The 144,179-nt window shown below is 47.7% G+C and overlaps 1 protein-coding gene and 1 non-coding gene across 7 annotated transcripts; one reads left to right on the top strand and one right to left on the bottom strand.

Annotated features, from left to right (window-relative positions):
• The first annotated feature begins 32,825 nt into the window (after positions 1-32,825).
• Positions 32,826-32,928, top strand: LOC118760640 (U6 spliceosomal RNA). The gene has a single exon (XR_004996903.2). It is a non-coding gene; the product is annotated as a U6 spliceosomal RNA (small nuclear RNA).
• A 7,801-nt stretch (positions 32,929-40,729) lies between these two features.
• Positions 40,730-128,556, bottom strand: ZNF608 (zinc finger protein 608). Of its 6 annotated transcripts, none has more exons than XM_058677334.1 (9): positions 128,270-128,556; positions 84,786-85,041; positions 52,414-52,501; positions 49,577-52,052; positions 47,549-47,966; positions 46,842-47,014; positions 45,282-45,435; positions 42,993-43,074; positions 40,730-41,748 (listed from the first exon to the last, which is right to left on the bottom strand). In XM_058677334.1, the coding sequence occupies exons 1-9, from the start codon at positions 128,309-128,311 to the stop codon at positions 41,742-41,744; spliced, it is 3,696 nt and encodes a 1,231-aa protein (XP_058533317.1). In that variant the 5' UTR covers positions 128,312-128,556; the 3' UTR covers positions 40,730-41,741. The 6 variants fall into 6 exon arrangements, with proteins under 6 accessions (XP_058533317.1, XP_058533314.1, XP_058533315.1 ...); XM_058677331.1 differs by lacking the exon at positions 128,270-128,556 and adding an exon at positions 123,737-124,832; XM_058677332.1 differs by lacking the exon at positions 128,270-128,556 and adding an exon at positions 99,448-99,588.
• Positions 128,557-144,179: the final 15,623 nt, after the last annotated feature.

Here is a 144,179-nt window from a genome sequence, read left to right as displayed (position 1 = left end):
ATTGACTTCTATCACTGAACATAATGGTCTCTAGTTGGGACCATGTGGTTGCAAATGGTAGGATTTCATTCTTTTTAATGTTTGAGTAATATTCCATGGAGTAGATGTACCACAGTTTCATTATCCACTCCTCTTTTGATGGGCATCTGGGTTGTTTCCATGTCTTTGCTATTGTAGATTGTGCTGCTGTAAATACAGGATTACAGATTCCTTTCTCACATGCAGATCTCATTTCCTTTGTATGTATTCCCAGCAGGGGGATTGCTGGGTCATATGGCAGGTTTATTTTCAGTTCTCTTAGCACTCTCCATACTGACTTCCACAGTGGTTGTACTGCCTACACTCCCACCAACAGTGAAGGAGGGTACCTTTCTCCCCACATTGACCCTGGCAGGTGTTGTCAGTAGAGTTCTGAATGCAGGCCAGTCTCACTGGAGTTAGATGAAACTGGCACTCTGGATTGACCTTGAGGAGCCTTAGGATGCCTGACTTCTCAGGAAGGCATCCACATTTTCTGCAGTTTACAATCTCTTTCTTAACAACACAAGATGGAATCTGGCCTTATCTAAGTTGGACCTTAAAGCCGGGGGACTACACCCTTCACTTGCAAGCACATGTCTAAGGCCCAGGACCTAGCCCTCCAATGTGGGAAATCACAGAGGCTCTAGTCATCACAGGTAGTGATGGAAGCACACACAAGTGCCAGATGCCCATTTGCAGACACGCTCAGTAAACGACAAAGCACACACCTTCAATGCAAGCCCACGGGGAGCCCCTCAAACACTCCCAATCCAGCCAGGCTAAATTAAGAGCAACAGGATACACAACCATATTCACAGGCCAGAATAAACCCTGCCGCCTTTCCAAATTATAGCAGTAATATCCTTGGAGCGCAGGATCTCCCAGGAGCTGTCCCAAGGATAGCTGTCCATCTCAATTTCACCAGAGTTAAAATGTACTAAATTAAAAGGCAAGGGAAGAATAGGGGTGGGGCTTGGAATATGCTGCAGTTGGAATGTCTGGACATGTTTGGCGTGGTTCTCCTCCCCACACCACAAACTCGCCACTGCCTCTTTTCCTGTGTTTCAGTAAGTTTCACCCCAGCCCTCTAACAGCTGCGGCAATCCTTCCTTTTAGGAGTTATTGGGAAACTACGCATCAGCTATACTGTGTAACAACAGAGGCTCTTGGATCATTAAAAAAAATCACCAGGGAGGAGACCAATTTGTGTTTGAAAGTTCAGTATTGGATGAGTTTGGAAGTACTCAAACTTGGAGATAAAGCAAGCTGGCTATGCGACAGGAGGGTGTCTTCCTCAACAATGAAATTCATACACAATAGTCACTTGGCTATCTTTCTCGTGGAACGTCCCTATAGATGTCATTGCCGATGAAGATTCCTCACTGTATAGGTGAGGAAATCGAAGTTCGAGAAGCTCAGACATAGTTCAAAAGAACACAGGCGACAGAGCCGGAATTCCAGCCTGCCTCTCTCCAAAACTCTTTTTATTTCCCCTGGGCTGTATGCAGGGGTCAGCTTTTCCACACCTCTTGACCTTGACCTGTCCTGGGAGGGTTGCCCACACATTCTACATGAATCTCTTCACAGTAATTGTGGCTTGTGTGATAGATAAGTTGTGGGTTCCAAAATGTAAATGTCTTGCCCTGCGCATCTGGGTGTTCCTGGCGTCCACTGCCAAACCAGCAACATGCCTTGGAAGGTAACAGTGGTGCCAAATAAGTACAGTAAAAGTTGTTCAGGCTCTCAGGGCAGTACACATTACCACAAATATGGAACTTTTCTTATCTTAAGCTACCAAATTAGTCAATATTAGAAGTTTCCTATTTTCAATACTGCATGTTCTCTAGAAGGAGGAAAAAAATAAAGACTTTCCTATTTTGTTAGGTTGCATCAAAATGAGCGGAGTGTTGAACAATGGTTTTGACAATAGACGTAAAGTCTGTATTTCTCTGTCAAACAATTGTTTCCCAAATATGTTTCCTAAAAGGTATGAAGGTAGGTGTACTGAAATGTGTCACAGAAGTGTTTTAATTTTAAAAATAATTCCTTAATTTACTGTGCATGGTAGGAAACTTCAAGTTTTGTGAAAAATTGCTTTGTCAGAATATCATTATCTTAATAATCAGCAACCTACCTGCTTTTTAAAATAAAAGATTTAATTTATTTGAAAGATTTATGGAAAGAAGGTAAGATAGAAAAAGTTTTCCATCCACTAGTTTGCCCTCCAAATGGCCACAACAGCTGGAGCTGAGTTGGTCCAAAGCCAAGAGTCAGAAGCCTCTTCCTGGTCTCCCTTGCAGGCTAAGGATCCCAAGAACCTGGGCCGTCCTCCACTACTTCCCCAGCCTTAAGCAGGAAACTGGATCAGAAGTGAAGCAGCTGGGACTTGATCTGGTTCCCATATGGGATGCTGGTGCCACAGGGGGAAGATTAGCCTGTTGAGTCACCATGCCAGCCCTTACCTAACTGCTTTAAAAGAAAGAGCAAAAAAGCTTTGCATGTACTATGTATTATTATATCTATATGCTTGGAAATCTTTCAAAAATTATATTTAAAAAAATTGGTACCTGAGGTTGTAACAGGACCTCAGATAGTTGAAGTTGGTGAACATTATCTTTTATTTTGCTTTCATCCATATGTTAATGATTTCATAATAATCATATAGTATCACATTGCTCTTCTTATGCAAAATGATGTAGATTTCAATGATTGCCATTTTTTGTTTTTAAGTCTGCAAAGTACCTGGCCCAGTAAATCTGTTCCTTACCCAGTTTCTTATCACTTCTTAAGAAACAATGTGGGAAAGATTAGTCACTCCTCACCATGGTGTTGAGGATTTTCCTGCACACCACCCCCCCAAAAAAAAAATGTTCTGCACATTAAATGTCGACAAATATCTTGTTAGAGTTACAAGCCAGTCTAGATTATCCCAAAATTGGCCAAGATCAACAAAATTATACTTCAACACAACAAATGGCTAAATACTAAAATGAAATAGACATGAGACAGCTGAATGGTACCCTATAGCCTTTTCAAGGTATATAGCAGCCGGTCCGGTCCTGTATATAAACTAAAATTGAGATGTCAATGAGCTAATCATAGGTTGTGGTTAGGACTTGTTTTTTGTTATTTTGTTCTTTTTTGTTGTTGTTGTTGTTGTTGTTGTTGTTTTTAACATACTGGTTACTCAAAACCATGTCAATTCCATAATATTGCAAATTGCTGTTGATGTTATATTGGGACTCTTAATTGACTGGGATGATATTATACCAGCTCTGACTTCGGACCAGAAATGGTCTCCCCAAGAAACTGTTCAACCCATCCGGACAATAAGTAGCTGGACTCCATGCTTAATATATGTTTGCAAGGAAAGAATCTTGATTGAATTTGAACTGTAATGCTGCATCAAGGTGGAGGAATCCACCAGGGGGGAGGGGAGGGGGAGGGGGAGGGGGATTCCCAAAGCCTATGAAACTGTCACATAATGCTAAATATTAATTAAAAATTAAAAAAAAAAGTAAAAAAAAAAAAAAGAAACAATGTGGGGTGCCGGTGCGGTAGCCTAGTGGCTAAAGTCCTCACCGTGCATGCACCAGGATCCCATATGGGCGCTGGATCTAATCCTGGAGATAATGCTTCCCATCCAGCTCCCTACTCATGGCCTGGGAAAGCAGCTAAGAATGGACCAAAGCCTGGGGACCCTGCACCCACGTGGGAGACCTGAAAGAGGTTCTGAGTTCCTGGTTTTAGATTAGCTTAGCTCCAGTCATTGCGGCCACTTGGGGAGTGAACCAGTAGATAGATTTTCCTCTCTGTCTCTCCTCCTCTCTGTAAATCTGCTTTTCCTACAAAAATAAACAACAAATCTTTTAAAAGGAAACAGTGTAGAGACTGATATGTGGTGTAACAGGTAAAGCTGCCGCCCATGATGCCTACATCCCATGTGGGCACTGCTTCATGTCCCATCTGCTCCACTTCCAATCACCCTCCCTGCTAACGTTCTGCGAAAACAGCAGAAGATGGTCCAGGTGTTTGGGTCCCTGCCAGCCACGTGGGAGAGCTGGATGAAGCTTCTGACTCCTGACTTTGGCCTGCTAGTGTAGCCCTTTGCTGTTGCACCATCTTGGCAGTGAACCAACAGATGGAACATCTTTCTCTAACTCTACCTTTCCAACAAATCTTGAGAGAGAGAGAGAGAGAGAGAGAGAGAGAGAGAAGGTGGAGTACAGGGGAAAAAACCACAGGACAGGAGGTCAGAAAAATCCAGTTTAGTTATAGTAGCACTATTTGCGTAAACTTGGACAAAATCTGCTGCTTGTTTTGCCACTTGCAAAACAGGCAGAATGCTACCCAACTCCCAGCACTGCTGCTGAGTTCAGTGACTCATGGAACCTAGCTCTGGGCTAGGGCAGGACTCCAGCTGTTCAGACAGGCCGCATCTTCACTGGCACAGGAGCAGCACTCCAAGAAGAGAAGGAACCTCTTACTCACTGCCTTTGTGACTGACAGCAGGGTTACAAGGAGAGCTGGACAGGAATGAGGATGCCAAGGCAGCAGCAGTTTATCAAGAGACTCGGGCGAAAGATGGGTTTCATTGCTTTCCACCTGAAGAAGTTAAGAAACAAATCAGTGTAAACTCGGATGAGCACCTCAGCCAGGTGGGAACACAGGAGACCTCCCTCCATCCTAGAATTCAGCCCTTCAGTTGCAGACCAAAGCAGCCTACTCTAAGGTGTGGCTGTCTCTTGATACTCATTCACATTCTGCCAAGCTTCTACGGGGCCCATTCCGACCGCAGACCTGGAGGGTCCTTCTCTCCTTGGAGAAGCACACTTACACGCCACCGAGCCAGGCAGGCCAAGCTGGGTGCCTGGGGCTCATCTGTATGTCAGAGCCCTTTCAGCAGGGATCAAGTTCCTCACTCTGCTGCTCTCTCAAGTTCTGGGATCCATTGGAAAGGCTGGTGACGGCTTGCCAATGCCTACCTGCCTCTGCTGTGCTTTGCTCCCTGTCACTGCTGAAGGATTAGGCAAACAGCGCCTTCGCCTATTTACAGGCACAGTGCACTCAAGGCCAAGGTCGATTTTTTCATCAAGTAGATAGTGGCCCAAGAATTGCAACTCATGGTCCAAGGAGGCATTCAAACTGCATTTGGGTTTGATCAAAAGCAGGGAGCAAATTAAATGCAGGCAAGGCTTCGGGCATGGTTAGCTTGTCTTTAAGCAACCCCCCCCCCCCCGCCCCGCATACTGCCTGTCCGGGTCAGCCTTCATAGATGGCAGATGCACTTGCCTACTGTTGGCTGCCCCAGTGCGCAGGCCCAGGCCTGAGCCTGCCCCAAACACCAGGAGGCATTCAGAGCAGACAACTGGCCCTTGAGCTCCAGTGGGGAGAGGGGAAGGGAGGAAGCAGAGAGCAGCTTGCAGGCTGTTAAAATGTCCATCACTGGAGCGGCTGCTGAAGCGGGCTCTCAGCCAGAGACACCAGCTCCTGCCTGCCTAGGACGCTGCGGCTGCATCCTGCCTTCCTGGGGCCCCTGCTTTCAGGGCCCCAGCTAGGTGCCCTGCATTGAGCGTTTGTGTGTGGTGGGCTTTCTTGGGGGCCACCAGCCCCAACAGATGCTTCACTTAAAGACACAGCCCCGGCATGACACCCACACTACCCTGGGAATGCAGTTCCGTTGTTTTTGTTTAAAGGGGTCGTCAGGACCGATAGTGCGCATGTGTCAGCACCTATTTACCACCAGCACCCAACAGATGGGAGAGTCTTGAGAAAAAGTATTCTTTTTCAGAGGAGGAGGGGGGAAGATTTCTCTAACTTTGGAGCATAAAGGTGTAAAACATATTTACTTTGAGCTGCTTCAGGTTGAAAGCATGGTTTGCCATGAGCCATACAATCTCACATCATCAATCAAAGCCAAGCTGTCTGCAGGTGGCAGCGTGTTGATCCTTAAACATTTTCATATGTTCAAGCCTGGAAGCACAATTCAAAACCAAGACCTTGCATGACGCAGAAGAAACAAGCGGAGAATCAGACATGGCCTGGCACTGGTCTTCCTCTATAATTCCTATATAGAAACATTAGAGCCAGGCGCTCAGGGGTTGCCACATACAAGTGGAAATTCAAGGGCAGGCTCTGGTTTCCTGTGGAATCAGATGGTGGATCTATTTTCTCACTAGAAAATCGCCCCCACCAGGCCTGGATCAAACTGAGAGGTAGTGAAACATTCCATGCCTCTGCTGCCTGTGCCAGCCAGCCCTGCTTAATTCTTCAGACCCTCTGCATAGGAGGTCTTTCATGAGTTCAAGAAAGGACCCTGTGACTAAAACCTGGAAGACGTTGTGACTGAATTTTCCTGATCTTCCTCCCCCCCGCCCCCGCCACTCCTCTAACATTTCTAATGTTGGAAACCTGATGTTGGAATTCAGGGGTTAAGCGACTTTTGGATAGTACTGATAGTTTTTGGGGTGTATTGGGTTCAGCCACAGATTGGGGCACAGGCAGCACACCGGAGCCACAGCTGGAGTCCTGGCCGTTCTGCTTCCCATCAGGCTGCTGCTGATGTCCCTGAGAAGGCAGAGGAGGCGGCTGGATGCTTGGGCTCACGCTGCCCACACGGGAGACCTGGCCCCGCCCCAGCCTGTGCAGCCATTTGGGAGTGAATCGGGGGATAAAAGATCTCTATCTCCCCACCTCCCACTTTCGGGGTAGAGTTCTCCTCTTCCTCATTCCACCTTTGAAGTAAATATTTTTAAAAGAGAGAAGAACCTTTAGAGGCGGGACCTTGAGGTGGAGCTAGGATCAGATGAAGTCCCTGTGCTGGCCTGAGGTTGAGGGAGAGCTTTCCCCAGGTGACGGGAACTGTAGAAACAGCACTTGGTCACATTCCCTGAGCCTCTGCTCTGTTGCTGCCAAGGTCATTTCTGTCTACCAAAGAGGCACAAGGGAAGCTGCAAAGGGAGTTGTGTGGAATCACGCACAAGGCAGGCTTGGTTCAAAGGGAGAATTTTATAACATTAACCTTGAAGTCCCAGGGAAAACTTAAGTGACTGATGAACTACACATCCTGTGCCATTTGAGTTACGCTGAACTCATTAACAATAACTGGAGCTTCTCACTTGCCCCATAAGAAGTTGGTCTGCAGGTGTGTGTGCCACCAGCACTGGCATTGCACAGCCCTGGGAGGTGAGATGCGAACATGTCTGACAATTGTTGGAAAAAGATCGATCAATTGGTTGATTGATCAATTTGAGAGCCAACTTACACAGAAAGAGATGCAGAGATCTTATATCTGTTGCTTTACTCCCCCAGATTCCCACAACATCCAGGTCTGGACCAGGCCAAACCCAGAGGCCAGGAACTCCATCCTGGTATCCCATGTGGGTGACAATTTCTAAAGTACTTGAGCTAACATCTGCTGCCCACCCAGGTGAATGAGAGGGAAGTTGGACAGGTAGCTGAGCTGGAACTCAATTCCAGGCACTGCGATATGGGATGCAGGTGCTCCAACTGGCAGTATAACCTACTACCCTACAATACCTGCCCTAGACAGAGAGACTTTGAGCCTAATGATTTTGGAGTGTATACTTGAGGTAGTTTATTAAAACATGCACATGACAAAATGACAGCTGATTCAAAGACATCATTGACCTTCATTTACAAACAATGGCTCCATTTCCTTCCCTCTGAAACATCTTAAGTCAGCCTATTTCGTTGTCATAAATTGCACCTTAATCTTCCACTGATATGTTGATGCCAGGCAAGTTGTGATTGACAAAAGGAGATTGCTGAAATCTCCTTATTTTTCTCTTCAAAAGCCTCCTGGATGATCACATGCCAAAAAAAAAAAAAAGTATGAGATTCTTCTTGCAATATTTGTCAGTGAAATGGACTCCAAAAGTGATACTGGCTCCCCTCAACTCCCTGCCTGTCCCCAGTCACCACTACCAAATACAGAGAGAGAGAGAGAGAGAGAGAGAGAGAGAGAGAGAGAGAGAGAGAGGTTGCCACTGATCACAGCATTTCTAGAAGGAAGAGAACGAAGCTTAGAACATAAGACTTCTGAGAGGAGGATCAGTAAGCAGATGGATTCTTTCCTTTATATAAAACCAATTCACCTGTGTTCACAAAGCTTTGGTACCTTCTCCTAGTGTGGACAACACGATTGTTAGCCCTCAGCATCGCTGGCAGTTCCAGGCTTCATTGCTGCCGCTTTGATTTTTAAGATTTATTTTTATTTTTATCACAAAGTCAGATATACAGAGAGGAGGAGAGACAAGAAGATCTCCCATCCAATGATTCACTCCCCAAGTGACTGCAACAGCCAGTGCTGGACCGATCCGAAGTCAGGAGCCAGGAACTTCTTCCAAGTCTCCCACATGGGTACAGGGTCCCAAGGCTTTGGGCTGTCCTCGACTGCTTTCCCAGGCCACAAGCAGGAAGCTGGATGGGAAGTGGAGCTGCCGGGATTAGAACCGGCACCCATATGGGATCCCGGAACATTCAACAAGAAGATTTTAGCTGCTAGGCCACCATACCGGGCCCACACCTTTGATATCTGTACTGAAAAAACTGTGTTATTGATTTTGAGGTGCTGTCAAGACGCTCAGCAACTGCACAAAGATACTTGACTATAAAAATGGGGGAAGCTACGCTGAAAGTGTAAATCATGGTACTAATGTTACATTCCTGGCTTGTTCTAACAAGGCAGAGATTACCTGGGACAAATCAACACATTCCAAACATGACCTAGAGATCTTGAGACCCCCAACTGGGGTGGGGTGGAAGGCATTGCTGTGTGTGCATCACAGACACCTGCTGAGCAAGCAGAGGCACCTCTGAGAGGCCCTGAGGACCATCCTGGGTCTCCCCTCCCCAAGCCATTTCCCGAGATCCATAGTTTCTTGGCATTTTGTCTGTGGATGTCCATGAGCTTCCCTGTTGGGATCCTTGACTAAACCCTTCCTGTGTGCCCAGGGTTAACCAAAAGGCTTTCTGAGCAGTTTCTGATGGTTGCCAGCAAAAGAACTTTGACCAGGAAAACTCCACACCCAGCATGATATTTTTTTTTTTTCAAATTTTTTAAAGATTTTTTTTTTTTAAAGGCAGAGTTACAGAGAAAGAAAAGAGAGAGGCAGAGAGGCCCACGCACTTGGACCGTCTTCTGCAGCCTTCCAAAGCACATTAGCAGGAAGCTGAATCAGAAGTGGAGCAGCACCGAGCGGGGCAAAGTGAGACTTCATCCGCTACGACCCAATCCTGGCCCCTCCCGTGACCCTCCTGACGGCATGCGCATGTGTGCAGCTGTGTGTTGTGCGGGTGTGCATGGATGGGATCATCAATGCCAACGTCCATCTTTCCTTCTGTTTGTGGATGGAACATTCCTCCTCTGCAGCATCCATGGGGGGGGGGGGGGCTGAACCAGTAGATAAGATACCTCTCCATCTCCTTTTTCCCAGTAACTGCCTTTCAAATGAAAATATCATTTTTTAAAAAAAAAAAAAAAGGAAAGCTCCAAAATAAAACCTATTAGATGCCACCTGTGTTCAACCCTGGGTGCTGGGATGATAGCTAATGAGTATTCCTTCTTCACACTCTATGCAATTTTCATAAAATTCAGAGGTTCACACTTATTCTTTGTAGATGATAATGTTTCCAAAGTTCATCTTACTTCTTCCAAGAAACCTGCTTTATTAACCTCCTTTGTCCTAACCTCTAGTAACGAATTTATTAATGTCCAACTGATAGTTTCCAAGCACGGGCTCTCTGGCAGCCTCTGACCTGGGTCACGAGAACCGAATGCTGCAGGAACTTAAAATACAGAGAGGGCATTCAAAATCTCCAGCAACGTTCTAGCCCAGATAAAACGTCAACAGAATGGACCCAGGCCAGCACACTGGAGCTCTGACCAAAGGACTTGACTCACGTTCTGGCATCTACACCATAGCTATGCCTGGGTTGCAGCTTCCCTGGCATGAGCTGGCACCAGAGCTGATGTGTGCCCTGAACCATGAGCCAACTGGCTATCTCTCCTCTCTCGGAGATTTCAGCCTGAACCCTATCAAGTTCCTGATGAAATGAGGCATTTTTGTTTCTCATGAAATGCTGGAGGGGGAACAAAGGACATGAATCATGTCACCAAATCCAGGATTATTTCACCACCAAAGACCATCAAGTACAAGTCACGGGATGCCAGCTCATTGTGTTACTCAAATATTTCCTTCTCAACAGAATCAGTGGTTAAAAAAAAACAAAAACAAATGAATAAGCCCTTGGATTAAAAAAAAAAAATTTAAAGTGGCAAAATCCAGGAGAAAAATGGGGCATCAAATACGCTTCTAGACTCTTCCTCCTCTGGTTGTCTCGCATTCTTTCTGGACTCTAGGACCCTCTTTTATTCTGCTTTACCGTAACTCCACGGCCCTTGGGGCAGGGGGCCTCAGCCTAGGGGCTTGTGAAGTGGACTGGGGGCTACCTTCTCCCAGTTACCACCATAATGAGACAGCACAGTGCGGAGGTGTCCCCGCGCACACAGGTGAAGCTCTAAAGACAGAAAGGACCCACTCTTTCTCCCTCATTCCTGCCTCTCCCCACATTGTGAGGGTGTCCCAGATTCCTACTCTTGTACACAACACAGACTCACAGTCCTCACACCTCTTCAAACTTGCACTTGAACAAGAAAGCAAAAAATCTCCCCACCCAAACAGACCTGTGTGCAGTGTCCTTTACCCAAGCCCTCAACATGGAGAGTTTTGTCTCACTTCTTCTCCCTCCTGGTGCCTGCCCAAGCCATGGTGATTACCTATCCACAAGCCGTGGACCAACCTTTGTACTATCCTAACGTTAACTGCAGTGTGTCTCTTTGCCTATCCATAACCAGCATGGGCACCAAGGACCCCTTGGCTCGTTAGTAGCACATCCAGTAGGCGACTAGGACCTAATACGCAAGAGTCAGAATGACACAAGCTCAAATTCCAGGATAGCTCCCTTCTGCCAGTAACACTGAGTCTCAATTCAGCACTGACATTCTGTCTCTCAGTCAACTTTCATGTCCCTAAATCCAACTGGCATTCTTGGTGTGCAGCCCTTTCAACTCCACAAGAAAACCCTGGCTACGTGCAGCCTTTTGGAGCGTGCTCGCCCCACTTGCTTGCAGTTCAGTCCATGTTTGCTCTTCAGACAAAAGGTAAGCGCCCACACACACCTTTTCAGGACAACCACCCCCGAAGAGTTTCCTCTCTCCTGAACGCTTCAGTGCTTGATCACACGTCACAGTTATTCATTCATCACTTTAGTGCTAGTCTCAGAAATACACATACACAAACAGTAGTGCTCCCTTATTCGTACGGGATATAGTCCAACACCCCAGTCCACCCTTAAAATCCCCGAGAGCACCACACCCCATGAAGAAGTACTGAGATGCCGAGATAGCCTTCATGGAAACCATGTTAGCCGCTGAGTCGCTGCAGGCAGGTAGTGCACACAGTGTGGAGACGCTGGTCAGCACACAGTGTGGAGACGCTGGACAAGCAAGTGGGAGGATGAAGATTTCACCACACCACTCAGAACATCACACAGTTTAAAACATGAGAATGATTTACTTCTGGAAATTTTCACTTATTATTTTTGAACTTCAGCCGACCACTGGTAATGGGAAACCATGGAGTGAAATGCTAGATAAGCGAGGCCTCTTGAAGACAGGCTCAGGCATGTCTTCAAGCCACAATTCAGGTTCTTCTGCATTATTGATGTTCCCTATGATGCCTTGCCCAATAAATCCATAGTGATCGTTGCTATCTAGGCTGTCAGCTAGTACCTGGTCTGGGTGACAGTCCAAACTATTTCTCAACTTGTGAGAGCCATTCCAATGACAGTCAGTGTAACAAACAGGTCATAAACACAGCTTTCAGTAACAGTGGATCATGTGATGAGAATGTTATTCTGTTTCAAGTTTCCTGTCACTCTTCTGAGTAAATCGAGAAATTCTGTAGTGCAGTGTCAGAATACCCCTTGCCACCCCTCCCCCAACACTAGCTTCTCCTTTTTCACAAAAAGAGACCAGGCCTCGGTTCAGATGCAGAAATTAAAATATTAGTCAACATCCATCTTTCTTTCTTTCTCCTTTCTTTCTTTCTTCATTTCCTTTCCTTTCCTTTCCTTTCTTTCTTTCTTTTTTCTTTCTTTCTTTCTTTCTTTTTCTCTTGAGGAGGTAAGATTTACTAGATTTCAGAAAGATGACTGCACAGATGACTCAAGTCTGCAAACACTGCCTGAAAAGAGTTCTTGCTAAAATGTTTTCTCTCTAAACCCTAGTGATGACCTGGAACTTAACATGTGAGCAGAGCGTTGGCAGTGGACATGGTTCTGGGGACAGGAAGGGAACCTGGCCTGTACAGAGCAGCTGAACCAAAGACCTCAGAGTTCCATAAACACACAGTGAGGCTCACGCAAGCCGGCGTCACCCGCCGCCCTGCTTCCCTTCTCTGGTCTGCCTGAGAACTTCACCGGATTTCCCCTGAGTAAACAGTCTCCATTAGGGAAACAGGCCATAGGACTCACCCCAGGCTCAACAGCATTTGAAGACCTGACCCTCACTTGGGCTAATGTGACTCATCATACTCAAGCTTGATGTTTTCATCATTTTCCTTTGCGTTACACAGAAAGCAGCAAGCCCCCACGCCACCCTCCTCACACATACCCCCCCTAGTGAGGTGAGCTTAAATGTTAGAAGACTAGACATTTCTAGCATTGGGAATTCCCCAAGGAAATCAAAGCAGTGACATCGCATGACATATTGCCAAGAATGGATGCAATAAATAACCACAGGCACATTGCCCTGCTGTCTGTTAATATCCACTTCCAGGCACTCTATCCGCCTGGGGATGAACGAGTGACCCTGATCTTCCAGGGCTGGCCTTCTCACAGAGATAAGCCAAAACAATGGGTTCCTATTTGGAAAGAAGCAAGCTTTTATTTTTGTGGTAAACAGAACAGCTGCCCTGGCAAGTCCTGTTATCAACAGATAAGGATCTGAGAGATGGATTGGATGCTGAGCATACAATTCCAAGAGATTTAGCCTGGACAGAATTGGGAGGAGAGCAAAGGAGTTGCCAAAGAAAGAAAGCCTGTCCCAACCGGGAGGAGTGAGGAGCAGAGGCAGACCCCGAAGAGCCCAGTAACGTGGATGATAGCTGCAAGACTGTCTTCAGGTCAACGCAGCAAATCATCTAAACAAGGGCACAAAAAGTGTCACCTACGTTTTGTTTGATTAATAAGTATGTACAGATGGAGGCTTAATTATGTAACCTTTGTATTAAAGAAGACCATAGGTAGCCCAAGAATAAGAACACAAGAATTTGTGCTCCTAAGCCTATGTGGTCTGCCAAAGGCCTGGGTAAGCCAATCACCAGTGAATAAATGTTGACTGACCTGGGCAGAAGGCAACTGTTCACTCGTTCCTTTGACATGGGGAATTTTTATATTATCAATAAAAATGGTGCATTCATGGATTTGAGAAAGCACATTTACATATCCCATATGAACATGTTAGTGATACCGAAAAATGTATATTTACCTCAAATAAGGCAATGAAACATTTCTTTATGATTAATAAAGCTACAATAGATTAATTTCTAAAATCAGATTGATTACATCCAGAAGACGTAAAAACCACTCATGTTACAAGACAAAGCACATTATAATGATACTAAATACAATAGTGAGGGCAAAACCAGCGATCGCTTAGACCACGTAGAAGGTACATCCGGGGCCTGGCGGCGTGGCCTAGCAGCTAAAGTCCTCGCCTTGAACGCCCCGGGATCCCATATGGACGCCGGTTCTAATCCCGGCAGCTCCACTTCCCATCCAGCTCCCTGCTTGTGGCCTGGGAAAGCAGTCGAGGACGGCCCAATGCATTGGGACACTGCACCCAAATGGGAGACCCGGAGGAGGTTCCAGGTTCCCGGCTTCGGATCGGCGCGCATCGACCCGTTGCGGCTCACTTGGGGAGTGAATCATCGAACGGAAGATCTTCCTCTCTTTCTCTCCTCCTCTGTGTATATCTGGCTTTGTAATAAAATAAAATAAATAAATCTTAAAAAAAAAAAAAAAAAAGAAGGTACATCTGGAGTCCCAGGTTACGCAGTGTGCAAGGAGACTTCAAGAAGTTTGTGGAGAGTTAAACTTAGAAATTAAGCTTATTCTATCACAAAAGCTTTTGAAATCCATTCATCATTTTTTCCCACTAGACACTTTTCCACAAACTTATAGAAGACCCTATGGGTGTTAAGGTCCTTCTGCTACGCAGCCATTCAAGCTCCCAACTCAGTGTAAGCAAAAACGTATTTGTTCAGTTTTTATAGTTTATGATCAGATCATTAAGTCAGTGTTTACAGCAAAGGACGCGGTACACAGAGGCATCTTGCATTGCCAGGGCTCTAGCCAGCCCGGAGTCTTCGGATCTCACAAACAGACGTTACCTGGGAGAGCCTGTGGTCTGAGAAGCAGGTGGGGATGAGTAGAGCTGGGTTCAAAGGACACTCATTAGCAGACACAAAGCTTAGCTCACTTTTGTGAGACTCCACAAGAAACACAACAGCCCCTTTGTGGGTAACCTCCCAACGCCTGGCACAACCATGAGTGCCAGAAATGCCTGTTTTGGGGGTCCCCCCCGCCGCTTCTTCTCAGTTTTGTGAGCACTTGTCAGACCAGTCACAGAAAGCAGGTATGCACCTTTGAATAGGGTCTTTCAGAGAATTTTCTCTTGTGTTCCCTTGGCTTTTTTTACCAACACAGCCCGGCACAGACTAAGAAATCTCACATGTGGGAGCCATCGGAGACACGCAGGCCCTGGGCGTGGCAGGAGAGCACATTCCTGAGTCAGGTGTGGGGCCGGGCAGAGGCGTGGGCACAGGGCAAGCCCTGGGCTGAGCCCCTCCCCCAGGCAGCCAAGTGGCAAATGTGGACATCTGTGCTAGGCTGTGGCTGTCCTGTTTGTTCAGCCTAATCTGTCAAGATAACCATTTCCCCATTCTCTTAAACAAACACAGACTTTCCTTGTTTAAACACTATAACAGTTCTAACCGAACACAGAGCTTTTAATCATTCTGCGTTAAGTACACTGGCAAGAGTCTGAGGGAAAAAAAATCAAAACATCTTAAACTGGCTGATTTTTCCTACTTTGCAAACCCCAGGAAACAGATAAGAGGAACCTGGGATGCCAGATAAAAGGGCCATGTCGGAGAATACACAGTGAATATTTCCATCGTTATTTTCATTAGGAATGTGGCTCTTCGCTTCTTGTGCGGAAGAGCTTGATGTGTAGCCCCTGCTCCAGCTGTTTTGTGGGTGCTTCAGAAGGCACCAGCAGTGTCTGAGTAGGCGCAGCCTACTCAGCACAGCCATTTCAACACCAGCAAGGCCGCTGCACCCCCGAGTTCTCTCCTTGAAGCCTTCAGCGTGAGGCACCAGCACAGCACCTGCACATTCTTCCTTCACTGATGTGGTCTCTAGGTTAGTTCCTATTTCAGAGCAGAGCATGAAGTGGGAAGAGCGGACTCTCCACACGGAAGTAAGCAGAAACATGGACAACACTGAGGCTCACCTGGTACAACTCTTCCTGCTGTCACCTGCAAAATAGCCCAAACTGTCCGTGAAAGTTAAAAGTCACAGAAAACCTGATTTTCTTACAATCAGGAGACACATGGTGGCTCAATAATATCAACTCCACACATACTGTCCATGCTCGAGCATGGTTTAAGAACAGGCTTTGAGCTATCCCCTGGTTCTGGAACTTCATTATGTAATTTTGAAATAGTTTCTTTCTTTCTTGTTATTTATTTGCAAGGCAGAGCAACAGCAAGAGAGTGAGAGACCTAGCACCTGCCAGTTCACTCCCCAAGTGTTTGCAACTGCCAGGGCTGGGACAGGTCAAAAACAGGAGCCTGGAATTCCACCCAAGTCTTCCATGTGGGTGGCAACAATAAAAGTAACTGAGCCATTACCTGCCGCCTTGCAGGCTGTGAATCAGTAGGAAGCCAGAGAGGAAGCAGAGGCTGGACTCAGACCCAGGCACCTAAGAATGGGATGTGGGTGTTCTCTGCAGCTCCACCACAGTCAGGTGACTTCAAACAAGCCAGTAAACCTCTCCAAATCTCTATGAAACAGGCAAAGAATCTCCCACTCACTTGGTAAAGTCAGAAGTTGCTAATGACAGTGTCCACAATCTACATCCAACATCTACCATAACTGGATGCTTTCAAGGTTAGACACAAAATCCAAATGAATAAAGTTTCTACATAACACAGATTGCAAACTTTATACAATTAGAAATACATCTAGCACCAAACACCAAACCTAATGACATACCCAGACAGTGTTCATTTATATTCTGAAAGCTGTTACCAAATGGTGGGTGATGCCATTCATTGGAATCTTTTGGGCCCAATGCACACACTTTCATTACACGATTATTTCATAAGAAATACCAGATCCGGTTAGCTGGATCAGGGAAAAGCCAGGCTGGGTTGACTGTTCCTCCTGATGCAATCATAAGCCAGAGTGGATATTGGTTGGTTGGGCTTTGCCGCAGCATGAGCTGGCAGATGCTGGCATGGGGGGGGGGGGGGGGGCAAATTCTTCCAAGTTAACCTATTGAACCACCTGGAGAGTGCAGGATCCTGGAGTGGGAGTGGGCCCATTAAGGAAACAGTGAGCACCTCCCTCCTGGGTTGCCACTCTGACTGGTGAGATGAAAACCAGGACTGGAGCAGGTATGACTAGACAGAGGGTGGCACCTGCCAGGAGGTGTGTGGAATGGATAGTGGGGCTGGTTGGATTGAACTAGGCTTCAGTGCCCATCAACATATATGAGAGCTGAATGGGATTTGGGGCAGACTGGATCACTGTACATACTGGCAAGCACGGGAACCAGAGCAGGAGGTGGGTCTGATGGGGGTTATTGCAAGTCACTCCAACCAGGCTGCAGCTCCCACTGCTTTGCCTGAGGGCCGAGTGTGTAGTGGGAAGGATCATGCTGGGTTCCAACACCCACTGGTTTGTGTAGAAGACAGGGCTGGATACAGAAGTGATCCAGCAATTGCAACCACCAGCATGCGCATAAGCTGACTGGGGTGCCAGACTGTGCCAGACCCTGTATTGGCAAGCACAAACAAAAATCAGGTCTGGGATCACCTCAAATGAAGTTTCTTTAGCAATCCCCCAACTGAATCGCTGGACTCAGAACCCAACAACGGAGAGAAGTGCAGGTTCCATGGCCTGATCATGGAGTGCATATGTCAGAGCTGGGCCTCCTCAGTGCCTCAAATGGAATAGTGGACAGCGTATCCAGGTGCACATGGAGGATATGGCAGTACACTGGAGCCTGCAGAGGACACCTGGTACCATAACAGAAGAGAGAACCAATCAATCAACTACCCCAGCCAAGTGTTGGCAGTGAATGTCTGAGCAAAGGGAGACTCTAAGGTGGATTATGTCAACCAGTGGATTCTGGAGCGATTTTGTCGTGCTTGGAGTGGCAAGACTGGCATTAATTCAGAATTATCAAAACCTCATGAGCAGGACCCTCAGAGCATGCCCTACCTCGGGGACCCTGAGTTGGTGTCGGTTGGCTGCCCTCCATCCCAGGGTGCAGAGGAGTTTGGGAGGTTGGATGTGGCTTCTCTCCTTGTCTACCCCTTTCCCCCCAGATACAGGAAAGCAAAAAAAGAATGGAAATGGTGATCTCACCCACCTTCCTGTAGTCTTTGACCCTTATCACCCTAATAAATTATCATCAAAAATAACCATAATTAATAAAAAAAAACCCACCAGATATTGTGGACAATGAACAAATGTAAGAAGTTTGCCTTATCATGGAAAAACATAAATAAAAAATATCCTAAAAATTTTTTAAAAAGTTTACCTGCTCTCCAGAATATTACAACTTAGTGGAATTGACCTAGTTGGCAAGTATTGATAGAACAAGAAAGATGTTTTACAAAAACTCAAAACTCTCACCATGATCCAAAGGAGGAAGAAATTACAGGTCCTTGGGAAACGCATAGCCAGAGTGAGGGGAAGCTGTGGGAGGGCGTGACTGCATGCCTCGACAATCAAACAATTTCAACGGGACAAGTGAAGCCAGGGTGGGCAGCGGGAAAAGGTGGGAGCAGAGCCACTACTTCTGGAGAAGCAGCAAGGCTCACTGATCGGCTGGTGTGGAGACAACTGGTAGAGAGGCACGAAGATGAAGGGGAGCTGTAATTCCAGAACAGAGCATTCAGAATTTACTTTGTAGGTCATAGAGTCTAGTGAGATTTCTGAGCAGGGAAGGATGAAATGAGCAGGGCTGGAGTCCGACATAGGCTGCCACACTTCAATAACTTCTCTCTAAAATAAGACTTTATCAGAATATCTTTATGAAAAAGTAACACAAGCCTATAAAATATGAATGAGCAACAGAAACACAATAAAGGCTAAAAATGTAAATTGTACAACATCCAGGCAAGATGTGTTACCCAGCTTGCCTTATCAGGGGAACACATCAATTTTCTCCCTAATCATCATGCAAAGCCAATTCCTGCAACCAATATTCGCTTCTTCACAGAATGTGAAACAAATGGCATGCTTCATCCAGACTTCTTCAGCTGCCACATAGAGGAGGTGGAGAGGATCTGAGTTACAGGCCACGAACTTGAATTCTCATCCCCCCTTTGGGGGGATCCTCTGGCAGGTGTAACCGACAGTTGTGCACCGTCAGGCCCATTCAGACAGGAGACTCACTTCTAGATCTCTAGCCTAACACACATACTTTTAAAACAAGATTTATTTAACTATTTGAAAGGCAGGCAGAATGCCACATATACATGCAGAAAGAGAGAGAGCAAGCAATTGCCCAGGCAGGACTAGGTCAAACAGGAGTTAGGAACTGTCTGGGACTCCCACATGGGCAGTAGAGACCCAAGCATTTGAGGCATTACTCTTGTCTCCCAGGATGAACCTTACTAGGAAACTAGACTCAAAAGTAGAGCCAGGACTTCAACCTATACACACACATGTACTGTATTAGTGTCTTAGCCACTGTGCCAAACACCCACCTACGAAGGTATTTTTTCTACATCAGAGCGATTCTTTTAATTTTAAACTTACTTTTTATTTGAAAGATAGAGTGATAGAAAAAGAGGCAGGAAAAAAATCTTCCGTCTACTGGTTTCTTCCCCAGATGGCTGCAACAGCCAGGGTCACAGCTCCTACGTTTGTGGCAAGGACCCAAGTACTTGAGCCATTTTCCATTACTTTCCCAGTTACACTAGTAAGGCATTGGATTTGAAGTGGAGCAACCAGGACTCAAAATATCATTCATATGGGATGCTGCCATCATAGTGAGTTAACCCACTGCACCACAATGCTGGTGCTGGGAGGAATTCTCAAAAAGTTGCTATATGATTATTTTAATAATTCTGAAAACTGGGAAATACAGAAAATATGTATCTGTATTAAGCGCAGAAATCAGCCACTGACGCTGTGGTTGTGGCACAGAGGTTTAAACCACCATCCATGATGTTGGCATCCTGTATTGGAGCACTGGTGCCAGTCCCCACTGTCCCACTTCCCAACCAGCTCTCTACTAATGCTCCTGGAGGGCAGCAGCAGATGGTCCAAGTGCTTGGGCCCTCCACCCACACGGATGGTGTTCCAGGCCCCTGGTTTCAACCTGGCCCAGCCCCAGCTGTGCTGGTCACTGGGTAGTAAATCAGCAAGTTGAGGAGCATTCTCTCTCTCTCCCTCTCCGTAACTTTGTCTTTCAAGTGAATAAAACAAAGCTTGCTAAAAAACACGCCGTGGTCACAAACCATGTAAAGGTAAATTCATATTTAGAAGGCTGGATAGTTTTATACACACACACACACACACACACACACATATATGCAGCAAAACCAACTGTACTGAGATAATTAAAGGTGACAGAATTGTCCTGTTTTGTACTTCAAAATACTATCATGTCATTTTAATCATCACAGAGCAAGGAGAAATAAGGATTAAAGCAGACCTCTATAAGAAAGCGAGTGGCCCCTGTGACTTCTGTGGTGGCAGACCCCCCCCCCCACGCCCAGGAGCTCAGAGAGCAGTGAGGTTCCAAGAAGAGCTGAGACCATCACAGCCACCTTGGGTTGGCGGAAAGGTGAGTTTCACGGCGACTGCACCCTCTTTGGTTGCTGGTATGAGGTTCCCCTTAGCAGAGGCTCATGAAAGGAAGAATGGTCTCCGGGAGTTGTGGTTGTAGAAGAGAAACCACTGAATTTGGCCCTCTGCACTCTATTCCCATTAAGGGCGCGGGTTCTTCCTCCTCTTTCTCCCCTTGGAAATGAGAAAGAGGAAATCAGGAATAAGATACTGTAAAAAAAAAAAAAAATCTGTTCACCAGCCCATGACAGCACCATACATTTGGAAACCAAGCTATTTCACTCTCTTTTTAAATCAATGAGGAAAAATAAAACGTGTTGTGGTCAGCACCTAAGGACCTTCTTAAATGCTGTGAGTAGCACGAGAATTATGTTTAACTGTTGACAGCAAACTGTCAAAGCATCATCTCTAATTTTCTCAGCATAATCTTGTCCACAGAAATATTCATATTTTTGACCTATGTCCAGTAGCTAGAAAAGTAAGAAAACAAAGCCTAGCCACATAAAACAGAGCAAGTTAAATGACTGCTGTACTATTACCACCATCATTAATTTTCTGTTCATGCTAAAAGAGTTTCAAAGGCAGGCTCTGGTTCAAAAGCATAGCAGTACTACTAAATGAACTTGTGCTGTGGACAAGAGAGTTTTATTATTAATTGAAATGATGAGACAACATTGAATCAAGCGGAAATAGTAAATAAGGTAGAAATGGAGCTTGTCTGAGCTCGTCACTCCGTGAAGCCTCTTCCCACGGGTGGCGAGCTGACGAGAGCCTGTGCATCGCAGGCAGTTATTTTTTGCTTTCTCAAGCATCTTGAACCCTGCCCCTCCTGGCTATTGTGAGGAAAATCTGCCGAAAGAATGCAGAGGCTGGACAGCATTTCACACTTCATTCCAAGGAGAAGGCAAAGGTTAAGAATGAGGAAAATGAGGCAGACAACCATGTGTGGTGGAATCAAAAAGGCTTCCCACTCTGTAGAGGCCACCTCCCCCGACACAAACCCAAGACAGGCCTGTGAATGAGATCGGGTCAACTTCCGCTGCTTCCATAGCAATGGCAGCCCGTGAGCCTTTCGGAAAAACAAGTCATCCGTGCGCCAGAGTTCAGGGCTGCGTCCTAAGATGTTTCCCAACTCCCTGGGGGCCGGGAGAGGGAGGGCAGCCACGACTCAGGGCCAGGGGACAGGCTAAGCAGCCGCCTTGGGGCGCAGCCCAGAGCCTTGGGAGAATTTGCAAGGTCACGTCCCGCATGTCAGTGAAACCTAAACCACAGATTGTCTAGCACTCGGTGAACTTTTGGGAATGTGCTAAGCAAGTGGACTCGAATTCTGCAGGACAGCCTTGCTTTCAAGAAGCTCAAAACAGTGTTGGCTGGGTTGGGTCTCAGGATGCATTTTTTACACGCTATGAGGAAACAATTTTGGGTTTCAGCAGTGCTCAAGTTCACAGCAGACAGGACTAAGTCGCACTACTTCACAGACACACTCTCAAGTCAGAAAGAGTTTTTTAAATTATATTTTAATCCATGGGTTAGTACACTCGATTTCTTTTATGATTCTTTTTCTCAATAAATAATCTTTCCTCTCCTGGAGTGACTGTATCTTGGGAATATGACATCAATTCCCAGAGTAGATATTAACTCAAGCTAGGTAGAAAGAATGAGGTACTCATAATCTAATGCTAAACATCATTACACAATTGTTTTATGGGAACCAGCCTCTAAGCTACCGCACGTTAAACAATAAGTAATATGTGTTTGCGGAAATCCTACGTTTAAATCACATGAGCGGGCCCGGTGCAATAGCACAGTGGTGAAAATCCTCACCTTGCTCGCCTTGGGATCCCATATGGTCGCCGGTTCTGATGCCGGTGGTCCTGCTTCCCATCCAGCTTCCTACTTGTGACCTGGGAAAGCAATCGAGGACAGCCCAAAGCCTTGGGACCCTGCACCTGCCTGGGAGACCTGGAAGAGCTCCTGGCTCCCAGCTTTGGATCGGCACAGTACCGGCTGCTGTGGTCACTTGGGGAGTGAATCATCGGATGGGAGATCTTCCTCTCTGTCTCTCCTCCTCTCTGTATATCTGACTTTCCAATAAAAATAAGTAAATCCTTTTAAAATCATAAATAACAAATCACAAGAGCATAAATGTCTTCATTTCTATTTTTTGTGGTGGTGGTAGTGGTTACATATTTGATTTTTTTAAAAAGTCTTTGTTGGGCCCGGCGGCGTGGCTTAGCGGCTAAAGTCCTCGCCTTGAATGCCCTGGGATCCCATATGGGCTCCAGTTCTAATCCCAGCAGCTCCACTTCCCATCCAGCTCCCTGTTTGTGGCCTGGGAAAGCAGTCGAGGACGGCCCAAAGCTTTGGGACCCTGTACCCGTGTGGGAGACCCGGAAGAGGTTCCTGGTTCCCGGCATCGGATTGGCGCGTACCGTCCCGTTGCGGCTCACTTGGGGAGTGAAACATCGGATAGAAGATCTTCCTCTCTGTCTCTCCTCCTCTCTGTATATCCGGCTTTCCAATAAGAATAAATCTTTAAAAAAAAAAAAAGTCTTTGTTAAAAGCAAAAACGGAAGGACAGATGCTGTGGCACAGTGGGTTAAGCTAGTGCATGGGCTGCCCTAGACCCCACATCAAGTACAGGATCAAGTCTCAGCTCCCGCTCCCATTTCAACTTCCTCCTGAGGTGTCGCAGAAGGTTACTGATGACGGCGTAAGTGCTTGGCCGCTGTTACCCACATGGACGGATCTAGATGTAACTGTACTTGACTCAGCACAGCGACAGGTGCTTCAGGGGCCCTGGGCACCTGAGCTGCTGGAAGTATCGCTGAGTCTGTCACTGCCAGGGCTGCATCAAGAAAGTCCTGCAGCTGAAAGCTGGGGCAGCGGTCAGATGGCACAGGGTGAGCAGGGGAGGGAGAGCAGGCAGGTAACAAACACTAGATGCCCACTAGCAGACCACAGGGGGAGAAAATTTTGGGGGTGAAATGGACATGTTTTGGGAAGGTTTGAGCGGATCCTATTCAGGTCAGAGGGAAGGCAGCACTGCAGAGAGAGCTGGCAGTACCACGTGTAAAGGGGATGGGGACCCCAGGAGGTGGGAGAACAGGAGCTAAGAAGCGACATACTTGGTCTGAAGCAAAGGCTCTCCTTTGCTCACTATGAAGTGCCCATGTCAGTAAGAGCATGGTACTGCGGAGTGTGTCTGTGTATCCTGGGAAGCCCTGCACCTGTGGGCTGGGCAGGGGTCCCGATTGCCTGCCTGCAGGTGATGCTGCACACTGTGTCATGTGGGCAGCAAACCAGCTTGGTTTTGAGAAGTGGGGCTGCCATTTGGGACTCCTGGTGACTTCCCAAGCATGCCACTGGTAGCCCCTCCAGTGTAGTTTTTCTAGAAAGAAGCAGATGGGTCTTTTGGAGGCCAGGCACATGTCTTGCCAACACTCGTGGTCTCTTGTTGAACTCAGTCATGCTGTCCCTGCCAGGGACAGGGGTGCCAGCCAAGGGCCGCTCATTGGGAGGCAGCATGCTGCAGGCAGCAGGAACCCCAGCCTCACATGAAAGTCCCCCATCCTGGAGCCGCCCTCCTCTGGGATGATACTAAGCTGAAAAACAGTGAGACTCGTTGGGAATGCAACAATGCACTTCCCATACACACAAGGCATAAATGAGCATTAACTTTCGCAGCCTCTTTAACACCTTCCTACAAAGGGAGTCCAGGGGAGTGGCTAGTACCCATGACCCCTGAGATTGAGGCTTTGTTTCAAATTGCTTGCTAGCATCAGTGTAGCTGCCACCTTTACCCAACACACCCACCAATGGGTAATGCAGTTCACCTATGGCCTAGCAGCTACAGGCCACATAACCAAAGTCTTATGTTCCCACAGACAACAATGAGGAAAGAGAGAGGCTGATGGAAGGAAAGATATTGAGGATCATGCTTACTAATCCCCTTTTTTGTACCAAAGTCCCCCCACACAGTGGTCAGATCAATGCTTGGTGATTAAGAGTGTCCAATGTCAGCTGTCAGGATGACTCATTCAGAGCAGGACTGTAGGGTCAGCATTGTAGTGTCCCTTATTAAGCCACCAATGCAATGCCAGCATCGCATACCAGACAGCTGGATTAAGTCCCAACTAGTCCTCTTCAGATCCAGCTCCCTGCTAATCGCCTAGGAAAGCAGCGGAGGATGGTGCCAGAGCTTTTGTCCCTGCTACCTATGTGGGAGACCTGGATGGGATCCCAGGATTCTGGCTTCAGCCTGGTCCAACCCCAGTCATTGCATCCTTTTGGAAGATCCCTCTTCCTCTCTGCCTCTGTCTCTCTTTTTGTATATGTGTGCCACTATGCCTTTCCAAATACAAATAAAAAAGGTTGGAGACTGAGTGGATGGATGCTGTGTAAGAGGCACCAATGCCAAATGGATAACTGATTAGAATGTCCATTGAAATAGGCAGTCAATTCCATTTAAAGAAAACACAGCAGGGCCCGGTGGCGTGGCCTAGCGGCTAAAGTCCTCGCCTTGAACGCCCCAGGATCCCATATGGGCGCCGGTTCTAATCCCAGCAGCTCCACTTCCCATCCAGCTCCCTGCTTGTGGCCTGGGAAATCAGTCGAGGACAGCCCAAAGCTTTGGGACCCTGCACCCGCGTGGGAGACCTGGAAGAGGTTCCTGGTTCCCGGCATCGGATCGGTGCGCACCGGCCCTTGCGGCTCACTTGGGGAGTGAATCATTGGACGGAAGATCTTCCTCTCTGTCTCTCCTCCTCTCTGTGTATCTGACTTTGTAATAAAAATAAATCTTTGGAAAAAAAAAACACAGCAAAAACATTTGTTTTCAATGTTTTTTTAACTTGGGTAGACATTACAATAGTAGTTACCAGTAGGGCCAGGAAAAAATTGAATTCAAAATTTCTGGTTTTCTATTCAGCCTCTGTTCTGGTTGGGTAGACCAGATACTTTGATATCAGCAGTTCAGGGGGTCAAACCTATCAGGGAATTCATATAACTGAATATTCAGAATTCCTTCTAATTCTCGTAGAATGGTCTTCAGCACTTCTGCACACAGATTTTTTTTTTTTAGATTTATTTATTTTTATTGGAAAGGCAGATTTACAGAGAAGGAGAGACACAGAGAAAAATCTGTTTGCTGGTTCACTCCCTAAGTGGCTTCAATGGCCAGAGCTGAGCCATTTTGAAGCCAGGAGCCAGGAGCTTCTTCCACGTCTTCCATGAGGGCGCAGGGTTCCAAGGCTTTGGGCCATCCTCTAATGCTTTCCCAGGCCACAAGCAGGGAGCTGGATGGGAAATGGGGCTACCAGGACATAAACCTGTGCCCAAATGAAATTCTGGCACATGCAAGGTGAGGATTTAGCCACAGAGCCATCATGTGGGGCTCTGCACACAGACTGTTTTTTATGACCACACTTGGTATTTTACAATGAGGCCCCCATGAAGCTACTACAGCCTTTGCTCTGGGAAAAGCGAGACTTTGTCACTGCAGGGATCACGGGTTCCAGCTCTCCCTGCAGAGGGGTCATTTGATAGGCCCTTTTGCTACCCGGATCTAAACCGAAAGCAGCGGGACTTGCTTGTCCTTTGTGGAGACACTGAACGGCCAAGACTTTTCAAGTCAAGGCAAGAGGACTCAGTTTTTGCTAGGTCATTTCAATATGATGCTAGAACTTTCCATGGCTTTGGGAGGTCAGGAAACCTGGAAGACATGTTGACTGCTTCTGTGACCAGGAAAGCTTCCCTACAGGGACCTTATAAAGAGGCAGGGGAAATCTCATGTGATTTGAAGGGAAGGGCCTCCCCATGCCTGGATCTCCTGGGTGACTTCCCCAGGAGGAAGGGCCCAGACAACCCTATCTCACACCAGCTGGGAGGTGAGAAGACTGTGATGAGTCACCTTTAAACGATAACACCAGGAGGGGAGATCACTGGTATCCGATAAAGTGGTGAATCGAATTAGTGTTTCAGCTTGGGGAATTTAGATGCAGAGCAACTGAGGACAGAAAGGCCACAGCTACAAATGATCCACCTTGCACAGAAACCAAGAAGAGCAGCCCCAGAGTGTGAGCAATGGGGAATGAGCGCCACGCACGGTCTAGGATCTAGAGTGGCCACCCTGGGACCCTGGAGCAGGAAGAGGAGCCCAAATGAGGGGACTCCAGAAGCAAGTTTAACAGGGACACCTGCCTGGTAGCCCACCAGTCTGCTCCACAGGTGAAATGCGAGTCCAGCAAAGCCAAAAAACCAGTCTCCTTGGCTCAGGTCAGGCCCAGCTGCCAAGAGAGGCGACCACAACAGCCAGGTGAGCAGTTAACCAGATGATAATCAGAATCTGATCTCTTCTTGCATCTTGTGATTCTGGGAAATTCTGCTGAAAGTAGAGGGGTGAAAGCCAAAGATTTGCAAGGTTTTGGTTCAACAAAACTCTCTTGCAATAAAGGTATCTATTTTTTAAATAGTGCAATTTCTGCCATTAAACTAGAGCCTTTTTACTTTTTGCTTGCTCAACTTTTTATTAAGAGGTGCATTAAGCCTTTGAATATAATACAAATTAAAAATACATTATCTGGACAGCAAGAAGGAAGGAGGGAGGAAGGAGGGAGGAAGAGAATGATCACTGATTTTTACAATTATATATATGAACCATATCGAGTCTGTACTCTTCGTATTAACTGCACATAACCGAGGGGAAATCCCCACACCTTTGAAACTGTATCATAAAATTAAAGAATTAATTAAAAAAAAACAGAATTCCCACGAACAGCAACAATAAAAGAGCACATAACCATGAGAACTGTGTTAGAATAATTATGCATTTGCTGTGACACTGGGAATCAGATGTGCTATTAATTAATTTTCTCAATAAAAAAAACAGAATAAATGATGACGTAATCCAATTTGCATTTTGTTTATTTCCTGTCAGGTAAATCAGAAGTTTGTAACTCCACACCAGTTAGCAGTTGTGGGATTCTAATTCTCTCATATATCTCCTGATGTTCATTTGAACACAGAGAAGGAATGATAAAGAAGGAAACTTACCAAACAACCACCACATACTTTAAAATTCATTATCTTATTCGTTCTTTTTAATACCCATTTTGCTTTTGTCTCACGCTTTTATAGATTGCAGATTTGATGTCACTAAGGATAAATAACTTGCTTGACCATGCAGAAACAAGAGGACACCGATGTAGGGTCACACCAAGTCTTTTTTCTTTTTTAAAAAAATGATGTATTTATTTTTATTTGCAAGGCAAACTTAAAGAGAGAAAGAGGAGAGACCGAAGATCTTCTGTCTGTTGGTTCACTCAAGTGGCTGCAATGGCCAGAGTTGAGCTGATCTGAAACCAGTAACCAGAAGCTTCTTCTGGGTTTTCCACGTGGGTGCAGGGTCCCAAGGCTTTGGGCCGTCCTCTACTACTTTCCCAGGCCCACAAGAAGAGAGTTGGGAGGGAAGTAGAGCAGCCGGGACACAACAGGCACCCATATGGGATTCTGGGACATGCAAGGTGATGATTTAGTTATACTAGGCCACCGTGCTGGGCCCCATACCAAAATTTTTTATTATACCAAATTTCATGTTTCTTCTCCAATGTATTAGATTCTGTCTCATCCTTTGGATTATTAAAAAAAGGCACATGGTGATGAATTCCACCAAATCAGTTCACATTCAGCATTGAAAGCATGAGTGTTAAAAGCAACCATTACCTAGTTTTTATGTATGCTCTAGTCAAGAATTTCAACTGAGTGAAATCTGATAAAGCATTTAAATGACATACATTTAAATACAGTGCTGCCTGTTCTTTCTAATAAGATAAGGATTCAAAAGTAAACATGCAATAAGATACTTTCCTTTTAGAAAAGAACACGGCACCCTAAAATACTTGCAGTGTGAGTGAGACTGCCCAACCAAACGGGAAGCTGGAGAAAGAATGGCTTTGGAATAGTTAACACTTCAAGTTCATATCATCTTGGAAAGCATTGTTCCCTCTGTTGTTAAACGTTTGCTAAAGTACAAGCAAGATCTGCTTAGAATACGGTGACAGATCCGCTAGCAATTACACCATCATTTTTTTTTAAATCCTAGTTTTCAGTACGGAGTGAGCTAACACAGTAGATCACAGATCACACCTGAGATGAGAACAGGATACAGCAGAGAACTGACTTCCACGGACTTTGTAAAGACCTCGGCCACCGGAGAAGGGGTGTAGCTCCTTTGCAAGAGCTGCTTATCCTTTCCAGGCGTTGACCAACCTTTTCCACAAAGATAGGTTCCAGATGAGACCAGAGCTGAGAGAAGGGAGCCAAATACTTGGAAATGTTGAACACGCTTCAAAGTAGTACGGCTGTCCTGCAGTAAGTTTTGACTTAGTGCCTTGGCAAATTCCTTTCCGTGGATATAATAGCTCAATTTATAACAGGGTTCAGTAGAGAAACAGGATTTGCTTAGCCAAAATTCACCCCCTGGCCAAATCTTCTAATGTGCATCATAAAGCAAGAGATGCATTCGTTGTGTTTCCACCTCTCATCTCTGTGTCTGCTCACTCCACCTTCATGCACGACCTGACGGGAGAAGCTGGACTCATGGAGAATGGAGCTAATTCAACAAATATGACGGAGCTTGCCTGCAAGGATTCATCACTGCAGGGAGAATCATCTGGTACAACCCCTCACCTGCCACACATACACAGCGTATCAGGTTGGGGCAACCCACCCCAACCCCTCCACCTTAAAAATAGAACTAACTCCCAGTGCAAGCATCTTTCTTGCTGTGTTATTCTCACCTCTGAGAGATGAACGTTCAGCGATGATATCTGATTTCCATGGGATCACAAAGTTAAACGTCTGGCAATGACCGCAAGGCCAAGATTCTTCTGTGCCTTCTAACCACAAATCCCACTTCTGTCTTCACTCGTTGAACCAACTGCTCTGGCTCGCTCTAAGAATGCTGTAACCATTTTTCTCCTCTTTCTCACATTTAGCTGTTCTCCTTCCTTCTGATGGAACTTCCTCACTTCTTCACCCAGCTGAACAAGTGGCTTTGTGAAGTCCAAATCCTCCAAAAGCAAGCTGCTTTGTTCTTCACTGGCTCCAAATTCTCTGATTAGAAATGCAAGAGGTCTTCCAAAGGACCATGGGAAAAATGGAAAAAAACAAACAAAAAAAAAACCAAGGCACATTCCCACATGAACTTCGGGAAGTTCCTACATAAGATGCTGACCAAGGTTTATTTCAGATCAGAGCAGTCTTTATGTGAGATTACATCAAGGAAACTCCATGTGGGGAAGGGAGGTGGCGGAAGGGAAGGGGAGGGGACACGAGGGGAGGGCAGAACAGGGCAGCCTTCCAGGTGGGGGCTTTACGTGGCATAACACTGTCTCTTAAGGGGCAGGAAGGAGATGAAGGCAACAACATCACTCATTTGCACTTCAGATTATTCACTTTCCTAACTAATCAATAATTGTTATAATTAAAATTGATAGCTGCAAATAACATGATAGAGGGCCGCTGCCAGAATACTGATTGTGTCTTTGGCTTGGAGAGATAGGCAGCAGCGTGGAACACTTATTTTCCAATTTGCTCTTAGCTGTGTGCAAATTGCTTTCACCGTATCCAGCTGATTTAGACCCTGCCTGGAGGTGCACTAGATTAATTGGAAGCCACACATTCACTGCTTACAGAATGGACTCTGTAATTGGCGAAATTTGTTAGTGCCAGTTATAAAATAACTACAGAGTTCTGCTTTTCGCTGTCCTTCCGTTACTTGTTCTGTGAGAAGGGTGGTGAGGGCAGGACCACTCTGACGGTGAAGGGGTGAAGGCACATCTTGCACACACAGACTCCAAGGCATGTATCCGCAGTCACGAGTGTGAATGTGGTATTGATTTGTTTCAAAACTGGAAAAGTACTTGAGCACACGTAAGACTTTTTTCCCCCCACCTTTGTTGTGACTGAATTTTAGATAAGACAAGCCAGTGTGTTAGAACCATGAGCAGATTTTTCCAATTGCTTCTTGCTTTCCTCTGCTAACCTCACTGCATGAAGTAGAACAAGCTCTCTCTCTCACTCATCGCAAATGAAAGCAGCATGAACAGCATGGAAGCCACCATGGCGTGCCCTCCGGTTTATCTTCTTTCTTCTACTCTTTTCTTTGGTCTCTGGGGACTGCCAGGGCATCCACGCTGCCTACTTAAAAAAACAGATGAAGCTCGGTTTGGGCATGAAGCCTATTTTTCAGGAACAAAATCTGAAAGGCTGGGAAAAATAAATGAAAGCTAGACGTATAGATGATGGAAACAAAAAGATAATTGTCTTCTTATCCTTTAGAAAGTATTTTCAGTCAACAGACATTACGATGCTGAATCACGCTTTTCAAACAGCTCTTGCTATACTGCTTTGTATACCAAAAGCACCACGTCTCCTTCCACACAGACTCCAAAACTGCGCTTAGGCAGACATCTTGATGGAGCAGGCTGAGCTGCCACTTAGGATGCCTGGTTCCTGTCCCAGCTAAGCTGTGCTTCCAATCCAGCTTCCGGTTAGTGTGCCTGGGAAGCAGCAAAAGACGGCCCAAGTCTCTGGGTTCCAGCCACACATGTGGGAGACCTAGATTGAATTGTGGGCTCCTGGCATCAGCCTGGCCCAGCTCCAGCTGTTGTAGGCACTTTGGTGTTGAACTAGCAGACATAAGATACCTCAGTCTCTCTTTAAACAAACATATACATATTTACAGAGAGTAGAAATGTCAGACAGGACTCTGTCACATGTGACAAAATGCCAACGCAAAGTCATCTAACTAAACAAACAGATTTCAAAAGCGGAAATGGAGTGTCCATTGATTTGGCTCACTGAAAAGAAAGGTTCCCAAAAGTGTCACAACTGTCTCCTTTCTCACCTTTATTTCTTGTTAGTTTCATTTTCATAAAAGCCCCCATATCAAGGAGGCCCCTATCAGGACCAGATTTTAACATGAAGTGTTGCTTTCCCGACGACTCTAGAAGATTCTTAGCCCTACACTGTCACAGAGCCAGTGAGGCTGCCCACTCCTGAACCAATCATCTTGGCAATGAAGGTAGACTATGCTGCTCAAGTACACCTGATGCACATGCACCATCTGGGACCTGAGAATGAAGGAACGTTGAGCTGCTGTTACCAAAAGAAGGGGAAATGAATGTCAAGCAGGGCTCAAACAAAGGCCCTAAAATGTTGTAGAGAATCAGCTGTCCCTGAAAAATCCATGTACCAAAGCCAGTGTGGTGGTAGAGTTATGCTGCCAGTCGGGTTTCCTGGATTTCATCTGTAGGGCCAGTTGCAGGCCCAGCTGCTCCACTTCTGACCCAGCTCCGTTAATGTGCCTGGGAAGGCAGCAGAGGACTCAAGCGACTGGGGCCCTCCACCCACGTGGAGACCCAGATGGAATTCCAGACTTGAGCTTTCAGTCCAAACCGGTGTTGCAGATTTTTGTGGAGAAAACCAATGAATGGAAGATTGTTTTCTTTCTCCCTTTCTCTTCCTGTCACCCTACCTTTCAAATAAAATGAAAATAAAAAGAAGAATTTAAACAAAACTATTTAGTTTTACTTGAAATGGAGTTTAATAGAGAGAAGAAGAGACAGAAAGAAAAAAATCTTCCATCTCCTGGTTCACTTCCCAGATGGCCATAACAGCGAGAGCTGGGCAAACCTGAAGCCAGGAACCAGGAGCTTCCTGTGGCTCTCGCACATGGGTGCAGGGACTCAACACTAGAGCCATCCTCTATTGCTTTCCCAGGCCACAAACGGGATCTGGATGGGAAGTGGGGCAGCCAGGACACTAACTGGTGTCCATATAAGATATTGGTGCTTGAAGATGGAGGGTTAGCCTATTGAGCCAAGGCATCAGCCCGAAACAAAATGAATTTAAGAGAAACAAGAAGGCTCCAGTGCTGGAAGCTTGGTCTCCAGTGTGGGGCCCTGAAGTGCTGGAACTTTGGGAGGCAGGTCCAGTGCAGGGTTACTGGGGCACGCCTGTGGCAGTGAGGCAGTACTCATGAGAAAGGCTTATTATAGAAGACAGAACCTGACCCTGAACCTTGCTACTTCCTTGTGCAGCTCATGGACAGTGGCTACTTCTCTCTCCTCTTGTTGTAACTCCACCAAGGGACCCCGTGCAGATAGGGCCAGCCAACCTGTGGCCTACAGCCTTCCAGACTGTGTGCTAAATTAACCTCCTTTTAGATTTTCCATTTTATTTTATTTTATGTAAGATTTCATGTATTTGAAAGGCAAAGTTACAGAGAAAAAGGGAGCGACAGAGAGAGCAAAATCAGAGTTTTCATTTTTCTTACTTCCTGTGGAGCTACACGTGACAACTAGGATAAAAATGACTCACAATAAGGAATCTCTCCGTATGATTATGATCATACGAAGAGATTGTTTAAACCTCAAAGTGATTGATCAAGGAGACATATTTCAGAACATTTACGAAGGAAATGGAAATTTAAATACGTAAATTAAAATCATTCTCACCATTGTAAAGCAAATTTAATTGCACAAGAAAGAAAAAAAAATACTCTGAGCAAAATGCAAAAGCGTATTACCTCGGCACAATCCTCACAGAGTTAGCTCGTGCCGCTTAGGCAGTGTACAGACCAAAACTGAAACGATACTGAGAACTTTAGCATAGTTCCTGCATAAGGATGACGTGTTAATTCCTGAAACAGTCCATATTTTTAAGATCAATAGCCCTTTCAATACTGTTTTTGCTACATATCGGGGGTTTCATATTTTTGTTTTTATTTTCACTCATTCACAAAAGTTTTTTCCTATTAATTTCTTCACTGACTCACAGGGCACATAGTAGCATCGTTTGCCTCAAGAAGGTTTTTGATTTTTCTTTTTTCATTTCTTCAGTGACACATTGGTCATACAGTGGCATGTTACTTAACTTCATGTTGGTGATAATTTTCAATGTCTTTTTCCTGTTGTTGATTTTGTTTTATGACTTTTCATTTGAAAGAATTTATAGTAACTGCATAATAGAGACTATCATATCCAGATGAAGATACAACGCAGTACGCAGCTCCATTTCCAGATCAAACATGGACTCCTAATACAACTAAATATAAACATATATGTAAATATATTTTGACAATAGGATGCTAGACTCTCTGCCACTGTCTGTACCTGCAATGTCAGGATACAAGTAAATAGCAGAATGATGGACTTATGACTGTTTATGAAGGACTGTACTGCTGTAATAATATTGGAGAAATCGGTTGGGGGAATGGATATTTAGGGAGGGGGTCAGGGAAATCGCAGAGCCCGTGCAACTGTAGCATTAAATAAATGAATGAAAGAATAAAATGAAAGCTTAAAAAAAGAAGAATTTGGTCCTGCTGTGTTGTGACAAAGGATCCTGTGGGAATAAAGAGGAGTGGGAGGTGTGACTTCAGTTGTCGCGTCTAGGTTTTGGAGAGGACAAGGGTCTACATGACAGGAGCTAAAGAAAATCACCACAACCATAATGCTCAACTTTGTGCCAGTTTTTTGCCCTGAGAGAGAAAAAGTCTTGCTGTATTTCGAGACCACGAATTCTTACAACAATTTAATCACAAATTCTTTAGCCAGAGGATAACCAAGTTAATGGTAAGAGGGGAAAGGGAATTGAAAGGGGGCTAGGTGGGGGTGGGGGTGAAGAAAGTAGTAACAGCATACAAGATTAAAGGCATTGACTTTGGAAAGTGCAAAGTCAATTTCATTATCTATTAAAATCTCCAGAAGGACATACCTGAAGCAAGAAAGACTTATTTTTCAGAGGTGGGATCTCACCAACCTTCCTGTAGCCCTTGACCCTAATCATCCTAATCAACTATGTAAAAATAATCAAAAATAAAATTAATTAATAATTAAAAATAATCATCATCATCTCATTACCACTCCAAAAAATTTAGAGATAAATTGAAGCCAAGATCGCTTCTGTGCAATATCTTCATCAGTTGTATAAAATGGTTGTAGGCAGTTCACAAGATTAAATCACATCGTGCCTGGGTATTTTTGACAGCGTACATTTGTCTCCAACACGTTTCTCACTAACAGTACAGGGACACTAACCCCCACACTCCCAGCAACATTGAACCCCATCTTCCTCATAGGTGGAAATCACTCCACTGCCATTTGCCATCACTCCACAATCTTAGCTTCCTGTGCTCCTCCTATCATCATCATTCTCACTTGCTATTTCTGCCACAGTTTCAGGCTCAATGCATTCAAAAACTTGAGCATGGGCCCGGTGCGGTGGCCTAGTGGCTTAAGTCCTCACCTTGACCATGCCGGGACCCTATATGGATGCTGGTTCTAATCCCAGCAGCCTCGCTTCCCATCCAGCTCCCTGCCTGTGGCCTGGGGAAAGCAGCCGAGGATGGCTCAAGGCCTTGGGACACTGCACCCATGTGGGAGACCCGGAAGAGCTCCTGGCTCCTGGCTTCAGATTGGCTCAGCTCTGGCCGTTGCGGTCACTTGGGAGTGAATCATCGGATAGAAGATCTTTCTCTCTGTCTCTCCTCCTCTCTGTATATCTGACTTTGACATAAAAATAAATAAATCTTTTTTTAAAATCTTGAGTATGAAAGTAGATTCTTTGAGGTATATTTTGAAAATATTTTATCAAGTTTCTTGTAAGCTACTTGACTTCGTTTATGATGTTTTCCCCAAACGCAACTTGAAAAACATTTAATGTAATCAGATTATCCAGCTTTTTTCTTTGTTGCATCTGAATTTCACGCTAAGCACAGAAGTACCATTCCAAATTCAAGAATTTAAATAAATGTATTCCTGTTTTCTTCCGGTCACTGGGTATTTTCACTAAAGATTTGAGCCATGTGGCGCTTATTTTGTGCAAGAAACTAGATGGGAATTAAAACTATGTTTTTTCCTAATTGGTTAACTGATGTGTCAAGGTATGCGAGGTAACAACAGCATACCACAATGTTTTATTACAAACAGGGATTTTTCATTTCATTTACTAATTTTGCTCCTCAGAAATACTGACAAATAGTATCCTTTGGTTATTTACTAAAATTTTTCAAAAAAAATTTTTTTGAAAGGAAGAGAAAGAAGTATCTTCCTTCCACTTGTTCACTTCCCAAATGCTCCAAGCATCGTGGCTTAGCTAGGCTGAAGCCGAGAGCCAGGAACCCTAGCAAGTCCTCCCTGTGGTTGGTAGGAACCCAGGCCCTTGTGTTCGTATCCGCTGCTCCGAGGTGACTTAGAAGGAAGCTGGGTGGGAAGTCGAGGCAGGACCTGAACCCAAGCCCTCTGATGGGGGATCCAAGATTCTTCAGCATCTCAAAGCCCACCCATATTTACTAAGTTTTAGTGTATGTTTTTTTTTTAAGAATTATATTCCACAATTTGAAAGTAAACAAATCACAATTTTAAATGCTGGAAAGGAACATGAGAAAGGAATAACACCCCCCATTGTTTTTGACATTTGCATTCTGCAAAACCACTTTTCAGGGACTCTGTCTCGGTAGCACTTCCAGTGGCCTCCAGGGCCACACACACTCAAACAGGTAAACTCATAAAACTCCTCGGCTTCATGAACAAACACAGCAATATTTTCACTCCAGCAAAAATACATTAGTGTTCCGTACCAACAAACCAAGGAAATAATGCCATTAGGTTTAAGATCCTATTGTTCAAAATACACTCAGAGACAGAAGGAAATATGTAAGAACTGCAGCAGAAACCAGGGCAGGATGTGGAAGTCAAGTTCACTGTGCAGACTGAACCATTGAGAAGCACCATGTCGCTCTGTGGTAGAAGCACTGCTTGCCCCCTCCCGTCCTCCACACTTCTCCCACTCCGCCCTCTTCTACTGCCACCTGCAGGAGCACCCCAGCTGAACGTGGCACCCTTCGGGTCACCTGCCCCCTGCACAGCAGGGGTGGCCTGTGTGACAAAAATTAAATGCCTGGGAGGCAAACAAGTGAAGTTAGCCTTCATTATCCTCCCCATCTCAACACCCTCAACACCCTCAACACCCTCTGTAAGCAGCAGCCTACAAAGAACCTTCTAGAACCTCCATCTAGTGTTTTACCACCCCTGTCTCCTGTGAAATCTTGCATGACTGGGATGGACGCTTCTCCCACACAGGCAATCCCTTTCCTCTTTTTCAGAGTTAACATAAGTGTCCTTACAGAGGCTCCCAAGACCCCATGATGATTTCCTCTCCCGACCCCGCCCTGAAACTCACACCTAGCCTCTCACATTTGCTACATTGCTACATTGAGAATATCCAATTCCCCCATGGAAGACAACAAAACAAACGAGGCTGATGGAAATCATTAAATGTGTTAAGCATGGAAATTTAAACCACAGACCTAGGAAACGTGTTGGATAAAGTGATTAGGGCATATACGTGTGAACCTAGAAAGAACCAAGTAAATACTAAATATTCATGACACACTAAATATACATGAAGCACATAGATCCCTGAATATTCATTCGATCTTAAATATACATGAGGACATGAGTCACTCAGAATCCAAGAGGTCATACTTCAACAACTTGTTGGTGATACCCACACACAGCCCCACCTCCCTCCTGCCCTGGAGAAGCAGGTACACGTGTCTTGCTCACCAGGCTGGTGCTGCAGCTGCGGGCCAGGGCCAAGTTTTCCAATAGAGAAGGCGTGGGCTGAGGGCAGGCATGTTCCAGGCTTTCTTGCCTGTCACCGTGGTCCTTAGCACTGCAAAGCTTGGTGCATCGCAGAGAGACAGGAGACACGAGCATTCAACGACAAAATCCAGGCGGTCCTTCTATTCGTTCTCATATGGACCTGAGTGTGTCACTGCACTCCCAGTCTTTCACTTGCTCCTTACTCTACACTTTAAACTGTTTCAACAAATTTTCACAAACCTATCAGCTCTCCGTCCGCTAGGCCGGCTGTATAGCTGGAGGCTACCACGGCTTCAGGGACGCGACCCCCATAACACCTTGTTCCAGCATCCTGTCCCTGCTTGGCTCTCTAAGCTCTTGCTGCTCCCTAAACATTTCAAATACATCTTTACCTCAGGACCTTCGTGCTCACGCAGCCCTCTGCCTCCACTCAGCTACCTGCCCTGCGCCCTCGCGTCTCCTCCGTTGAGCCCCGGATGTGACGTCATCACCCGTCGACAACAGTACTTCAACCCCAACCAGGTGGCCTGTATTTCGGGCCAATCTGACATTAACTGCCTAGGATTAATGCAACCCCCCCGAGACTGGGCTTTAGACACCGGCCACCAATTGAGTCATGTCCTAGGATGACTTCTACGACTCACGGGGTGTTGTCTTTCATCTTTTAATTGTGAAAAAGTGTACTAGGCAGCTAAACACCTGGGAGAAGTTATTTTTGATGGAAAAAGGTTCAATTTGTCTCACAGTTTTGGAGGTCTGCAGCCCGAGGTCAGGCAGCCCCATCCATCCGGCATCTCATGGAAGCTAGCAAGGTCACTTCCCAGTCCCACAGATTTATCATAGGCTAAGCGCTGTCAAGGATGCTGGAGACAGAGCCGTAGAGAAAGGAGATGGCGTGCCGGATCTCACGGGGTTTACATGTCCAACGGGGTGCAAAACCAGAAACACACACACAAGAACAACACATCAGGGGTATAAATATCACAGGAAAAAACCGGCAGGGAAGGAGGACAAAAATACCTAGGAAGAAGGGCAATTTGCATTTTTCATGACACAATGAAAAAATACACTTCTGGTCTTTGTCACACCCTCAAGCCCCCCATCTTCGCTAGCCCCGAGCGCCTAAGCCACTGGGAAATTTCCCAGGTCACCAAAGGGCTGGCAATCCCAGGTTTTATATCATGGATTCTGCCCCTACCTCTCCCAGACTGGGGCAGCCGCACACTGGGATGAACAGATTTCCATCACACAGGACTCCAGAGTACAAACCAGAGACTGCATCCTTGCATCAGGCTGAAACCCACCCAGAGCAGGCTCCACAGCCAGCCCAGCCACCTTCGATTATAGGACACGGAGAGAGCTTAGCCGTAGAAGCAGGAGGCAGAGACAGCGACACCAAGGTGCTACCATTTCCTGAGGTCCCAGCAGGCTCTTTCTCAGCCTGAAACCTTCAGTCACATTCAGGGAGCTCCTGACAGGTGACAATCTGCCTCAGCCTGCTGCTCTTTCTCCGACTGCTTTGGGTACCCCATGGCCCCACACATGCTCCCTGCCCCCCTCACCCCTCACGCTCTCTCACCTCTCCTTGATGAGTCCCTGGTCTGGAAGTAACTACCCAAGCTCCTCTTCTCTTTCCAGACCACAGGTCACTTGCTGTGGGGAGGTAGCCAGGCAGGCCCTCTTCTCTCCTGCATGTTGTATGCACTTGCTATGCGTGGTTCTGTGTGGAGACCATTACCTTGCTTTGAATACCTTGTATTCAGTGAGCCATCAGCAGTGAGCAACACTCCTCTCCCAGCTCTGCAGGAAGGGGCTGTCTACTGCGTCAGCGCCACGGGCTCTCAGCCTGTGTTCGGGCCAAGTTGACGTGAACAGGCCTAGGATGAATAATGTGGAGTAAAATCAATAAACCCTATTATTAGTCACTAAGGAGACTGATTTTAGGTCCATAAAAGTAAAACAATTAAGCCACATTAATGGCAGATTCATCATAGTAATATAATGGAGCCAAGGATGCTTGTCTTTCGGCAATCTTTAATTTACCATTCAGCACCGGCTCCTCTGTCCTCAGTCAGAGACACGGCCTGCGTGATCTGAACGAGCTCTGGCCTTCAGCAATTCATGTTGTTACCAGCACAGACAACGCAGTAAGGGGAAGAAGCAAAACTTCACTCAGTGTCAAATGCAAACCAGTCGCGAACAACCTTCCAGTAAAAGCCTGGGGGGCAGGGGGAAACAACACCCATTGCATGGTGTTTTTAGTCATGTTATCTCCCTGTATTTATCAGCACCCTTGTTGATTACAGCAGCACAGTGAAGCCCAGCCTAATGCACTTATTAACAATCCCATCTCTCTAACCATCTATCCAGAAGCGGCTACCAGATGGGTATGCAACACACACACATCCGGTCCTCTGGCAGCTGGGCGAAAAGATGGAACTTCATAGGGTTAGGAAAGCAACAGCAGATGATTCGAGTGATTGGGCCCCTGTCATCCACATGGTTTCAGCCTGGTGCAGCTCTGGCTGCTGTAGCCAGCTGGGGAGTAAGCCCAGAGAACGGAAGATCTCTTTCTCCCTGTCTCTCCCTTTCTCACTGTCATTCTGCCTTTCAAAGAATCCTTTAAGAGAAAGAGAACTGGGTCACATGAGGTGAGCAGCTGATTCTGTCAACCCTGTCTGAACAGGGGGTATAAACCTGTTTGAACTGCCTGACGGGAAGTCAGTAGCTGAAAAATGTCAATAGCTCCAAAGATGACAAGAAACACATGAAACCCTTGAATGCATAGAATAAAAGGACCATAAACAAAGTTTTTATTTGTATCTTTTTAAGATTTACTGAAATGTGCATTTTTTCTTAACAGAGAAAAGGAGAGACAGAGCTGTCTTCCATCCACTGGTTTTCTCTCCAAAGGCTGCAGCAGCCAGCGCTGAGCTGATCTGAAGCTGGGAGCCAGGAGCTTCTTCCAGGACTTCCACACAGGTGCAGCCTCCACTTTTTTTCCCAGGCCATACGCACACAGTGGGAATTGGTGCCCATATGGTGGAGGATTGGTGTGCCACACCACTATGCTGGCCTCCTAATGAACCAATCAAACCATCCACCAATTTAACTTCGTAGTAAACCAAGGGCAGAAACCGTAGTCAGCAGTTCTGGTGAAGTCGTAGGAACTTAAAGCTGGCCTGAGTCCTTGAGCTCCGCCTGTTCTGTACACGGGGCACCCAGTCCCCAGGTTCCACACCTGCGTCTCCAGCTCCACAGACTGTCCACCCTTCCACAGGTCCTCACTGAGGGCTTCCCTGCCAGCTGCCCACTCCCAGCCTCCTTGGGCTGTGGCGATCTGCCGCCTGACAACCCTGAGCAGTGTGTGTGTGTGTGTGTGTGTGTGTGTGTGTGTGTGTGTGTGTGTGTATCTCAGACAGGGTTCATTGCCGTGCCTGGAACATGCAAGCTCTACAGGAACAGGACCTTCTGTTTCCTTTACTCACTGCTGTACCCTAGTACCCAATACAGTGGCTGAGAAAGGTGGAAATCAAGGGGAGAGGAGTGAAAAGTCTGGTGTGGAACATTCTAGTAAAGCAGTTAAATTCCAGCTTGCAGACTGGCTTTGGACACGTTTTATGTCCTGTTCACACGTCCCTACATTAACATCTTGGTCTCTCAGTCCCTGTCAGAGACATATACGGACCAGTTTGTAGGGATGGGATGCCCCACGCTTGGAGTGAGCACCTGGCTACTGGCACCTTGCTCATGCCCGTGTGTTTTTATACAAGGAGAGTTGATGTTGGGGCACCGTTTTATTATTAATTCACAATACGGGGAGAAATAACATGAGACAGACAAGAGGCTGTTATTTAAAAAAAAAAAAACTTTTTAATTCTGATTGCCAAATTATTTAAGGCAGGTATAAAAAAGGAAAGCATTCAATATACATTTTACATAAAATAAACTAGATTACAGCATAAAACAAGTAACCAGGCAATGGCGTTAACATCTCTCTTCTAAAATTGGATAATTGTAAACATTAAAAACGAAACAAAACAAAAAAAAGGACCGCAGGACTATTCAAGTAATAGAACAATCACAGACGTCTCTGGTACACAGGCTATTGGGTTATCTGCAGTTTGAGATAGCCCACAAATGACACCTTATTATTCACAGATGCTCATCGTCTCCCCCTTTTTAATCTTTACATTCTATATACAACACAGTTTTTGTGGTACTGGCAACCCCATGCCTTCCAAAAGTATTTTTCCCACGATACACAAGTACACACAGTGACTACAGCAACATGTCACACTGATGCGTTTTTAACAGGAGCCACCAAGTACACACCTACATGGTACCAAAGTGTCGTTGTCATCACAGCTGGCCTTTCTGGGGGCTTATGGCAGGGAGATGAAGGATATGCAAGGTTCAGGCACACGGATACGGAACATTAGCTATTTACAATTGCAAAGGAGAAGAGAAGAAAGCTAGGGCAGCCTCTCGCAGCTAGCACTCTGCAACAGGCCAGGTACACCTTTACAAACCTCCTTCACCGACCGCTTCGCGACTGGCAGCAGACCCTGTGTGTGCGAGCCTGGTTACTCATACAAAAAGTAAAGAATATATATATATATGTATATATATATATTTATATATGTATATATACAGATATGTATACGTATATATATATATATAAAACAGAAGTTTAATTACAGCAACATTTGTTACTCTGTGATAAAATCTGTAATTTACAAAAATGAAATGACTGGTTTTTGCCTGCCATTAAGGCATTTCAGATTAACACCATGGAACTGATGTCTGTATAAAGCGCTTTCCCCATGTGATCCAGTCACATGACCACGGACACTTCGACGACAGTTATTCTCTGCAAGAGAAAAATACACCTTAGCACACAGCTCCTGCTCCAACAGCTGATTCCTCACCTTGCCAGGCTCCTCTGCCTTCTACTCAATCCATGGGACCCGACTCTATGGAAACCACATGGTGAACAGTATTTACTTTATAGGAAGAATTCTATCCCTTTATATATTACTTTCCTTCCTAAGACCAACTTAAGACCAACTTGAGGGACCATTAAAAGTATCTCAGGAGGAGTTGGTGTTGTGGTGTAGTGGGTTAAGTCACTGCCTGTGATGCTGGTATCGGACACAGCTGCCGCTTTGACCCCCAGCTGCACCATCCCAAGCCAGTTCCCTGCTCATCTTCCTTGAAAAGCAGTGGAAGAAAGCCCAAGTGCATGGGCCCCTGCACCCATGTGAGAGACACAGGCGAATTTCTGATCTGGCTTCAGCATGCAGCATCTCTAGCTGCTGCAGCCACTTAGGGAGATCCAGTGGATGGAAGATAGCTGTCTGTCTGTTTCTCTCTTCCTCCCTCTTCCCTCTCCACCCATCCTCTGGCTTTCAATACATAAAAAATAAATATTAAGACAAAACCTCTTATTTTGTCTCTAGTATCATGGAAATCAAACTTTCCAACTGTGACTTTATTTTTAAACATCATAAGGGGGGCCCGGCGTGATGGCGTAATGGTTAAGGTCATTGCCTTCAACGCGCCAGGATCCCAAAAGGGCGCCGGTTCTAATCCCGGCAGCTCCACTTCCCATCCAGCTCCCTGCTTGTGGCCTGGGAAAGCAGTCAAGGACGGCCCAAAGCCTTGGGACCCTGCACCTGCGTGGGAGACCCAGAAAAAAGTTCCTGGCCCCTGGCTTCAGATCGGCCCAGCACTGGCCATTGCGGCCACTTGGGGAGTGAAATCATTGGACGGAAGATCTTTCTCTGTCTTTCCTCCTCCTGCACATCTGCCTTTCCAATAAAATAAATAAATCTTTAAAATAAATAAAATAAACATAATAAGGGGAGTTGTGGTGAATTCTCCTCCACCAAGTGCGAGGATCTTCTAAGGCAACCTCAGTTGACCAAAAGCTCAGTCAGCCTGTGCTCACTCTATGCTGGCGGGCTTGGAGGGACATGGACAGAACACGCATGCTCATTACCATGACGGGGAACCCAAGGATCTAAGGGTTTGGTCTCAGGGGCCTGTAGACTCCCTCCCTTCCCACCATGCAGCTGTCTCTGAGAACCCATTCAGAATGCAAAGGATATTTACCTTCTCTGAGCAGGAAACATTCCTGATGCAGATGCCTGGGCAGCCACCTGCTGGGAGGCAACCAGGGCAGCAGAGGTCAAGCCTAATGGGGGGAGAAATGCAGGGTTTGGTGACATTTCCCACGATAAGAAGGGTGAACGTACATAGATGAGGGCCACAGACAACCAAAGGAACAAAGCTTCATATCGCAAGTTTGGCGTGCTGGCTAGTTGGCCTCGCCAGTCTCCATCCCTCCCACCGAACCCTCCACAGCGCTCCCAGGCGCTGCTCGCAGAGGCTGCACCTGCCACTTCCTGGCTCTGCACAACACCTGTGGTTGGTATACTTTCCTCAACAGGAAGCTCAGGAGAAATCACAATACTTGGATCATGATGAATTATGCAGCAAAGGACGTGCCATGTGTTTAGAATGCCACATTTCACTGACGCTTTCATCAGCCCCAGTGCTGTGGTTACTGCACAGAATATACCCCATAAGGTGCACAGAACCAGGGACCAGCCTTGTGGTACCAAGGATTAAGATGCATCCTATGAATTTAGCATTCCATATAAGCATGGGTTACTCTATTTCCAATCCAGCTCCCTGCTAATGTGCCTGTGGATACAGCAGAAGATGGCTCAAGCATGTGGGAGATCCTGATGGAGTTCAAGGGTCCTGGTTCTGGCCTGGAACAGACCCAGCCATTGAGGCCAGCTGGGGAGGAAACCAGTAGCTGCAAGTTCTCTCCCTACCCCCCAATCTGTCTCTCTCTCTCTTTTAAGTGAATCTAAATCAAACTCAGGTGACATGTAGGAGAAAGGTGGCTCTTACACAACATAATCACTGTAAATGGAGAATTCTTTTATTTTTTAAAGGAAAAAAAAGTAATCAAAGGCAAACTGATGGAAGACTGCCCTCTCCACCCATGACCTTGATGGGTATGCTTTCTTTCGCTAGAGGTACCTTAAAACACTGCCGTAATAGTATCAACACCTTGGAAAAAAGGAACAGGATTTTCTGAACCTCTGTACCTTTACTCAGATGCACTATGCTAGAAGCAAAAACCCTTTCTCTTCCAAGTTTAGTCTTACTCTCAATACGACTTGTTCAGGAACTAGAGGTGCTCTCTTTGGGCACTACTGGCTCACTAGAGGCCATGGGGGTTTCGCATTTGGCCAGCATTCCCGCACTTGGAAGCACCTGCTGATGCTGCCATCTTACTGGACAGGTGCGCGCACACACAGCAGACGGCCAAGAGGCCAGTGGGTAAGTGTTGGGGACTGAACCCACATGGAGATGTTCTGAACCACCACCGGGATGATATTTGCAAACAGTCTCTACAAGGGGGTGAAGCTAAATGAGGACATGGAGGTGGAGCCATGATACAACCAGTCTCCTGTGACAGACCCTGAGAGCTTATTTCCAGTATCCACTGCATTCCAACCGCACCTACATACACAGGTGGGCACGCACGCAAACGCAGACACACACACACACACAGAGGACAGGCCTCAGCAGCATTTACCCTGGCGGCTGGCACCGCCATCTCCAGCTCTCAGCCTTTGGACTGGTGAGAAAATAGACAGGGCTGCTGAAAGCCAGGGAGGGATTGGCCCTAATTTGCTGTGGCAGCTCAGCTGGCAAAGGCAGCCAGACTCCAACAAACTGCTCTCCTGCAGTGGAGGCAGACGGAGAGGCGGCAGGCAGGCCTGGCAACACCCACTCCCTCAAATACCACGCAACCAAGGCTTCCCGGTTTCCACTCCGGATTTTCAAGAAGGTTTCCCTTTTTCATACTCCCATCCTCCCGCACCCTTCAGTGAAGCAAGAGCCTGGGAACTAGGTTAGACAAGTATTAACTCTGAGCAAGCCACTCCCATGACCTGCAAAGGAAAAGATCCTGGAGAAATCCAACAATCTCATTATGACCTCTCCCATCCCCTCACTCCTCTCCGCAGTGTCCCCACGGCTCATATCTCGTGATCCTTACAGCCAGTGCCCCAGACTCTGCCAGCCACCCCCCAGCCTGAGAGATAAAAGTGAGTGCCAATAACGTCACCCAGCGACAATTACCACGCGGGAGCCACTCCGCGTCTCAACAGGACATTCGGGAGCGGGCAGAGCATCAGCTGTACCAGGAGCAGGGGTGGCGAGAGGGAGGGGACACAGCATACAAGCGGCCAAGACCCTTCCCCGGAGCCAACGGCAACTCCAAGCTTAACGTTTTTATTGTGAGGTAGGAGAGGCAGTTTCAGCAACTGTTCTCCAAGGCAGGAGGAACAAAGACACTGTAAGGGCTGCATGGCTGACCTTGAAAGGGGTCGTACTGCCCAGGGATTAGCGGGTACCCCATGCCAACGTGGGTGTGGTGATGCGTGTGCAGGTGGCGCTGGCTGAAGGGCGAGTGGCGCTCTCGTTCTCTCTCGGCCTCTCGCTCTCGCTCGGCTGCTGCCTTCTCCACTGGCTGCGAGAACAAACAGGAACACCATTGCCCAGTTAGTGCCCCTCCCCCAAAATAACCAGCAAGGGTAACGCACCACCCCTGTGCCCCTGCTACATCCTGCTGACCACACAGACACTGCCAAGTCTTTGGTAACTGAAGATGGCTTCAGGCATTGCCTGCTCCTGGAATTTGGACCCACTCACGGATGCGGACTGGATCTCATCTCAGGAACAATTTAGCCAGAAGCATCAAGGAAAAGAAGCCATCGGAGAGGCTTCTTCGGCGCCAAGTTTTCCAATTATATTTTCTTATTTACATCTTGTGGAGAGAGCCCATCTTGTGACCTTCAAGGTATCTGGAACCAGTGCCGTCCACTGAACAGACACACCCCACCTGCACGCCACCCAGCAGCCCAGGAAATGATCGTCCGTAGCTCATTCCAGGGCCTCCCAGCAGCCGGCTGAGTCGCCTGCTCCCCAGGCGTGGTTTGGTGAAGGTCTGAGCATGTCCTGTGTATTTCTACCTGTTAGAAGCTTACCACCCATTCACCAGAGCCCTCCTTCTCACTTGGTGCAAAGAAAATCTGTCACTTGAAGGTGAACTTACAACAACAGTCACCTTTTCCCGGTTTCTCTGGGGTTTGTCCGATGCACCTGTTCGCCTGACTCTATGTCCTGACTTCATTTAAATGTCCATCTTCCGGTCCAGAACAACCCTACTCCCTACTGCGTGTCTCTTCACTCTGTGTCTCAAGGCCTGCGAGTTCTAAAGAGTTCTCTCTCACTGACAGACACTTTTCTGCATCATTTGGGCAGAGTCGTAATTCTGGACAATGAGCCAAGGAGCCAGGAGACTTGTTCTCACATAGAAGTCTCACTATCTGGGCTGGTGTGGCAAGGCCAGAGGTTCGCTCTGTCATTCCGCACCGCATTCTGCAACGACTTGGAGAAAGGGTGCGTTAGAATTAAAGAGGACTCTTGGATTTTTTTTTTTAAGCTGTCCCCAAAAGGAAAGTAGTTTCAAAGCACGACTCACCCAATAAGGGTGAGAGTCTGTGGGTTCTGACCTGCTTAGCTTACAAGGTTGCCGTACAATAAAACCCTCCATCAATTCTCTGTATTTTGTCAAGAATGTTCTCTTGTGTCGAGGTTGGCTCCTGTGCATCTAAAGCCTCACCCTCCGGATGAGGAAGGGCCCCTACGAGGTTATGCCACAAAGCTTGTTCCTGGCCCGCAGGCTCGACACCCTCTTTTCCACTCACATGAGATGCTCACCCTTGATCATTTGTCCTTTAAACCCTAGGATAAAATGGTACCCCTGAAATCACAGCTGGGTTCCCAAACCACACAAGGCTCTCAAGTGTTTCCTAGCTGGTTCTCCATTTCCACCTCCACCCCCAAACACAGCAGTGGTGGCAGGAGGCTTACCGCTGGCGACTTGCTACGGTACTGGCTGGCGTGCTGCTGCAGCAAATCCAGAGCTTTCGATTCGGTGGGTGTTTTCGTGGTAAGGCTGGGACTGGTGTTGACTTTCTCTGCCTCGTCCCTCCCCGACATCTTCCCGTAAACAGGATAATGAAATCCTGGTGACAGATAGGCCCCTGAAGATAAACAACAAACACCACAGCATGTTAGGGGCTACACCTGCAGACTAGCAACGCCCCGAATCCCTCAGGGTGACATGGATGTGGGATGAGAGTAGGGATTGGGGGACCTCGTTAAGAACAGGCTACTTCATCCTTCAACTCTATCCACTACATCTTCCAGCTAATCCATCCTGCTGAAGGGAGAGGCCACCTACTAAAAGCAGCTTACCACCATTTTGTACACTTAATTGTGTCCACTGAAGTGAAAGGAATGGTGAGTGTAATGAAGACACTAAGCACTTAGGATATTTTCATAAGCAACAGAGGAGCTGTCAGCCAAACAGCCACACCAACCCGTCAGAGACTAGGAGAAACCTAGCTGAGGACATTCCACTAAAACAAAAAAATCTTATATTCAATCAGTTTCATTTTAGAGTTAATTCTAAGCAGCATAAAAACAACCAATGTCAGTTGTTTTGAAGTTGGTAGTGTGTCCGGAGGTTCTAAGCCCGAGCGTGGGAGCCAGCAGTTAGCACGCATGGCACGTACCGGGGTAACTATGCATGAGGACGGGAGAGACGGCCCGGTAGGCGGGGTGGCTGGGGTCGTACATCTGTGGGTAAGGATACGCGTGCAGGTACTGGATGTAGGACTGATGCTGACTCATGGGGGAGGACACCGCCACCCGGGTGCCCCGAGAGTCCTTCCAGTTCACAGGAGTCTTCCGGTCATCATTCTTGAGCTTGCTGTCCTCCATCGGCTGGGAATCGGGGCGCCTGGCCTCCTTGGGCTCCTCTTTAATGCTGCTCAAGGACACGGGAAGGCCGGGTGCCGCGCCCTCCTTATTGGGCGTTTTCCTTGGACTGTCCTCCTTCAGTCGCTTCTCTCTATCAAGTTCTTCGGGCTTCTGCTGCTCCAGATACTTGGGCTGGTATACGTAATGGTGCCATGTCCTTGAATCTGGGTCCTGTTCGGAAAAAAAAAAAAAATACAACTTAGCGTTAAAATTTCAGATTCTAAGAAAAGCCATTGATCGTACCGATAGCGCTATTCCGCTGGCTTCTCAGACTAGCTTCACATTTATTCCTGTGAGGCACCGAGCCCATAGCTTTACCTCCTTCCCTCACAGAGCATTCGTGTCTGGGGTAGGTGTTAACGATGGATCCCTCATACAGAAGACAAGACCAAAGTTTTTCCAGGGCAAGCAACACCAAGGTCAAGGTCACACAGGAGCCCAACTGTGAAGCTGGGCTACAAACCCAACCCTGCTGGAGTTAAGGTCGTTCCTCAACAACAAATAATATTGTCAGATACATTTATTCCAACCCTCAGTCTCCTTTCACTATCTCATCTAGGTTTCAAAAAGGGAGAACTTTTAAAGAACCAAAACCAAAACAAACAAACAAAAACCCATCTGAAGCTGAAAGAGTACATTTAAAGTAATTACAATAGCTATCGCCATCCCTGAGAAACAATAGGGATTCTGATTACACTTGCTTGGTCTGGTATAGCTGAGGCTCATACACACTGGCTCACTTCTCATTACATGCTGCCATCCTAACCAAAACACAATCTCAAACGCAGAGCACATGGGACAGTTTCTCTGAGAGAAAACAGCCATCCACCAGAAGGTTCTGACGCAGCCCTGTGACGCAGCAGCAGCCGGGTCTGGCTTTGGGAAAAGGAGACAGGGTGCTTAGTGCCCTCCGGGCCTTGATGACCCGACATCTCAGCCATGGAGGGGGCATCACAAGATTGTGCCCAAATCCCAGCTTGTGGCAGGAACACGCATGGGGGAAGGATTCTCGTTTTCATTTCTCCAGGGCCTATCTCAGCACTGGGGGTGGGGAGGACAGGAGGGCTGGGAAATACGAGAACCAGTGCCCAGTGGAGCTGGAGGGGCCAAAGTGTAACAAGTGCAACAGGGAGTACCAGCAGGTGCACGGTTGCATTGAGCCTGTTTACAGGTGTTCTCGGGCTCGCTGACCTTGGGGCCCCCTCCTAAACCCCCTCATTCTGTTCTCAAGCGCTTAGCACTAAACCCCGCTCTGTGACAGTCCATACAGAGGATAAGACAGACCCTAAGTGAGACACGCCTGGGCCCCAGAGTCTTAAAAAAATAATGATCATAAAAAAGGTGCAAATGGCAAGTGTGGACTTAAAAGCTGGGTTCCATTACTCCTGGAAGATGCTAACAGATGTAGGACAGGTATCTGGGGGGAGGACAGATGACCTCAGCCTTAGAAGTTGATGGAAACTCAGCTGCCCTGGGGTGCAACTCCTGCCCCTCACCTGGGACTGAGAAAGAAATTAAGGGGTCTCGTCAGAGTCGCACGGAGAGCACACGCATGCCAAGCGCACGTCCACAGTTCCTCTTGCTACACACGGCAAGGAAACAACGGCGGGCACTGTGCGTTTTACTACGGCAGCTCCCGAGAGCCAGTTGGCAGAGTTCTCAAGACAGAAGCGGGAGGAGACCCTCACGGGGGGCTCCTCGGCTCGGCTGCGCACGGTCTACACCAGATCAAAGCCCAGACAGACTGCGCTCTCTATGGGGGCCACGCTCCACACTCTTACTTGTTTAAATCTCGAGGTTGGGTCTACACCTGTCTGCTTCATAGAGTCCATGACAGATTTCATTTCTACAGCCTCCTTAATAAGCTGGTGGTTTTCCATCTGCTTAGCTTTGAAGCTGTCGGCCTGAAGCTGCTGCTGGTTTTTGGAGAGAAGCTGCGATTTACCTGTCTCCTCAGTTTTATTAGCCACTGACGGCCCTAGTTTAGAATGGCTTTTGTTAGGCTCTGGGGTAGAGGGAGCTTTTGAGACCGTGGCCGACGGCACGTTTTTCTGTTTACCGTCCTCCTTGCCCAGCTCCTTCAACGGGAGCTCATGTTTCCTCTCACAGTCTCCTCGCCCGGGCTGGGCCATTTTCTGCTCGGCCAGCCTCTGGTCCTCGTAGTACTTCTCGTACTGCTGTCTGTAGGCAGGGTTGCTGGCCATCAGGGATTTCTGGTCCATGTAGAGCCCGTAGGCGTACTGGCCATAGTAGAGGGACTGGGCCAGCGCCGGGTGTCTCTGTGTGATGACGGACTGGTGCTGGGGCTGCAGAGGGGTGCTGCTGTGCTCCCCCTTCTTAGGCTCCAGCTGCTCTGCTTTGTCCTTCTTCTCGGCCTCATCCTCACACTCCTTTTTCACCTTCAGCCCCTGTGGGCCGGCACCGTTCCCGGCTGCGGGGGTGCCCACCTGTGCCGGGTGCATGTAGCTGGGAGAGTAGTAGGAGTCGTAGCCATGATAATAGGGCGAGTGCGATTCCTTCAGCTGCGACGCCTGGGTGGCGGCGGCAGGATGCGCTCTGACCACGCTGTCCTTCCCCGAGAGGAGCTCCGACGGGGAGCCGGCCTTGGACCTCATGCCCTCGGACCGGCTATCGGAGCCGCCATCGTCGGCCGCGTCGGAGATATCCGAGTAGGCGGGGCTGCTGGTCTTGGCCGCAGCCGCCCCCACGGAGCTCTCGGCCCCGTTCTGGGTGAGCACGTGCAGGGTGGGCAGGGCTGCCTGGCCGTTCACCAGGGCGCTGCACTCTATCCTGGAAGCGCTGCCGATGGAGGGGCTCGGGGCATTGTCGGTGAACGTGTACACCTTGTCGGCCTCGGCCTTGATGCTGGCCATGCGGCTCTCCTGGGACTCGGCCAGGCCGTTGGCCAGGCCCTCCCCCTTGGTGAGGTGGTCCTTCAGGAAGTGCCCGGCCACATCCTTGCCCGCCGCGCCCTTGGGGTCGTCCAGCTTGCCCAGCTTGGCGTCCGTTTTTGGGCTCCCCGTCTCCTTGCCTTCTTTGTCCTTGAGCTTCCGCTTTTCCTTTTTCTTCTTGTCTTTGAGGGACACCAGGGCCGGGTTCACTGTGAGCGGCTCCCCCATGATGGTGGGCTTTGGCTGGATGGGCTTCAACGGGGGGCTCTTTGGTGTGGCCTGGACGACGGTGGTGGTGAGGGAGGACAGGCCAGGCATGGTTCCTGTGGTGGTGGCAGTGAAGGCCGCGGTGGGGATGGCAATGAGCTGTGGCGGCGTGGGAGCAGGTGCCGGGGCGATGGGCCGGGCGCCCTTGAGCTTGGACAGGTTCTTGTCCATTTTGCAGTTGGTGCCTTTCCTGCCCTTTTCTTTCTCCCCCAGAGTCTTCTTGTCAATCAAGCCCTCTGCTTCCAGTTTGGGCATCTCTGCAGCCAAGCTGCCATCAGCTGCCGCTGCCGAGCAGCCGTCCAGCGTGGCAGTCATGTTGGAGATCACTGGCAGGTTGCTGAGGTCGGTGTTAAGGCCCTTCTTTTTGCCTGAATTCTTCCCCGCCTTGGAACCCATCGCTGCAGCCGGCCCGTTGCTCAGCAGCTCCCTCTTCCCCTTGGGGGTGCCAGGGGGGTTGCTGGCCCCAGGGGACGCAGGAGCCTTGGCCTGGTTGTAGGTTGCCATGCCGCCGCTGGGCTCACAGCACTCCAGGGCCACGTTGCTGAGGGCCTCCTCGCAGTCCGAGACCTTGTCCTCGCTGTCGGGCTCAAACTCCAGCTTGTTCTCTGGGTCCAGGTGCGCGTGGGCCTGGTGGTAGCGCAGGCCATTGATGTGCTTGTACTTCTTGTTGCAATTGGGGTGGGGACAATCGATGAGCACTGGGGAGGCGCAGCCTTGGTCGAGAAAGGTGGCCTCGGGCTTCCCCTGGGGCGTGGTGGGCGTGCTTCTGGAGTTGGTGCGCACGCGCTTCCCGGGCTTGCTGTCCTCCGAGCTGGAGTTGAGGTCCAGCTCCATGGGGGGCTTGTTCTTCCTCTTGGCGGTAGCCGAAGGGCTGGCCTTGATGTCCTCGGCGGCACAGTTTGGGGGCGTCCTCCGGCCGCTTGCGTTGAGGCTGCCCCGCCTCCCTTTGCCATTGGCCCCGCCTCGGTTCTTGCTCGGCAAGCCCCGGGACTCAGTGAAGCCGGCCTCGGAGCCGGGTGCCGCAGCCGCGGACCTCGCTCTCTTCCCTCGGCCCCGGCCCCCCCTCATCTCCAGGTCACTGGTCGGTGACTCACAGAACCTAGGGACGCAAGGAACAGATGTTAACAACAGCATGGGCAAGAGCAGGTGAACTCGCAGGGACACAAAGGGGCACACTGGCACTGGACTAGCCCAGGACCAGATCTCCGCCTCCTCACCCTCCCACCAGTGCCACCAGCAGCTTCTAGGGCTGTCCCAATGCAGAAAACAGAGGAGAAAGAGACAGAAGGGCCAGAGGGCAGGGATGCGCAGAGAGAAGCAACCAGCCCTGGCAACCCAGCAGGCTCCCCTACACTGCTCACTGCTGATCTGGACACAGCACTAGCCTCTCTCTAGCCAGCACGCGCCACTAGCATTTTCTTGCAGACAAAGAAGAAAAACCGAAAAGCCCTAGTGCGTACCTGGGGGGAGCCCAGTCGTGCTTGGTGCAGTCCAGAAGGGTCCCTACGTAAGTCTTGTTCCTCCACGTGACATTGACCACTAGGACACCTGTAGGGGGCAGGGGAGGGGCGCAGAGACAAAAGAAAGGACCGCGCTGAGTGCGATGATTTCCAGCTCAATGGTGATGATGACTTTACCAGCAGAGTTCTATTCTCACTTGCTTACAAAAGCTGTGGTTTGCATTCTTCCTCTTTCTGGTTTCAGTGACCTCAAGTTAAAACCCACAGGAAATTGTGTGTGTGTGTGTGTGTGTGTGTGTGTGTCCAGGAGCATGGGTGTGGGTCTACCGGGGTCAGAGTGTGCGAGAGTGCAGTCAGGATACCGCTGACAGAAGGAAATGGTTTTTGCCATGTCTTGCTGTAAAACAGCAACACTCACCTCTTAATTTTTCTATTATTGCACATAATTGCTTTCGCTTGGCAAGCAGCCAACATAAACTAAACGCCAGTTACCAATGCTTAACCAGAAGGTGACCCAGAGCCATTGGCTCTGATTCCAAATCAGCTGGAAAAGAACGGTGATTTTTATTAAGAAAAAAAAAATGGTGCAGGTGCATAAAAATAGGGACCCAAAGGGGTGGGGGGGGGGGGCACACCGGATGCCAGGCAGCGGACAGAGAGCTCCCATCTCTCCGAATCCTCCCTTCTCCCTGACTGAGGTGGGCAAGTCCTCAGCCTTGTTGGGGTATCCGTTTCACTGTTGCGTCTTGTTTCGTAGGAAGGACTCCCAAAATAGCCCTCTTAAGAAAATAAATGTGCACAATGAGATGTGCTCTCAGGGTTATCTTTAGAATCGACTTGGCTAAGCGTTCGCCACAGAGGATTACAAAAGAAATCTCAAAACCAACACCCCTGTTTCCTGCAAGCAGTTCGGCTTCCCTACACTGCTCTGCAGGCAGACAATTTAATTTAGCTCTGCATCTGTGAATTGCCAAACTTAAGAGCACTTAGTACAACAAATGTCACCAAGAAACAAAATACAACATCCTTTTTATTTCTCCAGAGGGCAACTTCGCCTTTTTTCTACTTCTTTTGTTGTTGTTGTCGTCACCACCCCTCCCCCCACCCCAGGATCACTCTTTTACAACTGATTTTTTAAAGGGTGTAGATTTGGGAGAGGAGAAACTTAAATAGGGCAGCAAACAGCCCGGTCAGCGAGCCTTTGTTTCCTGGGCTGCTCCCACCAAGCAGCAGTAGGTCTCACTCAAAGCCACTGCCATTTTGAATTTTACAGGAACTTAGCTGCCTGATGCAAAGGGAAACCTCTCCAGGTAAAACTGATTTCCTTGGGAGCCTTCAAACAGCCGGCAAAAAACTCCCAGAGCGGTTGGGGCTCCAGGAGCGGGGAGGGCGAGTTTTCTTTCCAAAGTCTCAGGAGAAGATCCCCCTCCCCCCAGACGGTTTCCCAGCTGCTCTGGGTCGCTATTAAGTGACCGCTGAATGGACCCGCCGTCTATTGTAAGAGAGGAGAGACGCTAGGATGAAGCAAGGCAGGCATTTCCTGAAATCACCGTTGATTCCATCATCATTCCCTCAGGAGGGGACTTTTTTTTTTTCTATAAAACCGCTGAGTAGAAGAATTCCTTTTGCGACGAGGATCAGGAGGTCATTAGGCATTTGCTCAAAAGGTGCAGAAGACAGAACAATCAGAGGAAAAGGCTCTTGGAGGCGGCCGTCCCTGCAGGAAAGGGGCGGGGAGGCTGGTTTCCTGGGGCACCATGTGTGGTGTCAGAGACCTCTGCAGCCGCTTAAAATTCTTGTGTCTGTCAGCTCAAGTTGCAGCGTGCTGCACGCCGGCCTTGCATGCCATAGGTGGATCGCGGCGTTGCGGGGTCCCTGATGTAGCACAAATGTATAATTAAAACGGCTTGAAAGGAAACATGAAAGAAACAACAGACCCTCCATTCTCGCAGTCGTAAAATTAAAAACAGGAAAAGTCTGCACAGACACTTAACATTTGTCGGCAGTGAAAGCCTTTTGTTACTGCTTTTCCCCCTAGGGTTTCGCTTTTTTCTTTTTTTTTTTCCTCCGATCAAATGCCGGCCGCTCATTGGTCAGTGCCCATTGCCAACGCTCGCGTCGGATTGGCTGGGCTCGGAGGCGGCGGCAGCTGGCCAGGGAGCGGGGGCCCAGGGGTGGGAAGGACGCGGTGCTGGCCCTGCACCTGCGGGGCCGGGTAGAGCAGGTCGTCACGGCGTGTCTGGGGTGCACTGCTGTGCACGCCTCCAGGAGCCGGGTGCACTGTGGGGAGACAACACATGGTACAGAACAGCCCACTCTCGGCCGCCCGGGGAGGGCCTGTCGCTGTCACCCCGGCTTTTTCTCCATGCCTTCTCCTGCTCAGAATGCTTAAGGGCTGTGCTCCTCCATCAAGCAGCGTCAAGTCAATGCTTCTGCTCGCATCTTTCTTTCCTTGTAGAAAGTGCTGCAAGGAGGCCAGAGCCTTTGAATCGACCCAGAATTCATGTGCAAACACACACGTGGGCACAAATGTTTGCTAGAGCTGTGCTGTCTGCTGGAGTGGGCATGACGGAAGTTTCGCCTACAAACTGCACCGTGTGCTGCCCTGGGAAAGAGGGGCTATTAAAGGGCCAAGTCCCCAAAAGGTGTTATGTTAATTGGAAAGCATCCACACAGGTTAGCGTGGTTGTTGTTGTTTTTCCCTGAAATCTCAGAATCTTGAACACCTCTAACCCGTGGTCATGTCAAGCAGACAGTTCTTAAATGCCTTTGATGAAAATGATTTAAGTTCAAGTGAGAGCCTGAACCAGACATTATGATGCTATTTTTCATCTATCTTAAAACTGGAAGTCAATAGAACTTTTCTGCCCCAAAGTCATCTGATTGGTCTCACCCCGAGCTAGGTGCTGGAGATGCCCTTTACCCAAGTCCCTTTCATTTTTCTGTTCTGGGATTTCACGGGGTTTGGGGGGGTGAGGGTTTGCGGGATTCCTCGAGCAGCTAACACATGCCCTGTGTATTGTATATTTCAAAAACTGAGGCTGGTCACTAAGACGGTAAATGGCTGGACCCCTGACATCCACAGGGCAGGGCGGGAAGGAGTTCTGGGCTGCTGCCTGTGGCTTGGCCCGGAAGAATGTGGCCATTCAGCAAGTGAACCAGCACATCTGGCTCTTTCTGCCTTTAAGTAAATAAAAATAAGCAAACATTAAAAGAAAAATATCGTTCATGAATGCACCTCATTTTCTTCCCTGCTTTCTCTCACACTGGCAGAGAACCTCATGGCATTTCAACCAGCACAGGTCCTTAGCACCTAACCCCTTGGTCTTACAAGGATCCCACGCCCAGGACTGGCTTCTCAGTAATTGGCCAAGCACTTCCTGGTGTCTGCGGGGACATGCCAGGTAGCAGCCACATTCGGGTTGCAGCTCCACCCATGCTGTTTCCAGAGGAGCCATTACATGCATGCACAAGGGAGGTGGCCACGCCATGTCCTTAGGCCCATCCTGTCCCTACAGCCTGGGGGGACCTGGCTTCTAGGTCTGGAGCAGGGATGGGGATGCCATCTTTTTTCCCCACTGCATCTTGCACAGCACGCTGGCTGACTTGCAGACTGTTCTAGCTTCAGAGCCTTGCACCCCCAGACAGGTCCTTCTTCAAAGGACAGAGATGAGTCTGCAAGTCTCTGGGGGAATTTTTCAACTTTACAACTAAGGTTTGTTCACAAAATACTAGCCAGCCTAAAGGCAGAGAGACTTTCCAGTATGACCAGTACCAAGTATACATGAACACAGGACAAGAAAAGTGCTGTCACATGAAACAAAAAGGCAGGATTTTTTTGTTGTTGTTGTTTTGGAAGAATTGGGCCACTCAAAGGGTGAAAGTTTCAAGAGCTGCTCTAGCCACATCCTGTAACGGGGTCATCTATGACCCAGGGTGGCCATCTGAACCAGCAATACAGGGTGCCATTCACTTCGGTGCCCCAGTGTGCAGCTGCCCAAGTCGCACACCAGAGACACAGGGTGCGGGTGCTAACATGTGACTTTACTTTTATCAGAGCACAGTGAGTTTCAAGCTGAAAGGAGAGAGGGGCTCAAAGCTGCCCACTGGGACAGATCTCTGCCGGCGGCTGGGATGCGTATGTGGCATCACTCTGGCTGCATTCATTACACCTCCCAGGCTGTGGGCAGCCATGCTCTTCAGCATTGTTCTCATTTTCAGAAAGCTGGGAACAGTCCCATCATTTATGGGAGAGCGGATTCTGAATTTGCCAGTCACACCAGGTCGTTCTTTCTGTTTCATCGCAGTCCTATCCATCAGCAGCAACCAGGAACCTTTAACCAAGCCGGAAGAACAATGGTCAACCTATTCTGCATTCAGAAAGATGGCACCATTGGTGACTTGATTACTGCCTACCTGTTTCAAGAGTACAATTGATCACTAGCACACAATCTTACAGAGATCTCTGAGGAATGTGAAAGCATTTCCTCCCCTAGATACTCTGAATGAACCCTTAAAAAATTTAAAAAGAAAAAAAACCCAGAAAACAAAACCCAGACTCTGCTAAAGAAACCTAGCTCCCTGTGGGCCTTACGGTTTAATACACAAAAGAACACCCAGCCACTTCCATCACTGTCACCTCCCTCACAGCCTTTGTTCTGAGGCCTGATGAACTGTATTGATTTGGGAAAATCATTGAGCTTCTTGGAAAACTAGACTCTCACTTATTCACTGCAATCTATTTTCTTCCCCCCGTGAAGACAGGTGGTCAATGCGCAGCTGACTGCTCTCGCTGCTCCTCCTCTCGCTCGCTGCCTCGGTGACATCATCTGCTGGCGCGCCTGCCTAGCACAATGGCCTGAGCAGGAGTTCTGGGGCTCACTGCCAGTATCCCCCCGACGCTGCCCCTCGTTCTCCTCTGCCTGGGACTCCACGGAGCCCGTGAGGGGAGTGACATTATTTTCACTATGACACAGGTGTATTTTTGTATTGCACAGGTAGAAACATTCAGCATAGCCTTCTAACAAAGATCAGATCTGATCACTAGAGGCCAACTAAGTAGTGTTTACTGCAGTACACGATACTTCACTTCTCAACAATGCTAATGCATGTTGCAGGCCAGCAGGCTTCCCAGCTGCAGAATGCCTCACAGGCAGAGAGGTTCAGCAAAGCATTCAGAAGTCACACCCAGTAACACACACATCTGCTTTGGAGCCAGGTGACCATACACATCCCACCCTGAGCGCTTGGGACTGCCCTCAGAGTGCATGTGCCCTCATCAGTGCAAGGATTACGCCTCCCTGCTTTGGCGGACCCTCCGCTCCTCTCCAACACTGCCTGCTAAGGTGCCTCGGACAACCAGATCCTGAGCTTGCATGAGCAGTGGCAACAGGTCACAGGCACCCAGGAGGGCTGCATCGAGAGCCACCAGCACCCTTAGGCACAGTCCTACACAGCAGGCTGGCGACTACTTCTCAGACACCATGCCATGCACATGTGGAGTCGGTCGCCGCGTGGCGTGCAAGCGGGGCCCATGTGCACTCTTGCCTTTACATGGCTTATCCCAGCACAGGCCCACCTCCGGCAAGGTTCACAGAGTTCTCAGTTGGGTGCAAAAACAGTTCTCAAACCCATGCAGTGTCAAGAAAACTTGCACATGCCCAGTGGACAGGCTTGGCAGGGAACCTCGTGGCACAGGTGTCCCGAAGGTGGCAAACCCCGCCCTGAAGTGTTGTGCCCATGAGTTCCCTGGAGGAATGCAGGAGCCACGGCACACAGGGCCCCTCTCCATTCCAAGCAGTTCACAGGAGCCAGGTATGGACTGATGCTCCTCCCAGCTCCTTCTCCACACCTTGGGAGTCTATCCTGGCTGCCTTCCCAACCCACTCCACATTCCAGAGTTCTTACTTTTCAGGGAAGGACAAAAGCCCAACAGGGCTGGGAGCACTTCAGTCCTGAGTTGAGACACCATTTCTCTTTGGTAAACAAGCTTAATGAAGCATGACTAACAGCGCTCTCCAGAGCAGCACCCGGAGAGGGTCCGGGGCTTTGGTTGGTCACTGACCAGCCTGCCCCACTCCGCGTCTCTGTATGACCGTCTGTATGAATACAGCAGAGGGGTACAAACACGTGTGTGTGGATCCAGACATATGCCATCACACACACCCCGAGCAGGCTAACTTGGCTTTATTCTCTGAGGCACGAAGCTGAAATCAAATTCCTCTTCCCTATCTGTGCCCCTCCAGTCCCTCTAGTTACCCCAAATCTGCCTGCGTGTTGGCAGACCCAAAGCTTATAACCCATGTTCTCTGCACACACGTTCCCAAGTCACTCTGACTCCACCTGTCGTGATTTTGTATTTTTATTTTTAACACATTCAGAATCACTGGTCTTCCCTTTATGTACCTTCACCTGCCAGTTCTGAAACTCCCAAGTAGCATAAACATTCCATAATGATTCTAATCCTCTACAATAAGCTGCACTGTGTGTCAGTGGGGAGAAGCTTTCAGGGTCAAACCTGCTTTCCTCACTATGCTAGGCACAAACTCCACGTAAATTATTGACTGCACTTCAGTCTCTATTGGTCAGACTGGAGCCCAGCAGGCCGGTAAGTTCTGACCCCATTTGGCCCCTGCCCGCACCGAAGGAGCAGGAGCCTCTGTGCTTGGCAACAGGAGGCTGAAGTGCAGGAGCCGATCAATCAGGCTGTCTGACAGCCTTGACGGCCTCTCTGCATTAGGCCCCAGTCAGGCTCCCATTGTCTGCATTCTGCTCCTGGGCTCTGGTCTGACGTTAGGGTGAAGTCCAAGCTTCAGGGATGGAGAAAGGCTATTGTTAGTAACTGGGACCCATGGGGCAGAGGGCTCCAAGTCTTCTTCATTGTTGCTCATTACCACGCAACACAGTGCGTTTTAGCTACCTCTTTACACTCGAGGGTCTGACTAAATATTTCAGCATCTTGCCAGGTCGCCTTGTAACCCACTCAAGAGTTATAACCCCTCTTTCCCCCTCCCCCCCCCCAATCTGGGCAAAACTCTGACTAGTGTGCATGACAGCCCAGGAATGGTTAAATCTAATACCAATGCAAACATGCACCATTTGGCTGGACAATGCTAACACTCAGGAGTTGGCACACCGAGTAATAAATCAATGTTTTTTCATGGCAAACAGCTGTAGGGATTAGTACATGAGGCAGGAAAACGGCTGGTGGGGGAATGAAGCAGAAACCTATTATTCCATTCTGAGGTCCTTGGCTTGGCCCACTGAGATGGGGGCCGTGCTTGTGGAAGGCCTGGGGGGAGTAGGGGTCCAGTCCAGCAATCCTCCAAGAAGGGTTGCCTCTCAGGAATTTCTCTGTGTACAGTGCTGCAGAACTGCTGCTCTGGTAGCTTCCTGGTGCTCTTTGAAAGGAAAAGCAGGCATTCTAGGCACTTACTTGGCACACCTCTGGGGCTGGACCAAGCTGAGCAGCCGGGTGGAAGGGAAGCGCCACACCAGGGGGCCAGGTCTGTTTCTCAACTTCCCTGGGCCTAAGCGGGTGTCTGTCCACCCGGCAAGCACCGATGGACAAAAACACAAATTCTGTTCCAAGAGGGTGAATCTCAACACTCAAAGGGGCTCATCACACATGGACATTTTGGAAATCAAATTTCTTTAGGACAGGGGAAAACCATGGAAACCACATGGTTCATTTTTCCCCCCATAGCTTAGGAATGAGAAATTGTTGGCCATAAAACCCTTCAGTGGGACCATTGTACAGTAGCAAGTAAGGCAGTCTCCTGCACTGCCAACATCCCACATGGGTGCTGGTTCCCATCCAGGTCCCTGTAGACACACCTAGAAAGAAGTAGCATCATATGGTCCAAGTGCTTGGGCCCCGGCTACCCACATGGGAGGCCCAGATGAAGCTCTTGGCTTCAGAACAAACCAGCATGGCTGTTGCAGGCTTCTGGGACGTAAATCAGTGAGAGGAAAATATTTTCTTTTTCTCCCTAACTCTGACGGTCAGAGGAATAAATAAACGTTCAAAAAAAAAAGCCTTCAAGCAGGGAATGTTATGCAGAACATGGCAGAACATTGGCTAGTATACTATACTTGAATGAGGGCTAATGAGGGAGTGGGGAAGACTTTCACACCCCTCTTCATGCGTGTGCTTGCTAAGGCAGGGATGCTGAGGAACCCTATTTCTGATACTCAGAAGTAAGTTAGGAAATCATCCAGAGAAAGTCAACTAAAGCATTTCAGTAGCAACTGTGTAGAGACAGACTACAAATCCTAAGTATTGAGTTAATAAAGGCAGCTGCAAGGACACTGCCGTGGCTGGGAAGAGTACCCTCGAAAACACACTTACAGCTCCTATGACAACATTAAGAGAGAAAGCCCTGAGAAAAGGTGATCAGGCCACAGGGGCCCTCCCTAGTCAACAGGATTAGGAGGGCTGGAGGGGGAGGAGTCTTTGCCACTCCACTTTGATGCAGGACACAGTAAGAGGGTGCTTGCCAGCTACTGGTGTCAAGACCTGGGCTTCGCAGCTTACATAGCCATCAGAAAACATTCCTGTTCATATGAATCATGTGGCCCCAGCCATTCTGGGATGGTGGCATAAAAGGCCCCGGACAAGGAAGAGAGCCACCGGAACCATAAGCCTGCACACACCGTCAACACTTGCTCACTTTGTCTGGGTAGGCATCCAGCTGGGGCTTCCTCTGAAGTGTCAGACGGTAATGCAGAACTGACAACACCACCAGCACTGCACGCTCCAGGCCCCCTGTCCTGAGCGGGTGGTGCCCCTATCGGGCATGCCGCACACCACAGGCGTTTCAGATTTGGGACTCTTTTTTTTTTTTCAGATGCTGTAGTATGCTCACACACAGAATAAGATATCTCGGGGATGAGCTCCAAGTCTAAATAAGAAACTTGGTCACGTAGCACGTGCACTTACATATGCAACCTCAAGGAAGGCGCCTCATACAGTATTACTATTACCAACTTGTGTGCTGTGTGCAAACCATCACATAAGGTCAAGATGAGAAAAACGAATTCTCACAATGCTTCAGAGCAGGACGGGCATTAGATGCTGCAGCTTTCATCACTGCTTGGGACACCTACATCCCATGGGATAGCCCAGACTCCACTTCCAATGTACCACATCAGACAATGGGCCAAGTATTGGGGTCTTACACAGGGGGACGCAGGGGGAGTTTCTGGCTCCTGGTTTCTGGTGGAACTCTGCCTGTGTTGTGAATTTGGGGAGTAAATCAGTGGGTAGAAAATCGGTTTTGCCCTTCTCTCTTTCAAGTAAAATAAAACCAAAAAATGAGTAAAATATTCAGCTGCTTGATCTGCCTTCACCCTCCTTCCCCCCGTGGCCCCAGTTAAGAAAAGTCAACAGACTGAACGCAGGCCATGCACCAACACGTCTTATTGAAGTCATCAGAAACATGTATTTGCCAACAGCGTAATGTTACACAGAAACAAGTGCTGGTGTGTAGGATGTGTGTGAGGTCCACGCAGGACACTCTTCCCAACCCGGCGTCGACAGGGGAAGCCTGGAACTGACTGTGGCAGTGGCTGCTCCACGGAGCTGGTTGTTAGGGACTCAGCAGCATACCCACCAATGGCTGTCACCTCCTTTGGGGAACTGCCACTGTTCCTTCACACGTGGCCCTGGTTCAGGAGAACCATGAGACCTGAAAGCCTCTGTTCCGCGAAGGGCTCTAAGGGCGTCAGAGCTGAAGGACGACCCCAACACTCAACGAAGATGACAGCTCCTGCACGGTTCACAGTCCCAGAGCACAGCACACTCCCCATCCCACCCCAGGCTGGAATCACAGCCCTGCCAACCAAGCCTCCACCAAGTCCCTACCATTCCCAGTTATTTCCTCCCTACCTCACTGCCCACACGTCTTTAAGGGTTCCTCAGTGCTCATTTCCTTCTTTGCCCCAGTTTTATGCCTGGAAAATCATGTGGTCCCTTGACCAGCTCAATCCTTGGAATTTCAAACTTCACTTTCCCAAAGCCTGGAGGCTGCCTGACTGCCCAACCCTGGGCGTATGTGTACCAACGTGCACATTTACTTGGATATCCAGAATACTCGAGCCTTACCTGTTAAGACTCTCCTGCAGCCTCCACACCATGTCTCACAAAATGCAGATCCCACAACACAGGGCCTGCGATCCAGGGCCACCTCCATTTCTCCGATCCGGCTTCCCACTAACGCGCCTGGGAGGCAGCCAGTTATGGTTAAGTGCTTGGGTCCCTGCCACCCTGTGGGAGACCTGGCTACTTGTTGTGACTCGCCCCAGCCCATACTGCAGGCGTTTGGACAATGAACCAATGAGTCAAGATTTCTCCCTCTCCCCCTCTCTCTGCCTGTTTTTCAAGTAAGACCATAAATAAAACTTTAAAAGAAGCTCTTATATTATAACCATGTATACAAATCAAAATACAAATGTGAAAACTGCAAGACTGAGCCATCTGTCAGCTCATTACACAGCCCATCTTCGCTGATTCTCCGAGAACGAGAGAGATGTAAACAACCCAGGCGTACAGTGGGAAGAAACCAGAACGCTTCCTCTGGGATTTCAGAAGACAGCCACCTTCATTTAGCAATTGCTAAGACAACTGATGAGGTACACTGTCGGCTTCCCCGAAGCAGAGCTTGTCACAGTTCTAACCTGCCCAGCCCCCGGCAGATGCAGCCCTGGCCTCTCCCACACCGCCCGGCAAATTAATGCACAGTCACTGCCAACAAATCTCCTCCCAATGGCCTGCCAGGGGTTCTTCTCCCAGACCCGGGGCCCTACAGAGAGATTCGTCATTGCTTAAATAAATCCTACAGATGTAATAGATAAAGGCAATAGAGAAAACAGAGCTTTTATAAAACAAAGTTGACAGTGCAGAAAGCTCTCTCTCCATAACGGGTGTGCGTACATGTGCGTACATGGGGCCACGTGCACCGACCAAAGGCAAACAGACAATGAAGCTTAGGAACCATGAAATGATGGCCGCTTCTGCCTTTCAGGGAGCGTAAATTTTATTTGCTGGATGTAAATCTTCAAATCATGATCTTCTATCTGCATGCGTGCATCACGAGAAATTGGTTGTGAAGAGATACAAAAAATTATTTCACTTATTGCTCAGCAGTGTGAATCCCAGGTTACACATTCACAGTTGCACTTCGCGGACCATGTGGCAAGGTCCCATACTTCCACCTGCCACTTGGTTACAGCACGGCCCCTGCAAGCGAGTGTACCGTCAATTTCTTGGGGCCAAGCAAAATGCACAAGACCGTTCCCCAACACACTTGGAGTAGCTCATGTTCTTTGAATGATATCAACATGGAACTTGGTTACAATGTGTTAGGTTTTTCAGCCGTGTACAATCACGCACATGTCCCTTGGCACAAAGAAAGGAAGAGGAAAGCATACAGCTTCAGCACTTATCGTACACAGATCAAGATACGATTTTCCCAACAGTTTGGGAACAAGTACACAGCTCAAATGATCAAAGTACAAGTTGCCCTATGCCCACTGAACAAACCGTGCCCTTTAATGCATAATCTTAATTTATTCAGTTAGTCTACTGAATGTTGAGGCATATTTTGAAATAGAGACTTGGTAACCAACCAAATATCAATACACTTCCCATGTAATACACAAGTGAAACAGAAAATTGTACAAAATAAATAAATAAATAAAATTTTAAAAATTGTCCATCTTCAAAAACATGCCGGGGTGACTGATCAGGAGGTTGTTTGTATCCCACAGGAGAATCTGACTGCACTTCCAGTTCCTAATTCCAGTTTCCTACTATGGCAGGCAACGGGAAGTGGGGTGATGTCTCTTGAAGTTGGGAGAAGGCCACAGTGATGGTTCAAATCTTGGGAGACTAGGACTGAGTCCAGGTTCCAGGTTTCAACTGGCTACAGCCTGGCCAACGTGGGTATTTGGGGAGTGTACTAGCAGACAGGAGATCTCTCTGTCTTTATGCCATTCAAATAAACACCCTTTTAACATTTAAAAAGCAAAAAACAAAACAAAACAAAAAAAAAAACCCACAGACTCCTTATTTCAACCCAGAGTCTGCTTTAAGGAGTTAGATCCAGGAATTACATTTTTTAAAAGCCCAATTAAATTAAACAACAACAAAACATGGTGGTAATTACAAGGATGGAGATGCCATAATCAACAGACGATTAAATACAGTCAGTAGAGAAGCATGCATCCCACTTGCTTTACATCAGACAACATCCTGAGAAGTGTGATGGCTCAGTGCAGGGGTACTGAGCATCAACCCCTCAAGACAACCTCTGACTAGCATGGGTTTACAAGTTGAACCTATACTGAATCCAGTATATACTATACTGAACCTATACTGAACCTATACTGCTCCAGGGAAGCAGACCTCTAGTAAACAGGTGAGAGTCTCAGTTGGAATAACAGGTTCCTGTTTTGGGCTTCCTCTAGCCCCCAGTTGTTTTGGACATGTGGGCAGTAAAGCAGCAAATGGAAAATCTCTCTTACTGTGCCTCCTTCTCTGTGTAACTCTGTCTTTCAAGCAAATAATTCTTTCAAGTAAATAAATAAATAAATCTTTAAAATAAAAAAAGACCTACAAGTAGGAAAGGGTCTTCTATGTTGAAATCCCAATAGCGGACCTAGAGGCAAGCTAATGAAAGTGCTTGTATTTGCCCAGCACACAGATTACACCAGTGGGGACTGTACTTCCGCTTCTTGCTTAATTTCAACAACAGAATTGGGGGTTAATTTCACATCCCAGGGCTGGTATGAGACCTAGCTGCTCTGCTTCCCATCCAGCTTCCCGTTAATGTGCCTCAGATGGCCGAAGAGGACAGCTTAAGTACCTGGTCTCCCACCCATGTGGCAGACCATAACGGAGTTTCTGATTCTTCGTTTTAGACTAATCCATATTTGGCTGTTGTAGGCATTTGTGGAGCGAACCAGTGATTGGAAGATCACTCTCCGAGTCTCTCTGTTGCTCTACCTTTCAAATAAATATTCTGTTGTTTTAAAGGCTTGCCTGGGGTCTGTACCGAGCAACAACCAAAGCCCTACAGTACACAAAATGGGCACCAGGAACTCCTCTTTTCACTCAGTCAATCCCAAACTTCATAGCCAAATCAGCAAGGCAATTTAAACATGAATGTCACAAGTTCATGGCATAGGAGATGACGAAAAAGAACCCAAGGACTTGGTTGTAAAAGTGTAAAACACAAGTCATTTAGTGCCACATCAAGGGCACCAGGTAGCAAGCCAAAACCGGCCAAGGCTGAGAGGCAGCGCTGAGGGACGCGGGTGGCCCAAGTTCCTCGCAGGAGGACAGGGGCAAGCGGTAGCCAGCCGCAACCCTGGTGACTCACTTTCCTCCAAAGACCCTGTGTGATATAGAGTCCCCGGCTCTACACCTTCATTTGAAGGCACCGCAGATGGTTGGAGGGTGGGGCAAGCTGCAGCCTCAGGCACCCAGTGTGCTTTCCAAAAGGACAGAGCTGCCGGCAGTGCCCCATGTCACAGCACTGCCGCTGCAGGGGGCTTCACTCCTGCTTCCTCTAAATGGGAACAATGGTTTTGGTTTTTTTTTTTTTGAAAAGGGGTCCAGTGTGGGTGAATGAGTCTGGACCACATAACCTGGGTGTACTCCTCTCCCCCAGCACAACTCCATCCGCCCCCGCAACATACACATGTAGGAAAACGCCAGAGAATCTGGTTCCAGTCCCAGGCTTATGCAAGCCCAGAGTTCTCCCAATCTCACCATATGATGCAGCTCCCCCAGCTGCATAGGTGATTCCTATCATAGGTGATTCCTATCAGAGCCACTGGGTTAGCAGATGTTAAAGACAAAATGTACACGGGACAAAATTGGTCACACACAGACCGTGCCGCGTGTTTCCAGGATGGAGACGGGGAACAGCAGTTTTGATTAATTGCCTTCCAGCGGGAGGGGGATGGGAGCTGCAGGTGGCGGCGCCTGGATTCGGCCATTTCTTTGACTGGCGGGAGGCTGAGAACTTTTTATCTGCCTGAGCCGTTTGACAGCAGTATTAATACAACAGCTTTACTCGGTTTAAAGAAAGAATTATTTTCCATCCACACTAATCTCTCTGGCAAGAGGCAGGATTCTACTGTGGCGACTCACAGGATGACGGAGCTCGGCAATCCCTTCTTGGGTGAGAACTCGGGGCTTCTCAAAATATTAATATAATCTCACTTATTAAGATGAAGCGGAACGCTAATACTGGAAGTTCTCACCACAGAGCAGCCATTTATCTCCCCTCCTTAAAGGAAAGGATCTGTGGAATATCCATTTTTCCCATTCCTTCCTAAAATATGTTAGTGCGCTACATAATTGTGTGCTGTTCTACCAGAAGTTAAACAACTAGACAGGGAGTTGTTCCAGATGAGATAAGGGATGGGCAATGTGGCAAAGCAAATCAAGCTGCTGCCTACACAACCATATCCCATATCATCCCATACCGGTTGGATTCTTGGCTGCTCCACTTCCAATCCCACTCCCTGATAATGCACCTGAGAAAGCAGCAGCAGACGGCCCAAGCAGACCGCATGGGAGACCTGCATGTGGTTCCAGGTTCCTGCCTTGGACCTGGCCCAGACCCAGCCTTTGTGGCCATTTAGCGAATGAACAGAAGATCTCCCTCTCTGTAACTTTGCCTTTCAAATAAATTAATTGACTTTTCAAAAGGTAAAGGTGAGAAGAGAGTTAGCAAAGCAAGCTCCTGCCCGGGCACGGATATATTGCCGCTGCATGAGGGTGTGCGTGGTCATCTCTCAGACCACCAAACTGTGCCACCCGAGAACCAAGCACACAGCACCCTACCCACTGAGTTCATCAAAGGCCTTCTCTACACAAAGCACAGAGGCGGGTAGTGAGGCAGTGGGGGAGAGGCAGAGCCACAACCACGCTTGCCTTTTTACACGGTTTCCCGACAAGATCCTCAAGGGAGGCCTGCAAAGCCAACAATTCAGCAAAAAGCAACAGCGGACTCAGTCCCCCCCCAAGTCCCTTTCAGAAACCGTGTTCTAGGGATTCCCTTGCAAGGCCATTTTGGGTGGAACACTTCTTGGCCCTTGCCCTTGCAGACGCATTTCCAAAGGCGGCAACCATAGTTTGTGCATCCTGCCGAGCTCTGACCTGCAGAGCTGCACTCCACCTGCTATTACACTGCTGATGGCAGTGTTTCTGGTGCAATTGACAGCAATGTCAGGGGCAGGCAGTGAGTACTGTACACACTCTATTTTCCCAGCTGGAAATGGCACTGAATGGGAAGCACAAACATGAATACGCACTGGAGGACATGCAAAGGCAGGAGACAGGTCAGTGGGCTCCAAGCAGGCGGGCGGTCTTGATCAAAAACAATGCAGATAATGAGACACTCAGACTAGGGGGTCGGGATGCATGCTTGGTGCCCAGAAGCTGTGGCAGCTTCTCTCCAGTTTGGAACTGGTAGAAGGACCCAGGCTCACCTCACTTTCTGTGACCTGAAAGAGCCTGCTGTGTGCACAGGTCATGTGAGCACGGCCCACTCCACATGAAGTTTCTAACAACCGCTGGAGTGATCATAGTGATAATGACAGAGCCTACTGCCAGCCTTCCTACCGAAGCCCTCTGCCACAGCACACCTCAGAGGGACACTTCTCTTTTTCCTTAACCAACAGTATTTTTGTGGGAGAAAGAGGTCAAGATCCTGGACAAAGTCCAACTCTACAGAAAATGGACACCACTGAGACCCACTGCAACACCAGCAACTCATTCAACGTTTCACTTCCAACCCAGCTTCTTGCTAACATGTTGGGAGGCAGAAGATGGCCCAAGGACTTGAACCCCTGCCAAGCATAAGCACATGGGAACCCCAGATATAGTTCCAGGATCTTGGCTTTAGGCTGGCCCAGCCTTTGCTGTTGAGGTCATTTAAGGAGTGAACTAACAGACCAAAGATTTCATTTTCCCTCATTCTGTCTCTCTCAAACTTTGACTTTTAAATATATAAAAACCCTCAAGAACAAAATTAAAGAGAGAGCAAACAAGGAATCAAGAAATAATCAAGAAATTACACAACAATACCTTTCAAACAAATAACAGGCTCGGGCCCGGTGCGGTAGCCTAGCAGCTGAAGTGCTCGCCTTGCACGTGCCAGGATCCCATATGGGCACTGGTTCTAATCCTGGCTGCCCTGCTTCCCATCCAATTCCCTGTTTGTGGCCTGGAAAAGCAGTTGAAGATGGCCCAAAGCCTTGGGACCCTGCATGCGTGTGGGAGATCCAGAAGAGGCTCCAGGCACCTGGCTTTGAATCTGCTTGGCTCCGGCCGTTGCGGTCACTTAGGGAGTGAATCATCAAACGGAAGATCTTCCTCTCTGTCTCTCCTCCTCTCTGTATATCTGACTTTGTAATAAAAATAAGTAAATCTTAAAAAAATAATAAAATAAAAAGCTCATTCTTTCCTTCGGGGTGGAAGGGGGAACCTCTGAGAAATCCAACTCCACAATCGTAGCAGGTATCTAGTTAGATCAATTTAACTCTTTTTCAACCAAGCAACAAGCAGAACTGGCGAGTCTACTTCTGATTTCCCATCTGTTACACATTATAATTATGTGAGTTTTTTTTTTAAAACTCGTCATTCCATGATCTGACTCCTAAATACTGCAATTCAACTGGTCTGGGTTTCAGGCCACTTTGGACTCTTAAATATAGTCAGCATTGAAAACTACTGGCCTAGGGGCCATGCCTGCATCTCTGAACAACTATGTCTTCAGTCACAGCACCAAGAACAGGCTTTGCTGACCAGGAAAATGGGTTTTTGATGCGGAGTGAAAAATGCTTACGAAATGAGTTAACCTAAAATGCAAAGGGTTTGTTCACCTATGTCACGGGGCAAAGTTCAAAATGTTTCCCAAGTGACACTGGAGCAGATCCTCACTCAAAGTGGCCCATCGTCTTTGTAAGCAGAAACCAGTGTTTTCGCTCCCACCCTCATCACAGTACCAACAATATCAAACAAAAATACTGAGACTATCAAACTTAGCAAGCTCAGAGTTAAATCAAGGGAAAAAGTAATTACCATGTAAATCGCAACATGAAATTCTTTGAAGAAACAGCCTTTTGATGTTAGCATCTCAAATGCTAAAAAGGCACAAAGTCTCAGATCTTAATATTGTTCAGAGGAAGTCTACAGAAAATAAGTGTGTCTTGGAAAAAGTTCTTTCATCGCTAAGAAGCAGGAGCCCAAGTCATTTGTCATAGGATGCAGTCAGCGGTCAATGACAACAGTGAGGTCCTGCTACCTTATGGTGACTCTCCAAGAAAAAAAAAAAAAAGCGGAAGGGGAGGTGCAATGGACTGACTGTCCTCAAACCATCGAAAAACACAACCCGAGAGGCTCCACTCACATCAGAGAAGAATGTGGCTATCTTTTGCCGGTCCCAGCACGCCACTAACATGGACCGCATGTGCACATGCGTGCTCGTGGTTCAGCCCAAGGCTGGGAGTGTTCACCATTGCCTTTGCTCGGGGTCCCAGTTCACACGGGCACCGTCCTCCTGCAAAGGACTGGGCATCTCCCCCAACAGTTAGAAACACAGTGTCCAGCCTCCACATGCCCAGATGGCCCACTCTCAGCTACTGTGCAGTTGAGTTTGACACCATTCACACACTGTAAAGCATTTATATTCCTCCTGCAACCACCAGAGACGATCTGACATTTTTGCTTTCTTTTCTGCTGGCTCATACAACTATGGAACAGCCCCAGCTTGCTGTCTTTGTTTTTAACTGGTTCTCTCTTCCGTATCTGAGTATCACCACAAGAAAAACAGCACAAAAACACAAACCAATCAACAGCTCCAAATTCAAAAAAAGACTTCACAGGAAGTGGAGAGTCCCTCAAGCATGAGATTTCATCAGCTCTGACTTTTAATTACTCATGATACTGTTCATGTAAGAAACAGTTAGGAATTCACACTTGATGTGGCGGGTAAGGTGCTGCTTGGGAAGTCAGCAGCCCTCACTGCACCAGACCGCTTTGGTTTAACCCTTGGCTCCACTCTCCGTTACAGCCTCCTGCTATGTACCCTGGAAAGCAGCAGTCACAGCTCAAGGGCTGGACCCCAGCTCCGCCAGGCGGGAGACCTCAGCTGAGCTCGGGGCTCTTGGTCTTGGCCTGGCCCAACCCTGTGTGATGTGGACATCCGGAGGAGCGAAGCCATCCATGCCATCTCCATCTCTCACTGCCACTCAAATAAATACAACTGAATGAAAACAATTAGCCACAGTCTTTGGTTCTAACCGTTATCTCCAAACAGGCCGTTGATTTCAAGGACTGCTCCAGCATGTACTTTGTGTCTAACTACAGAGAGGAAGAGAAGAGCCTGACACCTTTAGCTGCTTACGCAGGTTTTCTTTATAAATGAAAACCTTTTGTTTTAATCATTCAAAAGACAGTAGTGCCTGGGAAACAGGCTTCTTTGTCCAGGTGATGGATGACTAAGTGTGCCTTAACCAGAGTACTCAATCCAGGAATCATCTTTGAGCTAGAATAGCAGGTGGCAGTGAACACATCAGCAACACACAGAAAAAACTAGTGGTTTCTCTTTTCACCACATCCTTAGCTCCATTTCACAGGACAGGAAAAGAACACGGAGGAGCTGAACGATCTGCTCAAGAAGTCTTCTGTCCCCAGCAAAATGTATCCCACCAGACTCTAGCCATCGTTTATTCAGAAACGAGCTTATTGAAGGAATATTGAATTCCTGAATCCACGTGTGTGCCCTGCCCCCACACATGGGCCTAGACAGCTCACAGCCAAGTAAGCAGGCAGCTGTAACTTAGGCACCAACTCCTAGAAGAGTGTTCCACAGAATAAGGCAGGAGCCAGTGACAGAGGTGTCAGGAGGTCAGCCCTGGGGAGGAGGCGCCTCAAAGACAGCAGAGAGCCTCCAGCAGAGTGTCTGTAAGGAAGATGTGCTGTGTTCTCCACTTGGTCTGAAGAAATGCCTTCACAGGGCTTGGTACGAGCTGCTGAAGAGAAGCTTCCAGAAGTGTAAGGGCATGGGCCGGAGGGGTGGGGAGGTGAATGAGGCGGGCTTTTCTCCCTGCAGCCTACTCCTTCCCTCCTGTTCACCTTTTTGATCTTGGAATTCCATTTGACTTCTGCAGCTTTAATAAATACCAACGCCGTGCACTGGGCAGCCGCCACAGCGACTTTCATCCCAGCCCGAGTCTTGGGGCAGATAAACAAGCTTGTGTACATACGGGCCTGTCTTTGAAGTGTGTTCTAAGAGGTCATGTGATAATCTGTGATACCTGGAATATTTCGTGACGTCCCCTCTTGGCGAAACAAACCTCTGACAAACATCCCAGCAACACTCCTTATTAAGGCAGGTTGGTTTAAGAACTGGCTTGGGTACCAGGAGAAAGTGCTTGAGACGGCCAAGGGCTGGCCTTCACCCAAGAGTCTGTGAGCTCCCAAGGGACAAACAATTGTCCACCAAACAAGCCCGTGCAGCTGTGACCATGGACTGCAACCAGCGGCACCGGCCAAAACAGGGTAAGATGAAAAAGCTGTGCAAAACCAAGCCACATGTAATTTAGGAATTCAGAGAGGAGTGGTAAAACACGGGACTGAAAATCACCCAAAAGCAGCTCAGGGCTCCTGGCTTGGCCCAGCCCTGCCATGGCCACTGTGGGGAGCGAACCAGTGGACGGAACATCTCTCTTCCTCTATTTGCACCTGCCTCCCGCTCTGAGTAACTCTGCCTTTTAAATAACTAAATCTCCCTGAACGAAGAAAATTAAGTTGAAAAGCATCATTGCGTAATAAAAGGAGTCTTTGGACTGATTCGGGAAGAATTTAGACTGCCTTCACCCAGAAGCCAGCTTGTCTTACATCTGCATAGACCTTTTTTAATGCTTACGGTAAACACCGTTTACTGCAATTAAAGCTTAGGTGACCAAGGGAGAAAAGGAATTGCAGCCTTTCAAAAGGGACATGACTTAGAGAGCAAAGAAAATTGTGAATCATCAAAGCCCATCCCTCCCCCGCTGCCCCTGGAGAAGCTGTGGGACCCTGCCTGAGCGCCCCCCCGGTGGGGGGGCAGACTGTGGGTGCAGGACCAACAGACACATGGCACCAGATGCAGCGTGCAGGGAACCCAGCAGCAGCATCTGCAGTCTGCTTACAGGAATGTATTTTTCAGCAAATCAAGGACTGACTTTCTGGAGGCCCGTGGGCACCTACTGCCCCAAAAGGGGAACAATAAAACTATCACATATCCGTGCAAATCACAATTCATGCGACAGTGGCAGGCAGCCAAGGCGACTACTCCAGGTCTACAGGCACATCGGCTTGGCCTGCTAACTGTCGGAAAACACAAGTAAATCACTTCTGCAACCAATTCTCAAAACGGCTCCGAGAAACCAGACTCCACGATGCGACTTTAATAAGTCAGAAGAGCTTATTATGATCAATAAAGCAAAGCCTCCCAGCAGTGGCTGAGCAGAAAGCTGGCTCAAGTGGCCCCCTCGGTGGACACACGGGCACCAGTGCCACCCCTGCCAGCACGGCTTACAGCCCCAGGGTCAGGACACGCAGATACCAGGAAGCCGTGCTCGGCCTGCGCCGTTCTCTGCAGAAGAACCCAAAGGCCAGATTGTCCCACTAGATTTTATTAGCCCCAATATATGGTAATTAATTTACTGCAGGCTCTTAATTCACAAATGGATCAAATAAAGTTTTCCATGGCTTTTGGCAGCTAACCCTTACTGAATTATGGTGACTTGAAGTTTGTTCCGATGCTGCCCAGAAGTCAGCCCCATGCTTGTACACTTCAGTTCTTAGTTTATTGTGGGCCCTCTACTTCAAAGCAGGCATTATTCATGCATTTTCCATGACCAGGAAAGCAAAGCTGGCAATGCAGCAGTTCCTAGAACGTCGACCCAGGCATTACCAAGAAATTTGAAAACATTAACTCTCCATACTCCAAGGCTTCCGCTCTGAGAAAAGGGAAGGCCTGACCCAAGAGTGCACTGATGACGTCACCACCCCAGTCCTGCTGCGTCCTCCCCTGTAAGTGCCAGCAGCAGGTTCTCCACGCACTGTAGTACAGGTGGGTTCACCAGGGGCTAGGGACAAATGGCCAAGAGCTGCCATCTCCTGCCAACAGCAGGGACCCTCCCATGGGTCTATACACTGGCAGGCACCAAGTATGTGATGCTGACCACCTCCAGCAGGGCTGCCGGCCGCGCTGCTCAGGACCGCAGGGCCAAGGATTTGCCCTGGGAAGTTGCCCTTGCCAGCAGGTGAGTGAGAGACTAGTTCTCCTTCCCAGGGAGGTCTGGGGGTCACCCTCAGGGACTGCATCTGATGGACAAATCACAGAGAGAATGCTGGCCTTGCCACTTTGAAAACACCCTACCCTCTTTTGGCCACGCAATGGACTCAGACAGGGAATGAGAAAACAGCTCTGCTGTGAGCTGCTGTCAGGGGGTCACAGCCCTCCAGCTCATGAAGCTTAGCACAAATGGGTAGCCTCACCTGCTGCAGGTGGGCCGTGGGAGCAAGGCTTCTCTGCACTCCAGCACCGTATGCCCTGTGCCAAGGACAAGGAGACACTCGGAGGGACAGAAGCCTACTTCCTTCAGCACTGTGCCTGTGACCTACCGGCTCGAAGGGCAGAACTGCGTGAGCCTTGCTTGCCAAGCGCCCGCAGGGATGAGCCAGGTTTCCATCTGCATGTTTGAGGTTGAAGGACAAAGTCAAGACTCTGTGTGGCCTCTTTTGCCTCCATTCACTCACATGCAACACTGGGACACCATCGTGAAAACGGCTGACAAAACTCTGCCTCCCAACAGGACATCAGCACGGGGTTCACAATCAGCTTTCCCCACCCTTGTACTCAAGGTTTCAGCCTTTGTGCCTTCGTCTGGCTTACCAGCTTGTTTCGCTACAGGTCTTCTCTCACAAACACTTTGTCTTGTAGCTGTTGAGACCACAAGTCCAAGATCTCTTTAGGATTCTATAACAATCTATTTTTGTTTTACAGCCACTGAATGGAGACAAGAGGCTATTGCAGCTAAAAGAATAAATAATAATCTTAAATCACAATATTACAGATGCTGCTGTCACTAAGCAATTGTGCCTTCCAGAAGGTCAGAGCACAGAGGATTTTGTAGCAAACATAAAGTGCACCTCCCCCATAGCTATCCTGGGGAAGGGGCTAGCAGGGCACAGGCACTGAGGTGTACCCTGCTCAGCACACGCAGTCCCTGCATATCCTGTTCTCCACTCGGGGTCCAAAACAGATTGAAAATCTGCATGCAATAGAAGAAAAGCTTGGCTGTATTGTAATTGCAGTGTTTGTGTTTTTAGTTCTAACCTGACTTACGATGCTCACCAACCAACTGGCATTCCTGCCAGTTTCTTGTCATTTTTTATTAACAACCAGAAGGAAATAAGTAGGGAGAGGGCACCAAACACTGAATGGCAACACACTGTACCAGCAGAATTCAGCAGAGAGAAAGAACGACACAAAACCAGACTCCCAAGTCTGGTGCGATGGCTTTACTGGTTAATCCTCCACATTCAAGCGCAGGCATCCCATATGGGCACCAGTTCATGTCCTGGCTGCTCCACTTCTAATCCAGCCCCCTGTCTGAGGCCTGAGAAAGCAGTAAAGGATGGCCCAAAGCCATGGGACCCTCCACCTGTGTAGGAGACCTGGAAAAAGCTCCTGGCTCCTGGCTTTGGATCTGTTCAGCTCTGGCCATTGCAGCCATTTGGACAGTGAACCAGCAGATGGAAGGTCTTCCTCTCTATCTCTCCTTCTCATTGTAAATCTGCCTTTCCAATAAAAATAAATAAATCCTTTTTTTAAAAGCAAGACTCCCTGATAGCCTCAGTAAACACCAGACCTCTCTTCCCACTCCACAAAACACACAAAATTTGCCCCAGCCCATTTTCCCAGGTCGCACAGCTAGGATGAGGGCAAGTGTGAAGCCTTGCTCTACTATCAGTTGCAAGTGTTCAGGGCAAGAGGCAAATCTAGAGAAAAGCTAACAAACAAATTTGGGAAACAATTAAGAAAAAAAAAAAAAGGAAAGCAGTGCTGAGCTCAAGCCTGGGAGCCAGGGAACAAGGGTAGCTGTGAGACCCATTTTTCTACGGCCCAGCGACACTCCTGAGCCTCGGGCTGAGGATGCAGAGCCAGACAGCTGGATTCCTGGCAGCCTCCCTGAGACTAGGGAACTCTGCGCCTCCAACTCTCCCCCATCTCCCTGCCTCACTGTCTCCGCAAGTCAGAAATGCCCCCTACCTGTCTTCCTCTCTACAGGAAAACACAGACACAAGGGGGACAGTCTCATCAGACACTTTATAAGCCACGCTCAGCACCAGATGCAGCCTCTGCTGAAAGGCCACGCTTGTAGATATGTCATTCGGGGGAAGTTGCAAGCCCAGGAGGCCGGTACAGCCACGCCTGGAAACGTTTACTTTAAGAAGGCATTTAATCCAAAGGCCAAATTCAGAGTGAAGCGTCCTAGAGAGTGTACATTTCACCAGTTCTCCATTGACTCACTGGGAATTCTGAGCCAAGGCTTCCCTCTGGAATCTTTGAAGATGACTGTGCAGGTGCCAGGACACTTGCAAGTAGCTCCCTGCTTCCTGGCTGTTTTGAAATCTGACCCTCGACTCCCCGAATCCCATTAAGTTATCTGGCCCACTGTCAAGCCAGAACTTCACATTGTATTTCCAGAACTCTCAGTGGATGTGATAATGCTATTCTAGGCACAATCCCAAGCAGGATGCAGGAATTTCTAAGCCCAACGCAGTGCCAGTGCTTTGCAAGAAGGATGCCTCCAGTTCCACCTGGGCTGTCCTTGAGGATTCAAAGACGTATTGAGTCCAGTGCATCCGTCGCGTGCCTGTGGCATTCAGGTGCCAGACCAGTGCCCCCTGCCATGTGTGTGCACGGACAGGAAATCCCTATGCACGCACATCCAGAAGATGAGGGCAAGCAGCAGGCATCTGTGGGCTGCCCGGGCTCAGCCGGCTCCTCACACCGACACAAGGCTGTTGCCTGGCGGAGGAAAGCAGCCTGGCTTGGCAAAGTGAGACGTGCCCGGGGCGCTGTCAGTCTTTCCAACCTGAGTCACTTCCGAGGATAGGTGCGGAGCAGCCACTTACACAACAACACATGAACCGTGCGCACAGCAGGTGAGGGAGGCCCTACAAGCCTGGCAGGACCCAGGTTGCCTGTGGAGCCACGACAAGCCACAGCACGGTCTCCCCAACACTGGGGAAAGAGCTGCCTTTATTTTTTTCTTCTTCCCAGGGTATTTTTGTAAAAATTGCTGATGAGGATTAAATTTAAGAAGCATTCTGCTCTGTAAGCCGGATTAAGTCCTCACATTTCATGCAGAACCTAAAACTGACAGGCAAATGTTTACTTGCCTTTCAGTAGAGTTTTAAAATAATGAGTTATATTCACACACACACACAGGGATAAGCCAGCCATTCCAGAAGAAAAGCAGAAACTCACGAGGAACACTCCCCGCCGGCTCCTTCTGAGGCTCTCAGCTTCAGCTCAGTTTATCCAGGACAGAGTGAGTTATCATCTGCGGGCACCTTCCCTTCACAGATGTCACTACCAGAGCCACGTGTTTCCTGCACCCGGGGAACGAGATGCCACCAAGGAATCCCAGATACACACGGTGTCAGAGGCCGAATTCCGAAACTGAACAGATGTGGCTGTGGTGTGCAAACAAGTGCGGATGCAGGCCAAGACACGGCCTGGCACACGGGCAGGCAGGGTCTCGCCTGCTTCAGCCACACCCTTGGCAATCAGATTCCCGCAATGCCCTCGGTGAGAGGCACCCTAGGAGGCCTGTGGCCTGCTTTCTCTTGTCCCACAGGTCATCTTCCTGGGGCCAGAGACATGTCAGCCACACTGATGTGACAAACCAAGGCTGGCAAGAGCCTCTGGGAAGGCTCCCAGGAGGCACTGTGGCCGCAAACTGCCTGCGTGCTTCCAACTCCCACTGCAGCTCTGTCCAGAAGCCAAGGGGAGAGGAGTTGTGACAGGAAGCACACGCTGAGGTAGGGGCAAGGCAGGGCCTGCATGGGCCAGAAAAACCAACACCACTCATGGCTTGAAAAAGTCCAGGAACAAATGTCATGCACAGTCGACAAATCTAGCCATGTGTAATGACCCTCACACCTAGCAGTTAAGACAGAAGCAGGCACAGGCATGCCCCCCTCTACGACTCCCAGCTCCTTGCTGAGGCAGGCTCTGGGAGATAGCAGGTGATGGCCCAAGGAGTTGGGTCCCTGTCACCTGTATGGGAGACCTGGTGTGAGCTCCCTTCTTCCAGACCTGGTAGAGCCAAGCCCTGGCCATTAGAGCCATTTGAGAAGTAGCCTAGTAGATAGAATTTCTCTTTGTCTCAACTGAAGTTTTATTTAAATAAAACATCCTGTCCTGAGGCTGGTGTGGTGGCATAGCAGATTGAGTTAAGCTTACAAATGTCAGCATTCCATACGGGCACTGCTGCTCTGCTTCCGACCCAGCTCCCACCTACTGCACCTGCAAAAGCAGCAGAAGATATCAAATACTACCCAAGAAGGACAGCAGCTGGAGAACCGGGTGCCTGCCTGAGCCTGGCTCGGCCCTGGCTGCTTCGGCCATCTGGGGAGTAAACAACACATGGAAGATCTTTCGCTCCCTCTCTCCATGTTGTAACTCTGCTTTTCTAAGTCAGTGAGCAAATCAATCAATAAATAAATCTTTACCCTCCCAAAAAGCCTGTCTTCCTTCTTTCCTTTTTCTGAAGGAGCAACCCCCCGACAAAAAAAAAAAAAGAAAAAAAAAGAAAAGAAAAAACCAGATGCTTGCCGAGACAGAACAATGCCTGACACGCTAATTCTCTCCCCTCAGTATTTGAATTCCTCAGATTTGAAAGTGTCGTTTTAGTTCCTTTACTTGGAGGGGGAAAGCTGCAAAAATACATCGCTGTAGACACGAGCAGAAGTGACATGTAAGCCTGTTGGTGCCGCGGAGCAGAGCCCTCCGCTGAGGCAGGCCCAACGGCGCAGTCTCCCAGCCCCGCAGGTGCACGACTGGCACGCCTAGTCCCTCTCCAGCGTGCACGTTTAGGACAGGGGAGGCGTCACGCTTCTCTGACAGGGGTAGGGTCCTGAGTACAGACAGCGCACACCAGGCACGTAAGAACCACCGGCCCTCTCTCACCAGACTGTCAGTATGAGTGGGCACTGTCAGCCAGCAGATGTAAACCCGCAGCACACTTGGGGAAAGCAGTTCAGTTCGTCAATGCTCCCACCACCCACGTGAGGATTAAAGGAAGCCAGGACCTGGTAAGAATATCCTAGAGAAGGCAGGACCAGGTAAGGGCCCAGGGCTTGACCTCCTGGTCTGCTGGGACTTGGACATGCTCTCACACATAACACAGAGTCGAGGGCAGAGACTGCCAACGCAGTGAAATGGAGCTCAGGAGGGAGGGACAGTGACTGACAGGTGCAGGGCGGTTTCTGATTGTGGTGACTGTTTCATAATTCTAGAATGCCCCCAAACCACTGACCACACATTCAAACAGGCACATTTTTATGTCACGCACATTCTTGCAATTATCTCATAAAAACCAGATGCCAGAAGCTGGCAAGGTGGCTCAACAGGCGGGTCCTATAGCGCTGTGATCCCACATAGGCACCTGTTTCTGTCCCAGGTACTCCACTTCCCATCCAGTTCCCTTCTTATGGCCTGGGAAAGCAGCAGAGGATGGCCCAAGGTCTTGGAACCCTGGACCCACATGGGAGACCTGGAGGAGGCTCCTGGCTCCTGATTTCAGATTGACTCAGCTCCAGCCGCTGTGGCCATTTGAGGAGTGAACCAGTGGATGAAAGATCTCTCTCCCGTTCTCTGTAAAACCTGTCTTTCACATTAAAAAAAATAAAAATTAAAAAAAAAATCAGTATGCCTGTTCTCTGCAGGCAAGAAAGAGGCTTTCTGTTTTGTAATCAGGAAATGCACTTTCAATTCGAAGTCTCTACAACAGTAAGAGCTGTGCAGGATTTTCGTACCAATTCCTTCTTTACAGGGAAAAGATGAGGAGGTAGAAAGGCTCCCTAGCTCTGTCTGTCTCTCTCACACACACACAGACAGCTGGGCTGGGGGACACAGACAACTTTCTTGAACCTTTCAGCCTAGCAGCTAAGACAGCAGTTAGGATACCTGTGCAGCGTGGTAAGGACTCAAGGACTTGGGTCCCTGCTCCTCACGGGAGCTCCCTGCCTCCTGGCTTTGACCTCCAGGCCAGCGGGGGCATCAGAGGTGGGAAGAAGAGGATGGGAGCTGGCTCCAAGCAAGCCATGTGCTCTCTCCCTCACTCTCTTCTCTGCTCTTCAAATAACAGGGAAAAAACCCTCGAAACCCAATCCCTGTGGCATTCATGTGGAGGACAAGGCTGGACCCTCTGTCTTGCTAGCCCAGCCAAGGTGACCAGTACAAATCATACTAGGACGGGCTTATCCTATTGCCTGCGATGCTTAAGGAACACCCAGAAACCTCAGCACTGTTTTGTGTGTGTGTTTGCTGCATAGGAGGCATGGGGTGTGGGAGTCTGCCCAACAGAGCTGAGGGCGCACACACACACACACAGAGTGGTCAGTCTGCCTCTCCCTCCAGGCCCAAGACATCAAAGGCCAGGCTCTCCAACCTTGGACACCAGGGCATGCCCAAACTCACAGGTTTCCAGCCAGCAGCTGACAGTGGCTCCATCGCCTCATGATTCTGAGGCCCGACCCGTGCCACCCACAGCCCTGAGCCCTCAGCCGGCTCCAGCTTCCCAGCCACCCTCAGCATGACAGCCAGCTCCCTAGGGGATGTCCCGCTTCTGTCTGCTTAAAGAATCTTGGTGCTGCATTTTCCATGTGATTCAAAGTGAACCTGCAATACCACTGGATATCTCTCTCTATCAAGTACCATACCCAACCATGTCCGGCTATGGGAAACACAAGGTTGAGCCTAGTTCCGTGTATAATCTTTTCTCAAACGAAGCAGAACTTTAAAAGAGCCATTCTGTTTGAAGGTGTCACTGGCAAGTCAACACTATTCTTTCCTTGGAAAACATGGAGGACACAGGTGCAGAACTTGCCAGGAAGTGCAGGTACCCGGAGCTGAGAGATTCCCTTCATAACCACAGCCTCCAACACGGCCATCTGGGGCCCTCCCCACTGGCCTCCCTCAAGACTGCTCTTTTTGAGTTAAGTTCTTTGGACACCAGACAACTTTCCCCAGTGTCTAAGTAATTCCAGCAGGAATTCCGTACCAACCTTGTGGAAATAAAATGGTGCACGGGGGGCAGTCCATTAACAAACAGGCACAGATTCGCTGCTCCAGCATCCCTGTGGAGCTCCGAGATGGAACCACTGCCCTCATCTACCACCCCAGGGCATCCCCACGACCCAGCCTGGCACCCCAGTGCCCGGACGATTAGCAGGTCTACAGGCGACTCAGGCAGAGCTGACAAACATGGCTACATAATCAACAGAAGTACAAGGGCATCCTTGGCAGGCAGCGAGTGGTCTTCTTTCTCTCTATTGCCTTTGGCCCCAAGGCCTCCCTGTGGGGAACAACGTGGCAGCCAGACGCAGTAAGCCAAAGTGCTATCAACCAAGTCCGCTCCAGAGCACGGCAGAGGAAGCCCAGCAATGAACAGGACTCGAGGAAAATCAAAAGGGAAACGCGTTCAGAGAGGCCACAAAAGCCAAGTTCCACACATACGGATTTACAAACACTGCTGCACACACCATGCTTTTTCTGGCTCCTTTTGGCTTTTTCTAAAAAAACAAAACAAAACAAAACAAAACCAAAAAGATTGTATTTTCAAACAAATAGCTCTGCACAGGCATGTGTGTCCCAAATGTCAGGAGTTAGATGCTAAGGAAATTCCTTCCAACATCTGTGAGTGATTTGGTACCATACATCACTGTTCTTTTGGAGTTCACCTTCAAGATCAGAGAAGAATAAGCAAACATTCAAATGTAGCAACAGCTTTTCTCTCCTGTTAAGCGTGATCGGAAACCCATGTGAGCTTCCCAGGGTGACACAACAGGGTCACGCAGCGAGATGATGAGGAGACACGGAGTAACACAAAACCTTCCTCCGACACGCACTTCCAGGCAAAACAGATGAGCAGTTATTACGTGAAGATGTCTCCTCCGGCTCTCCCTGCTCTCCACCACCACAACAGGAATCACAGAACATTCTAACCTCCCCCAAAGCCTGCATACAGCACAAGGAACCCTGAAACACTCCGGGCTGCACAACCTTCACGCAGGCCTGGGTGCAGGGAACAAGTTGAACTCACGGGAAACACCACCAGCTACAAACAATCTCAAACGAAAACACGACAGAGGGGGGTTTACTCAACAGCACCTACAGCACTTTAGTCAAAGGCACCTGACACTTCTCTAAGTGGCTGACTCCAGACCCTTAGTTGGTGAAACCTCATACCCTTGTAGCCATTCTCCCTCCCTTTCTCCCCAATCCCATCTCTTCAGCCTCTGTCAAATAACTGGCTCCAAATGTGTTTGCTCTGTTATTTTTTTCTTCCCCCAAAGGGGGTTAAAATTAATGGTCAAGTGGGTTTAATTTTTAAATTCTTACAAAGGCTTGAATTCACTGCTCTGAGAAAAACTGCAGATGGAATGCTCTTGGAAATGACTGCCCATTAAACACACATCTTGGGAGCCAGGCCTTTACTGAGGCTAGCCCTGACACTCCATGGAGGTCAGAAGTTTAGTTTATTCAGCAAGAATGACTCCATTAACAGCTCCAGCTCCTTCTTGTCCCACAGTAAACATGCACACATTCCAAATCCTGGAAAATGTGAGTCAGTCCAGCGAAGGCTGAGCGGCCACGGCTCCACCACAGGAGCTAGAAACCAGGGAAGCCATTTGTCTGTTTCACAGAAGACATTCACAGACAGAAATGGATGCCAGCATCAGAAAGGTGAGCTTCCAGAGGGCAGGGTAGACCGGCGAGGCCACACGTCCCCATTCCAGCACCTTGGGCGCCGAGTCAGAACTTCAAGCCAAATCATTCATTGCCACAGCTATTATTATTATTGTTATTACTATTACTACTATTTTGCATAAGATTTTCTTCTTTACGGGATCTCAGCTATACAACCAGCAGCTTAACGTGCTAAGCCACAAAAGCAGTCCTGCTATTGTTGTTAAACACGATTTCTTTTTTCTCTTCTCCTAAATAGGTCTACCTCTTACAAGGGGCTCAAGCTAAAAGTCAAATTTAAGCAAACTCCTAGACAAAGTGAAAAATAACCCAAGGTCGACAGCTGCTCTAGGAAAGCTTGTGGCTAATTTTACAACATCTACCAGCCAGCGAGGTCACACTGCAGGTCACACCCACACACATAAACTAAACCATGACCAGCAACGCTGACGGGTGCAAAGCCTTAGCTGAGACCCTGAGAAGTACATTATGCAACTGTGAGAAAACCTGACTCTCAAGTGGATGAACACTAAGCTGCATGCTTCCCAAATCTCTTTCTCTTCTTGCAAATATGCACCCAAGCTAATTAACCATGACCTTATTCTTGTTTTGGTTCCTTTTCGGTACTTTTCACATTTAGGTAACAGCCTGAAACCTCTTTCCACTACTTTGCTTCAGGAAAAATCTCAGAGGAGACATAAACTGTGCACACCCCAAAAGTAAGAAACAGGGCAGCAGCTTGCTTCCCTAGCCAGGAGTGTTTCAACAGGCAGCCGGGATGGGAACACTCCTGCTTTAATTCTTCCCAATCTCCATTTGTACCACTGTTCTATCAGAATATTCCAGAATCTCCCTCCGTGCTCAGCAAAGAAGGGAGCGTGTCACAGCAATTATCACCGTGCACCTGCCCTTCCTCACAGGTTCCCTTTCTCACAATCAAGCCTTTACTTCCCTTACAGGGGCTGTCTACAAACAGGTTTTATACCTAACTATGGAAGAGTAAGTATGTTTGCTGTCATAGGAAGTGCATAAAGGCTTCTAGACGATTCTCTGGCCTCCTGTCTTCAAACAGCCTGAGGTTGCTTTCCTCCGTTCAACAGGTGCACTGACACCTGCAGTTGGGTTGTCATTCTTCACTCAGCCCTGTTCCGTTCACTCCATGCCCAGCTGCTCTGCTTAACCACTCTTCCTCAACCACTTATTCCCCAGTAATTATTTATTGCCCCCTGTTCCGCTTCCCCATCCACGCAGCCTCTTCTGCAGACACCTTACTCTTCCCCTTCAGCCTTCCACCTTACCCGTTTCTCAGAAGAACCTAAAGCACAGTTTTGAGTCTTGGACCCTTCTCACTGCCCTCACCCTTGCGTTCTCCTCCCCTTAAGCCCTCACACCCCGAGTGACCTTTACCCTTGGCCAATGTAAGTTAAAGCAAAACAAACAAGCGAGAAGTTCTCCTCTTGGCTTTCCTTTGTTCCTCAGTGTACTCTGGTTCATGCTGCCTTCTTATTTTTCCCACTCATTCCTCAAAGGAGAAGTGCAGTTCTCTCCCTGGTACTTCGTTTTCAATTATTTGCTGGCCTGTTAAAGACCCCAGCCACCATAAACAACTCAGCATCGGATAATCGTGCGCTGTGAGACACGGCTAGTGGAGATCTGCAACCACTATCCGCATGGCGGCTGCCGACTGTAGCAGCCATCACAGATCAATCCTGATCCATGGCTCTTGGACCTTTTCCTCTTGTGACTAATGGACTGCACTTGCCACATGGCTTCACTGAGTGAAGGGTCAACCGGGCCACAGAGGGCATGACTGGCTCAACAGAGACCCAAGCCTTTGACTCAGGCTTCATTCGCTCCAACCACCAACCAGCACAGCGCATTGTAACCATGGCCCACACCATGCACAAGTATCCTTACCCTAACCATTAGGCAAACGCAAGACGCTACAACACAGACACAGCCATGTCAAGATGCGGTGAGAGAATGCAAATAATACAATGCCATCTACCTTCTTTCCTAACATCCATGACACGTTCTAGGGGGAAGCTCGCCTTGACCCTGCCTCTCACAGTCCTTCTGTGTCAGCACTCTGGCACAGACAGCTCCCCACCGGGGCACACAACTTATCCCCTTGGCAGCAACAGCCACAAATAAAGAAACACGCGCATAGTTCTTCTTTGAACAAAAATGCAGATGGCGGAAAGACCACCTTCTTTTCTCCTCTGAATCCCGAGAACCAAATCCCCCTCGGCAGAGAGACAGAAAGACATCGGGCAGGAGGGTGTAGAGAAATAGATAAAAATAAATGGTATTTACCTTCTTCTGTTTCATGCCATACGATCCCTTCCAAATTCACACTGGTCCCAGGTTCACAGGGCCCCAGACACTCTGGCTCTGTCACTACTCCGACTTCACACGTATTGACACCCACGGACCGAGTCCGAACCAAAAGCTGTTCAACCGGTGCTGCAATATTGGATGAAGATGGGGGGAAGTAGGAAGGCAGAAGCTGAGGCGTGAGGTTGCTGGCAATCGGCGGTGGTGGCGCTGGCACTGTGAACAGGGAGTCAACCTGAAAGACAGACAGGCTTACTGCAGTGGCGCTGCGTTCCGTGCCTCTCAATGCAGTCTGCTTACATCACTTCAACAATATCCACCGTCCAGGTCCCATCTACCATGGCAATATGCTTTGACTCTTTTAAGGGTGCCAAAATACAAAACACAGGACAATGAGCAGTTGGGTTTCCTTTTAAAATTCTCTTCTTTTTTTTCCACGTCGGGCATCGGGCAAGGTGAACAAAGGAGCACCAGCTGCCTGAACCTCTAGCCGAGGCAGATGGGAATGAAAGCACTGTGCAACATATAAAGTCTGTCTCCCACTTGCAGTGAAAGCCGATCTTCAAAAGAACATTTTCCAAAAGAGAGAAATCCAACAAATACAAGTCAATGGCAATATATACATTATTGGGCATTTAAGTACAGGAGATAGACTAAAATTGCTCTCGAAGCACTTTATAAATAGTAGTGAATTAAATCACTATCAAAGTGTGTTAACTTAGTCTGCTGCATGTATGAAACATATAATCTCAGGGCTGGCGCCATGGCACAATAGGTTAAGGCTCTGCCTATGGCACAGCATCCTATATGGGCGCCAGTTCGAGTCCTGGCTATTTCATTACCAATCCAACTCCCTGACCCCTTGCACCCACATGGGAAGTCAGGCTCCTGGTTTCAGGTAAGGCCAGTTCTGGCCACTGAAGCCATATGGGGAGTAGATAAGTAGATGGAAGATCTTTTTCCCCGTTTCTCCGTCTCTTTCTGTAAATCTGCCTTTCAAATAAAAATAAATCTTTAACATACATCATTTGAATGCTCCAAAACACATACACAGGTTTTTGTTAGCGTGTCAATTCCTAATTAAGCACTGTACTACAAAGCTGAACGGAATTCACATAAGCAATGGAAATAAATGCATGTGCTCAACCTCAGCAGAACTTCAATCTCTCCAAAGCACACCACACTCGGTGTGCCAGCCTGTAACAACCCCCGATGCCTCAGCACCCCCAGCCATTGCCAAGTACCACATCCTGTGATGTGATGGTCCCTCCAAACAGTACATCCATTATACTCATTTGCCCAGGACAGCAGCAAAGGAATTCCTCAGCCAGAAAATCCAAACAAATCCAGACATGACATAAGTAAAGCCTAGTTGGGTACTAACCAGGCATTCCCAACACACCCCAATATTCATCTACCCCATTTAAACAAGTGCCAGGACTGCTGTAGCGTGACCATGATCTTGCTGGAGAGCCTGGCGGTGAAAAAAGCCACACAGAAAGTATTCCTACATCTCACACTGTACACAGACAGGGAATATTTTGCACAGATTTCAAGCTGGGCTGAGAAATTCCATACATAAATGGACACACAGGAGAGAGCATTCTAATAAAATGCCATCTTATCTACCCAATCCTACACTCACAGTCATCCTTCTTACCTTAGGACCCCATTCAGCTACTAATGCAACCTTAGTCTTTAATGTTTAAAAAGAAAACAGAGTGTATTGCAAGAGACAACCATGAGGAAGCTCCCCTTCCACAGCTGAGCCCATCATCTGTGTGGGCTCCCTGTTCATCCAAAGGCAGGAGCAATTTCTGCAACTTGCCATGCGCTAAGATGATAAAGTACATTCACTTGTCTGAGCAATCCAAGACGCAGCTGAACAGCCCTGCACCCATCTGTATGGTAAAGAAACTCAATTTTCCTGCTCTCGGAGCTGCCATAAAACTCCTTATGCGCCACTTTTTACTGTTCTGCATTCCTGATCACAGAGACCCAGAAAGGAAAACCTTGAAGAGTCCCAAACCCCCAGAGATGGTGATTTACACCCCTGTGTGAACGCTGCTCAACGTGGACCAAAGCGAGCATTGAGAGCTGACACATGAATGAAGCGGATCTGAGGGGAGCTGGGGGCGGGGGTGGGACATCCGACACGATCTTGGCGGGAGAACAGAAACACCTTCCAGAATTTATTTTTCCTAAGAAAAAAAGGTGAGAGGAAATTATAAATCAGCTATGGTCATGCTTTTTCTTGCAATGTTGCTCAACAACTTCTTAATTTGTATGGGTCAAGTGACTGCATGTTGATGTCACACACACTAACCAAAAAGACAAAATGGATTGAGATGCTAAGGTTATCTTTAAGTGACTTGGACCATGGCCTACATTAATATCAAGTGAACAAAGATGAACTTAACTGGACATGCAGGAAGTGGAATATAATCGAACAGGGCAGAATGTTTTTCTTCTCTTTTTTTTTTTTTTTTTTGGCGATGAGGACACAATGCAGGCAGTGGAGGCAACAGGCGTCACGGGCCGTGTTGACACCAAGATTTCGGCCCCAACTCTGACACCCATTAGCCTGTGACCTTGGAGAGTCATTTAGCCTCTCCCGGACCGATTTTCCTCAACTGGAAATGCTATTTGTCAGCCTTCGAATAGTGATGAGAAACTGGATCAGAACAATGTCTAGACTAAAAACCCCTCTTTCAACCAGCTCCACATCAAAGCTCTATAAGCACATGTGCGTGCACACACACAAACACAATTGTAAGTATTTATTTAACTATAAATTGCAAATATCAAACTTCTGGAAATTGTGGGTGACTTGGGAGAGAAGCCATTGTTCCCAGGGCCCACAGAGGCTGCCTGTGCCTTTTCCATGAAAGCAATACAAATGCAACGAGAAACAATGACTTCTTTAAAATAGGAGCCCCAACCTACGTATTTTAGAATAAGAAATCTAGGGTTCAGAGAGTTTGACTACAAACATGAACTTGACCATAAACAATAAAGGTGCACCTCTTGGGCCCGCACCAGTGAATTTCTTTTTAACTGCTCTACTTGCTTTCTAATCTAGTGGCAGCACAAAGCTGCCATTTCCTGCCAGGAATCCTTCCTTCCCTGACCCCCACTCCACACCATGCGGTTTGAGGATGTGTGGGACAGCATGCAGCAAAAGCATGTCCATCTGGTCTACCACAAGTCCCTCTTCCATGGATGTCACCAACAGCATGGGGCCTTCGGGTGGAGAATTACCATAGCCACGCCCTTCAAGGTGTTTTCCTTGGCAGGTGAACTATGAAAAACACTGCGATTGTTCACCACCTACAAAACTAGCAAGAGTCTGAATTCTCATTCCTTCATACAACAATGACTGTGCGATGTGTTACATGGGGCCCACATTCCGGACATTTGCGCCAAGCCTAACTTCAGCCTTGCCCTGTGCCCTGCCCAGAACTGGGTTTGTCTTTCTGGTCTTTTCTCGGGTCAATCACAGAATGTTCCCATAGGTCAGCCAGCCCAGGCATTTTAGAGTAAACCATGATCCCTATTTGTGATAAAAGTCATAAGCTTCCACTGGTGACAACCCAGGTGATCCCATAGGCTGGCCACTCACAGAGGTCCAACGATAAAGCAGCTTGGCATGACACTGATGAAAAAAGAATGCCCATATCCTTCTTCCAGACCATGACCCAGCTAGGGTCACTCCCCCTAAAAGGTTTCAATTCCCCTGTGTATTTCATGGGATCACACACAAAGCCATGTGTACGGTCCCTAAGCAGGACTTTAAACGTCATTTCTGTGTTATACAGAGCCCACTCCTCTGTATCCAGATTCTCAGCTCAGGGATCCACACTCCGATCCTTAATCTCTTCAACCAATGAGGCTGATTGAAACAGGAAGACCAGGCTGCCCACAGGGCCCCCTCGGCGAGCAGGCAGCACAGCACTGCTGCGAGCCAACAGGTGAGGGTTCAAATGCGGCTCCTGCCAGTGCGGGACTCCAAGCCAGGGGCAGAGGTCCACGAAGGCCCACAGCTTCATGACTTCAGACCTGCCATGACCCCGCAAGGCTGAAGGAGAGAGTGTAGATAGTAAAGCAGGAGAGCAAGGTGTGTCTGTACAGAAACTGCCTGAAAAGGAAAAAAGTACCGAGCCTGATATTGTAGTTGAGTACCTCTGCATGTTATCATCCTACTAGATTTAACAAAAATCTATAACTCCCTCCATGTAAGTACAGCTAAGATACATTAAAAATCTAAGGAAAGGAGCTTAAGACTGAGCAGCGCAGCCCAGGGCATGCTGCGTCTTTCCAGTGCTGGCATCTGGCACCCATCGACTGGCTTCATTCACCCACTCCCCATTTTACAGCAGCACTGGGATCACCAGGAAGGCCACAGAGACTCCTCACTCCTGCAGAATCTCCTCCCATTAACACCAACCCTCCTCTTTCTCAGGCACTGTCACCCCTGAAAGCCTACTCCTGCTCACTCACTGGAACCTGGTGCCGCAGGCAACACAAAATGAATTACTGCACATCTGCTGGGGGGCTGGTATCATCCGGCCTGCCCAAACCAGAGTGGGCCAGGCTGAACAGCCTGCCACTGGGGATCAACTGCTGCGTGGACAACAGGATTGGGACAACAACATCCCTGAGCCAAGTTCAACTAGAGGACTATATCCCAAGGACCTGCTGGGGAGCCTGATTGGGAGTGGGGAAATAAGCCAGAGTGTGTGGCCATTAATCTTGGAAAGTGGTATGTCCGCTCTGCTCTCAGCTACCTTCTCTCACTTCTCCCTGTGAAATGCGAATGGCACCTGGCTTGCATGATTCCACAGGAGGCACCATCAATGACCCTGACTCAAGGCCTGGCACACAACAGCACTCTGTCTACTGCAGCCAGTATCATGATCACAAATGCACCTAAGGCCGAATGCTAGGATCTGCTCCACCCAATGGAGACTGGTCTGTTTTAGGGATGGTTCCATGCCACAGCTCTTTACTGTCATCTTGGTGGGTCACTGATGTGTCTTATGAGAACGCCAAAGATGAAAACAGAAAAGCAAAATTCTGCAGTGGGAGGAAAAGAATGGGAGGAAGGCCCCCTAAGACTAGCAGCTGGGATGGCAGCCTGTCAAGTCCAGCCGCGTGGCAGGCTCACGTTGTTATTTTTGCTTGATTATTCCCAGGTGCTGTGCACGCTGTGCAGTAGCCCAACTATTTATCACGTCCTGGAGTCAAGGGCTGTGGGCCGGGACATGCAGCACAGCGCAGGCAAACAGCCGCACTTAGTGACGGACAGGGGCGGGGGTGGGGGGAGAGTGCTGGACAGCTCCACTCACCTTGTCAGCCTCCAAGGCCGCACTGGAGTAGGTGGGAGTGGTGGGAGTGGGGTGCAATTTCCAGATGCTCTGGGGATAAGGGAACTGACAGCAAAGGAGGAGGGGCCGCCAGGGTAAGGTGAGGCTCCCTCCCAGCCTCATTCCAACAGACATAATATGGATGCTCCTCTTGGCACAGGGACTCCACAGGGAGCACTCAGGGTTGACGCCCTCTGAGGGCCACAAATCTCACACCCACCCTGCCACTGACCCTTGAATCGGAGGGGTCTCTAGCTCCCCACAGCCGAGAGGGAGGATGGGGTGACAGGGTGCAGAGGGGGCCAGGTCATGGGGATCAGAGTCCATGTTTTTATAGACAAGGAACTGCACTGCCAGGGCTGGAGAAAGGACAGCTCTTCACAAGTGAACCCCGCACACACGCCTGTTCTGCATTTTAACCATTTCTGCTGCTGCATGGCACTAATTCACAAGAAAAGCCAAGGCCAGCTTAAAAGATACTTTCCCCCAGAACTCAGCAAAGCTGAAAGCCCATGCCTGCTGGGGAGACGTTCCTAATTCTGTCTCTGGTGGACACTTTTCCTTTAGGAACCAGGGAATAAGCAACCGATACATTACAGCTTGCCATGTGAGCAATCAGCACAACGCGATCCCAACAGGGAGTTGAGGCACTAGTTCTTCTCCTGTGCCTGTTAACTCTCCAGCATGTCCACTGTGTTGAGACAGGAATGGGATACTTCAGTGGATGGATAATTCATCCAAGGAGCTGAACACGAGGTGCTGCGATTCCAAACTCTGTGGGCTTTCCCAAAGACAGACCTGAACAGAGTGCCTGCCTCGAGGAATGTCAGCTGTTGAGTGCAGGTAACATCAACCCTGCCTTCTCACATGCTTGTGGAGAAAGAGAAGGATGGCACACAAAAGAGAAGCTTGGTCATCAAAAGGGTCACTTTTGAACCCGCACTTGTCTACATCTGAAACAGGCTACAAGATGCAAAGAAAGTTTCCTGCAGAGGTTGGCTCTGCCCTCCCCAGGGGCTGCAACAGCAGCTCTCAGTACTGCAAGCGAAGTCCAGGAGCTTGAACAAGCGCCTTGGCATTACAAGCTGAGCTTCTACCTGCGGCACAGCCACCTCCTCTGGGTGCCAGTTCGTCATATCCTGGCTGTTGCACTTCCCATCCAGCTTCCTGCTTGGGCCCCTGAACACATGTGAGAGACACTGAAGAAGCTCCTGGCTCCTGACTTCAGATCAGCCCATCTCTGGCAGTTGCAGCCATTTGAGGAGTGAACCAGAGAACGGAAGGTCTCTCTGTGTAATTCTCTTTAAAATAAAAATAAACCTTTAAATAAAACCCCAAACACTCAAACCAAAGCTGCCATTCGCATCTGTTGACAGTGGTTATTTTAATCATCCAAGTCTAGCAGCCATAACTCGGGACACACTGTGAACTACATCTACTGATTTCCAGCTTCTTGTTACCAGTTTTGAAACCTGACACAGTCCTCAAAGAAAAAACACCGACACCCAGCAGCTGCCCAGGAAGGGCTGCACCCAAGGACAAGCCCAGGGCATCCCTGGGGTCAGCAGGACCAAGCAGATGCTTCTACTTGCAGCCAGAACCCTGGCCTTGTAGAATGCCAATAACAGGGGTCTGAAAGGTGTTGCTTTGCGGACTGAGTCACCCCAGAATAGCTGGCTCCTGTGTGGATCACAAAGCAGAGGAACACAGGGTCTATATACATGTGTCACAGAGTCACACGACTACCCGGAGCTTCACGCTCCAGCCACCTACAGGGTCCTGAGCACATGCAGACAGCTCCTTGAAACCTCTGTATGGGCTGGCTTCACTGCGGCTTTGCCTGGAAGCCAGACCCCCTCACCTGCACAGCCACGGGGCTGGGGCCACAGTGACACAGCCCTGGGGACCCGAGGACTCATCCGTCCACTAGACCCCCACCAGCTGTCATCCACTTAGCCTCATCTGTATTCTTGAAAAAGCACCTGTCCCACTGCCAGACACTTCACCTGTGCCGAAAGTGCCACTGGCATCTCTCCCTGGGCAGAGCTGGGCGTGCTGTGAACAGCAGCAGTGATGGCCAGTGTTCTCCCGAGTCACGCGTAAGCGTCCTCTGACTTCCTCTCCTCTTTCCAAAGACACAGAAAGGACAAGCTGCCAGCACAGGCGACCATGGGAAAGGTACCAGAAAAGCCAAGTTCTTGGGCTGATTCTTCCACCCGTTCTTTTGCTTATGCAAAGCTAAATTCTCACCACACACAAATTCTTTCTCAATTAGACTTTGTTCCCAGTGCTCTCAGGAGACACACACACACACAGCTCAGTGGAACATGGGTGTGCAAATCAATTTCCCAACGTTTACATGAACAATGTCCGTCTTAGCAGACATAGGCCGGCCAGGTTAAGACTCATAATTTTTAATCAGAAACTGAAAGAACTCAGGAGATGCTGCAGGTTCTGTCATCCTTCCGGCACAGGCGTGGCTTTAAGAAGGAAGAGAAGAGAAGGGGAAAAGAGGGGGAAAGCCTGTTTGAGAACAATCACCTCATTTTGCTCTCTGCTAACAGCAACTCTTTTCTTTGCCTGATGTGAGGAACTCTCACCTGCAGCCACTTCTAAATTATTTTCAACTAAAATTTTTTAGATTATTTATTTATTTCAAAGACAGAACATCAGAAAGGGACAGGGAAAGGCAGGGCTCTCCCATCCGAATAGACACAATGGCTGGGTCAGATGGAAACCAGGAGCCAGGAACTCCATCCTGTCTCCGTCACGGGTGGCAGGTGCTCAGGTACTTGGGTCAGCATCCACTGTCCTCCCAGGTACAAGACACAGCAGCCAGGACATGAACTTGTACCCTGCTGTGGTACACAGGTGCACCTGCTCCTTGGCTCTGCTTCTAAGATGAAACCTATCACTAGGACTCAAATCCTCAAGTTAAAAAATCATCCTTGCCTTTTCCAGAGCTAGAGTTGGAATGACTGGGTCTTTAATGCATCTTGAATGTGGGGATGGGGTTAGGCCTGTGTACATACGATAACACTGTATAAACACATGTGTACAGCATGCATGACCAGGGCTGGGCAAGGGTCCACGAGTTACTCACTGCCCCTTCCATCTCTGGGACAAACTATGGAGAGCTTTCCCAGTGGTGAAACCATCATTCAAAGAGAGAGGGGGTGTTTCTGGTCTGTATCTGGGAAGCAGGACAAGTGCATGATAGAGCCTCTTGGACGTGAGTTAAGATCTACAATAGCAGTGATAAGTATTGGCAGGGAGGATGGAGAATGGGACCAGGACAGTCCTAGGGCAGGAAGTCCAAACCCCTCTTCCTCCTAAGGCTCGCTCAGGACACTGAGGAAGGCAGCCTCTGGCCCCCTTCCTCAGCCGCTGAGCCTCAAGCCCCTCTTGGCCGCGTGGGAGGCCAGACTACAGTTCCGGGCTCCTGGCTTCGGCCGGCCCAGCCCTGCCTGCTGTAGGCATTTGGGGAATAAACCACAAGTAACACAATCTCGCTCTCTCTGTGACTGTGCTATCTGAGTAGATGAAATACATACACATTTTTTAAAAAGAAGCAAGGCAAGGAAGGAAGCTAGAGGCTGTCTCAGAGAAGCCTGCCAAGCCTTCCACCAGGTTCTTAGCCACATCCCAGTTTCGTACAAATGACTGCTTCGGTGCCCTTCCTGGGGGGCAGGGCAGATCTTCACAGCTGATGGGCCGGGCTAGGGGCGGGGAAGCCTCTCAAAGATGCTCTCTCCATGACAACGGGCAAAAGGACCAAGACACCATTCCGCATTTTACAACCTTGGTGCTGCCAGGGACTCAATGTGACATTTTGTTTAAACCTGTTCAACAGAAAGATGCCAAGCTGTTCCACTTTAGAATCCAAGCAGACAAATACCAAGGTTCAGGGAAGTAGATATGTCATTGAACCTCATCACTGCCACCTTTCCTGCTGTGGCCACCTCAGCACCACATCTGTGGGACAAGGAGACCACACACTGATCAGGAGCCCGCCCCACCCCCCCCTTTAAAGGTCACAGTAAAAAGCTGCCTCACTCTTGGGGATGTCATTTCCTCTGCCAACAAATTTTTGCCAGGAGCCACCATGTACCAAGCATTGTTCCAGGAGTCCTCTGGGAACCCGCAGGCTGGCAGGGAATGGGCAGCAGCCACAGTATTAAGAATAGTCAGGGCTGAGACAGTTAAGCCCGGGGCATTGTGGGAGCAACAGGGGGTGGGGCAAGCAGACCCCTGCAGACAGTGAACAAGAGCCTGGAGAAGAGGATCGCTGTGGAAGCCACTACCAAGGCAGAGCCTGGAGCGGTGGCTTGCCGTGTGGCATCAGGGGAGCAGGGCTCCACAGGCTGGGGGGTTGGGGAGGGCCGGGCAGACCTGTTTCAGTTGGTGACTGGGTTGCTTCCTGAGATGGGAGACACAGAGGCACACCTGGGGGCAATGTCGTGTCAGGCAAATGGCTAGGACTTAGGGAACTCAGGGGAGCAACCTAGGCTGTGACAGGGTCATGCGGTCAATGGAGGAGGCGAGATGGCTGAAGGAAAATCAGAGGGCAGAATGTGGTAGAGTGGCTGGTGCGGTTAGGCACACCAGGAGGGATCAAGAGCGAGGGGAAAAAGCACTAGGATTAGAGAAGTTGGGGTGGCATCCAACCCCACCATGAGCAGGGGAGCGCAGACAGTGCCACCCTTAGACGGCCATCATGGGCTCCCTTCCCAGCTTTCCTCCCGTAGCAGCAGAACAAGGCTGCCAATTTCCAGAATTCCCTGTACGGTCACCTAACAGCACCTATGCCCACCTGGAACTTTCTTGATCTAGGTGAAGAGACAACTCAACATGTCCAGCAGTCTCCTTTCTCCTTAGATGATCATGATTTTTGAGAACTCAGACCCCATCCCAAAATACCATTTCCTATCATCTTTATGTGTCCTGGGCAGCTGAGAAAATGATGTGGCCTTAACTTCAGGAAGCTGAACCCCAAAACTCACGTCCTGACCAGACCAAGGCACCTCCACTCTAAATGTTACTATCATGCCGCAGTGATAAGCTCTCCATGCTCTATTCATGTATTTCAATTTTCTGTTCCTGAAAGCCAGTGTTGTAATAAAGCAGGTTAATGTGGCTCTTGTGACACCAGCATCTAGCTCCTTGTTCAAGTGCCTGGGAAGGCAGCAGCAGATAGCCAAATGCTTGGGCCTTGGCGCCTTACTCGCCTGGCCAAATTCCAGACATTGTGATATATATGGGGAGTGAATCGGCAGATGGAGATCTTTTTCTGCAACTCTGCTTTTCCAATAACGAAAGAAAATCATTTTTTAAAAATTTATAATAAAAATAAATTATTGGTCTTGGTTGTGAAACAACACAGCAAGCTGCCCATAATATTGTCATCCCATAGGAGTGCCAGTTGGATTCCTGGATGCTCTAATTCTGACCTGGTTTCCTGCTACTGTGCCTTGGAATACAACGGAAGATGACCCAAGTACTCTGGCCCCTGTCACTCATATGGAAACTATGTGGAGTTCTTGGCTCCTGACTTCAGCCTGGTTTTTCCAGTTACTGCAACCATTTAAGAAATGAACCAGTAGATAAAATATTCTGCCCCCCTTTCTCTTTGTTCAAATAAATCTTTCAGAAAAATGAGAATTCTTGTTCCTTGGGTAGGGTGTTCCTAGATCACCCACTGGGCCAAAACTGACCCACCCCAGTTTTCCTATGACGGATAAGCCAAGCAGATATTTCACAGCTAGACTTCTACCATCAAATAACAACAGCAAACACTTTGAATTCAAACTCAGAGAAATGTTACCCACTCTCACAAAAAGAATTTCATGTTTTTCATTACTACACTTGAACTACCAAAAACTGTGCTCAATTATTGCTACTGGATTTTAAGTTAAAAACAAACAAAGAATACAAATCTGTGGGAGGTGTTTTGTCTATTGCTATATAAATAAATAACTACTTAACACCCAGTCTGCCTCCTGGCCGGAAAAGCCTAAAATCTTTGCTGGGAGTTGTGTACACCAAGTCTGCCACCTGCCACCTGAAAAGCTGGGGAGCTAGTTAGTGAGGAACACAGCGCCTGGGTCTTCAACAGCTCACTCAGCAAGCAGAGTTCAGCATATGCTGGTGCGAGGAGGGAAGGGGCAGGGGTACTGGAAGAGGACACAAAGCAAGGGCAAAGGACGCATGGTGAGGGACAAGGGTCAGGAACAAGAAGTAAACGCCCTGGGTCTCCACTCACAACACCAGTAGCCCACACGGGCACCAGCTGGAGTCGCAGCTGCTCCACTTCTGATGCACATCCCTGCTAAGGGCCAGAAAAAGCGGCACCCTTGCGGGAGTCCGGGAAGAGGCTCCTGGCTCCCAGCTTCAGATCAGATCAGATCAGTTCCAGCCAGTGTGTCCATTTGGGGAGTGAATCAGCAAATGAAAGACCTTTTCTCTATCTCTCCTTTGCTCTCTGTTAAATCTGCATTTCAAATAAAATGCAATGAAAGGAAAAAGAGAGAAAAAAAGCCATATGCCCAGTACCTTTTAGCTCTCAATAAAACCTGTGGTCACCCAGTAAACACAGGCAGCTGTTGTATTCCTTGAGCAACTCTACTGTGCAATTTGGTGTGTTCAGCCAATCCAGTGATAACCCAGGCAGGTAAGATCCCTCCCTCCACAGAGCTCCCAGACCAGTGAATTGAAAAAACAAACATCCTTGTCAGTAAGCTACACCTCTCTGAAAGCAGCAGAGCAAATGTGAGCGTGTTGTATCACTGCAATGTGACTTGGGAAACATTTAATCTTGAAAACCAGGATATTCCACCACAAGTGAATGAACCTCTGTACCCAAATACATTTTGTTGGAGATTGGAAATGAATCCAGTCATTCCCAACAGCAGCGTTATTTAATCTCAACATGTACTCAAGGATGGAGAGCTAACAACACCTGAGCTAGGATGATCACATGCCATGGGACCCAGACACATTTCTGGACTGGGTATTATGGGCATAAGGGTGTAATTGTAATCTCTGTCTCCCATCACTTCTATTGTCTTGAAAATCAACTTCTAAACCTCAGACCGCTGGCCTACAGGGTGAAAAGCAGGATTTTTTTTCCCCCAAGATTTACTTCTCTTGAAAAGGCAGATTTTACAGAGAAGGAGAAACAAAAAGTTCTTCCATCTGCTGGTTCACTTTCCCAATGGCTGCAACAGTCAGAGCTGAGCCTATCCAAAGCCAGGAGCCAGGAGTTTCTTCTGGGTCTTCCATGTGGGTGCAGGGTCCCAAGGTTTTGGGCCATCTTCCACTGTTTTCCCAGGTCACAAGCAGGGAGTTGGATGTGGGAAGTGGAGCAGCCAGGACACGAACCTGCACCCATATGGGATAACGGTGTTTACAGGTAAAGGATAAGCCAATGAAGCCATGGCGTCAGCCCCCAAAGCATGCTTATTTTTGTCACAGTGGTAATATACTTCAAAAACTGGACAGATAACATGTGTATATAGTATTTTTAAAGAATGCACTACAGATGGTATAAAAATCTTTTAAGAATATGTCCATTGGATCTATTTGTAACATTATCATCCAGCCCTGACATATGCATACATATTTTATTTCATGAAGTACCCCATATGTTTTAATGCATTTTTCATAGCTTATAGCTATGTTGGAAACTACAATATAGTTGTTGTACACAGAAAATTAAAGGAGCACCTATTTAAAAATCGCTAAACAACTATCTTCTGTATGGTACGCATGGGTTTCCTTTCCGTGTATTAAATTCTAATAACTATAGCCTTAACACTTCACACTTAAACAACAAAATGTGGTGGGGCCAGCATTGTGGCAAAGCAGGAAGGCCATTGCCCATGATGTAGGCATCTGTTAAGGGTATTGGTTCAAGTTCATGCTTCTCCACTTCCAAAGGACCTCCCTTTCCTGCTATTGGGCCTGGGACAGCAGTAGAGGATGGCCCAATTGCTAAAGTGTGGCTGGAGACAGAAGATCTGTGTGTCTCTCTCTGCACCTCTGTCTCTCTCTCTGTAACTCAAATACATTTTAAAATGCATTTTCTTTAAAGAGGGGCATCAACTTCAACTGAAAATCATTTTAAGATAGGCAACCGACTTTAAAACCTCTTGTTTATGAATGCTCACACTTAATAAAACTAGCATTCTTTCACCATGATGTTAATTTTAATTAGAACCCTAAAGAGTATGTGACAAATGGAGACCTGCTACTGAGGAAGTAAAGAAACAAACATGACACCTAGAATGAAGGACACAAACCCACAGCAGCACTGAGACCCTGCGTGACTTGTCCTTGGTTTGGTGGTACAGGTGAAATATTTTCTGGTGGCCTTGATGGCATTCTTGTGTGCTGGGGTCTGGTGACTCATTAAACTGTGACCATTTATTAACAAAAGCTTCACTTCCAACCTTTGCTACAGAACAGAATATAAAGGTTGTAAATTTTATAAAATAGTTAACCTCTAATACTCTTAAAAAAATCATATAAACTTCTCTTTAGGCCATGTCCTTTTAAAATCCCATTTAAAATTGATTTCTTGCCATCAGACAAATAATTTTGATTGAAACATTTCTTTGAAACCTGTTTCACCAATGAAGTGAAGGATAACATAAGCCAACAGGCTTTGAGCGGGACAGGTGTTACGGCCCAACAGGTACAAAACAGTTTGAGACACCCTCAAATCTCCTTTATTGGGAGTGTCTGGGTTCAAGTCCCACCTCTGCTTCCAATTCCAGCTTCCTGCTAATGCACACCTTGAGAGGCACGGTGACCCCTGTGCTCATGTGCCTGCTACAAAACAGACCAAGCCGGAGCTCTGGGTTCCTGGCTTCAGGCGGCCCCACCCCAGCTGGGGAGCAACCAAGGGGGAACTCACTCTCTCTGCACATATCTTCTAACACCGCCTTACCAATGAAAACACATTTACTTGTCCAAAGTGCTATGACCGTCCCTAGTGCAACCATTTTGCAAGGATGCAAAACTAAAGAGCAGCACAACAACTTCCACAGTAGACAAGCCTTGCTTGCAATTTCAGATGGGAGAGGTCAGCTCAAGGTCAGAGGAGCTGGTAACCAAAATAAAAGGGCCCCAGACTATTAATGCTGGTGGCCTCAAAGCCCACCATGCATGTGCAACGTGGCTCCTTCTCTGCCTTGGGCACATGAGGGACCCGGAGTGTGACTGCAGCCAGCCTAGTGTCCCCACGGGCAGCAACGGAGGACAGTAGCTGTTACCTCTTGCTCTTGGGAGACCCTGCTGCTCTCTCTTGCCCATGTGTGAATCGAGGTCATGCCCTGATGCACCAGCTCAGCACCCACTGTGACAAAGCAGCTCACAGCTGCACAGTTCTAGAAGGCCTGTCCCCGCCATGTCACAATCTGAGCACAGACCCACATTCTGGGAACCGAGAACTTCCTCCCCATATTCACCTGGGACTCAAGAGCAGGAGCAGCCAAGCAGAACCTCCTCGTCTGGACAGCAGGAACGCTTCCTCTCTCATCACTCTCCCACTGCCTCGTTACAGGGAATAAGACAAATGCTCTCGCCCATGCACCACAGAGTCTTCATATTTTGCCAAACAGAAATGAAAAATAAACCTAATGTAAGCTGCCACAGGTTCATGAAACGCCCCTGGCACTTCCATCAAAGTCTGTAGGCATGTACGGACTCTTTGAAGACGTGGAGCTGCAGTTGATCAAGCATGATTTATAAGCAGTGCTGATTGAGCTGGTAGATAACACTGCTGTCTAATCATTAGTAGTCAGACAACAGCCATGTGAACACATCAATTATGGGCCACTGCCAAACGCCCTTGAGATCTTGGAGATTAACAGCCAATCCTCTGTTTTACAAGCTCACATCAAAAAGAATATTAATAAGAGGAGGGGCAATGTGAAAGCTTGTCAGAGTAATTCAGCCACTAAAACAAGGCATTTTCTCTCTCTCTCTCTCCTCTGTTGAATTGGCCCAAAAGAGGAAGCTGGCATCAGATACAAAGTGCAAAGCTGCCAATTTCTTCGAAAATGTTTTTCAGCAACATATGGGAATTCGTAAGGGTCTCACAACTGCCACTTGGTGAATAAAGGGAGGCAAGACTTCTCCATGTCCCTTTTAGAATGCTGTGATGAAGGAAATGGAGTCATTATCGATTTGCCTTTAACAGGCCCAGCAGAAATATCTCTACCCACAAAATCAGAAATTTTGTAAGATCTCACAGACAGTCCATTTCTCATATTTCTGTCATCCATCCACTAAAATTTAATTAAGAGAGAATACTGGTATGAATTCACACATTAATGAACTGCTTCAAATGAGCCTGGTTCTTCCGACCACAGGAAAAAAAATCAAAATATGCGCCGAGTCCTTAAATCTCCTCATTCCAACTATCTCGGGAAGACAGACATAAATCCCAGTGGATATTTCCACCATTAGAATTAAACCAGCTCTTGGGGCCCGGCGGCGTGGCCTAGCGGCTAAAGTCCTCGCCTTGAACGCCCCGGGATCCCATATGGGCGCCGGTTCTAATCCCGGCTGCTCCACTTCCCATCCAGCTCCCTGCTTGTGGTCTGGGAAAGCAGTTGAGGACGGCCCAAAGCATTGGGACCCTGCACCCGCGTGGGAGACCTGGAGGAGGTTCCTGGTTCCCAGCTTCGGATCGGCACGCATCGGCCCGTTGCGGTTCACTTGGGGAGTGAATCATCGGACGGAAGATCTTCCTCTCTGTCTCTCCTCCATCTGACTTTGTAATAAAATAAATAAAATCTTTAAAAAAAAAAAAAGAATTAAACCAGCTCCCCCCACCCATATAGAGAAAGCATGTGCAGCAATGGCTGCCACAAGCACAGCCCTCATTTCCCCTCTATCCGTATTTAACATACACACCACTGAAGACTGCCATGTTTCTGTAAATGATAGGATTAAAGCAAACAATAGCATAGTGGGGGTTCCCAGTGGTGCCTACCTCCCCCAGAAGCACAGAAGCCACACCACGAAATGCAGAGAAGCCCCAAGTTTCCTGCTACTGGCAGAAGCGTCTGCGTTGCTGTTCGCAACACTCTCCATGTTGCCAAAGGGACTTGCTGTCAATTCATTTATCATTCTTCAGGGCAAAATCAACAGGAGGTGGTGGGAAAAAACATTTGGGAAGGGGGTGGTTGGCCCCTCAGTCAATCACTTAATTCAAGCGCATGTCGACAAGCAAATGCCCAACCAGACTCTTTACTTGGGGTGGAGCCTGGGGGGGCGTTGTAATTACAGACTCAAAGGTTCACTTTGGTGCCCTTTTCTTTATTCACCTGACCTCCATACTGAAACTGTTGATGGGGAAGGCATTGACTCTGGTCCATGGATGGTCAGCAATCTAACTTAACATGGTAGTCCTATACCACAAGGAGTAAGAAACGACCACGTGGCAAACACTAGGGCAGGAGCTGTGCTTTTTCACTTGCGTGCAATACTCATTCGGCATGTGCTAGACAAAGGCACAGCACCTAAACCATTCTCCACCTCGGTTTCTGCACCTGTAAAGCACAACAGGAAACGGCTCCTGGAGGACCTGGGAAGTGCGCTCAATCCCACAAACACTAGGTGTTCATCACTGTGTCTTGGGTATTAAAACGGAAATAGTCTTTTGAGTAGGTAATTGGAACGGGGTGGGGGTGAGGAGTCTTGCCAGGGTTGAAGGAACAGTATCTGCTGGCTTTGAGAAGCCCACTCCAACAGGTGTCAGCCCATTCACAAAGGCCACGTCATCCACTATATTTGCTTTTGAGCCTTCTCTTCTCTACCACTTGTCCGACTACAACTCTGGATGTCAAGAGAAACCCACAGCTCAACAGAGGCTCCGTGAGCCACACAAGCGGGCCGTAGTCACACGCAACACAGGATTCACTCAGGTGAAACCAACTTTCACAGCAAACCCACCTCCTTGCCACCTACGGAATGTGTTCTGGCCAGGAGTACCTCTTGGAAAAATGCATTTTTAATAACACGTTGAGTTTAACGGGCAACTTCAAGGTAAAAAATCAAACCACTGTTCTTTTTCACAACAGTTACAGTCACTAATGACATAAGATTATCATCAATGATTAAACACCCACGATGGCAGAATGAGCTGTGCCTGAAGCTCTTATAGCAACTTGAGCAGAGATAAAGGGGCCCAAACCACCTCTCAGTCCCTAAGATCTTATACTCCAAACCCCTGAGCTGACAAATTAGATTGTTAAGTCAGTTTAAATGACTTTCCCAAGGTCACACCTAAGCTGTAAGTTTTTAATAAGACAATTTTACTCTTGAATCACAATTTTTTTTTTTGCTGAGCTCTCAGATATTTGTGAGTAACAATGAAATTCTCATGCCAAACTCTGCCAGCATAAAAGATGCCCCTGCAATGTGCCCATCTGACCCAGCAGTACCCTTCCAGGTGAACCACCTGCATCCATTCTGTAAAATTCAACAGAATTGCTCAAGCAAACTCGGGAAAGCAGGTGCAATAACAATTACACAAACAACAGGATTATTTGAAAGAATTTTAAAAATCCCAAACACACAACAGCAAAAACCCCAGATAACTCTCAGTAATGTCTCTTGCCTGCAATCACAACCTAGACACCCAGAATAGCTCTCAAACCAAGCCACGGCTCCCCTGGGGACTTGCGTGGCTCATCTGTGCAAGTTCCTGTCGTTCTGGGAGGCTAGCGAGTCTTCAGAAGCACGTTTGTCGCCCATGACATCCCTAGCACTGGAGCTTCAAACCATTCATCTTTCCTGCGTGGCCTCCCATTTGCCAAAGTACATTAACTAGCCAACTGTAAAACACCTGAATCAAGCCACACTGAAAGCAATTCCCAAAGAGTTTTCTACTTAAAAAAAAAAAATGTTAAAAACAGACGAGGAGATTCTAATATCGTTTCCGGAAATCTACCCTTTGAGAAAGAGAGCAAGCACTCAGGTGAGGCCCTCAGGTGAGCTTTGTGCAGCTTCTACACCCACACCAAGCAGCAGGGAGAGAAGAAAAGTGCAGCAGCCGGGATACAAACAGGCGTCCACGTGGGATCACCAGCAGATGCAAGATGGAAATTTAGCCACCAGGCTATGGCGCCAGGGCCAGTATCTGCAGCCTCTACAGGCAGCGAGGAATTAATGGGGCCTAGGCACTTGAGGAAATGAAAGCCACCCGGCAGCCTCTGAGTGACTCACAGCACTCCAGGAAGGATCAACATCCACATTCAGGCTCCAAGACTCTGCATTCTCAAACATTATTTATACAGACGTGACCCCAAAAGCCAATAAAGTGAATAGTTGGAGGTCATACCTTCCAGCTGCAGGCCATAAAGATGGTGTCAGCGCCATCAAAACAAAACACAGGTTTTTAACACTTTTGGGGTAAGAAAATCTTCCTAAACCAATACCAAACCCGGTAACCACAAGAGGAGATAAACTCTAAAGGTAATCACAATTTAAGATACATGAACAAGGCAAAAAAAATTTAACATTTTTTAAACTGCATTAACATAATCAAAAGACAACGAAGACAGAGAAGAAAAAATTCACAAAACACATAACAAAATATTTATAAACCACACAAAAATGTAGCGTTTCGTTACTATTCACCCGAAAAATTGGGCCCAGGATCCCATACCCAGGTTCAAATTCTGGCTGTTCCACTTCCCTTCTAACTCCCTGCTAGTGGCCTGGGAAAGCAGTCAAGGATGGCCTAAAGCTTGATCCTGCACCCCTGTGGGAGACCTGGTAGAAATTTCTGGCTCCTGGCTTCAGCTCAACTCAGCTCCTGACATTGTGGCCACTTGTGTAGTGAACCAGCAGATGGAACATCTGTCTCTCCTCTCTGTAAATCTGACTTTCCAATAAAAATAAATCTTTAAAAAATACATTCACTCAAAAACTTTTAAAACAAGAAACTCTTTTCACTGGAAAATTAGTCTAAGGTGGTACATTAAAAATATCTAGGAAACCAAAGAATGGCTCATAAACAGGAAAAATACAAATTAAGATAATGGATTTCCTTCAGTTGGGCCCAGTAGAAAGCCAAAAGTGTTCAACACACAACGTGGAGCCACAGAAACAGAGCATTTCTCTCGTCCACTGCAGGAGACGCAAAGCCGCGCAGGTGGGAAGGTGACACCTGTGGACAGAGGGGTTCCCCAGAACGCATTCCATGGCGGAGGCCGCCAGGCGTCACAGAATCAAAACAGCAGAGCTTTCAAACTCACAGCATCCAAGGACAAAAAGAAAGCCTGGGGCATTCAAGAAGGGCTATTCCACAAACACAGTTAAGATGTGACACAACTTTTTTTAAAAAAAATTTTAAAGCCAATGACAATGTACAATCTCTGAGAGAGGCAGCCTGTAAGGTTGCCAGGGAGTATGGGGCAATTTCTGGGGTGCAATTGGGACAGGACTTTCCACGACCCAAAGCCTCACTTTCCACTTTCCAGCTTCTGCAGTCCTAGCATGGTCACAACAGCCCATACATGTAATGTGTGCACAACCAGGGATGCCAGGAGAGCAATCCCTCTGGGCAAAGTAACGCTCTCTTAATTAATGGCTTCCGAAGAGACACCAGACTGTCCACTCTCTGAACTTGACTCCTGAGGGTGAAATTAGACACAAACAACATGTGGGAAACACGGATGAACTCCCGTGACCTAAGTGAGGGAGCCGGAAGTGAGGTTCCCATGTGTCATGACCCTTCCAGAAACAGAGTTCCACAGCCTGTCCACTCTCTGAGAAATGTTCCCCAGGCTCTCCCACCTTTTCCGGTCTTCTTTGGTTCTTTTTTTTTTTTTTTTTTTTTTTTTTCTTAAGTCACAGAAAGACACCAGGGCGGAGGCAAGGTAGGTTAAGTCATCATTTGTGCTGCCGACGATACCAGTCTGGGCTGCTCCATTTCCCATCCAGCTCTCTGCTGAAGTGCCTGGGAGAGCAGCAGAAGACAGGTCAAGTGCTTGGAGCCCTGCACCCCTGAGGGAGTCCTCAATGGGGTTCCTGGCTCCTGGCTTCAGTCTGGCTGCTCGGGAAGTAAACCAGTGTTTCATCGTGTTTACATTATCTCTCTTCTCTCTTCCTCCATCCCTCCCTCCTTCCCTCTCTCCTCTCCGCATGATCTCTGTCACTCTTCCTTTCAAATAAATAAATCTTTTTAAAAAGAGATCAAGAACTCCCTTCCTCCTCCTGTATCCCCTACCAGAACACACAATTGGACACAGCTCTTTCTGAACTGGGAAGAGGCCCGGAATGAAGGAAAAAAATGAATGCTGAAGCGCTGCCTACAACATCCATTATTTTTTTTAAACCCCATATGGGCGCCGGTTCTAATCCCGGCTGCTCCACTTCCCATCCAGCTCCCTGCTTGTGGCCTGGGAAGGCAGGAGAGGACGGCCCAAAGCTTTGGGACCCTGCACCCGCGTGGGAGACCCGGAAGAGGTTCCTGGTCCCGGCATCGGATTGGCGTGTACCGGCCCGTTGCGGCTCACTTGGGGAGTGAAACATCGGATGGAAGATCTTCCTCTCTGTCTCTCCTCCTCTCTGTATATCCGGCTTTCCAATAATAATAAAATCTTAAAAATAAATAAATAAATAAACTGCAGCCAGCTTATAAAATAAAAAATAAAAAAAAAATAAACCCCTAACCTAGCACCAACACTGTGCACAAATGGTGCAAAAAAAAAAGACACCCCTTTTTATCACAAAGTCTATCATACAAACCAAACATCTTCAAATGTTCAAGAAAAGTGATTTCTACTGAAAAAAAAATCAAAATAAGTTTATCTTTTAATTTCATTTTTGCATGACGCAGTCCCTCTGCTACTTTTTTGTCCTGCTACAAAGGGAGGTCAGGTCCTGGCTGGCTGCACAAACCCCGCAGCTGCACCCTGGGCCAGGCCTCCCCAGCCCAGCACCCACCACTCCAAGGCATCGTGCCCACCCCTTCTGGGAAGATGGGCCTCAACGGACTTCTCCCCTATCATCATACAAATAGGCTACCAAGCGCCCCACTTTCTGAAATGATAATTTGATTCTTATTTCTGATGACTACAGTGCTCCTTACAAAACAAAAGCCTTAGACAGTTGGTTTTTCTTGCCTTCCACTGATGCTCCTGACATTCCAACATCCAGTCCTCATCCAAGACCTCGTCAAGGCTGGGTTTCATCTCAACCTTTGTGGCAGCCATGGACCCAGCTGCTCACACTCCCTTGCAGAAAATGTCTTCAGTTGCTTTCCAGAAAGAACAAACTTCCTCAGCAGCCACCATCCCAACGCTGCCCATTAGCCCAGCCCCCACACCTCCTCACATGTCCATGTCTTACAGAGCTGCCAGTTGCCCTACGCAAGCTGAACATCATCACTCAGCAAAAACGAGTCACAACTTTTGGTCCCACCTACCTCAACACAATCAAGCACTGTACTTAATTCTGAATTCAACCCCACACCCAAGTCCTGTCCGCATCATCTCACACCACGTGGTCCTTACCATCTCCATGGCCATCACCACCACCAAGACTGACCTAGGAAGCGCAGCGTGTCTTCCCAGGATGACTGTGAAATGCTCTGATTTCTCCTCCCCTTTTCTTACGTCTTTTCTCTTTTCAGAAAGAAAGCCAAGCACGTCACCTCCTTGCTTAGAAGTCTGAACCTGTGCCTTCCGGTCACATGTAAACCAAATGCAAACTCCTTCCCACAGCCCTACATGACCCGGCTGGAGTTCACTTCCCCGGTCGCCCTGGACATGGCCATGTTCCACATGTGTCACCTGAGTGGGCTCAACAGCAGGTGCAGTCACTCAAGAAGGAGAGCAGAAGGCACGACCTGAACAAAGTGCATGTCCGATCAGTCAGGATTCCAGGCTGCAGCCACCCCTGCCAGCGGAAGCTGCCGACTCAGCTGTCTCCTCGTATCAGGCTTGTACCTGACCCTGCTCTCCATCTTGTGACACGGCTTCACCACAGAGCTACAGCAGCCCCCACACTCCACCCTCTACCTTAGGGCAGTTTCTTAGCATCAAAGGCTCGAAAGAAACGTTAACAGAAGGTTCCCAAAAAGAAGACAGACCCAGGGCTGGCAAGGTGGCGTAGTGAGCAAAGCCTCCACCTGCGCTGCTGCATCCCATACTGACACTGGTTCGTGCTGCAGATGCTCTGTACTTTGGATCCGGCTCTCTGCTAATATACTTGAGGAAGCGACAGATGAGAGTCCAAGTGTTTAACTTTCTATCCACACAGGAGACACAGAAGAAGCTCTTGGCTCCTGGCTTCAGACCCACCCACACCTGGCCATTGCAGCCTTCTAGGGAGTAAACCAGCAGATGGAAAATGTTTCTGTCTCTCTCTTTGTTAACTCTGCCTTTCTGATTTTCAAACTAAATTTCTAAAACAAAACAAAAATGGTAGGCAGACCTATTATTTTCCCCATGAAACCTTTCTCTCCACCAAGACCTAAGTAAGCTGCATACCATCTGTCAGCACTAAAGCCTGCCTTCCCCAAATCAGGTCCTGAGAGGACAGGAGCAGCAGCACTGCTTGCACAAAGCGTGCCGAGTTCAGCACACCTCACCCTTCTGACCCATCCATAGGATCCCAGCCACCCTGACCTACACAGGCTCATCTCACAGCATCCTTCTCAAAATCTGTGTCATCAACTGCATTAGAAACTTCTAGAAAGCACAATGTACAGAAAAGAACATACATTAAAACACATGAACCGGTTCCTAGTGCCTACTGCATGCTCTGGAATCCCATATGGGAGCTGGTTTGTATCCCAGCTGCTGCTCCACTTCCCATCCAGCTCCCTGCTTTGTGGCTTAGGAAAGCAGTCAAGGATGACTCAAAGCTGTGGGATCCTGCACCCACTTGGGAGACCCAGAAGAAGGTCCTGGCTCCTGGCTCTGGATAGGCTCAGCTCTGGCAGTTGCAGCCACTTAAGGAGTGAATCAGCAGATAGATCTTCCTCTCTGTCTCTCCTCTTTATATATCTGACTTTCCATTAAAAACAAATCTCTTTTTAACTTTTAAAAAAGTTAAAACAAAACAAAACAAAACAAAACAAAACCAGGCCTGGCGCAGTGGCCTAGCAGTTAAAGTTCTCACCCTGAACGTTCCAGGACCCCATACGGTCGCTGGGATTAGAACCAGCTCCCTGCCCTATGGCCTGGGAAAGCAGTAGAGGACTGCCCAGAGCCTTGGGACCCTGCACCTGCCTGAGAGACCCGGAGGAAGTTCCTTTCTCCTGGCTTCGGATCAGCACAGCACCAGTCGTTGTGGTCACTTGGAGAGTGAATCATCAGACAGAAGGCAATTCTCTCTGTCTCTCCTCCTCTCTATATATATCTGACTTTGCAATAAAAATAAATAAATCTAACAAAAAAAATGTTTAAACATTGACCGATATGGAAAATAAAAATATGTAACATTTACACTACTCTTGACTGACTTGGGGCATGTTTCATGACGCTTCATGACAAGCCTCTGCATTGCTTTTTCGGTCCTTTTTGGCAATCATCATAATGTCTGCTGCAAGTCTCAGGTAAAAAAAAAAAATGCGGGGGGTGGGGAACTACACCAGTTGCTGCTTCAGTCTTGTCACTTAACACTGTGCAGCCACCTCTAAGTATCTCAAGAAAGCAGCAGCACGCATTCTGAGACACGGCGTCCCAAGCCCCGGCTCCGGCTGCGGCCCAAGACAGAAGCATCCTCAGTGCACTGCAAGGGGAAAGTCCTTCCCTCTCTGGTGGCGCAGATCCCGCCAGGGTCCCACCAGGGACCCTTTCAGGAAGGCAAGGGAGTGGTCAGCCTCCAGGATTTCCATCCTGACTTTCAAGAGCTAATGGGTTCCTTAGGCTAGCAGTGTCTTCTGATTGCTGTGGGTTTTATTTCCATTCTGCTTTCTGCTTGGTCCTCCCTGCAACATTGTCTTATCCACCCCTGTTCAGCCCTTTGCTGGACCACTGCTCCTGCGCTCTTGTGAACTACTCCCCATATCTGTTCTTGTTAAGACCAATAAATGCTAGCACTATTTAAAAACAAAGAAAGAAAAAAGAAACCAGCACTAAAACAGGTAGAAAAGATGAACATCTGAAAGGCATGAGCTAAGACCCCAGGCAGACTCGGAGGCCTCTCCTCCCAGGCAGTCCCCACCTGGGCACTCGGACCTCGGGCCTATCCAAGTCTATTTGTGATGGAGTTGGACCATGTTAAACTCACCCTGCAGAGCACAAGGCTTGTGAGCAGTAGAGAAAGCCTAAGCCTCCAGCAGGCAGGAACCCAACAGAAGGCGAAGGAAACGTAAAGGGAACTTAGTCAAGGAGATGAAAACAATGCCCACCTCGGCTTTGGCATGACTGATCTTTCCTCCTCTTGCCCTCTCTCCCTGCTCCTGCCAGCAATGGCCTGGCAGCCCTGCACTTCTCAGTCCTGAGCACCTACCGACCTTCTCCCACCCCACCCAACCCAGGTCTTCCATAACCTGGAAATCCCTACCGGAACACAGCTAGCCGCCGCCTGTCTTCCTTGTCCTGTAAGACAGCTGCAGACTCTCCTTCCTTGGGTCATTTTAAAAGGCTCATTGATTGAATGTTAAAGCAACCAGTATAGGGTAAATGTAACACATATAAATTTAGCTCATTTCTCTACACTTTCTGAATGCTATGCAGCATATTTATTTATAGCAGGGCGCACTTTCACTTTTGTAAAAAGAACTGCGTCTGTGCTACTTGACCTGTGGAACAGTGGCACATCAATCTCATCCACTCTACTCGGAAAAGCAGACCTCATCATTTGAGTCCTGCTGCGCTCCATGTAACTCCAGGTGACACCAAGTTCATGACAGAATCCCGTTGGCCTGCCAGCCTCAAAGCTAATCTCCCAGCCTAAGATTCTAGGTGCTCCAGACAGACTACAAAACACAATTTCTGTCCGTTCAATTCTGTTCTTCGTGGAAGCAACCAGAGGAATGAGAAGGCTTGGAGAAGCTTGAAAGCCCCCATTCAGACGTGATGCGCTGGCACAGCCTGGCACTGCCTGAAGAAGCAACGGATGCTGAAGGGGAGCCCACCCTGACACAGCGCTGCCAGCTGCCCAGCGGGCCCTGTGAGCAAGCATGGCCCCTCCGGGAGCTACACAGCTGCAGCATGCGGAACAGACCCGTGCAGCTCTCAAGGAGCCCCAAAGCCAAGAGCGGGGCTGGCCTGAAGGCTTGGTGGGGGTGGGTGATCGCCAACACCCCTTAGGCAAGAACCAACAGCGAGAAGGGGAAGAACAGGCTGGGTGGGGAACTGGTTCAAAACCACTCCTCTGGCAGATGCCATTTGCTCGCCATGTTCTCATCACTTTCTCAGCATGGCCTTGACTGTGTGCAGCGACACACGTGTGAATGTTTAAGGTACATGCCTGTGTCTGTTTAGAAATACCAAAATGTATATGCATGCTATATTTAGTGATTCCTGGGTACTTTCAAGTGCTGTTTGTTTCCCTCACTCTCCACCAAAGGGTACTCCGACATCTTTCCAGCTTTTACAATTAAACCTAACCATCTGGACAAGAATCTTCACATTCACTAAATTAGTCACAGATTTTGTGGGTAAGCTGAGAAAGCAAACGCTATGCTCCGTGCTAGCATTTCAACCACATGGACCACAGCACAGACACTCGCCCTCCAATGATTTCAGCAACTGTACACGCACGGGTCAGGCTTGCGCACAACACAGGGGCAGCCAGCTTCCACGCTGAACTGCTGGTGCACTTGGGGTCACTCCTCAGCTCCCAGCAAGAGTTACCAGCGGTTGGGACGAGGCCCCTCAAAGACCTCTCACAATGTCTTTGACAGACCAGAGCCGAAGTACTGTCACTTTCACTGCCATTTCTCTTCCCACCGCAGCTGGAGAATGTGAGCCAAGACGCTGGCTACCATGTCATATGGGGAAAGGCAGACTGAACGGCAGACTCTGGGTAAGGGGCGAATGGCAGCAAACACTGGGGCATTTTCCAGACTTCACAAGCACAGTTGTCTTCGAACCTCTTCAGATTTTGCTATGAATGGCAGGAAGGGAAACTCAATGTGCTTAAGATTCAATATATTGGCCCAGTGCGGTAGTCTGGTGGCTCAAGTTCTCATCTTTCATGCGCACAGGGATCCCATATGGGCATCGGTTTGTGTCCCAGCTGCTCTACTTCCCTTCCAACCCCCTGCTTGTGGCCTAGGAAAGCAGTCAAGGATGGCTCAAGTCTTGAGACCCTGCACCACAGTGAGAAACCCAGAAGAGGCTCCTGATCAGCTCAGCTCTGGCCAGTGCGGTCACTTGGGGAATGTACCAGCAGATGTAATATCTTTTTTTCTGTCTCTCCTTCCCTCTGTAAATCTGACTTGGAAGATCTTTCTGTCTCTCCTTCCCTCTGTAAATCTGACTTGGAAGATCTTTCTGTCTCTCCTTCCCTCTGCAAATCCGACTTTCCAACAAAAATAAATTAAAAAGATTCAATATATTTAGAGCATTAGAATGCGCAAGGGCAACTGAGTCTATATTACCATCCGACCACTAGCACATAAGTGCAGCTATCACAGAGTTTCCACCAAGCTATACCTGAATGGTGTTGCTTGCTGGAGTTAACCCCCCACACAGGAAAACACTCGTTTCTACAAAGAAATTCATACATGAACGACCATTTCAAAGGTTGCTCAAAGCCTTCCATGGTAGCAAAAATAGAGTTTCAGTATCAGTGTAAGCAGGATTATAAAAAATCATGTGCACAGCATCTCGCGTTGCTCTTTTTGTTTTCAGATTGTATGTGGGCAACAAAAGGGATCCAAGTGTGGAGAAGAAGTTGAGGGGGCGGGCAATGGGAATTCTGAAACTCAGTACTGAAGGCAGGGGGACATGGACCAAAGAGGCTAACACAGCTATGTGTACCTGATGTGTTTTCACAACCTCCAGAAATGTTCACACTGCAGCGGGCCAGGCAGTGCGGTCCAGGGCTTGCGGACCTCTACAGTGTGCTAAGCTTCTAGACTTAGACTGTCGGAGACACCCACAGGAGCCTTGAGTGTTATCTCAGCACCTTTGGGATTCTAAAGGTAAGAGCGCACTAGGCACCTGTGAACAGTCAAAAAACTGTGATCAGACTTAGGGGAGCATTTATAGGGCTTTTACAGTTTTCAGCAAATAGAAATTGTCTGCATGATTTTGTTTTTAAATGTTTGAAGTTCGTCTACTTAGTGACTAAAACCATGGTAACGAATGCTGACTACCTCCCAAAGGTAAAAGGCAACCCCTTGCCTTGCTCATTTGAAAACATGAACACAAAAGCAGCAGGAACGAGCAGTGGCACTTCTGGAAACCACCAGAAGACAGCACCAAGACCATGGAGGTCTAACCCTCCGGCTTGGCCTGCCATTCACCAGCCCTTAGAAGACATAGGCTCATAGAAGGCTATCCGCCATGACCTGGACTTGAGGACCAAGCCACTCGCAAATTATCATGATACTAAGAGAACAGGAACAAAACTTGAACGGAAGAGGAAAAAGTAAACGAAGACCGCATCAGCCAATGCAGTCTTAACGTGCTATCAACCAAAAACATATCAAGCCACCTAAGATGGCAGTGTTTCAGAAAAAGAAAAAAAGGACTTCTCTTAGGGCCTCTTCACATAAAGACATCACAAATACTAGTTGGTCATCAGAAAGGATGACAGATGAGATAAAGGGTCTCACTCCCAGATGAAGCTAACAAATAAATAACAAGAAGAAACAGGGAACCGGGACATGTTTAGAACATTTCCAGCGAGTTCAGTTCACCAGCGATTTCCACAAGCCTGTTTACTCAGATAAGAGCCAACCACAGCTCCAACAGGGACAGAGACCACTTCTACTACTAGCTACACTCTACCCCTAGAAAAAGAAATTAAAACACAAAAAAAGCATGCTGAATGAAATGCAGGGTAGCGGCTCTTCCCTGCCCAAGTTACTGGAGAGTCCCCTTCTACTCAGATACAGGGTCACTGTTTCAGGAAATAGCGGGGAATTTCTGTCAACAGCCCCAGACACCTGCAACAGGGATCTCCAGCAGCAGCCTCCACCAGTCTCCATCACTCTCCCACCCGCTCTCTCCAGCACAGAAATCTTCAGATTTCAGCTTCCTGATCAAGCAGCAAAAAGTTAACAAGCTGCTCCCCAACCACCCTACCCCCAAGCCTCTTCCTTTCTTATGGAAAGCGTAAAGAGTGCCCCTTGGCCAAAGCATTCTCACCATTAATTCATCACGCCTTTGTGAAAAGAAAGGAGTTTTTTTTTTAAAAAAAAAAGCTTAAGCACAAAACATACCCCAGGGCATTCCATTTCTGTAGCTCTCCGCCTCGGCCTTTTGCCTCCCAGTCCAAGACTGAGTAAGTCTTAATCTGTCAACAAATGGTTTGCTGTACAATTAAACCATTCATTCTTTTTTTTAATTGCTTGGCCATGGCCCAATCCAGAGACTTTTCTAGGTTCTTCCATTATTTAGCTCTCCCAGTGGTTAAAAGGCAATAAGCTCATTTGGAGTTTATAAAACTATGCACCACCAACAAAAGGACGCAACGCAGATTCTGAGATGCACAGTGGCTTCTGTGTGCACACGGAGCTAGCCATGTGTAGTCTCCCCTCAACAGAGATGCCTGGGCCCCATGTAGGGGGCCGGGGATGTGGGGGATGGGAGGAAAATTCCAAGCAGTTCTGCTAAGTTTAAGTTGCAAATACAGCAAGGTCCACTTGAACTCGGACTGTCTCCACTGTTTTCTCTCCCAAGGTAGGGAGAAAGCTAGGGACAGCCTGACCTCCTAAACGGGTAATTAGTGAGCCCCAGGACCACAATCGGTCCATTGTGAGCACTTCACTGTGGGGCCACCATTTTTTTTTTTTAATTCAGGAGGTCTGCAATCTCAAAGACCCCTGTTGAAATTTTTAAGGATTTCCATCTGGCTTTTTTTTTTCTGGGACCAGTCATTGAGTAAGAAGAAAGGAAGCGACACAAAGGGCACGCCTGCTTCTTTTGTGGAAATCCGGAGCGGCAGAAAATGAGTTTTTCCATAAATCATTTAAATAATTGATATTCTGTATACAAATAATTTAAAGGAAGCTTTGCTTAAACCAAGTGAAATAAATGCCCCACCCCCTAACTGCACAGACTGCAAACAGCACATAAAAAAGGACACCATAGATCAATCAATCCGGGCTTTTAGTAATAGGTTTGACAACACACTTTTTAAAAAATGGGCATCCATTTACATGGGAGGCTGTTACTTAGAAACTGAGAGAGAAGCGTGATCAACATAACCACTCTGCCATCAATAAAATCCCGCACACCTCTTTAAAGTCCATTCTTCCTGCTGATATCAATCTGCCCAGATGCTGAGAAGTGAACTCCACTACAAAACGCAACAGTAAATCTCACCGTGCACATTCGCCGACTCAAAAAGTTCCACCCCGGCCACCATCCCCCCACTCACACTCACTGCCTTAGGAAATGCCGGTGCTATATTTCTGGCCTTCAGCAAGCAAGATCTAAACCACTCTCCTATTTGCATACAGAAAGCGGGGAGAGGAACGCCTTTCTAAGGGGAAACAGAAATCACTGAAAAGGAGGTGGAGTCTTGGAAAGGGTGGGGGGAGGAGTGCAGAGGGGGTGGGGCAAGCAGGGAAGGAGAAAGGAATAAAAAGACGAGGGAAACAGCTTTGAAATGCACACACAGCTTTTTCCTGATACACCTTTCACAAGCCATCCAGGCCTCTAGGGCCCAAGTCCAGCCCAACCTCCTACCAGGAGGGAAGGACAAACGCCCAAGTTGGGGGGTGTTGCCCAGAAGGACATCCTCCACCACGCCCTTCCACTGGTCATCACCATCAGGCACCGCATTTGAGCGGTCAAGCATGTATGCACAACAAAAGTCTTGGTGTTTGGCCCAAATTAGGTTGTGTTCCAGTAAAACAAGGCAGGCACAGGGTCCTAACCTTACCCAAAGATCCCCAAACACTCCTCTGAGAAACACTATGCAACTTCCTGGCACAACCCACAGCTCTGTTAGCCCATTTTGGGAACTCTGCAAAGATGGGGAAAGGCTTGCATCTGCAGCGGTTTTTTGTTCGGTTTTCACAGACCCAGGATACAAGGATTTCCAGGGCGGAAGGGAAGAGGGAAAAATGCAAATCCCTGGCAACTCCTTCCAAATAGTCGGAAAACTCGGAAAGCAAATCCAAAGGCTCAAAAATAAATATTCAGGAGTATTAATTTGTTTCTAGATGTGTGCCTGCGAAGAGAGAAACAGCAGTCATAACGTGGAAATTTCAGTCACATTTTCAACTAATTGGAAGCAGATTAGAATTCCGCCTCGGGGGAACGTTGTCAAACTAGAAGCTGGAACCAGTGAAGAAAGAGGTGAAGGCGTCCTGAAGGGCTGACAGTTTTACAGCGCTCGCGGCCATCACCGGGTCCTCGGGGCGGGAAGCGGGGCGCGTCCTCGGCCACGTGCGTGCGCGCGCGCACGTCTCCCCCGCCCGGCCGGGAGCGCGCAGCCCACGCTGCCGGCCACGCCTCCCGCCCCGACTGAGGAGCGGGAGCCCTCCATCTACTCGCGCTGAGGAGACAATACCGCAGTCTTTCTGAGGAGCCTCTGATAAGATAGATGGAAAACAAACCTACGAGATACGGCCGAGGCTGCCGGAGCCGGGGAGGGTGACTCCGGCGTTAGGATACGAGGGCGGGAGGCGCCGCAGCCACAGCGGCCGCCGTGGACGCGGGGAGGCGCCGAGAGCCCACCGCCCTGGCCCCGGCTCCTCGGGGCAGAACGTGGGATTCTCCTCAGGCTTCAGGCGCTGAAGGGCGCGTGGGGATGGGGTGAAGGTTTTCCGGTTTTGTTTTTTAGTTCATCGCGGCCCGTGTCTCTGAATCGGCACCCCCAGGGACCGCGCGTCTGAGGAAGACTGGGTTCTAACTTCATTTCCGTCACAAAAGAACGACCCGAGCACGTGGAAGGAGCAGATTTGATGGCATTATCCGCGTGGCTGCTGTGGTGAACCGCACACACCTCAACAGCTTTTTGTGCAGAGTGAGGGCCCGGAGCTGATTCTTAAACCAGAACCAGGGAGGTGACGAGGTCACCAAGTCATCTGGTCAGGCTGGGGTCACTTTACCCAGGGAGGAAATAATAATAATAATAATAATAAAAGCTAGGAGCCACTTGCCAACTCATCCTGACGATTTCATAGCCGAAGAACGGGCGAAACCGTAAAATCGAGACACCCGCATAAATGGTTCTTTGATGCCAACTCATCTGGAAGCAAGTGGTGTCATTAAAAAAAAAAAAAGTTAAGGCCTCCAGCGTAGGGTAAGCTGCTAACCTAAGTAGATACAATTTGGACTCAACCTGTGATCCTGAAGTACCAGACCAGAAGGGCATCCCTAAAGTACTAGCCAAAGCACCCATGAGTTGTATGAAGAAACCACTTATCTTTTTCCTATCAAATGGAGCAACAGTGATTTCCAGGAGTTTATGAAAGTGTGACCCATTGGAACTTTGTCGTCTGTTGCTAATTGAAGCCTATAAAAGAGTCCATTTCTTAAAACCTACTACAAACACTTTTTTTTTTTAAATTCACTGCCACATAACAAAAACCAGAATCAACTTGACTGGTAGATCAGTGCAACCAAAGACCAAGCTATTATTTCAGACTTGTCAGGGGAGGGCAGTAAAATTGCTACCAGGTCTCCTTAGGTTACCCTTCAATGAAAAGAAGCCATCAGGGAAATAAGAGGAAAAGAAAACACATCAAAATCTTAAAAGTCCCTTTAAGTAAAATTATCCGTCTGTGGCACCATGCCATCTGCTCTCTGGTTAACATAATAGGGCAATTCCACAGCCTAAATATCTGCTTTCCACAGTCATCCTGAACGACACAAAACATAATCAATACGTTTTTATTTACTCTCTTCAACTGTAAAAGCTGCCTTCATATGGTGTGATGGGAATATGCCTAAAATGCCCCAGGAGGCACATTTTTCTTAAGGTGAGGGCTGACAAGGATTCCCAGGAGGCAGAAAGCGACAATAGGCACAGTGAATAATCCGGAGGCGGGGATGGAGGCGGGGAAAGGCAGCAAAGGGGGCTCTGAAAAAGCCAGCAGTGGTGTTTGTTCGGTGTTTCAACCCCATTGGTCCTAATCAAAACACCAGGCCTTCCGACTTCTCTCCTGCAACTAGAATACAGACTTTTTAATGTTTATTGAGCTTCGATGCAACTGAGGGAAAAAACAAACTTCTAAATCCCAGATGGGATCCCTGCTAACTGACCTATCAAGACGGAAGTTATCTGCCTCGTGATCATTTCAGTTCTTCGGGCAAAACCCAGAGTCTCCACTCATTAAACTCCCACAGGTGCTTCTAAGCCGAATATAGCAGATATGCAGCAAGGACTGGAGGAGCAAAGTGCCAGTTCTCACCCCGGGAGTGTCTTTGCAGCTCTCAAAATAACCTGACAAATAGCCCAAGTGCTGGCCAATCAACTGTGAATGGTTTAACAACCTTCCATTCAGCAGCGAAGGCTTTGTTCCAATTGCCAAGACCTTAAGCTTAAATGAAAAAGAACTTGCAACAGAAAGCAAGTAGTCACTAACACAAAACCTACGCTGGGACAGAGAGAGAGGCCTGTTTAGTGTGCAGGGCGTAGGAAAGTAAAATCAACAGCAACTGAATCAGGCCCATTCTAACTCAACACTCCCAGCCCACCATCCACCTGGGACATTCGAGGATGTCCACAGGCACACCTGTGAAACACCAGGTCCAGGGCACTCCCTGCCATCTCTTATTAAGTGGTGACCGAAGCAGGGTCTTTGCCTGTTCTCAATGCCTATAAGCTTAATTGACATGGGGATTAAGAGAGTATTATCATCTGTTGATAAAAAATCCTGATGGAGAAGGCTATTTCACAGTGACATCTGCCCCAAGGGCCAGCTCAGCACTTCCTTGGTCCTGACTTCCTTGTTAACCTGGAACAACACCGTGCTGCAGAGGAGCAGCCCTCCAAAGGGCTGGCAAATTCAGGATGCTGTGCTACCATAATTGCTTGAAAAGATTCAGTGCTGATACCACAATTCCATCCGCCCGGCCTACACCCCCCAGAGTGGGCTCAGCACACGGCAGTGTTCTTCCCTCAATAAGCCCAAAGTTTAAACCACATCGAAACTCAATTATGCCTATTGACCTTTTTTGAAAGAAAAAACATCCACATCAAAAAGCCAACTTCATCATGCTCAGATCACTGAGCAAACTCTGTGTTTGGATTTACAAACAAACCGATTTATCTCCCTCCCACAAGACATCTCTAAGTATTAAAATGTGACTTCCTTTTAGCTGTAGGACTACTCTTGGGCTTTCTGGAGCCCCAGGAATGGCTGAGCACTGCTGTGTAACACCTTTGTTAGATGAACGCAGCACCACCAAATGTCACTCAGGAACACCCCCCCCCCCCCGCCAAAAAAAAAAAAACTGCTACCATGTTTAAGGGAAAAATAAATACCACACACTTGTTAACTCTCACCCTGCACCCCCAAAAGGAAAAAAAAAAACATATTGCTTTGCCACTTTTAAGAAGGCTAAGGAACTGGGAGTCACAGATTTATGATTTAAATACTTGTGGCTAAAATAGCTTTCCAATTACCCAAGGCCTCTCAGGAAGAGAATGCATTACGTGTTAATGACCACAACCAGGGGTCTCTTCTCCACTCTTTTGTGGAGAAACCCGGGCAGATCCTCCCCGCAGCTTCACCATTAACATGTCTGTTTCCTGTCAGCCCACTCAGAGATAATGCCATTTATCTCACCAAGGCACCAGCCCAGTCATTAGCTTCAGAAAAGACCTCAAACAAAGGCCCGAGAATGTTTCACCCAGGGCTGTTCCCAAACCCAGGACCCTGCGCGCCAGGGCTCCAAAATGTATCTGAAAAGAGTATTTTCCCAGTAATGGACAAGCCTTCCCAGGGCAAGGCCTCTGGGTCACAGTCAGCAGCCCAGGGAAGCAGCAGGCACATGAAATGAACCATCTTACACACTGCTCAGCCCAGACCTCCCACTCCCTGCCTCCCTCTGGCAGAAGGGGAGGAGAGGAGGGACTGACAGAACCATTCAGGTACCAGCTGAATACAGCTCTGCAGAATGGACCCCCTCATGGTGAGTGTCTGCAGGAACTGAACAACCATTAGACAGTGCTGGGGTGGTGGGTTGGGGGGCGTCCTGTGCTTCTGGAAAGCTTTTAAATAAAAGTGGAACTGGTTAAAGTCAATGTAGGAACATGTGTTTTCACAGTGTTGCTCATATTACCGCAATTTCAAGTTTCTATGAAGTACCAGGTGAACTTTTTTTTTAAATCAAGAGGGGGGTGGGAAAGCACACACAGACACTGTCAAAATTGGAGCAGATTTCAGCCGTGCAATCCCTGTTTTTCATGCTGAAAACGAAGAACAGATGGCCCTTTCCACGTTGTTTGGATCTGGTTATTGAACACCTCTGTGCTTGGAGAGATTTCTGCTTAGCACTTTCGGCACACATTTCATTTACTGACTATAAAACACTGCTTAGGAAAAATAAGTCTTTATAATGCTCTAATTAAAACCATCTTGGAGCCAAGCAGTCTCCCTTGAAGAGCATTCTTAACCTCCCGACACTGGCACAAGCAGTGCCCCCTCCTTCGTTGTAATTACAGACTAGTTGCAAAGTTACAAAAGTTGCTGAACATTATTCATCTCCTTCAGCACGCTCTTCATCAACTGGGTCTGTCCCTCTCTGCTGCAAATCCAATGGATTTCAAACCCCAAGTTCGGGATTCTGGGCAGAGACTGCTCACATAAGCTCCAAGCTCCACGGGTTCTCACAGCAAAACTTGCCTGGGGAGTGGTCAGGCCCTGGGCTAGGTCTAAGGAAACCTCCAGAGAAGTGAGCCGCTGCATTGGTGCTGCCAGAGTCACCGAGCTTCCCAACACCACAGTGTGGTGACCTCAGCAATGGACCCTGTTCTTAGACGCCAGCAAGGGACCCCAGTGCTCTTTCATTTCACACATGTAAATGACACTCCCAGCAAAATGTGTAGGGGACTCGATGTTTGCAACCAACTAACCAAATCAAAAGAAACCATCCACAGAACTTATTCATCAAAACAGGCTCTAAAACTGCTGCCACTCAAAGTACCAGAATTCCCCAGTGATGTGTGAAAAGACTTCCAACCACAGAATAAAAAGAAAAGGGTATCTTTTAAGGAACCAATCCATGTGTAGCACCATGTTAGGGTGACAAGAGCCCCTATCAAGAAAAATGCCAGGATACCACCGAGAACTCTCCCATCTGTGTAGGCTCTGAATTGATCCCTAAGCCGGTTCATCCTATAATCACCAGTGCCTTTCATATCTGTTTCAGTATCAGCTGTTGGTAAGAATACAGAAATCCTTAAATTCTTTGGTGCTCAAACAAACATGGTGCTCCCCACAGGTGTCTACCGAGACAGCTGAATGCGTGCCTAGCTGGTAAGTGAATGCTGTGCACCCAAGAGCTTGGTGCAAAGCTATCAGGCTTCCCCAGGAAGGAGGGGGAGGCGGAGAGGCAGGTCTTAACAACCAAAAGCCAGCCCATCAAATCTACTTATTCAGACATGTCACTGGTGGCTTAACCACAAAATGGGATACAGAAATACTGCTCACACATCTCAGAATTATGACATGTTTTGATTTCATTCACGTTATGCAGGGAGTGGCGACTTTTACAACATACTTGTGGTTTCCACATAAAGGAATAGAACACTCATTGATTTAATTAGGTTTCATAAGGTCCAATTTATCATGTTTTACATGACTGTGTAGTGAAGAAACAGAATAAAGAGACCAAAAATAGACATTTAGGCATGCTGTGAAAATTAACCGGTGACAGCCCATCGTATGAATCCCCTGCAAACCTTCCACATAACACACGCACACACACACACACACACACACACACATGTACAGTCTCCCTTCGGTTCTCACGTGTGACCTCCATGAGCCACAAAATCTGATTGCTGAAAATCAATCAGCCTCACTGACTCTTCAAAAACCTTCAATCGGCTGGGGGGCGGCAGAGCAGTGGGGAGTTAGAACACTGTGCAGGACCAGGTCAGGAGAACCTGCCTCGGAGGTGCCCTGGAGTTGAGTCACTTTGTCAGGTGAAGCCTCTCCTGTTTCCTCAGAGGCCTCCTCCCCTCATTAGGATGCCTTTCCTAGATAGAAGCCTAATTTGACACAACCACTCGTTAGTAGAATTAGACTGACTTCCCGGAGTGGCATTCCTGCAAAGGAGAGCCATCTCCCCACGCCAAGGACGAGAACCTTCGGAAGAGAAGCCATCCAGTGAGCCCTGCCACCTCCAGGCCATCCAGGCAGGGGCTGCAGTGGGCCGGACAGGTGCAGCAATATGCTTCCTGCTCCCCAATCCCCCCTCGTTGGCCAGCCTCTCATTGAGGAGATTCACAGGGTCCCATGTATAGCGCTCAGACTGGAGAAGAGAGGCCCGTACATGAATAATTTAATTTTCCCTTTCTCCATCCAGTTTCCTCTGTGACTGCGAAGTGAAAAGAACACAAAAACCAGAGAAGCGACACCGTGCTCTCATCTCAGTTGCCATGACAGCAGCCTTTGAGATTCTGAAATGTCCCGATTGCCAGCTAAACAAAATTGTTGAATGTGAACATTTGGCTGCAAGATTAAAAGGCTAAGGGGAATGCAAAAGGGCAGTCCCTCCCACATTCCAAGCAGCCAGCGAATCCAATCAAACAGCACTGACTCCTTAACCACAGCCATTGTGAGCACTGGATTAGGGCAATTCATCCAGACAGTTAAAGCAGATTAGAACTGCAATTTGAAGACTATTGGCAACCAAAGTAAATGCCCTACTGTACCAAGTAATAAGATCTCAGAACGCCTTTTAGCAGAAACGATGAGAAACCACACGTTCAAATCTAAGAATCAAAATCTGGGAATTTCAAAACCCCCTCTTGAATGCATCAGTATATACTGTTTTAGCATGGAGGCTAAGAATTTAAAAGGGAGAGTGGAGTGTCCCAACGACTTTTCAGTGGGTCTGGCATTCCCCACAACTTAAGGAACACTATCATTTTCCAAAATCAAAATTCTGCGTTCCAGACCCCACCTGGAATCTTGGACACTCACCAACGTAGCAAAAACAACGAAAAGGCCTAAGTAGAGAGTAGAGAATAACTTGAGAGGCAATTACCCAAAGGCATTATTTACCACAATTACAATTCTGACCAAGTCACAAACGGCAAAATAAAAACAAACTGCTTGGTAAGCAGCTTTCCAAAAACCAATACCAACAAGCCACATGATAAAAACGCTGCTGCTCCCTAGCTCAGTCCAAGAAGTACTCTACACATTAATTTACAGCAGTGGCACTCACGCATCCAGCGGGTCCCCCAACCCGCCTGGAGGACCAGCACGTCCTGTGCACAGTCACCATTCAGCACACACAAGCCCCAGACCAGGGCACCTGCCTGCCTCCTCCACCAGTCCACAGCACTCCCCCAGGGGGGCAGCCTACCCAAAGCAGCGGCTCCTGGCTGCCAGGAAGACCACCACACAGCTGAAGGAAGTCTAGAGGAAGGCTTAAACCCCTCTAGGTCAGAAACCACGGGGTTCAAAGGCAGCAGGGCTCTAGTCCTCAACCACTGCTGTCCGTGCCACTGCCACGTGTCTGGTCCACTTCACTGCTCTTTGCCACCTCCCAGCTCCCCAGGCAAGCCACACGTGCAAGGGACACCTCCAGGAGAGGGGGGAGGGGAGGACAGGACCTGGGGCTGGATCTTAGCAGGCACCAAACCACACCAGCAACACCTCGGGGTGACCCATCCAGAAGACACTCTGACAGAACTCGGGGGGGGGAGAGGCGGGGAGGGTAAACAGATGCCAAGATTGGTGAAAACAGAGCAAAGAGGATCCTCGGCATCCCACTTCTTCAGGGAGGAAACTTGAACCCTGGCCTCGGGACCAGCAGGGTCAGGGACCTCACGGCCAGCCCGACACGGAAGACTGTCCTTCTTAGGGGACAAAACAGGGGCGAGAGTCCCAGGGGTGCAGAAGCACTTTTACTCAGGGCACATAGCAACCTGAGCTGGGAACCCAGGTGCGGGAGGAAAAGCATTCGCGTCCCTCCTCCTTCCCCCTGACCCCCCTCCCCAACCTGGGGACCCAGACGCCGGCCCCGTAGCAGCAGCCAAGAGGCAATCATTGCACCCAGAACAGTTCCCCCCACCTCCGTCCCCAGCAACAGACTGGGCTGCATAGGTGCACAGCTCGCACTCCTCGCGCAAACCCGGGAAGCACAGGGTAGGGGGGAAGGGGCAGGGGAGGGTGCACTGAGCCACAGCCTGCATACCCCCACACCAACGCACAAGGAGCGCTCGGGGGCTGGGAGGGGGAGGAAGGGGCCCGCGACCAGGGCGACTGGGTCCTACCTTCTCGGTTTTCAGTTTCTTGATCCTCCTGTGGCTCTCGTCGTCCTCCTCCTCCTTCTTTACCAACACAGAGTTTCCTCCCATGAGTCCCGAATCCGTGGCACTTTTGTTAACTTCCCCGCTGGCGGCGGCGGCAGCGCCGGCACCACCACTCCCAGCACCCCCGCAGTGGAAGGGGCTCGCACCACCTGCATTGCTCTTGGCCCCAAAGCCATAGAGGTGCCCCCCGGATGGGGCCTGGCCGCCCCCGCCGTTCGGGTGACCCTGCAACAGATCGTGCTTGTCCTTCCTGGATTTGCCCGTCTCCTTGTCTCGCTTGGCGCCTCGGCTGCCCTGGCTCTTGGCTGGCTTCTCGTCCCGGCCCTTGGCGCACGAGCCCGCGGTGGCCGCAGAGGCAGCAGCAGCGGCAGGGACGCCGGGGCCGGGACCGGGACCGGGGCCGTTGTTGCTGGGGCCGCCGCCGCCACCACTACCGCCGCCGCTGCCGCTCTGACCCAGCGCTGAATTCATGCCAGCCGCCTCTCCAGGGCGCGCTTGGACTTCCTGCCTCTTGCCAGCGCTGCTGATCTCGGGAATCCCATACAAGGCAGCAGAAGGCAGAGATTTATTGGCATCCTTAGAAGTTTTACTCCTTTTCACTTTTGATTTGCTGGTCTCTTTGTGCGAATTCCCCTGGGGAGCCGAGGGCTGCACAGAAGCAAATTTCAGGCCTTCGGCTAAGGCGGCGGGGGCCCCGGCCCCGGCAGCAGAGGCCGCAGCGCCGCAATCCCGGGAGTTGCTGCCGCCCGCGGTGCCGGCCGAGTTATTCATCTCAAATTTCTGTCGGTCCTTTTCCAAATCAGCGTCCAGATCAATGATCAGATTCCCAACCCCGATTTCCCAATCATCGCCACTGTCATAGGTATCAACCGCGTTTGGATCCACACCTTTGCCTGCAGCCGAAATGTTGTTCACTGACATCCTGAAGGCGGGCTCTGAAGCAGAAACACCCGGAGAACTTTCCTTTGGAGATGAGGGGACATTCGTTTAGCTCCGCTGGGCTTCCTCTTCGCAGGAAAAACAACCCCCCCCAAAAAAAAGCCACCAAAATTATCTTCAGAGTCTCCTTTTTTTTCTTTCTTTCTTTCTTTTTTTTTTTTTTTCCTGCCCCACCAACGTGTCTGGGGCTTCCACAGCCTTCAGTCCAGGTCCACCTTTTCCTGTGAAAGGGGGGAAAAGTCGAAGGTTTCTCGTCTGGATGTTACCAGGAGCCAACCAGACCACGACCCAGGCGGCAGTGAAGGGGCCCGGGACGGCGGCAGACTGAGCTGGCTGGAGTATTGTCTCCACAATCCAGGACCAGAGTTAAGGGGAAGACCCAGACCCGAGGGGAGGGAAACAAACAAACAAACAAAAAAAGGCATGCCCAGGACAGTCGCTAGAAAGAAGAATAAGGGGGGGGGGGGAATCAACCCTATATCAACAACACTTCTTTAAAGGGAAAAAATGCCATTAACAAAATCCCTACAGATCTGATTCAAGTTCAGAGAGGTTTCTATGGACTGCTGCTTTTATCTTTTTTAAGTTTAGGATTTTTTTTTTTTGACCTGGCGCGTGTGCTATCTCAGTTCCCCAAATCACAGGCTCAACACTCCGACCAGAGAAACATGGCTTTTAAAACGCCTGGCCACGTTCTTGCTCTTGTCATTAAAAGCCCAGACAGCCTAAAACTTCTCTTAACCTATCTGCTCAATTGTCCTTCTTTTGTAATTTTAGTACTTTTTTTTTTTTTGCTTTACAAATTGGGCAATCTGGTTTTTGTTTCCAGGAAGGAAAATACACACACACACACACACACACACCCTCCCTCCTATCCTCCTATCCTTTCTTCCCCAACAGCATCCACAGTTTCTCTAAATATACACACACATGTCTTGATCGCATTTCTCTATGGGAGAGACAGTGTTCCCTTTCTGAGGGGGAAAAAAATGTATCTAAATAATTCTTCTCTATTCCCAGCCCACAGGACGGCTCGGTCTGTTAAATACGGTGCTGCTAACTGCACAAGGAACCTGATTAAGACATACACTTTAAGTGATCCGCGCCAAGGTGGCCTCAACGACCGCAAATGAGAGTGTGTTTGACAAAGAGCAGTTAAAACGGTTTTTAAAGGGCTCAGCCCCTTTTTAACAGTTGACAGGGAAAAAAAAGTAATAAATATACATAAATACACACACACACACACACACACACACACAAACGTTGCTTACCTTTAATCCTCTCATTTTTTAATTAGGCCAGCAAATCAAAATGCTGTTCCCACTCCACTCGGTAAACAAGCCTGTACTCATTTTACTTAAACACCAAATGATCAAGAAGGAAGAAGCCAAATCGCACATCTCAGCCAGAATAATCACTCGAGAACATTATTCCACTTCCCCACTCTCCCCAACCCCCCCTTTTTGGCCAGCCGACCGGGTGTCCTTTTTTCTCGTTTAAAAAAATGTGTGACTGTGAGGCTGGAAGATAATGTTTCACATTCACAACAGAAGCACCAAAGGGTTTGTTCCCTCTGAACAAGCATCGAGAATAACAGGGGTTTGTGAAAGACAGAAAGAGAGACAGAGTTTAGAGAAAAAACTTTTCCCAACTTCTCATTCCGCCTTCAGTTGTAGACTGAAGAGTCACCGTGATCGGTAAGTAATAATCCGGTGCAGCGAACTCCAGGCGCCCGCCAGTAACGAGACAGACTGCGCTAACATGGGGCAAATTAGCGAAAGGGAAAAAAGAAAAAAAAAGAAGAAGAAGAAAGGACTGAAAATCTGGGCTGGATTCCGCCTGTTAGTCGGGAAGTGGCATTTTTCCGCCCTTCCTGACAGATTTGATTTCTCCAACTAACTTAAGAGGAGGGGTGGACGCGGCGGCGGCGGCGGAGGAGGAGGAAAGGGAGGGAGGAGAAGCGCGGCCGCGCGCCGGGGACAGGTGTGGGGGCTGGGCGCGGCGGGCGCGCGAGCCCGAGAGCCGGCTGCGGCCCGAGCGCTCGCGCGGTCCGGCGAGGGACGCGGGGCCCGGTCGCGTCACGGCCGAAAGAAAGGATGTGGTGTTTTCCTGTCTTATGTTGTTTTCAGGAAAAAAAGAAAAACAAGGAACCGAGTTCCTAGTTACAAGTCCCTGAGGGAGGGTGGGGGGGAGGCGCGCCCGTGTCGCTCCAGCCCGTCAGTCGTGTGGTAATTCGATAATTAAAGAGTGGAAAAAAAAATTTTTTTCCCTCAGGCGACCTTTTTCAGGACAATTTTCCCCTTCTGGCGAGCGGTGTGTCTCCCTTTTTACTTAGTTTGCCCCCCCCTCCTCCTCCTCACGGCGCCCGCCCCCTTCACGCGTTGAGTCAGATGGCCTCGGAGCTTGGCTTAGGATTTTTAATTAGCTGGCGTTTGGAAGCTAAGAGCAGTAATGAATTGTTGATGGATGGGAAGTGCGGGAGTCGCCGCGCTGGAAATGTCGGCGCTGAGGGGGGAAGGGGAGGCGAGCCCGCGGCGACCAACCACGGAAAAGGAGCGATTTGGTTACAGTGCGAGCCTCTCGCGTCACGTGAGGATCAAGGGCTCAATTGGTTGTCGTGAGAACAAAAATGGTGACAAGCGTATCAAGAAAATACTGATCTGGTCTTTAAAAAAAAAAAAAAAAGCGAGCCAGCCTCTCCCATCCCCCATCCCGCACGCAGGCTCGCCCTCACGCTCTCACGGGGGGCGAGGCTGCGGGGCCGTGAAGGGTGAAACATTTTCTCCTGGATCTGGAGGTGGGGGTCTCGCCGGTTGCCGAGGGAGCGCCAGAGCCCTGCTGAGGTTTTCCAGAAAACACCTTACAAACCTCCACTCGTCTCCGGTGTGTGCGTTCTGCTCAGGGGCCGGGGGGTGGACGCACGTGGACCTGGGGGCTCCCCACCCCCGTCGCCACCCCGTGCCCTTCGTGTAGGAAACAAAGAGAAACGTTTTAGCCAACTCCCGAGCCTCGTCAGAAAACACACTGTCCTAATTACTGTTGGTGCATTTGTTTAGGTTGGGTGGGACTTCCCCCTCCCCCTTTCTCTGAAGGGTGTTTTGAGGGATTTTTTTTTAAGGAGCTGGAAAAAAGTGGTCCTTATCACCATTGCCTGGGATGGGTGACTTGATAGCACATTATTGGGCCGCTAGGACGTGACGGGGACAGACGTCCCCCGCCCCCGTTCCGGGCTTGGTTTGGGGAGGGGGCAGGCAGAACCGGACTTTGTGGAATGAGACTTAGTAACTGTGTCACTTGCGTTCTCCTCTGGGTTAGAGCCCAGAAGGTCACTTCCTCCTTAGCTACCCCGAGTGCCCGGTTGAGCTTCATTGGTGTGGAATTACAAGCGCTTCACCCTCCACTGAACCAAACGCACCCTTCTCGGGTTGTCCTAAATGCAGAAGCCAAACCCTGCAACCAAGTTCCTCCTTTCAATGCCTCCAACTCGCACATTCCCCTGCATGAAGTCCCCGCTAAGTGCTAAGAGAGAGAGACACAGCACGCCACCGTACTTACGGTCTGTATGGGAGCGAGTTGACCTTTTCCTTCTAACTGCATTGAATGTGTTTGGTTGCAGCCGCTTTATTTTGAAATTTGTAAGCTCTTCAACAAATGTATTATTAACAGACCGTCCTGTGTACTTGTTTATAAAATAAAAAATAAAGTTTCAGGGAAAAAAAACAACCAAATCAAAATCCCCCTGGTGCCTACAGACAACACCAGCAGCTTGTTCTGCAACACTGAAATCAGGGCTGGAAAGACAACACAGACAAACACACACAGGGGGACTGGAGCGACAGCAGCTCCCAGCCTCTGTTACCTGAAAGGCACTTTTCTTTGTTCCCAGTGCCCTTTCGCAGCGGGCCAATCAGAGAGCAGCTTTTATGAAACCGGGCCCTCTGATTGGCCGGCTGCTTTCTTCTTGGCTACTGTAGGGGGTTGGAGAGACACACGCATAAAACACACACTGGGAGCGGGTGGGGTGCTCTGGGGGAGGGGTGTGGAGACAAAGCGTTTTATTTCCCAACCAGATTGGGGTTGAGGCACCTCTCCCACAGTCAGAAGGGAAAAAAAATGGTGCTGGGCTGGCCCGTGTTTCAATTACTACATCATTCACATAAAACACTTATTTATTAAAACACATCTCAAACAGGCTGCGAGGAGAGGATGTCGGTAAATACTAGTTGGAGTGTGTGAACTGGAGAGAAATATCTGAGATGATCGCTCGGGTGGCGCGGGGAAGCCGAGGTGCGGCGAGCTCCGAGCCGGAGCGCCGGGAGGCTGGCGGCGTGCGGCGGCAGCGAGCGCCGATCCGGCTCCCCTTAGCCGTTCCAGGAACCCACAGCCCACCACCCAAAGCGGATTTTCTGCGTCCCACCCCCGCCCTCCAGATGGTTTTCCTTTTCTTTTTCTTTCTTTTTTTTGGGGGGGTGGGGGAGGAGAATGGGGTCTCTTTTTACTCGTTGATTAAATGAGAAAAATCGATCTTGGGGTAAAGGTGGTGGTGGGCAAACAAGTAATCCTTTTGTTTCCAGGCGTCTGGTCTGCAAGCTGTGACGTGTGAACGCTGGCAACCGTTTAACCGACGCTCCGGGCAGGGTTCTTCTCTGGAATTAGGGACAAATCTTTTCCACCTGGTCTTATATGGCTACCTCCCTGCCCCCCATCGCCCCCAACCCGAAAGATAAAACAGAGCCTCAGCCAACCATGTGAACGTGATGGGCCAGCATCTTTTTTTTCTTTTCCTTACTAAAATCGATTAGTGGCAGAGAAATATACTAGGAAGATTAACCCCATAAACAAACCAGGTCGCCTGAGCAGAATCTCCCTCAGCCTCCCACCCACAGATTTTGAAGCCTGTCTCTGGATGGGGGTGGGGGAGCCTAAATCCTGGGAATGCTACAGCTGCAGGCCAAACACAGGAGGATTTCAGAATTTATTGTGGGACAAATGCCAGCAACCAAGTTAATGGGCCTGTGAGGTCATAGGATAAGAGAGGTTAATATGAAATAACAAGTTTAGCATTTGAGTCTAATAGCTACTCCAAGTATATTTAAGCTAATGTATTTATGTATTTTAAGCCTTTAAAGCACATTTTATTTTCAATTTTTCATTGTTAGTTTCCATTCTTTAGTGGAGATAGAATATGGAAATTTTCAAGTAAAAAAAAATGTGCTATGAATTTAATCAAAAGCATCAGGGGCCCAGATTTTAGGGATCCAAGACTACCAAAACTGTGATTTCCACAGGGCAGTTGTAGTGTAGGAAGCCATTCTAAGGGAGTCACAGACACAGAGAGGGAATTGGTGCTGGCAGAAGATCGCACTGACGTACATGTTAAGTGATGCCTTCGTAGATCAGTGGAAATATGGATGCCACGTGTTGGAGCGATGGCTATTGACTCGTTTGAGCCTTCAGCATATTTAGTCCATTAAAAAATTGCCAATTAGCTCTTTCGCTTCCTTTCATGAACTAGACTTGACATCACAAATGGTTATAAACAGCAGTTTGCAGCCTTTATTGGGGTATATAAAGCAGAGAAACACACTCTATAAAGTCTTTAGATCTCTCTAAATCAACCTGTGTTCAAATCAAAGCTGTGCATTCAATGAAAGGGAACACATCAGCCATCTGATACCCAGTTACGGTGCGCTTTAACGCTGATGTTTGTTTCATATAATGAGTGCACAGTTTTCTACATGTGTATGGCCCATTGATGATAACATAGCACCATATATTTTTTAAAAGAAAACTTTTTTTTTTTTTAGAAGAGTGGTTCCTCAAAGGGCCAGATTACTTCCTGAGTCCCCGGGGTGCCATCTATACCGCCGCCCTTACAAGCCAATGGCTTCTCCATATGTTGTATTAGTTTAGGAAAATCAATGGCTGGCTCTTAAAACAACAGAACTTCAAAGAGGATTTTTAAAAAATGAGTCCTAGTGAAGTTGGAGCAGGGTCTGCAGCATAGATTTAGCATAACAACAGCCGGAGGAGGCTCCGTCTCCATCTGCAATCCAATCTCCCCCAGTCTTCAACACCAAACCCCAAATTCTATAACTGGGTAAGCCCCAGTGGCCAAATGGATGGGGTTAATGCGCAACTCTACTAAGTCTTTAACCCTAACCACTTTGATAAAAAAAAAAATATCAAAGCATTCCCTTCCATTCCAGCATTTCCAGTCTCCACTCATTCTCAGGCCTCCCAAATTCTTCCATTGGAGTTTTGAATAGCCAGGGTTGTTGTGCTGGCTTTGCCTGGGTGTGTTGTGATGTCGTGGTGTTTTGTTTTTTTTTTTTTTTTATAAAGGGGCCAATCAAGAGGCATCAGAGAACTATCAGATAATTGATGACTGCCAGCTTTGAAAATCTGAACCCCTCCCCGCTCCCAACACTGGGAGGCCCGGCTGTATTTGCAGAGATGAAAACTTTATCTCAATCGCTTATCTAGATAGCAGGGAAGTTAATTGTCTCCATACCCTTATCCGCCTGAATATGCCTACACTTCACAGAGGTCATGAAGAAATGAAAATTTTAAAATAATTTTACATTTGGTGCAAGAAATGCTTACATCGTGCAGATCTTGTTGGTAATGTATGCTTTCTCCTGGACTTTTTGAAAACCCTTGCATAACTGATAATGCCAGCTTGCTAATATGTGTGTGCCTAGTAATCTTACATTTTAGCTCGTCTCTATCTGGTGATGTAGCAAAGAGGAGAAAATGACGTTTGGAATGGGGAAGGAGTGAGCCTTTATGGCTTGGGGCGGTATCACAGGGCTGGGAGGGATTGGTGGATAGGTCTGTGGGCGAGCTGCAAAGGATTGGTAGATGAAGTGGTAGGCAGGTACAAGGGGAGGGGCTGCAAGTGTTTGCTGTGTGGATAGGGCCTTCAGATGCAGAGGTTACAGTGGATTGATGGGAACTGGGTTACGAAGTTACAGCGGACTGGTGAAGAGCAAGGTTGCGAGGTTACGGAAGATTGGCAGACAACAAAATTTGAACTTCAGTGACACAAAAATCTTAAGGAAGCTGAGGCCTAGGGGAAGCAGATATTTAAAATGATGCCAAGCCAAAATGGCGGGGTCATCAGAGCTGATGTTTGAATCATTCCTCACCCTCTACACCCTCTTTGAGGGTAATCAGAAAATCCCCCTATTGATTTGAGGTATGTTATTAAGGATCAAAAATTATTTCTTGAATATTGGTCTAAAAAAAACTAACTACAATCTCCATGATCACAGTAATTGGTAAAGCAGGATGATCATTATCCAGCACAGAATCCTGGATAAATAAGCCTGCTGATGTGCCTGATCACAAAAACTCGGACTAAATAAAACTGCTACGTTTTATTTGAAAGACATTTAAGTCAATTTTAAGGCAAAATTGAAAATCACTTACAAAAAACATTAGACTGTCTCTTAGAAAAACTGTAAATACAGCGTGACACACTGTAAGGAGTTTACTTAACAACCTGACTCAGTCCCATGAGAATTCCATGACTTGACCAAGTTATTAAGAGCTTAGACCATGGTGTCCTCATCTGAAAAGGACAGGTGCTGTTATAACCTTCTATGCTGCCATAAAGGAAAGGCACAGTAGTAGCTTCTCACAGCTCCTCTTTCTTTAGCTTCAATTACCCATGGTCAATCAGAGTCAATTATACATTAAATGTAAAATTCATGAACTTGAAGTAGCATTTATTTCAGTATATTGTTAACATTGTTCTGTTTTATTATTACTTTATAATTTTTTTTTTACTATGCCTACTTATAAGTTGAGCTTTATCAGGGATGAATGGACCCAGTACCATCTGAGCTTTCAAACCTTCACTGGGGAGCACTAGAATGCATTCCTAGCTGATAAGAGAGACTTCTAGATCTAATATTTTGGGCACAAAGTTAGTATAAAATAAATAATAGTTTTGAACTTAAAGAAAAAAAAAAAAAACTAACTACACCTTTTCTACATCCGAGCCAACATACACACTTGAATTTTGCTTAAAACCATGGGGAAAAAGTAGAAAGCAGAGTTTAAAAAAAAAATCAAAATGTATCTGAAAATGAGCTTAATTTATAGGAAAAGAAGCTTTCTACAGACAGAAGGAGAAATGTATCACCTACCCATCTGGAGAAAGCCACTTGGCCGTCTGGAGCTTGCACTGGGTGAGGCCTGCATGGAGGCGGTGACCAGCTGACTTGCCTTGGTTTCTGAGGGCAATGGAATCCCACACAAGCCTGAGAAGGGCTGTCCTCTCTCTCCAGGTTAACAGGCTAAGCTCCTGCTTGTCAACAGTTTCCAGAGAGGACACAGAGGCAGTGCCCACAGGAGAAGGGACACCCTAGACACTGAAAGGTCCCTGGAAGAGGTGGAATGAGGAAACAAGGACAGCAGCCTGTCTCCTGCACCTGTTCCAGTTGGTGAAGTGGGCATTTACACACCTTGGGTAGCACTACTGGGGGATCATATTTACCTTCCACTCACTTACCTTGGATTTCAATCTCTGGGAATAAAATAAACAAAAGATAAAATTTTAAAACATTCCTCAGTACAACAGGAGCCAAGGGAGCAGGCAAACGACCATGCTGACAGAACTTTCTCAACTAGTGTAGCTTCAGCCAGTTTAGGTGCCCTGAGGTAACCAACCCATGAGTGGGTGTAAGGCTGCAGCGAATTTTCAGGCCAAACAAACAGGAACTGTGAAGGGGATGTTTCTCCCAGTCTGCCTGGTTCCTCTGTTTCTTTACCCCATCCTCCACCCTCAAATAACCAAGAAGGAAAAAGCAGCAAAGCCTGGTCCTCTTTACGGCTTGTAGTTCTAGCAAAATATTGCAAAACAGCACATTCTTTGAAAGGCAAACATTGGTATGCTGCGTGTTCTTGAGGGAACCGCAAATGTAGGGCAGTGTCAAATGTCTCAAATCGTCCCTCTGTCAGCCCAGGCTCTTGTGGTGAGGAGCGGTCTACTCTATTCTGAACCCATGCCCAAGCAAGGTCTGGGGAGCCGGCAGCTAAGCAAGGCAATTTACATCACATGTCATGAAACCATTTTTGGAAAAGGATTTTTCTTTTATGCCAGTGAAGACCGGGTGCATAAAGATCAAAACACAGCTACATTTTTTTTTTTAAACTACTTATTGGAGATTGCTGTTGCTGGTTTTATTACAATATGTATTTTACAGATTTAGGTAATAGCCCTGATTTTTCAAATCGACCTCTGTTTAGACACGTTTCACTTTGGGCTGTTTCTCGTCTTCAAAATTACAGTCATTTGCACGTTATTACAGTGAGTCGGAGACAGATTGTACTTAGCGTTGGGTGGGGGAAGGGGTATTATGGGAAGTGATCTGCTGCGGTCAGCGCATAATTTCAGCCTGAAGAAAATTGCTTGGGAATGGCTGGTCTGTTAGCCAGCCAAGGACTGGTCACCAGGAGAGACTGCAAAAAAGACTTCTGCTTAATCTGCATTTCAGAGTTATTCTCATTTCCCGAAAGATGGCCTATGGAAACAATATTTGTAAAACCAAATTTTAAAACTTGTAGGTGAAATGTTGTCACTGCTCGGTTTGAATTTTAAGTGACTACAACATGCACTGGCTGCCAAGAAAGGAAGGTCAAAGGCAGCAGAATAAAGCCATTATGTTCCACTCCATCTTTCTTCTGGCCTCCCTTTCTCTGCTTCCTCTTTTGTCATTAAAAAAAAAAAAATCTCTGTGGGGTGGGTATTTACTCACGCAGCTACGACCCAGATCGGTATGCCTGCATCCCACATGAGAGCCTGCCTCTGGCTCTGCTAAACCAGACCCTGGGAGGCGCAGTAAGGGCTCAAGTATTTGGGTACCTTCCACCTCGTGGGAGGCTGACTTGCGTTCAGTTCCCGGCTCCTCACTTCCAACTGGCTCAACCTTTCTGCTGTAGGGGCGTTTGAGGCAGGAGTCAATGGATGGGGCTATCTCTCAACTAACTAAATAAACAATTTTTTAAATAACCTCAATTTAATACTGGGTTTTCTTATGTGTGGAAACACTTACGAGAGCAAAAGCAAACACACTGATAAATGTATCTCTAACTTGTGTGTGTGTGTGTGTGTGTGTGTGTGTTGGGGGGGCAGGAAATGTTTGTAACTGTGAAAGCATGACATATATATTTCAGCGATAAAACAATATTTTCACACTTCACAAATTCCACTCTATTTGTGCCCACTTCGTACCATCGCTGAATGAGTTTGAAAGCAGCACTGCCCATCAGAAACAATAAGCCTTGTCTAACTTGTAGCTTAACGTTACTGCATCTCTTAGAAAATCTTTCGTAGCAACAAGAAATTGGTGCACAAGGATTGTTTTTAAAAAGTTTAAGACTCCTCTTGGACTCAGCTCTCTTGGCTGTCGACTCTCACTTCTGTTGGGAACAGTTGTGTCTCTTTTGTTTTCAAAACATGCTTTCCTACAGGATGAATCATTACAATCACTCGGAGAATATGGAATCAACAACAGAGAGCCAGAAACTTGTTTTGTTATTTCCTCAGCACAGGGTTTCCTCTCCGCCCCCTTATAGTTCCAGTTCATCAGCCAATAATCATTACGGAAATATGGTTCTCAGCCTCCTGATTGGCTGGCTCTGGCGTGTTAAGGTTTCCACCATGCAGCACACACCCTGCCTGTCAGCCTGCTCCACTGTGGGCCTCTTCCTCCCCGAACACTGGCATCACCATTTCTTTCCCTGCCTACCTTTTCTCTTCCCTCCTGGCTTCTTTTATTAAACAAGTATTTAAAAATCATCAGGATACCCTCTGGCTTTAACAATGTAATGCATTTTGGGGATCTGCTGAGAAAAGAGGCTAATGTACCAGGACATTGCTTCTGAACCTATTTCAATGCTTTCTCTTTTTGGAGGGGGGGGGTTCCTAAAATATGTCTTCAGGGTTTTAGACAAAGTTTCCACAAAATTTAAATGAAAAAGAAGAAGAAGAAGAAAACTTCTAACATCTGCATTAAGTTTTATAACCCTAAACATTATCTTACAAGAATTTTATTCCCTATATTTTATAGTTAAAATGTAGTTAAAATATTGCATCTTAGAAACTTTTGCTATAGTACAGCACTGAGCGGTAGACTTGGAAGACCGCATCAATGAGCAAAGATGGTGTATTTTGCTTCATAATTAAAATGCTGCAATTTAATAATACAGTTTGAAAACCTTACGAAATTGCACGTGTTTAGCCCAAAACACTAACAAATGCGTGAGCCTTTTAAGTTTTGAATAGGTTGGTAGGGCCTGGTGCAATAGTTCTCACCTTGCAAGGTCTAGGATCCCATATGAGCAACTGCTCATACCCTGGCTGCTCTGCTTCCATTCTAGCTCCCTGCCTGTGGCCTGGGAAAGCAGTGGAGGATGACCAAGACCTTGGGGATCTGCACCAGCATGGCGCCCAGAAGAAGCTCCTGGCTCCTGGCTTCAGATCTGCTCAACTCCGACCATTGTACCCACTTGGGGAATGAACCAGCAGATGGAAGATCTTTTTCTCTGTCTCTCCTTTTCTCTATAAATCTGATTTTCCAATAGAAATAAATAGATCTTTTTTAAAAAAGATAGGTTATTAATTCAGGCAGATAGTAACAGGAAGTATTTGTGTCACATACCATGTTCCAGAAACTTCTTAATTCTGCATGTGCACTATTGCACACAATCTGCATAGCAACTGAGTGATGTAAGTGCTGTTTGCAACAGTAAGACGATGAGCAGGATCAGGAACTTGAAAAGGGTAGTGAAGTTGTCCAAATGTTGCAGCCAAACCATTCTGTGGCCAAGATTCAAAACAAAACTCCTTGATGTTCAACTGCTGCTGGGATGGCCACCAAGAGCATGGCCCCAGACAACAATGCCGCCCTTCTGTGGAACACAGGAACAGGAGCAGCTGATGGATAGGTTCTTTTCTTTAGAGAATGAATGTCCCTGCTTTTCTATCTAAGAAAAACAATGCGATCAATTTTTCAGTCAAAGATCAATGCCACCCAAGTCAGAGAGCTTGGCACAATTGATCAGATATGCAAACTCTGAAAGTTAACTGCATCTGGTCCTAAGACTCAGGACTGGAAAACAAAATCAGCTACTTGTTATAACTTAACTGAAGTTAAAAAAAAAAGTCAAAAATAATAGCATAGTGATGACAGAAAGGGAGTCAGCAAACTGGTCATTATTGAGACTGGTGCCGCATCCACGGGGATCATAACATTCTTTGTGCAGCACACACTAATGAAACATGCACAACTTGAAAATTTCTGTCTTAAACACTAAGGGGAAAAAAAGCAAGCAAAGAGAGAAAGAGAGAGAGAGAGAGAGAAACTACCAGTCTTTAGAAAGGAAGGAATGAGTCAGAAACCCAGTTGATCTCCTAGCTTTGAGACATCTTTGGCGTTGACCTAATAGGGTAAGAGTGTTGTCTCGGATGGCATTTTTGTTCATACAAACCAGGGTTTTGTTTGCTTTGATTCAGTTGTACTTGTGAGATCATCTATGGTGAAAATCTATAATGTTCTATATATTTTTTTTCAACATGGGCTTAGGAAAGTCACCTAAGCACTTTGAAATCTCCTTAAATAAACCCTATTTCAATCAAGCAGCAAATCAATCTCATAAAGAATTATATTCTGCTGGCGTTAAGAAAAGGAATAAAGATGTTGCAATTCATTACAGGTATATCGTATTTGGGAAGAAAAAAATAGTGGGTAATTTATAATTCTCTTCTTGCATTATTTTGATCTCATTCAAAGAAATTGAGCTGTAAAATGAAACACATACAGTTCCCAGAATTAAATTCCTCAAATAAAACAGCACAATACAAAGAAAGACATTATATATAATATAAGCAATGTTGAGTACAATTCCACTAAACGAAGAGAAAAAAAAGTTTAATCTTTTCACAGAGGAGGCTAAGATACCGACACTTAACAAGAGCATTGAAGAAGATAAAATCATGCTACACAGTCACTATTCTTAACAAGTAGGATATAATTTTGTGACATAATGAGATTATGAAACAAGAAGTCACTGATAAAACTATTATAACAGCATATGAATAAATCATTAGATATAATAAGATTTAACTATCATTGTGAGAGAATTGATATATCATTAGAAAAAAATAGAAGCATAGAAAGAAAGCAATGTTTCTATCCACGGTTACACATCAGCAAAGTCGAAGTTAAAAGGAAAGCATTTCCTGAGACTATTCATAAATTACAGCCATAATTTTTGTTACTTATGAAAGCAATATGCTCCCTAAATCTAAACTTGCATCCTTTCAAACTTTTACTGTAACAGTAAAAGAAAAAAATACCAGCATACTGCTTACCTTGTGTGGGACACTCTGCTAGATCCAGCACGATGTCTTAATTGGCTAATCCTCACCTTGCAAGTACCAGGATCCCATATGGGTGCTGGTTCATGTCCCGGCAGCTCCACTTTCCCATCCAGCTCCCTGCTTGTGGCCTGGGAAAGCAGTCAAGGACAACCCAAAGCCTTGGGACCCTGCACCCATGTGGGAGACCTGAAAGAGTCTCCTGGCTCCTGGCTTTGAATTGACTCAGCTCTGGCTGTTGCAACTATTGGGGAACTGAAGCAGCAAATGAAAGATCTTTCTCTCAGTCTCTCCTTCTCTCTGCAAATCTGACTTTCTAATAAAAATAAATAAATCTTAAAAAAAAACAGTTATGCTAAGCATTTTACACACCTCTTGACAAATATTAACTTTTCCTCTGATTAAGTTGGAGATAGTCATTCATTTATTGATTCTATTATGTAGGATTCACAGGAAACAGAGTTAAGACTTCTGTGTTTGCCCCTGAGGTGCTTCAAGTTTACTAGGTCAGATAAGACACGTGCCAAACTCTGAACAGGAATTGATTTATGATTATAAGTATAGAATGCATGGCTTTGGGAAAGAGGAAGAGCGAACTTTATCCAAGGAATCAGTATATACCCTAGGGAGGAAGTCAGTTAAATTGTTGTGCACTTTGGAACGGGGATGGCAGGAAGGTCCGCCAAGCACAGAAAACAGAAAGGACCAAGCCATGGTGACAGCCAAGAATGGGCCTGCTGATACCAGAGGTCCCACAGGGGAAGAATGGTGGGCAGGCTTAGGCTGAAAACACCTAGTACATAGGGCCATTATGAACCCGCACAGAGGTGTTCTGTTGACAGAACAATGGTAGCTGACGTCAGACCATTCTGTGCTCACCTGAGTGCCCTGGCTCTGGGTCAGCCTAAGAAAGGGCAGCCTTCGGTTGCCTGCCCACCCAGGGAGGGTGCTCAGTTGGACTGGAGTACACAACACAGGAGCTCATGCCAAGGCAATAATCTCTCCCTGGCAGTGACTATGGAAAGCTATTGAATCTCTTATCATTCATAGTCTGTAACTGATATTTGTTTGTTTATTTATTTATTTATTTATAAAATCAGAAGGTTCCAGAACAGCAGATAAGTCATATCATCCTTACTTGGCCAAGTTCTTAGAAGTAGAAATAACCCCTGGGCACTGTGAGCATTTGAAGTGAACCACCAGATCATATATAAGTGGAAATAAAAAAGAGAAAATAAAAAATCAGTCTCATAAGTAAATGTTCAAAATATTTTAATGAGTCAATGAATCTATGTTGAACTTCCAAATGTGTGAACGCTAGAATGGGCTCCCCAACTATCTGGAGGACGGTGATGGTTCCTGTGAGGCTCAGAGTGTGTTGAGATGCATTGAAGCAAAATTATACATTCAAGGGGCAAAAGATAACAATAAACGTCTTAAACTAACTCTGAATTTAGAAGCCCTCATATTTGGAAGTTCTTTTTTTTTAAGATTTATTTATTTTTATTACAAAGTCAGATCTACAGAGAGGAGGAGAGACAGAGAGGAAGATCTTCCGTCCGATGATTCACTCCCCAAGTGAGCTGCAACGGGCCGGTGCGCGCCGATCCGAAGCCGGGAAGCAGGAACCTCTTCCAGGTCTCCCACGCAGGTGCAGGGTCCCAAGGCTTTGGGCCGTCCTCGACTGTTTTCCCAGACCACAATCAGGGAGCTGGATGGGAAGTGGAGCTGCCGGGATTAGAACCGGCACCCATATGGGATCCCAGGGTGTTCAAGGCGAGGATTTAAGCCGCTAGGCCACACCACCGGGCCCACAGGATCAAAAAATGGGATCTTTGGGGAACACAAACATCTAAATATTGTATAGGAAATATAAGGGTTTGAATGAGTGAGTAGAGATTCAAAATAAATGAAGGACAAGGAATATCTCTCAACAGAGGGTTATGAATTACAAACTGATCGGAGAAATGTGGGAAAATTAAGACCGTAGCGTGGGGCTGGTACCAGTGAGTTAAGCCACTGCTTGTGATTCCAGCATCCTGTACTGATTTGCCAGTTTGAGTCCCAGATGCTCCACTAGCAATCCAGTTCCCATGTAATGAACCTGAGAAAACAGTGCCAGATGGCCCAAGCACTTGGGTTCCAGTAACACACGTGTGGTGGAGCAGCCGGCTGCAGCCTGGCCCAGCCCTGGCCATTGTGGCCACTTAGGCAGTGAACCAGCAGATGCAAAACAATATCTCCCTTTCTTGCATCTTCTCTTGTTTCTCTCTCTCTCTCTGACTCGTGGGGCCTCCATGGGCTGCTTTTGAGAGGTGACATCCCTCCCCCAGCGGCCCTCAAGGAGCCCTGAACTCAGAGAAGTCCCAAACTATAATGCACTGAACCACAGAGCAGATACCAAGAGGATTCTCATTTTTCACTTGGCTAGAATAAGCTGTCAGTGATTCAGCGCCTCCAGTAACCTTCTGGGATGCTGATGACTCAAGGGGAAAGAAACTTAACTTGGGATGTTACAACAGATTGATTGTGCCAAAGTATAAAAAAAAAAAAAAAAGAGTGGGTTATAGCATGTTAGTCTCTGAATTTCTTAATAAGGCTTAGACTTGACAAAGATAAGAAAGAAGTTTTGGGTTTTTCTTTTACTTGGTCGTATTTGTTCAAGGTAAATGGCTTCAGAAATGACTCAGACAGCTTATATGTCAATGAAAATGGCCCAGTTTGTCACTAACCTACATATGGATATGTGTCACAAGCTTTCTGCAAAGTGGAGCTACTCACTTTTAAAACTCACTGGTGAGGGCTGGTGCCAAGGCCTGGTGAGCTGTCTTTGCCTGTGGTGCCAGTATCCCATGTGAGTGCCAATTCATGTCTCAACTGCTCCACTTTGAATCCAGCTCCCTGCTGCTGGCACAGGAAAGCAACAAAGGATGGCTCAAGTCTTTTGAGCCCCTATACCACATGGGAGACCCAGAGGAGAGCCAGTTCAGTTCTGGCCCTTGCACCTGTCTGGGAATTAAACCAGTAGAAGAAAGATCTCTATCTCTCCTTCTCTCTGTAACTCTGCTTTTCAAATAATAGTGAAATAAACCTTAAAAAAGAAAAAGGGGGCTTGGCACAGTAGCCTAGTGGCTAAAGTTCTTGCCTTGCATTTGCCAGGATCCCATAAGGGAACCAGATCATGTTCCAGCTTCCCCACTTCCCATCCCACTCCCTGCTTTTGGCCTGGGAAAGCAGTGGAGGACGGTCCAAAGCTTTGAGACCCTGCACCTGTGTGGGAGACCTGGACGAAGCTCCTTGCTCCTGGTTTTGGATCTGCTCAGGTCTGACCGCTGTACCCACTTGGGGAGTGAACCAGGAGATGGAAGATCTTTCTGCCGCTTTGTCTTTCCACCTCGCTGTAAATCTGACTTTCCAATAAAAATAAATAACTCTTTAAAAAGAGAAGAAGAGAAAACCTCACCAGTGGAGAACATTGGGAGTAGCAAATAAAGTCACACACCAAGGTTGCCCGCAACCCGTGTTGGAATCCTTATTTGAGTCTCCAGCTCCTTGACTCAGCTTCCTGTTAATGGACCTGGGAGACCAGGGGAGGATGGTCAGGTACTTGGGTTCCTACTCTGCATGTGGGAGACTTAGGTATGCTTCTCAGTTCTGACTTTGGCTTGGCACAGCCCTGGCCTTTGTGAAAATTTAGGGGAGTGACTCATCGAGTGGACGAACTCCTTCTATGTCTCTTTCTTTCAGATAAAAATAATGCCGATAATAACTCTTAAAAGACCTGCACTAGTAGAAGTGGGCATTTAGCCAGGCAGTTTGGACACTCCCTGAGTCCAGCTTCCAGCCAATAGCGACCCTGAGAAGCAGCGGAGGTGGTTCAAAGTTGGTTCCTATTCCTCACGTGGGCTGCCTTGATTGCCTTTGCAGCTCCTGGCTCTGGATCAGACGCAGTTATGGGCCTTCAGCAAGAGATTGAGAACTCTCTTTCTCTCTCAGTGCATGTCATTCTGTCTCCCAAATAAAGAGATAAAAAGGTGCATGAGTAAGTGCCACCTCATTAGTGTACACAGTCTGTATAGTTGTGTTGTTTATTTACTTATATACTACTTATTGAGCACCTACTAAATTCCAAGTGCCATAGTAGATCCGATAACAAAGAACTTTAGTGATTGACTCTTAAAAGGAACACAAATTTGGGGTTGGCAGAAGATGGTGCCTATGGCACCAGCTCCTCCACTTCCAATCCGGCTCCCTGCTTATGAACTGGGAAAGCAGCAGAAAATGACCCAAGTGTTAGATTCCTGCACCCATGTGGCAGAATCAGAGGAAGCTCCTGGCTCCTGGCTTCAGGTTTGCTCAGCTCCAGCTATTGTTGCCTTTTAGGGAACTGAACCAGTGGATGGAAGATTTCCAACTCTCTGTCTCCTCATCTCTTTCTGTAAATCTCCTTTTCAAATAGGAGAAAAAAAGAATATAGTTCTCAATGTATTTTATAATATATGTATATATTTAAAAGTCAGATGCTGTCTTAAGGATGAAAACAATTCTATAAAGCCACTAAACTTTGTACTTCAGAAACAAGAAACTAATTAATGAACTCCATGTGTCCCTAAGTAGAGGCAAAGCAAAAACCTCAGATAACCCCAGCAACAATGAAGGTTTCTGAAAAGTTCAACAAGAAAATAAGATCCACATAATCCCCAGGATCAGCAGCCATCTCAGAAGATTGATTTCAGTGGAACAAATAAATAAAAAAGCAAAATTCCTAGGATGATAAACACCCTCTTCTTGCCAAAAGAATGAAACTATAAACTAAAGATGATTACACAAATATTCTCAAAAGCTTCTTTGAAATACTCCAAGATATCCGAATGGAGAAATTACTTGCGAGTTGTACATTTTTCTCTGGAGGAATCAGTTCTAGAAGAGATTTATGGCAGTAGTGAAATATTATAGCTCTGGAAAAATATTGTGTGAATGGAAAGTTGTGGAGATTAGTTATGCCTGCAATGTCTGACAACAATATTAAAACAATTAAATGAGTTGGCCAGTGTTGTGGTATAGCCACTTAACTTACAGCTTGTGATCCAGTATCCCAAATGGGTCCCTGTTCCAGCACTGGCTGCTCCACTTCTAATTCAACTCCCTGCTGATGGCCGGGGAGAAGAACAGATGCTGGTCCAAGTGTTTGGGCCCTGCCATGCGCGTGGCAGACCTGGGTGAAGCCCTTGTGCCTACCTGGCCAGTGAGCAGCAGGTGGAGACTCACTAACTGTGTCTCACCCTCTCTCTCTGTAAGTCTGACTTTCTAATAACAATTGAAAAATGACTTCGCTGTGGAAAAACAGGCCTTTGACGCGGGGGAAAAAAACTAATGAATGAAAGATCTTGGTCTCTATGCTTTTCAAATAAATACATTTTTAAATGTTTGTGGAAGTGAAATTAAAGACAAGTTTATTCAAAGAGAAGGAGGAGGGGAGAGGAAGGGATTACCTTCCTGGAAGCACCTGTGTCCTGACATCACTAGTGCGTGATGGTGCCAAGGTGCTGACTGCACCTCGCTTCACAACTGCCTAGCCAAGGTTTTGTTCTAGGCTGTTTCCAGAAAGTTATGGTCAGACTCAACACCTCCAAAAACTATTCTGGATGTTACAAATCAAGAGTATCAAACAACACCTTACATCCTAACAGAAGACATTATCAAATTACTCCCAAATAGGGAACATGGAGACTATGCCAGAAAAAAGTCATTCAGTTGAGTCTATCATGCTTAGGATTAAAAGTTTTATGCAAGAAACAATACTAAGTAAGAGTGGCCTTGGCTGAGCACGAAAGCAAACCTCACATTAAATATTTGCTTTACACGGGTCATTTGAAGTTCTATCAACTCTAAACACATTGCCTTCAACTGCTGAAAGTTGAAAAACAGTGGCATTACGGCTCTCCTTGGTTCTTATTCGTTCCCTATCAGCTCATCTCTGTGAGATGTTTTATTCAGTGCTTACTAAAGCACTCTTTGTGTGCCAATCATTGTACTTGAACCTTTAACCAGTGTACTTCCCTTGACTCAACCACT

This window comes from Ochotona princeps, chromosome 19, assembly GCF_030435755.1.
Source record: "Ochotona princeps isolate mOchPri1 chromosome 19, mOchPri1.hap1, whole genome shotgun sequence".
NCBI classification, from domain to species: domain Eukaryota; kingdom Metazoa; phylum Chordata; class Mammalia; order Lagomorpha; family Ochotonidae; genus Ochotona; species Ochotona princeps.
This window is presented reverse-complemented; position numbering and strand designations above follow the sequence as displayed.

Coding starts and splice junctions, on each gene's coding strand:
- ZNF608 (XM_058677331.1), bottom strand. CDS start 124,696: ATGTCAGTGAACAACATTTCGGCTGCAGGCAAAGGTGTGGATCCAAAC. Junction 52,053..52,413: donor CACGACTGGGCTCCCCCCAG/GTACGCACTAGG, acceptor TTGCGTCCCTAG/GTTCTGTGAGTCACCGACCA. Junction 47,967..49,576: donor CAACCTCGAGATTTAAACAA/GTAAGAGTGTGG, acceptor TTTTCCGAACAG/GACCCAGATTCAAGGACATG.